The sequence below is a fragment of the Sander vitreus genome, chromosome 12 (assembly GCF_031162955.1).
Source record: "Sander vitreus isolate 19-12246 chromosome 12, sanVit1, whole genome shotgun sequence".
In the NCBI taxonomy this organism is placed as follows: Eukaryota; Metazoa; Chordata; class Actinopteri; order Perciformes; family Percidae; genus Sander; species Sander vitreus.
In genome coordinates this window covers 30,173,551-30,313,550 of record NC_135866.1, presented here as the reverse complement: position 1 = coordinate 30,313,550, position 140,000 = coordinate 30,173,551, and the positions used below count along the sequence as shown (strand labels likewise).

Sequence of the window (140,000 nt, the reverse complement as noted above, 5' to 3'; positions counted from 1 at the left end):
TGGTTGCCATGACTTCGCGAGTGATGCCGTCCTGTCACTGTTCCAGTTGCTCACCCTAAAGGGGACAGAGAGCGGATGACAGTTCGCTTAGCGTAAACCCTGTTTTGCGTCTGATACCGTGGCGGCAGAAATTTTCAACATGGAGGAAACACTGAACAACACAAAACTTTAGATCTTAACTAAACTCAAATGTAGTTTTCCTGAAACTGTATTACACTTTTATATAAGAAGTCAAGCAAACTGAAATTTGACCCTTGCAACTTCCGCCGTACATCTTAGGTTGCTTTCACACCTGCCCCTGGAGCGTTTGGTCGTATAGTCCGGTTGGTTTGGGGCGGTGTGAAAGCTCATCCGAACTCTGGTGCGGATCAAACAAAAGAACTCTTGTCCCCTTAAAAACGGGGGTCTCGGTTCTCTTCCAAGTGAACTACAGTTCAGGTCACTTCAGGTGAGAACGCGATCCGACCCAAATACAGGAAGTGACCCAAAAACGGAGCATTTACTAGCCTGCAGCTTCAACCTTGCACACAATGTACAGACTTCTGTATGATTTAAGGGATGATAACTTTCAGATCCATAAGCTGTTCTGAGCACACATCGCTGGTCGTCTGTGTGACATCATCATCTCTCCTTGCTGTCGGTCAGATGCTCATTGTCCGCCTTTTTCTAAAATGTTAGAAACACTAATGCAGAACCAGAAAACCTGAGACGTTATAAATGTATTGCTCCGTTATTTCTGACAAACTGAAACAACGGCGCCGTCATTACGTCGACCAGCGTAGCAGGCGTAGTGCGAGTGTAGGATTCGGTTCGGTGGAAACCGAACCCCGTCAAAAAGTCCAATATTCAGACGAATCCAAAGCCGAATCCTGGATTCGGCGCATCCCTACTAATGAACGATAGGTGTGAATGTGCCCTTATAATATTACTAAACGTTTTGATGATGGTGTCCTGAATAGTGTTGCTGAGTGTGATGTCAGCTCACCCAGTCGTACTCTGAATCTGAGGTTGTTTTCGAGGCAGTGAGCGGCGGTCAGCACCCAGCTCTCATCGATGAGGACGCCTCCGCAGTGGAACTTCCCTCTGGCATTCAGTAACAGCGCCTGCACACAAAAACACACGTTTACATTCAAATATACATTTTTTTAAAAGCCCTGAAAACTTAATTTAAAAGTTTTCATTTTTTCTCTGTAACCTTCTAAATTTCGTGACTAAATGAGAAAATTAGAAGTTTGAAAAGGTTCATTTTTCGATGCTAATTCTGTAAAACTCGGTCAATCAGCTTTATCAGGACTGGGTGGTTCGATGAGTTACCTGCCAGGGACTCTCGCCCTTCTTCCCCACCTCCCCTCCCATCAGCCAGGGCAGCAGGCCTTCCTTCGGTTTGGAATATGATGACCTGTCGATCAGCAGCTGTCCACAGGACGAACGACCTGCCGGGGCAGGGGGGGGAGAGAGACAGAGACATAGAGAGAGACAGAGAGACACAGAGACAGAGAGAGACACCGACAGAGAGACACAGGGACAGATAGAGAGACAGAGAGACACAGAGACAGACAGACAGAGAGAGACAGACACAGGGACAGAGAGAGACAGAGAGACAGACAGAGAGAGCGAGACAGAGAAAGAGACAGAGACAGACAGAGACAGAGAGAGAGAGACAGAGAGAGACAGAGAGAGAGAGGGAGGCAGAGACAGAGAGGGACAGAGACAGAGAGACCGACAATGAAAGACAGAGAGAGAGAGAGTGAGTCCACTTTACAGGCGAGGCGCAGTTCATCTCGAGTGAGCCTGATCTTTGGCCAAGGTCTTATGTTGGTCCACTGGAAGGAGAGGGACTTCCCCTCTCTATACCTGATCACAAAAAAAGGAATCTCACCTGCCTTAAACCAAACATTTGCTCACCTTTCGGGACACATTTCTTGGAGTCGTCGAGCAGTTTGTATCCGCTCACGCAGCTGCAGCTCCTCGTCAGGCCGTCCTCGCTGTCTGAACAGTCGTGGTCACAGCCGCCGTTATCCAGCGAGCAGTTAGTGGCCGTTTGAACTGAACAGACAGTTATACAAACTCAATCTCTGTTGGACTGTTGGTCAGACATAACAAGACATTTGAAGATTTTTTTTATGATTTTGTATTGAAAAAAATGTCAAAAACTATCACATTTGTCTATGTTTTTGAAAATGAAAATCTATCACTCACGCTGGTTGCAGTATTTGCCTTCGTATCCTTGGTTACAGCGGCAGGCGTAGTCTTGGTACAGATCCACACAGGTTCCGTGAACACACATGTTGGCGTTACACTGGTTCCCATCTGAAACACAGTCACATCGACATGAATACATTTCCCAAAATGCTCTGCAGGCGGCCGCTCGGAGACCAACTGTTCACGCGGGAGAAACCAGTTTGATCTGAGACAGAGAGACAGATAACAACAGAGGACTCAGGCCCTGTTTACACGATGACTCGCGGGTGAAAACGACAAATATTTTATCAGATGTGCCTTTCGTTTATACGGCGACGGCATTTTTGGGGCTTAAAAACACAAAAAAGTGAAACCACCCTCCAGAGTGGAAATCTTAAAAACGCTCCACCGTTACGTTCCCGTCTAAAGGGTAAAAACGCAGAAGTCTGAAGACAGCGGTGTGGGGAGAGACGATAAAGGCGTCCAGGTAGTCTGTTGTTACGGAGTGAGCTACAGAAATGATAGGCTCCTGTTATCTGAAAGATTTTCAACGTAATGGCTCAATATTTAAATGATTTTCGACAATACGGTTGTTACACTTCGATGACCATATGTAGGCTGTTATTTGAGCCAGAGTTGGTTACAACTTTACGGATGAAGAGAAAGAGAGAGAGAGGCAGCGGGCAGAGGAGGGTCTGCTTCAGCCTCCTCTGCCCGCTGCCTCTCTCTCTCAAGCAGCAGCTGAAGGGCTTCGAGGATATTGGTAGTGCTCCCGTGGGTGCTGTGCTGGGGCTTATCACGGGCGACTGTGCCGGTCATCATCAGACAAACATGCAACTCCACCTCCTCGTCTGTCCAGACAAGCTTTTGTTGTTCGCTTCGACATGTTTTGGTTTGGTGCTACTAAGGAGAGAAGTAGAAGGAAGGTTCTACGTACGTGGCCTTGGTGGTGTTGTGTGGCAGTGCCACCTAGCCGCCTGGCGTGCATACTAATTCGCATTTCACACACTTTTGCGTCACCATATGCACGCAGATTCCCCCCCCCCCACAAAACTCTTTGAAAACGCAACGCCACTTTTGCGTTTTCTCTTCAGATCATTTCCGTCTAAACATAGCCTCAGAGTTTTTCTGCTGCTTAAATCGTTTCCTGTGTCCACACATATTTTGGTCATACAGGAAACTGCTGAAATACAACGAGACAACATCATCATCTGTTTTTAACGCTCTGCTTTAAAACGACATAACATGAAGGGAACAGGAGCTGACTTTAGACTTAAAGGACAGTTCCGGCGTAAAATGAACCTAGGGGTTAATAACACATGTGTACCGAGTCGACCGTTCTCTGGGATATGTTTTCATGCTAATCGAATGTGACCAGTTTTAGCACAAAGCGCTAATTAGCTTATAACGCTAGTAGTGAGGGCGCGGGTAAAGTAAAAAGAAATCTCTATTTCTACACCACTAACAAGGCTCAAAATATCACCACACTTCCACAGTAGCATCATGAGGGTCCCTACATGTAAACAGAAGGATTGAGAACTTTGTAAGTGTACAGACAGTTTATAGAAAAGATAGTTTATAAAGACAGTACCGTTCGCGTATACAGGCGGGCGTCATCTTGGGAAAACGCTGTGCTTGAGCTATGTTACTGGTCGAGACTGTTTTCCCAAGATGGCGCCTGCCTGTATACGTGAAAGGTATTGTCTTTATAAACTATCTTTTCGGTAACCATGTGTTATTAACCCCTAGGTTCATTTCGCGCCGGCATTGTCCTTTAATGACTCACCGATGTACACCGTCCAGAACTCCAGCTGTAAACATACAAAAACAAAATGTCAGTGATGAAACTCGTCCCAACAGCTCTGCAGCGACAACATGAGTTGCTGGTCTACCGCTGCCGTAGAAACTAAAACCTGCAAAGGAATCAATTCAACCTTTTGTGTTGTCTTCCCGTCGACCTGCAACTTTTGGTTTGTTGCAACGTTTGTTGACTTTTTCTGAGCCTTTTGAAGTTTTTGTGTTTTTTTTCCCAAATTTGTAAAGCTTTTTTTTTCATTTGTCACTTTTGTGTCACATTTTTCTGACATTTTTGTCATTTTTTTTCGACATTTTAGTAATTTTGTTGACATTTGTCACTTTTTTGACATTTTGTCATTTTTTTTCAACGTTTGTCGCCTTTTGAAGTTTTTGTGTTTTTTTCCCCCAAATTTGTAAAGCTACATTTGCCACTTTTGTGTCACTTTTTTCGACATTTTTGTCATTTTTTTGACATTTGTGTCATTTTTTTCAACATTTGTTGACTTTTTCTGAGCCTTTTGAAGTTTTGTGTTTTTTTTCCCAAATTTGTAAAGCTTTTACATTTGTCACTTTTGTGTCACATTTTTCTGACATTTGTCACTTTTTTGACATTTTAGTCATTTTTTCAACGTTTGTCGCCTTTTGAAGTTTTTGTGGGTTTTTTTTCCCAAATTTGTAAAGCTTTTTTTTTACATTTGTCACTTTTGTGTCCAATTTTTCTGACATTTTAGTCACTTTTTTCGACATTTTAGTAATTTTTTTGATATTAGTGTCACTTTTTTCGACATTTGTCATTTTTTTGACATTTGTGTCATTTTTTTCAACATTTGTCGACTTTTTCTGAGCCTTTTGAAGATTTGTGTTTTTTTTCCCAAATTTGTAAAGCTTTTTTTTACATTTGTCACTTTTGTGTCACATTTTTCTGACATTTGTCACTTTTTCGACATTTTAGTCATTTTTTTGACATTTTAGTCACTTTTATCGACATTTTAGTAACTTTTTTCCGACATTTTAGTCATTTTTTTGACATTTGTGTCATTTTTTTCAACATTTGTCGACTTTTTCTGAGCCTTTTGAAGATTTGTGTTTTTTTTCCCAAATTTGTAAAGCTTTTTTTTTTTTACATTTGTCACTTTTGTGTCACATTTTTCTGACATTTGTCACTTTTTTTGACATTTTAGTCATTTTTTTCAACGTTTGTCGCCTTTTTGAAGTTTTTGTGGGTTTTTCTCCCAAATTTGTAAAGCTTTTACATTTGTCACTTTTGTGTCACATTTTTCTGACATTTTTGTCATTTTTTTCAACGTTTTTCGCCTTTTGAAGTTTTACTTTTTTTCCCAAATTTGTAAAGCTTTTTTTTTTTTTTACATTTGTCACTTTTGTGTCCAATCTTTCTGACATTTTAGTCACTTTTTTCGACATTTTAGTAATTTTTTTGATATTAGTGTCACTTTTTTCGACATTTGTCATTTTTTTGACATTTGTGTCATTTTTTTCAACGTTTGTTGACTTTTTCTGAGCCTTTTGAAGTTTTTGTGTTTTTTTTCCCAAATTTGTAAAGCTTTTTTTTTTTTACATTTGTCACTTTTGTGTCACATTTTTCTGACATTTGTCACTTTTTTTGACATTTTTGTCATTTTTTCAACGTTTGTCGCCTTTTGAAGTTTTAGTTTTTTTCCCAAATTTGTAAAGCTTTTTTTTTTTTTACATTTGTCACTTTTGTGTCCAATTTTTCTGACATTTTAGTCACTTTTATCAACATTTTAGTCACTTTTTTCGACATTTTAGTCATTTCTTTGACATTTGTGTCACTTTTTTCGATATTTGTCACTTTTTTGACATTTGTGTCATTTTTTTCAACATTTGTCGACTTTTTCTGAGCCTTTTGAAGATTTGTGTTTTTTTTCCCAAATTTGTAAAGCTTTTTTTTTTTTTTTTTACATTTGCCACTTTTGTGTCCACTTTTTTCGACATTTTAGTCATTTTTTTGACATTTTAGTCACTTTTATCGACATTTTAGTCATTTCTTTGACATTTGTGTCACTTTTTTCGATATTTGTCGACTTTTTCTGAGCCTTTTGAAGATTTGTGTTTTTTTTCCCAAATTTGTAAAGCTTTTTTTTTTTTTACATTTGTCACTTTTTTGTCACATTTTTCTGACATTTGTCACATTTTTGTCATTTTTTCAACGTTTGTCGCCTTTTGAAGTTTTTGTGGGTTTTTTTCCCAAATTTGTTTTTTTTTTACATTTGTCACTTTTGTATCCAATTTTTCTGACATTTTTGTCACTTTTATCGACATTTTAGTCATTTTTCTGACATTTTAGTCACTTTTATCGACATTTTAGTCACTTTTTTCGACATTTTAGTAATTTTTTTGATATTAGTGTCACTTTTTTCGACATTTGTCATTTTTTTGACATTTGTGTCATTTTTTTCAACGTGTGTTGACTTTTTCTGAGCCTTTTGAAGTTTTAGTTTTTTTTTTCCCAATTTTGTAAAGCTTTTTTTTTTTTTTTTTTACATTTGTCACTTTTGTGTCACATTTTTCTGACATTTGTCACTTTTTTGACATTTTAGTCATTTTTTCAATGTTTGTCACCTTTTGAAGTTTTTGTGTTTTTTTTCCCAAATTTGTAAAGCTTTTTTTTTACATTTTTCACTTTTGTGTCACATTTTTCTGACATTTTTGTCACTTTTATCGACATTTTAGTAATTTTTTGACATTAGTGTCACTTTTTTCGACATTTCATTCACTTTTTTGACATTTGTGTCATTTTTTTCAACGTTTGTTGACTTTTTCTGAGCCTTTTGAAGTTTTAGTTTTTTTTCCCAAATTTGTAAAGCTTTTTTTTTTTTACATTTGTCACTTTTGTGTCCAATTTTTCTGACATTTTAGTCACTTTTATTGACATTTTATTCATTTTTCTGACATTTTTATCACTTTTATCGACATTTTAGTCATTTTGTTGACATTTGTCACTTTTTTGACATTTGTGTCATTTTTTTCAACGTTTGTCGCCTTTTGAAGTTTTTGTGGTTTTTTTTCCCAAATTTGTAAAGGTTTTTTTTTTTTTTACATTCGCCATTTTTCTGTCACTTTTTTCTGACATTTTAGTAGTTTAATAATTACATTTGACATTTTTGACATTTTGTCATTTGTTTTGACGTTTGTCAATTTTTTCAAAGTTCTTTTATAATTTTTTTATTCCTTCAAATGCTATAAAATAGACTAAAACGTCCAAATTCAATGAAAGTAGTGAACTGATTATTTATTTAACTTGTGAAGAGCGTCGTGGGAACCATCCACATTTGTCACTTTTTGACATTTTAGTCATTTTTTCAATGTTTGTCGCCTTTTGAAGTTTTTGTGTTTTTTTTTCCCAAATTTGTAAAGCTTTTTTTTTACATTTGTCACTTTTGTGTCACATTTTTCTGACATTTTGTCACTTTTTTCGACATTTTAGTCACTTTTTGACATTAGTGTCACTTTTTTCGACATTTCATTCACTTTTTTGACATTTGTGTCATTTTTTCAACGTTTGTTGACTTTTTCTGAGCCTTTTGAAGTTTTAGTTTTTTTCCCAAATTTGTAAAGCTTTTTTTTTACATTTGTCACTTTTGTGTCACATTTTTCTGACATTTTTGTCACTTTTTTCGACATTTTAGTCACTTTTATGATATTAGTCACTTTTTTCGACATTTTAGTCATTTGTTTGACATTTGTGTCATTTTTTTCAACGTTTGTTGACTTTTCCTGAGCCTTTTGAAGTTTTTGTGTTTTTTTTCCCAAATTTGTAAAGCTACATTTGTCACTTTTTGACATTTTTGTCATTTTTTCAACGTTTGTCGCCTTTTGAAGTTTTTGTGGTTTTTTTAATTTTTTTTTTTACATTTGTCACTTTTGTGTCACATTTTTCTGACATTTTTCTCACTTTTATCGACATTTTAGTCACTTTTATCGACATTTTAGTCATTTTTTTGACATTTGTGTCACTTTTTTCGACATTTTTGTCATTTTTTTGACATTTGTGTCATTTTTTTCAATGTTTGTTGACTTTTTCTGAGCCTTTTGAAGTTTTATTTTTTTTCCCCAAATTTGTAAAGCTTTTTTTTTTTTTTTTTACATTTGTCACTTTTGTGTCCAATTTTTCAGACATTTTTGTCACTTTTATTGACATTTTATTCATTTTTCTGACATTTTTATCACTTTTATCGACATTTTATTAATTTTGTTGACATTTGTCACTTTTTTGACATTTTTGTCATTTTTTTCAACGTTTGTCACCTTTTGAAGTTTTTGTGTTTTTTTTCCCCAAATTTGTAAAGTTTTTTTTTTTTTTTACATTCGCCATTTTTGTGTCACTTTTTTCTGACATTTTAGTAATTTAATAATTACATTTGACATTTTTGACATTTTGTCATTTGTTTTGACGTTTGTCAATTTTTTCAAAGTTCTTTTATAATTTTTTTATTCCTTCAAATGCTATAAAATGGACTAAAACGTCCAAATTCAATGAAAGTAGTGAACTGATTATTTATTTAACTTGTGAAGAGCGTCGTAGGGAACCATCCACGTTATTTATTTGGACAATTTGTTTGAAAGAAAACACACATCTTTTTAATTTTTTTTTTTTTACATTTTTTGTCACTTTTTCTGACATTTTGGTCACATTTTTCGACATTTTTGTCACATTTTTCAACATTTTTGTCACTTTTTTTCAAACAAATTTCTGTTATGGAAACTTTTTGAAAAGGGGTCAAATTTGACCCGAGGACAACAGGAGGGATAAAACCTGTGTGATGCTCTGGAAGGTCACCAATGATGTGAAATATATAAATAATTTGTATATCATGTTTTCGCGAATGAGAGAAACCTTTAGCTCAAACACAATAAGGAGAATTACCTTTGGGTTGAAACACAAACAGACTTACTGTCGCTTCCCTGGTTTGGAAAATCTCTCGGGCTTCTTCAAAGCTACATCTTTCCTCCACGCATTCGCGCTCCATCGAAGGCGGTTTCAGCTCCTCCAGGAAGGAGTTGGCCCGGCGAGAGCGGAGCAGCATGTGAGCCTGCGGGGCATCCGAGAACACTGGCAGACAGAGGAAGGGACAAAGAGACAAATACAGTTTAGACCAACAGTTTGTTTTAATGCACCGGCCTGTGAGTCTGTTGCTGTCGTATTTATTTCTCATGATTCTGACTTGTAAATTGAATATTTTTACCATTATATTTACATTATTATTTTGTCATTATATCCTCATGTTTCTTCTTTTTTACTGACAACTTCTGTGATTTATTTTGGTAAAGCAGACAGAAAACGTCGCCTGGAGTCGATTATTTTTGTCTCTTTCTGCTTTCTGCTCTGATCTGTTCAGCGATCGATACACCCACACACAGACACACACACACACACCCACAAACACACACACACACACAGATAGACACACACACACACACACACACACACACACACACACACACACACACACACACACACACACAGACACACACACACACACACACACACACACACACACACACACACACACACACACAGACACACACACAGACACACACACACACACACACAGACACACACACAGACTCACACACACACACACGCACACACACACACACACACACACACACACACACACCTACCTGAAAGACTGTGCACAGATGCCGACCCCAAAGCCGCGAGGACGAACACACAAAGGAAGACGAGGCGCGACATGACCTCAGCCAAACTGCATACAAGACAGACACAAGCCAATCACCTCACCCCCTCAGTGTTTATATTTAGCCTCTCTGGCTCAACAGTGACACAAATATTAATATTCATAATCTTAACGATGGTTGACGGGCCTCACCAGATCGAAGACGGTAAAGAAGATGAACTGTGTAGGCGAGACAGGAAGACAAAAACACTGTGAGCACACTTTGTTCTTGTTAAAAGTTCAAAACAATCAGCTTCAGTGAAACATTAATACAATATTGATCGTTTTCAGCTGAGGCTTTCAAACACACAGCAGGAGATGTTCCCTGTTTGAAGCTCTGCGACCTTTGACCCCCACGGCCCGAACAAGAGCGGCTGCAGAGCCGAGACGACGTCCTCAAACCGCCATTACAACCAAGATGCAAAAGAGCGAGTGGATTTCAGGCAACGAGGAGTGTTTTTGTACTTACGTGCGAAGAATGGAAGCCGAGGACAGAGACGATGGTTTGCTCCGTTTCTGGTGTGTTAATGACTAACTGCCAGTGTTTACTGAGAGTCCACAGTCTGCAGCTGAACTTTGTCAACACACACACACACACACACACACACACACAGACACACACAGACATACACAGACACACACATACACACACACACACACACACACACACAGACACACACACACAGACACAGACACAGACACACACACACACTCACAGACGCACGCACACACACACACACACACACACACACACACACACACACACACACACACACACACACACACAGACACACACAGACACACACACACACACACACACACACACACACACACACACAGACATACACACACACACACACACAGACACACAGACACACACACACAGCACACACTCACAGCACTACGCACACACACACACACACACACACAGACACACACACACACACACACACACACACACAGACACACAGACACACACACACACACACACACACACACACACACACAGACACACACACACACATACACACACACACACACACACACACACACACACATGACACACACACAGACATACACACACACACTACACACACACACACAGACACACACACACACACACACACGACATGCACATACACAGACACACACATACACACACACACACACACACACACACACACACACAGACGACACACACAGACGACACACACACACACACACACACACACACACACACACACACACAGACATACACACACACACACACACACACACACACACACAGACATACACAGACACACACATACACACACACACACACACAGACACACACATACACACACACAGACACAGACACACTCACTCACACACACACAGACACACTCACAGACGCACGCACGCACACACACACACACACACACACACACACACACACCTCTGCAACACATCATCAGAGCCCCGCATCCCAAAAATCCAACACGTCTTTCAAACGTCGCAGAAGCGTCCGTCCATCCAGCGACAACGATCACTGAACGTGCTGAGGGATCAGAGGCCCTGACTCTCAAAATGTTGCTAAAAAAGGGAAAAACAAATCACAAAGAGACGCTAAACAACTACAAACACTGACAAAACGACTACAAATGACCACAAAGAGACACTGAATGACCAAAACTGACAAAAAAAAGATGTAAAACAACCTAAAAAACCACCACAAGAGGTGCAGAATGCCCCCCAAAAAAATTATCCAAAATGTCTACAAAGAAATGCAATATGACTACACAGACACAAAATGACTACAGCTTCGGACTTCAACTGGCCGTGCAGCCACAGACGTAAGTGGCGGTTCTGGGGGGCATAACTGTGGCATATATTTCCATACATTTTTAACCCCACCTTTGTCCCCAAAGAGGGGATATTATTAATGTGTAAGAATAAATAAAATGTAGAAACAGTGAATAAGTATACTAGGGTTTATTGTTATACTATGTTTATTGTTAAATCTATGGAGGGTTGGCGGTATGTAACGCTTGTGCTTAATATATTTAGTTCCCCTAAATTTGCATGAGGCCCCTCCATTTGAAATGGTCTAGGTCCCCCACAGCTGTCCTCGGAGCATATGTCCGACCTCGTCTCCACAGCATCCACCTGCGAGTGTCAGCTGAGTCTTCCTGACATACTCCGTGTGTATGGCGGCCGATTAAACCCGCTATTCTAAAGTTAACATCGTGACATTGATGACATTTTTCTGTATTCCTGAAGTGCCGCGGAGCTTCAGCTGACCTCAGGATGCTCGTCAGTACACAGCAGAATCCTTCAAACAGGAATGCAGGTTTTGTTGTTGACTGTGAACAGGTACAGGTGTGAAACCGCCGAGCGCCACAGGCTGTGGAAACCAGGCCACTTATTAAGGTTAACTATTCATCTCTTTGTCTTCTTTTGTGTCTCAGCCTTGTTCCCTCGGCTCGGTTTACCTTTGTGTCCATTTCGGTTTTGATTTTTTCAGAATAAAAGCTAGCCCCGGGACATAAAGGAGACGTCTCTGATTCCACGGGCGACTCTGCGATGGGGTGACTTACAGCGTTTCGGAAAGGGACCAAGGGAGGGCGCGGTCTTCCCAAAACATGCCTTTTCTTGTGATGGAGAGGACCGAGAACTGGCAGGCCGCCTGCTGCTTTGTGTGCAAGCCTCCTGTTTGTTCCCTTCACTTCAGATGAACTGCTTTAAAGACGGGATTTGTGGGGCGACCTCTATCTCACCCAGTAGAGCGTGCGCCCCATGTAGGCTTAGTCCTTTGCAGGGGCCCGGGTTCGAATCCGACCTGTGGCCCTTTGCTGCGTGTCATTCTCTCTCTCTCTCTCTCTCTCTCTCTCTCCACTTTCCTGTCTATCCACTATCTAATAAAGGGAAAAGCCCCAAAAAATGATCTTATAAAAGATGGGATTTGTAATTTTGTGCAGTCGATGCTTCGGATTGAAGGCGTCGATAATTTAGTTCCTTTGGGGTTTCCCGCAGCACTTTGCGGCTTAGGCGGCCGCCCTAGCAAGACACGCCTGCCGCCTTAACTATCGGCACATCGGTACTACCGAAGACGGATTCACTTTAAATCAAACGGTGCCGAAACAACTTTGCCTTTGTTAAAGTCACAGTGAGTAACGGTAATGCCGGTAAAGGGGTTGCAAAAGTGTTTTTACACTTTTCAAAACTCCACGCAGACAGATTACATAACGGCGAGGTGAAAGCTGCCACGGTATGGGTTAACGTTAGACTTCCTCCGTCCAGCCTGCCCTAACTGACAGGCTGAGGTTCTCCTCCCCACCATCAACAGGAAACATCACTGCCTCTATCTCTGCCACAAGAAAGTTTTAAAACCCCAAACACAAGCACTGAGCCGCCCGGGAGACTGCTTCCTCAGTCCCTCCGTCTCTCTTCTTTCTCTCTTTCTCCGGGAAATGAAGCTGCCTTCAAGTGCGCTCAGAAACGCCGAGATTTATAAACGATCTGAAGGTTTTGTTGGTCCGAACGTGCCTTGTTCCGAAGCTCCGAAGCACAAAAGATGATAATCGGGACAGCCCTATAATGTATCCATTATTTGATCAATTAAAACTATTAATCATTTAGTTTATGAAATGTCACAAAACAGTGAAAAATGTGCATCCAAACCCAACCCTAACAGTCCACAACACAAAAAAAACATTCAGTTTATCATAGTAAATCCTCACATCGGAGAAGCTGGAACAGGAGATTTTTTGGCATTAATTGACTTGATAAATAATCAATTAATCGACTAAATGTGTCCGCTCCACGTTGCCTAGATTATACATGAAATGTATAATGTACCATGAAACCAGTTTTAAACATTAAAAAAACAATGGATACAGTATATAAATGTTAAAATCAACAACAAGAGTGTGTGCTTTAAGGGGGAGTTACATCCTGGACCTATTTCTTGGCGAACAACGGCCAGACTTCCCCGAATAAGAATTTAACTGATTAACACGTTTCGTCTCGACTTTAAGTTTCACAATAGTTAAGAATGAATAAACCGTGGAGCAGCGAGTCTTCACGAGGAGATTTGTTGGAAGTCTGAGCTTCTTATCGCACATCTACACCGAAAGTGACAAAGAAAAGACAAGCAGAGAAGAAGAGGGAGAGTGAGATGGAGAGATGGAGGAAGAGAGAGAGAGAGAGAGAAGAAAGTAAACCCAGCTTCACTGAAGTAGAAGTTCAGATAAGATATTTAAGTGATTGTGTGCCAAAACTGCAAACTTTATGTTTGTGATTAGTTCAATTAATATCATGTATTCATATGATCCCATGAGTTGTAGTCGTTTTGTTTTGTTACATAATGAAATCAGTATCCTCGGATGTGAAATGTGCTAAGATAATAAAAGTAGGCTGCTCATTGTGAAGACCGGGTGCTCTCACAGTGTTAGATTACTGTATTGTTGAACAGATTCTTGTATCTACTGTTGGTTTTAGAGCAGTGGTTTTCAAACTTTTTTCAATAATGTTCCCCCTTTGAACAGTGTTTTTAAGCCATCATTTTTGGTAGAAAAAAACAAGTCTCTATAAAGAGGAAGAATACAGCGATGTCAGCGATAGATTTACTAAACAACAGCCTTGGACCTGGACACATTTAGATCATGGTGGAAAAAGGAGACAAAAACTTGGAAAAAGACGCTAGAAATAAGGAAGGAAGGTAAGATTAGGTCGGAAATAGTAACAAATACTTAGATAGTAGAAGTAACTACAGCCTTGGAACTGAAAAACATTTTGCAAAAAATGTCATGTACCCCCTGCAGTCCTCCAAAGTACCCCTAGGGGGACATGTACCCCCTACAGTCCTCCAAAGTACCTCTAGGGGGACACGTACACCCTGCAGTCCTCCAAAGTACCCCTAGGGGGACACGTACCCCCTGCAGTCCTCCAAAGTACCTCTAGGGGGACACATACCCCCTGCAGTCCACCAAAGTACCTCTAGGGGGACACGTACCCCCTGCAGTCCTCCAAAGTACCTCTAGGGGGACACATACCCCCTGCAGTCCACCAAAGTACCTCTAGGGGGACACGTACCCCCTGCAGTCCTCCAAAGTACCCCTATGGGGACACGTACCCCCTGTAGTCCTCCAGAGTACCCCTAGGGGGACACGTACCCCATGCAGTCCTCCAAAGTACCCCTAGGGGGACACGTACGTAGGAGTGACACTGACGAGACAGAACAAGGCAGGTAATCAAGATAAAATACATTTGTACATACAAAAAAGTCTTGAAACATTGGAAAACTCTAATCACACAGGTTGAATGTTTCAGAAGGTATTTGATTATGTTAATTAATTTAATAAATGAAGCTCATTATAAAACAATTTTAGGGTTTTTTGCATATTTTTCTTAATAATATGTAAGAGCTAACAGAGTTAAAGGCCGAGTCCATCCATCATTCTTTCTTTTCTCAGCGTTCGCAAAAGCAGTCACGTAGGTTACCACAGTTAGCTAAACACTAGTCTCACTAGACCCTCCTCCACAGCACTGCAAAGGAAGGTCTGGCTAGTCCACACAGCAATCAGGGATGGGAGAAGAAAATGCTCTGGTTTTTTGGCATTTCTTTAAATCAATCACAATCGTCTTGGGCGGTGCTTAGCGCTGCACGGAGCATCGGTGCCTCTGCTAAATAGTCTCGGGAAGGAACTGGTTTTGGTGGAACATGTGGACGTTCAAAAGTAGTTTTAGTCGTGCGAGAGAAAACTCAGATTGGACAGACAGTCTAGCTAGCTGTCTGGATTTACCCTGCAGAGATCTGAGGAGCAGTTAACCATAGTCCTTAGAAATCCACCAGAGGTTAGAACGCCAACACAGAGACAGACAAAGGGGACGGATAGCCGGCCTGAATGAGTGATAGCCGGCCTGAATGAGTGATAGCCGGCCTGAATGAGTGAAATCCGGCGTGAGTTCCAATCAAATCCCGAAGTAAAACGTCGTGGATATTATAGACTAGCTAATCAGTAACGTTATGAATGATGTGAACGCTGTCACAAATATTCACAAGAGCACCAAATGTGGATTAATAAAATATATATGAAAAGATGATGACGCGTGTTTGTTATGTAAAGTGAAGGTTGGTTTATGTTTTATTGTCTCTGATGGTTTAGATGCTTTTTCTTTCACTGACGAGAGCAAAACTCTGCAGGGAAACAAGACTGGAAAAGATTAAACATGTAATCTACAGTATCGGCGCAAAATCTTTCTCAAATCAAGCGAAGAACTGCGAAGAGGTGTGAAAGGGAAAGATTAAAGAGAGAAATGTTGTTTTTTTTGTAAGGCTATTGAGAGAAAAAGGGAGGGTGGAGAAGGATGGAGAGATAAACAGAGAGAGCGTCTCTTCTTTCTTTCTCTATAACATGTTTTTTCTTGTTTCATGGTGAAGGAGGTCACTTCTCAGGCAGAAGGCCCAGTTCTTCCTCAGCGGGACAATAAAGACGCCCCCCCCCCCTCCGTCCCTCCCCCCTTACGTCTTTGTCTGCCGGCCTGGCAGGTAACACTGAGCCTGAATGAACTTTTGTTTTGGGCGAGGTTTATAAATGGATCAAAACCTGTTCGATCCTGCTCATCTTCTCACAAAACCTTCTACAGACGATGCTGCGCAACTCGGACGGAGCGGTGAGTCTTTCCCAAAGCGACTCGGGATTTTATTTTCAAGTCTGGCAGCAGCTCAGGTTTGCTGGGATATTGAGTTTAGTTTTTCTTTTTAAAGCAGCACTTTCTGCTAAACTAAACTCCGGAAAAGAAGAGCAGGAAAAAAAAGTTCTAAAAAGTTTTCTAAACATTATTTTATGACGATAGCTCTTTAAATTTAAGGACCAAATATTAGTATTTTAGCTCTTAAATGTCGTTGTCTTGATGATATAAGATATAAGATTAAATTGCGACATTCAGAGAAGTTATGACGATGAAACTCCACTATTCACACTTTGCCCTTGTGTCTCCTAAATATGGAGATGCTTTAAAGGGACAGTTCCGATTTTTAGAAGTTTGATGAGGGACTGAAGCCGTTATCTCGTCTCTCTTCAAAAGCCACCAGATCCTTTGACAAAAACAGACATTTTACATCGCAGAACACGGGAGTTGCTGCTCTACCGCTGCCTCCATCTGTTAGATTGATTGTGTTAGTGTCACTTTGGTGTTTTAAAAGAGTTGGGAACTAACAAATAAACTAACCGATCGACGCAGTGACCAGCAGTGTTGGGGAAGTTACTTTTAAAAAGTAGTGTTTGCTCGTTACTCGTTACTACTTAAAAAAGTAGCCTAATCCGTTACTTTACTTAGTTACCCGCTATGGAAAGTAACATTTTACGTTACTCGTTACTTTTAAAAGCAGGCGTCTCTGGCAGAGACTGAAGTTAATTATACAAAAACTATCTTGACCGTAAAGCCAATCTCTAATGTATCAGTGAGGTGTCTGAACTCCACTGCAGACTGGATTCTCTCCTCACAGAGTGACGGCTGATTCATTATGAACGAGTCCAGCGCGGGTTGAATGCACATCAGCAGGTCATCGGCGTTACACGGTGTTAGTGTATACTATGTAATGTCTGTATCGACTTGTCCCGGTCACACAGCCACGATGGTCCGTGCATTGTCGTACACACATGCAGCCTCTTTTTTGGAAATCTCTTGCTTGCCATGATTACTCTGCTACCGGCCTCTGTCACGTCCCGTGTGGAGCTTGTGAGCGCGCAGCTGAGAAGGCAGTGTCGCTGTCAAATCTGTCCCTGGGAAAAGTAACGTTGCGCCGAACTGAAAAAGGAACTATGTTTCGTTACCAAATTTTCAGTAGTAGCGCGTTACACTACTTTTTACCTGAAAAAGTAGTTCCGTTACTGTAACGCATTACTTTGTAACGCGCGCTACACACAACACTGGTGACCAGAAACTCTCGTGTAAAATCAAAGTTGTCAAACAGAAACGCAGATATGTGACTAAATGTAAATGATCAACATGACATCATGACTTTGCGTAAACATACACGCCACTTTCCTAAAGCCAAATGGCGTGTTATCTGTACGCATTTTGAGCTATCCCCGTGTATCTATGCTGTATACAGCGGATATAAACATGCACGCCACGTGGCGTCGTCACGTGCCGTGTTATCACGAGAACGTCACACGCGTGTAAAAAAGAATAAAAAAAACAAAAAAAAGGTTGGGTTAGTAGGTAAGGGAAAGAACATTGGGGAAGGCTTTATTAAAAAAAAAAAAACAGTTGATAAACACCACACGCGGGACACAATCCCAGCTCTCCTAGGTGAAAGTCCTGTGTTTTACCCATCCACCACCCCAACCAACCTTCCTCTGCGGACCTCCGTCTTTTCATACTACTCGCTACGGCGATAATAATATAATAAACGTTATAATAAAGTTGTAAAAACATTTCCAGACACGAGTGTCGTTTGCTGTTACATGTCAGAAAGATTGTGGCAGACGAAAATGAAAACAGAGGACACTAGAGTCTGGAGAAATCCTGAAACAAACAAGATTAGTATCGGAAACAGCTTGAAGTGATTTCACTCAACTGAAGTTTTTAATGATAAGAATAAAGAATGAACACTTGACTGAATAAATTGTAGAGATTTTCCCCAAGTGTAATTATCTTACCTTCGTCCTCTGGGCTCCCATCATCCCCCTCTTCCTCCAGATGTTGTCGAGGCTGCTGGGACTCCTCGTTCTCTCCTCCCTCTGTTCAGCCATGCTGCTACCAACCAAAACCAACACCTCCAACGAGGTTTACAGAGAGGACGACCCCAACACCCACCACTGGAACAGTAGCTTAGAAGATAAGGAGTTTTCTGGTTCAAGTGAGTCGTCTGGCGAGATAGGGCCCCCGTGGTTGCCCATCACCCGTAACATGCCGATGCTCCCTGGAGGACCGTGGCCACCCGGCAACATGACTGATCTCCGGGCAGGGCCCATTGACCCGGCCATGCCCCTCACGCCTAATACCGCGCTCTGCGACATGATGTTGAACGCACCAGTTCTGCCGCCTCTCGACCAGATTCCTTTGTTCTGCATCTGTTCGTACTGTAAGGGCACCGGGGGGCCCAAAGGAGACCGCGGAGACCGGGGTCCTCCAGGTATGTAGATTAATGTAAATGATTTAATGTAAAATATGCATTTCATTGTCATTTGACTCCTGTTACATCCAGATATCATACTGTTTGTTGTGATGGCTTCTCTAATTTAATACTTATTATTGATAATGCATAGCAAGAACGGTGCTTTAAGGAAGCAATATCTTTTTGTGATTGGATAACTGATCTTGTCAAGCAGTTTGCCATAGATTATTAAACTTGTTTCAAGGCAACTAGACTTGATTTCTCTGAGGCCTAGTTCACACGTACACGGTATTTTAGGAAATGGGGTTTTCCCTCCTTCATTCTAAAACTAAATATCGTCTACACAAGCCCCGCTTAAAAAAAATGTATCCAAATGAAACCGCAAAAGCTATTACTGTGCTACCTGGCAGCAATGGCACATCGACCGCTCCGTAGCATTCTGACGAAAGGCCAAAACGCAGAGAAAAAGCTACGTTTAAAAAAAAATACCTGTGTGTGTGTGGACTGGGCCTCAGTAAGATATTCAATCTTTTCTTTCGCTTTTTTCATTCCTGGCATACTCATCTCTCAAACATCTGTTGAGCGAAAAAACCGAATGACTATTGCTGCTCCAATAATTAGACTAATCTTAAAGGTCCCATGGCATGAACATTTCACTTTATGAGGTTTTTTAACATTAATATGAGTTCCCCCAGCCTGCCTATGGCCCCCCAGTGGCTAGAAATGGTGATAGGTGTAAACTGAGCCCTGGGAATCCTGCTCTGGCTTTGAGAAAATGAAAGCTCAGATGGGCCGATCTGGAATCTTCCCTTTATGATGTCATAAGGGGAAATGTTGCCTCCCTTTTCTCTGCTTGGCCCATGGCAAGCTAGTCAAGACCACACCCCCACCTTGCCCCCCCCGCTCTCTCCTCCTCAATAGCATTTAAAGCTACAGACACAGAAATGAAACATACTAAGGAAAGCTCATTATGGGTCTGGCTCTAGTGGCTGTAATTCTGCACCAAGGCTGCATTTCGGGAAAGAGACTTCAGATACAGTATTAGGGGACCAATAAGTCCTATATAAAAGAGACTTCAGATACAGTATTAGGGGACCACTAAGGTCTATATAAAAGAGACTTCAGATACAGTATTAGGGGACCACTAAGGTCTATATAAAAGAGACTTCAGATACAGTATTAGGGGACCACTAAGGTCTATGTAAAAGAGACTTCAGATACAGTATTAGGGGACCAATAAGGCCTATATAAAAGAGACTTCAGATACAGTATTAGGGGACCACTACGGCCTATATAAAAGCATCCAAAAGCAGCATGTCATAGGACCTTTAAAACTAGACAGTTTTATTACTCAGGTTTTAGATCCATTGCAGAGGGGCACAAAGGACCAGGGGGAAAGTAGACATCTAAAGTTGAACCAATCTGAGTCTCTGAGGAAACAACAAATAAAACAAGAATGCTCTGATGCTGCAAGACAAAGATCCATGTTAGCAGACTCATTCAGAGCGTAATGTGTAGCGAACAAAATGCACATACCGATAGGGAAGAAAACAGTGACAACAAGCTATAATATTAAATCCGAATTGTAAAGACGCTTGAGAGAAAAACACGCTCTTAAGTCTTGTAGCTTAAACCTTAGGACTCTAAAGAATCTACTGAAAAACATGCATTAAAAAAAAAGAAACAGTTTATAATTTAGATAATGTTTTTAATAAAGTTAAAAATGTTTTTGTTTGTAAGCTCCAATAGTGTTAATGTTTGATAAAATTAAATCTGTTCACATGGAGGGAATTAAAAAATGTCCTGACAATAGAACCACTGGTCTCTGCAGGAACAAGTGAGGACTGTAAATTAAGTAAGAACAGCACCAACAACTGAGCTGACTGTAATGTTTGATCAGGTTTTCCTGGGAGTCCTGGGCCAAGAGGATTGACGGGGTTCCAGGGTCGGCCAGGATTCACAGGCCGTCAGGGGATGAAGGGTGAGTTACACAAAAAGCAATCTCCGTCACGCTACTGGAAATGACAACACACACAACACAACCTCTTGTCTTGTTGTTGCAGTTTGGGGCTGCACATCTACAGGCTAGCTTGCAATCACAACTGTTACTTTGGAGGGCACATCACTTAATAATGTCCAATCCTGTGGACACAATACCACAATGAGTAATGATAAGATGTTTCAGATGGATATCAGTTTCATCTCTGGGCATCCAGCCCAAAGATTGGTCCGGTGCTTGGTTAGCCTAGCTTACGTCAAAGACTGGAAGCAGGGACGAACTACTAGTCTGATTTTTTGAATCTTCTTATCTGATTCTAGATTTGACAGAGACACTATGTTGAACTTCTCTCTATAAATGCCACTTTGTGTAGAATAATTCAGTGAATGTAGTTGCTTTCAATTGATTATATGTGAGTTACAAAAGTGAAACAATCCTGGTGAAAACCAGTCCCTCCAGGATTTCGCGATGTCGCGATCGCGCCAATTCACGCAAATTCAACCAATCACCGTGACTTTGGTGCGACTCGCAATTTTGACCAATCACTGCAACTTTTCCGCAAATTTGACCAATAACCGGAATTTCCCGTGGCTTCAGCCAATCCCAGTAGTCCCACATGCCAGACTTTACGTCAGTATAATGTGACTCTGAGTGCCACTGACCAAGCGGGAGTGAGAAAGAGCTGGTTTCCGATATGTAGACGAGACTCGAACATCTCACATTTACCAAAAAAACGTACAGCGAAAGACTGTGCAAAACATTTCAGACCGTCCTGCCAACCTGTATACATTTTAACATCAATGTACGCTGGAACGATTTTTCACTCTAAAGTCAGCGGCTGCTGTTTCAATCCTGTCGGCTCTCTGCAGCGGGCGGGGCTGTTGCTCATACAGTACCCCCGCTAGTGATGCGCACACACACAAACACACACACAAACACACACGGTGAATGCAGAAAAAAACGCAGATGAGACGACAGGATGACCTAAATTGAGGACAGCTACGCTCGTTATTGTAAGTGCAATGATAAGTTAAAGTCCTTTATCAAACCGTATGAATGTGTGTTCCAGCCCAGCCCAGCATAGGAAATTAACTAACAATGTAAAGATCAACAAGCCACTGACACAGATGTTCAAATTTGATTCATTTAATAAATTATTATTTTTTGTCTTAAATCCACCAGCCATTTTCATATTATACCAACATTTGCAGCATCCTGAGCCTTTTTGGTAAGGTACCTAGGAAAACTCAGCCCAGAGTAGTTTTATTCTCCCTAAATCAAGTTTTCCTTTTTATTTTTTAAAGAACTATACAAAAAAAAACTCTTTCACTGTCTCCCGCAACTTCATTGCAACAAACCATACAAAAGACATCGCAACTTTTATCGCAATATTTTACAAAAGCTCCCGCAAAATCAGGAAATTTGGGCTGCAACAATCTCAAAAAAAGGCTTTCCAGTCCTGGAGGGACTGGAAAATGGTCTCAGTCCATGTGTCTCGTTTCAGCCCATTTATCTTAGTGTAGCTGTCTAGGTTCTGATCTGTTGGTGAGTGAGTAAGACTTTGTCATTGTTGGTGCTACCACCAGATGGCGCCAAAGACAAAAAACTAAACCATTTAATGTCCTACATGATAATGTCTACTGTGTGCGCTTCAAGGCTATAAACTAATACCTTTTTATTTTTAAGGGGCGTTTTGTGACAAAAACGATCTCCGTCCACACAAGAGTTTTAGCTCCAGCAGCAGAACTAATCTGCGTCCATATTAACACGTCTGACAACACATATCACATGACAACACATATCACATTCACACACACTGAGCATGCGCGTCCCGATTGAAACAGGAAGTAAGATTGTTTGACTTTACTCTGCGGTTGAAAGTCATGGATGTATAAGTTGAAAACACAGAAAATACTTTGGAGAAAGAACAACATTTGCGAAAAGTAAGAGCAGGGATGTATTAGGTTTGAGTGACGGCAAGTGGAACTGTTTCTGAAAGGTATGCATAAAGGCCCAGACACAGACCCGATAATCGGCCGTTGGACACTCTGGCGAGGTCAGTGACTCGAGTCTGTTCGGTGTGTTCCGTGCTGTCATCCGTCCGAGGGGCCGTTGTCCTTCATTTCAGCCGATTTGACATGTATAATCGGCGGGGCGGGCACTGCCGGCAGTCGGACTCAATGACCCATCTGATTGGTGGAGAGCTAACCAGGAAACGGGGAGCGGGATGAGCGTGACTAGAGTCCCTCAAAATCTGACAAAATCCTATGTAGATCCTATGGCACCATGTTGATGCTAATAAGCCATCACCTCCCGTTAGCATTCCATTGACTGCCATTCATTTTGACGTCACTTTGACAGAGAATACCTTTACATCTGAAACGTTTAAAGACTTTATTTGTCCGTTGTTTATTTCTAAAGAAACACGACAATGTATAAAAGGCTCCATTACCTTGTAGCTCACGTTATGGCTCCGTAGCAGACGTTTTTATAACAATAGGCTAACAATTGTGTCATAACCACGAGACTTACTGTCGCATAGTAAAGGAATTACCGTATAGTACAGGAGAAGCTCGCAGGCAGTTTGGACTTACATTAGCTGTTTAAGTTAAATTACTAATGTTAACTATCATTTTAGTTAGCAATAATTAGCCTGTGTCTATGTTATCTCCTTACATATACCTACGCTCTCTGTCTCTGCAAAATTGGGAATGATTGATATTTCTCTTGGCACAGCTACCAGAAGACTCGGGGACACTGATCAGTCCAACTACCTTTTCTGCCGAGGGTCGGCCGTCTGGTCAGTGTGTCTGCTTAAGCCTACCTAACCAATATGACTGACTGGCGTGCGTCCTCGTTTCCAAAGGTCTCCGTTTGTGACTAAAAAAGCATTTTCAAACCAAAACGGTGGCAGCAGGGTTTCCAAATGTCTCCGTTTTAGAGACTCAGAGTTGCCGGAGTAGTGTGAACCCAAGGCGTAAAGATAGTACGATATTCCTTTTTAAAACAAAATGTAGTAGTGTAGATGTAGCTTAAATGTTCCCTGACACCAAGGTATTATAGTTTTGCATTTTTCATTCGTTTTTATTTTTTATTTCGTTTTGACTTTTTGTTTTCAAATTCAGTTTAGTTTTAATTAGTTTTTAAAGCAGGTTTGCTAGTTTAGTTTAGTTTTTATTTTTTGAAAATGCTTAGTTTTTCTTTTTTGTTATGGGTTATTTGTCGGGGGATTCAAAAAGGTCAGAAAAAGTATTGTGTAATAATAACTTAACAAAAACATGATACAATTTTAGAAATATGTATTCGCAATGTATTCAACAATAACACCAGTACATAAAATGTAGCCTACATATGGTCATATATATGTAAACAGTCTACACAAGATGCCGCATTAAGTGCAAAAGTGACGTGTTCCAGGAAAAAAACCTAAATAGCCAACAGACAGAAGACATACATGAACAGGTGTTTTCAACTTTGATTCGAGTAAAGCGGCGAACTTTTTGAAGTCAATCGAGTCACACAGTTGTGTAGACATCCCAGTATCAATCCACATATTAACCCACGCTTCCTCCTGCTTTTGGTATTCCTGCTTATTTACTAACCAGCAGCTGTCAGGTCGCCGGTGAAAGCCCTCCTATAGTGTTCTCTGTCCTGCTGTTGTCTCCGTCATGCTGCCTGGCCCTGTATCCATACATCCATGCCCGTAACGTTACCGGGGTTAGCTTCTGTTTCGGAGAAAGGGGGCTTTGCATTCTCCTTTACCTTGTTAAGGTAAGCTAGGTTAGCCTCCTAGCTTGTGGGCGCTTCTCAAATGTACTTTCAAATTTGTGGGATCTTTCCCTGTAATAAATTGTCCACATATTTTACCACCTTCCACTGCAAGGCACTTGTTTTTATCTGACATCAGCGTAATGAAATAGGTGTCGCATTCTTCCGACTTTCGGTACCGCTATGCTCTCGCGAGATTTGCGTTGGGTCCAGCGGCAATGCAGCCCTCTAGTGCACAGCCTGTGCCCCTAGTGTTTGTTTGACGTTCATGACCCCTGTGTTGTCTCCCGAGACCGGGCTTTTTCACAGTGTATTCAGGGGGCAGGCAGCTAGTGGATCAAGGAGAGATGTCTACGATTTGAGACAAAAATTAAATTGCGCTGACACCATGCAGGGACTCATAGTGCACCTTTAATTTAGTGTGTCTTAATGCGGGTCATCTCGTGTTGCTTTTTATTTCTTTGTAATCATTTCTGTCTTTGTTGTTACAGGTGAGAAGGGAGACATGGGGCAGATAGGGCAGGCCGGCCCTCAAGGTTTCACCGGGACGAAGGGCGAGCGAGGCTTCAAAGGTTTGCTATGATCTACATTTAAAGCTCACTCTATGTAAAGGGTTATTAATGTTACATTAACACCACTATCACCTAGACAACATCATCTTCACGGTTTCAAAAATAAAAGTTTTACGATCTGACATTGTCTTAACTAGACAATGTCAGATCATAAAACATTTATTTGGTTTGGTTGGGTTTAGGCATTGAGGAAAGATTGTGGCTTGAGTTAAGACTTTGTTAGGGGACATTCCTGGTCATCATGGCTACAATGTTAACTACTTGTTTAAGCTTAAGGGCATAATTATCGTCACGGTTAAAAGAAACCAATGTTAACTGTAAGAAACGGGAAGAGAACGTCTTGTTGGCTCATCCAAGAGTCATAATTTGAACGACCACAAGAAATGTAAACATATTTTGTCAAAAATGTAATGCAAATATTGTGTGTCTCCAGGAGAAAAAGGGGACCAAGGATTGGATGGTCCCCCAGGCTCACAAGGCCCCCAGGGAGAAACCGGCACATGTCCTGCCACCTGCCAGAGTGTCCAGGGTCCACCAGGTCTACAAGGCGTACCTGGACCAGCCGGAGCCCGGGGCCTGCCTGGGGTCCAGGGACCTATGGGACTCAAAGGTCTTATGGGTGATAAGGGTGACATGGGTAAACCAGGAGAACCCGGGAAGAACGGAATGAAGGGTGATCAAGGTGAGAAAGGGCTGTGTATGTGCAAAGATGGGGTGAACGGCACTAATGGGAGTCCAGGAGTAAGCGGGATAAAAGGGGACAAAGGTGACACTGGTGCAATGGGTGTACAGGGCCCCATTGGACCAAAAGGCAACGAAGGCCACATGGGGATCATGGGGCCACCTGGGCCCTGCTCCCCCGCCATCCAATCTGCATTCTCTGCAGCTGTCAACCAGTCGTTTCCTGCTCCAAACTGGCCTGTTGCTTTCCCTGTCATCATTACCAACCAGCAGGGGCACTTTAACTCAATCATGGGCATATACACGGCCCCCGTCAACGGCACCTACGTTTTCACCTTTAACCTGGCAGTTGCTACAAAGCCCCTTACGGTGGGCCTGTTTGTTAACTTCAACCCTATAGTCAAAAACACAGAAGGATATAGCCACTCCAGTACCAGCCAGACTATCGTCCTAAACCTCAAATCGTTTGACCGGGTGTGGCTGCAGGTGAAGAACGACCTCACCAACGGCATTTACATCGACAGTGATAGCAGCAGTACGTTCTCCGGGTATCTGCTGCACCCTGACTCCTGTGAAATGACCTTAGGCCGGTCATTCTTGCACGAGCCCGAGCCTCATTATAAACCGGGCGACTTCATCTGGGAGGATCCTTCAAACAAAACCACCACCACCCCTCCACAACATTAGGCTCTAGTCAGTCAGTCGCACAGTTATAGATGAAGAATCCACACACACCCAATCAAACACTCTGGGCCCTATCTTGCACCCGGCACAGCGCAAAGCCCGGCGCAAGTGTCTTTGCTAGTTTAAGACCAACGCGTAGTTTAAATAGCAGATACACCTGCGCCCATCTTTGCGCCCACAAACGTGCTGGTCTTACAGGGAAGTGTGTTCAGGTGCATTTTTGGCGTATTGCTATCTTGAGACAGCGGGACGTGATCGCGCCATTGACCAAAAAAAACATGGTCTAAAGTCAATAGCACAGCATTTCATTATTTTAACAGCAAATTAGTAAAGTGCGCCTAGGCTTATGTACAGCGCGAGCACACTATGCTTGTTACACATACAGGGAAGCATAGCAGCACACAAACATGCAAAAGATAAAAAATAAAAATATTATGGTGCATATCCTCCATCATAATAGCAATGCTCCAAGGTCCAAACGCGCCTGGCTTTTGGGAATGGGAGACGATCTCTGATTGGTTTATTGCATGTTACACCCAAAACACACCTCTGATTAATGAAGACACTAAGTACAACCCTTTTGAACCATGCGCCCGGCACACAGACCCTTTTTTCCGCTGTCAAACTAGCAAAAGTGGATTTGGACACGCCCTAAATGCACCTGCGCCAGGCGCTTCGATCGTTAAAATAGGGCCCCCAGTGTATTTACAACAAGTTTTAAAGGAGGGGTATTCCGTCACACAGAACATTTCGATGATATATTAAACATTGACACTTTTTTCATTTGTGGACGGACTAGACATGGTCGTTGGTGGTTGAGTGTGGTAGGAGGTAAAATGCGTGCTTAGCAAAAAAGCCAATAAGAGTGCTGTTATTACACTGCAAAAAAATAAATATATATTGAAATAATTGAACTACAATTGGATGGACGTCCATGAAATATGGTTCAGACATTCATGTTCCTGTCAGGATTAATCATAATAACTTTGGCCCTCATCAGGTCAGATGTATTTGTGTGCAGTCTGTTGTATTGGAGTTCTGGAAACCAAACAACATCTTAGAGAAACTATAAGATATTTAAAGAAATTAAGAAGAAATGTGATACAGGAAAACACCCCCCCTTTAAATGTTGAGATAAATTTACTCTTTTGATTCAGCATTTACTGAAATATGAAAATGCATGTAGCCTTACATGTGCCAGCTCGACAAATGCATTTAATCATGAACTTACTTTAATAAATGGCCAGATCGCTGAGCTGGTCGCAGACCTTTTCAGTCGTCTGTAGTGGTTTTTACCTGCTCAAATGATAAATGTTTTAAAGCACTTTGCATCTTCAGAGAACATGTATTTTTAAGTAAGAGTTCAGCTTGCTGTAGGTTAGTTTTAGAGCCTTTAAAAATTTTGCCTTTCCAAATGTTTATGATGCATAAAGTTTGATGCCTGAGAAAGAAATGAATTGTATTAAATTGCAACCAAAGCGGCTGCTTCGATCACGAGTCCTCCGACGTTTTATTTTAGTCATTTTATTTCAGACAAAAGCCGAGTTTGAGAAAGAGTCAAAATCAACCTTGTTTGAAGTTCGAGGTGTCTTGTCGACAGTTTTACAGATGTCTCTTTTACAATGCTGGTCTATGGTGAAAATGCTTTTTTTGGAACAAGTGGACTTATTTTACATGCATCATATCTAAAAAAAATAAATAATTAAAAACAATCAAAATGTCAGAATTTTCATGACAACTAAAAATGTATAAAAACTATTTGCGGTGAATCAAAAAAACCTTAAAAGGAAGCTGAGATCACGAGCAGTATAGTACGCCTTTAGGAGGATTTCTGGACGTGATTGTGCAGAAAGGTGGCATAACAGGGATATAAAAAATCCTCTTCAGCCCTCGCTGAAGTGTTTTCAGCGACTGTGTCATTGTGTGATGCAAGCTGTGATCTGTGCAATGTGGTTTTTGTCTGAAATTAAAAGTTAACTTTCTCCTGAGGATTTGTGTTTGACTGTTTCTTCAGCGGAAAAACTGGAAAGCTTCAACTGTTTCTTTTTTTTTGTGTGCATAATTCAGAAAATATCAGATCAGCATATTAGGTCCCAATATTCTTAAATTGAGATAAAGCGTTGGTGATACACAATATTTTTGATCAGACAAAACCAACAGTGAATGCATCTACAAATGTGTGGATACAACTTAAGAGGAGAAGCCTTTTGGGTGCAGAGAAAAGGTCTTGGATGTTTTATTTCAACTCGTGAAAAATGCAAGCTAAAACAAAACTGTGTGTTTTGTTTAGTGTAGTTGTGTTTTTACAGATTTACATCTTCAGTAGGAACCAATGGGCTTGGAGATGAGAGTCACACACATGACGTAAGAAAGTATTTAGAGACAGACTAACATGGTTGACATGTCTATAGACACCAGAATTGTGTTCTATAAATCTACATTTTTATAACAAAGAAACACAAATAGAGCAGTTGTAAAAATGAACCTCTGTAGGTTGAAGGGATGGTTCAGATGTTTTGAAGTGAGGTTGTATGATCTACTTCTCCATAGTCGGTGTGTTAGCTAGAGTAGATGTCGGTCGGCGCGCCCCCAGTTTGGAGAAGCAGGCAGGAGTACCGACACGGAAGCTAAGCAACGTCCTGCTGTGGACGGATGGCGGGCAGCCGCTAAACTCATTTTAGACACCTAAAAAACATCTATATTAGTTTAAGTGTACGCTATATTTAGAATATTTTCAGCCCTTTACAACGAGGAACTGAAGCCGTTATCGCCGCCCTCTTTAAAGCCACCAGACTCCTTTGACAAAAACAGTAATTTTAGTCTGTTTGTATTATTGTGTGACTTTGGTGTTTTAAAGGGTTTGGAACAAACAAAACTAACAATCTAACTGACTATGAATACAACCACACTTCCAAAATATCCAAACTATCACTTTAGGGGACCCCCACACATGGAGACACCAAAGAAAAAGAGCAACTAATGTGAGAACAGATCAATCAGCTTTTATTTCCAAACTGCACAGTTGCACAGAGCATCACACCTCCTTTAACTGCAGAGTACAGTTTATGTTTTTACATAAATGTTGCTAAAGTAAATCTGAGCGTTCAATGCAGCAGGCTGAGAGGAAGTGGAAATGGAACTGGTGAGCAGAAAAAGTGTTGTTTGGCAGTACTTTCAGTCAAAAGAAGGCCATTCAAGTCCAGCTACATGTTCAATCTGCAATGCTGATTAGTCTGGTGGTGGCGAGGACCCTAAACAATACACAACATCACCGCTGTTACAACATCTGGTATGAAACATCTGGAAGAATACGAGCTGAGCATGAAGGAATCTACAGACAGCAGCCAGAATGCAGCAACTTCAGGTACGGCAAAGGAAGGACAGTCACTGTTTACTTCATTCATGTGTTGACTGTGTTCATGGACTGAGGACGGGACGAGGATTCGGTATTCGGCCGAACCCCAAAAATCTGGATTCGGTGCATCCTTAATTCAAGGACCATATCGGTGGTTTGCTGAGAGAAATAATCTTTGAATGAGATTTAGCTACAGTATTAAACTGCTTTTAATTAGCTTCCAGCCTCAATATTATTATCCAAGACACATTCAGTTGTCGAGGTTGATGACCTCTGCACGTTAAGTCAGCGCGTTTATATTTATATATTTTATAATATTATATTATACTTATATTAGACACCACTCCTATGGGATGATCATGTTGCTCTGTGCCTGCTGGATGTGGAAATAAGTAGCTGTCTGCTAACATGTAAGCTTTCGCAGGCATGTTCCTTTAATTAAGTCTAAAGCTTTTTTTAATTAAGTCTAAAACTCAGAGGCGACTTAAACTTCCAGCGGTCTTAGTTTCAGCCGTCGTCACTCTGGCCGACTCTCCGTCGTTCTCCTTTATTTCTCTTTGGGCTCCATGTCGTCACCGCCCGACACGTTTCCATCTTCGTCGTCGTTATCGATCATCCCCTTCAGGTCGCAGCGTTTGAACTCCTGGAACTCCATCTCGTCCTCCGTCTCACTACAGACGACACAGACGGACGACAGCAGTGTTGGAGAAGAACTGCCAGCATTTACTGTCAGACTGTCAGAGTCAATAAATCAATTAAATCACATGATAAATAAAAATGAGGTCGATAATTTGTTGTAAAACAGAAGCAACTAAACACGGAAACACAACAAACATGCACGTGCACCTAAAACACAATCACCCGGTGCAGTTTTCCGAGCTGGGAAAAAAAACTACAACCAATGGGCCGTCTCCGTCTTCCCGACAGTACACAATTACTGGGGCGTTTAGTCGACAAAGTACAAACAGGATAGTGCAAAATGGTGTGCACTCACAGCCAGTGTAGTTCACTTCATTGCTAAAGAGATGCTGCCCTTTAGTATCGTCGAATAGCCGGCATTTCGACAAATGCACACTCTCTCTCTCTCGTCCTTGGTGCACACCCTGCTGTGGACATAGACTGCAGTTCACTTTCGATTTATTTGAACAAAGCTTTATGCTGGAGAAATTATTTTTAAAAAGCTTTTTGCATATGGCCTGTTGAAGCATCTGCTTCATCTCTTTGGCACTCTTTATGTCTGAGCCTAATGTTTAATATTTTTCGAAGTGCAATTTTGTTTACATCCATTTTATTTATTGTTTTGGTTGTGTTTGGTTTTTGTTCCAGTGCATTTTTTGTTAACAGAGACTGAGAGTCCACGACAATATCATCGTTTATCACAATGATTTCTGGGACAATTTATCGTCCAGCTAAATTTGTTATGGTGACAGGCCTACGTAAAGCTGAAAACAGCCCTTTATGACGGCGAACTGAAGCCGTTATCTCCGCTCTCTTCAAAGCCACCAGACTCCTTTGACAAAAACAGTCATTTTACCTCGCAGAACACGGGAGTTGATGCTCTACCGCTGCCTCCATGAGTTAGTTGCATTAACTTCGGTGAACCAAAGTCACACAATAACACAAACTAACTGATCAAGGCAGCGCTAGACCAGCACCTCCAGCGAATCCTCAGATTTTGTAGCCAAGTTGGAACATTGAGTGGCGTGACTTCACGTAACGCCTTGTGTATTTACACCCAACTTGACCGTGAGTTTGCAGTGTGTTTAGCGATTGTTGTCGTAATTCTAAGCCAATAAAGTGTGTTCAGTCGGGTGGAGAGGACGGCAAGGTAGTGTTATTTTTAGCGGTTCCTACAGTAATTCTGAGCTGAAGAAGTGTGCCTGTCTGTCGGGTGGAGAGGACGGCGAGGTTGTTGGTGGTTTTAGCGGTTGCTAACGTAAGTGTGTTTGTCAGTAGGGAACAGAGCTCCGCTGACGATAACTGTCAATATAGCCAGAATCTAACATTAGCTACTTCGCTGTGCTGTAAAGTAATGTCTGGCTATGTGAGACAAGCCTAGAGACAATGTCTATCACCATTGTTGTGGATGCTGCGGTCTCAGCCTGGCAACCTCCGTGAACTTCGAGTCTGGGGAGGAGGGGGCGGGGGAGACGACTCTCTCCAGTATTTTGAATTTGTACTGCAGTAACTATTTTAAACACTCGCTGTCAGTATTACATATTGCACCTTTAATTAAAACTGATAAAATGTAAAGTAGAAAAAAGGAGCATGAAGACACAAAAGCAAAAACACCAACAGAGGGAAGGGGACACTGCTGATGAAGACAGAGACATAATAAGGAGCTGATAGAGGGATAAAGGCCTAAGAAATTAAAAGCTAATTAAATGATAAAAGATCCTGGAACATGATCTTGTCTCTGGATGAATTAAACACACAGAGGACATTTACACGAACGCGTCACAGTAAACAACAATGTTGGTCTTCAGGCACAACGACTAGACAAACAGTCCTGTTCGTTTATTAATTAATTCCAACTGGGAATGATTCTTCTTTGAGAGTCAAACAAGACTAAAACTAATTAAAACTAATGTAAATTTGCTTGGAAAACCATCTTACTTCTCCTTCACTGTTGGCAGCAATAAAGAAAGGAAAGACAGGAAAGACCACAAGGTTTAGTTTCTCCATTTTCATTCACCCGACAACGAAAATATATATACATATTTAAACACATTTCTATACATGAATAAATACATCCGTTATAAACTAAATGTAGATGCTACATGTAGTCAACAGAAGAACCAACAGAAGTGTTCATCTGCCGTAAACCACAGAGAATGAAATGCGTGTCTGTGTCTTACCTCCATCAGGTTTAGGATGCATCAGTTTGAAGGGAACTTCCAGGCCGACCTCACTGCAACACAAACCAAAATGTTGATTAAAGATTTCACAATCACGTCAACAGAGTGTTCAACAAAGAGTGTAGGGTTGCACGATAGATATTTTTAAACATATGTAAAATTACAAAAGTTACGGGAAAACGCATCAAAATAGATTCATAATAAATTAAAACAAGTTTTATTACAACACAAGGTTTATTTCAACTGACGGTCGTATTGGACTGGTCCAACATGAATATATAAATAAGGACCATGTCTACAGAACAGGACATGTTCTACTGGTGGGACAGTATAAATATATAAATAAAGAGAACAGGACATGTTCTACTGGTGGGACAGTATAAATATATAAATAAAGAGAACAGGACATGTTTTACTGGTTGGACAGTATAAATATATAAATAAAGAGAACAGGACATGTTCTACTGGTGGGACAGTATATAATATATAAATAAAGAGAACATGACATGTTCTACTGGTTGGACAGTATAAATATATAAATAAAGAGAACAGGACATGTTCTACTGGTTGGACAGTATAAATATATAAATAAAGAGAACAGGACATGTTTTACTGGTTGGATAGTATAAATATATAAATACAGAGAACAGGACATGTTCTACTGGTTGGACAGTATAAATATATAAATACAGAGAACAGGACATATTGTACTGGTGGGACAGTATAAATATATAAATAAAGAGAACAGGACATGTTGTACTGGTTGGACAGTATAAATATATAAATAAAGAGAACAGGACATGTTCTACTGGTTGGGACAGTATAAATATATAAATAAAAACAGAGAACAGGACATGTTCTACTGGTGGGACAGTATAAATATATAAATAAAGAGAACAGGACATGTTGTACTGGTGGGACAGTATAAATATATAAATAAAGAGAACAGGACATGTTTTACTGGTTGGACAGTATAAATATATAAATAAAGAGAACAGGACATATTGTACTGGTGGGACAGTATAAATATATAAATAAAGAGAACAGGACATGTTTTACTGGTTGGACAGCATAAATATATAAATAAAGAGAACAGGACATGTTTTACTGGTTGGACAGTATAAATATATAAATAAAGAGAACAGGACATATTGTACTGGTGGGACAGTATAAATATATAAATAAAGAGAACAGGACATGTTCTACTGGTTGGACAGTATAAATATATAAATAAAGAGAACAGGACATGTTCTACTGGTTGGGACAGTATAAATATATAAATAAAGAGAACAGGACATGTTCTACTGGTTGGACAGTATAAATATATAAATAAAGAGAACAGGACATGTTCTACTGGTTGGGACAGTATAAATATATAAATAAAGAGAACAGGACATGTTCTACTGGTTGGACAGTATAAATATATAAATAAAGAGAACAGGACATATTGTACTGGTGGGACAGTATAAATATATAAATAAAGAGAACAGGACATATTGTACTGGTGGGACAGTATAAATATATAAATAAAGAGAACAGGACATATTGTACTGGTTGGGACAGTATAAATATATAAATAAAGAGAACAGGACATGTTCTACTGGTTGGACAGTATAAATATATAAATAAAGAGAACAGGACACAACTTTTCTTTCTCTTCTCTGATTCGTTCCGCTTTGTTGTCTCTATCTATTTCTTCACTTAAACTGTCACTCTGTTGGAGGTTTGTGACGTAGTGGCCCCGTGTGCTGACGTGCACGAACGTGCAAGTGGCGCGGTAACTGGCCAATGAAACATGATCATTACAGCGTTTCAAGCTCTAAATCAAACACAACTAAGCCACACAGCCAACGGACGGGACGCAGCGCTCCACAAAATAAACTAAATATTGCATACTTATGTATATATCTAAGAGTGTGTTGATAATTATGTGCTACTGTGAAAAAAATTAACAATACTGAAAGCTTTAAAATCATATTTTACTGTCATAACAAAAACAAAATCACTGCTTTACATTTCTGATTATAACTTGCAAGACAACTCAAGATTTCTCTATATATCGTGCAACAATTAATGACCATTCATCATTTGTTTCTGATCTGCATGCTGTAATTTTGTATCACTTTCTACAATGCTACAGAAGAGAACAAGTAGACATGAATTCACCTTGATCCCATTATCCTTTGAGCCGCAGCAAATGGGGAGAAAAAACTGAATTATATTTCCATTTTAACGCAAACATTTGCAGTCAGTTCAAAGTCAACCCGAAATAAGCAACGTTTACACAATAGGAAGTTAATAAAGAATGTTAATTAAACCTGCAATGAAGGATTTTTATGTCAACTTGTTTGCAGCAGAACAACAATCATTACAAAACCAACTCCTGAGGGAAATATTTTTTTTAATTATTACATTACATGTCATTTAGCTGATGCTTTTATGCAATTGCTACACACAGTATGTCAGAGGTGCACACCTCTGGAGCAATTATGGGTTAAGTGTCTGGGACACACACACACACACACACACACACACACACACACACACACACACACACACACTCCCAAAGACACACACATGCTCGCACACTAAGACACACACACACACACACACACGCACACACTTACCCTCCGATGATGAGCTTCACCATGACTCTGTATGAAACCATGATCCCCATAACTTCCTTCAGAACACCTTCTTTGATACTGAAAGAGAAGAAAAACACGATCATCAATCTGACGTGATGACGGAGCTGTCCTTTAGATCCGTGATTGATCCATCTAACGTTTGCGTTTGCTCACATGCTCGATGATGCCAGGTTGGTGTCTTCATGCTTCAGTTTGCCGTCCAGAGCGATGCCCTTCCTCTCAGTGTTGTTGGCCAGCAGAGGCAGCAGCTTGTAGACTTTCTGCAGAGTCGCTCCGGGAGACACCGAATCCCTGAGATACAGATACACATTCAACTTTAGGAGAACACACGGAGTACAGCAAACCAAGGTATTTGGTATACCAACAAAACACAACACTAACTTCCAGGATCACTTTGAGCATTTAAAACTTAGTTCACAGTTGAATTTAGACGTGAGGACGATTTAGGGAAGCTTTTCCTTCTGGCGGTAGAGACTTTGTCAGTGGAGTTTGGAGTGGAGTTTATACAACCAGAAAACTGTCATGGAAATAAATCTTTTTTCTTTTTTTAAGCTGTAATTTCTACATGACGTGACTGGTCTGTAAACGTGACGCTCCGTTTTTCTTTTTGTTATAAACAAATGAATGAACTGTGATGATAAAAACTCTCTTTGTAATGTCTGTTAGATGTGTGAGCCGTGCATTACCCGGGTTCCTCGATGGCCACAGATTTGACGTAGCTGTCATTGGAGTACAACACCACATTGGCGATCTGATCCACTGAGGAGGACAAGAACAAACATGACTCAGCAGATACATTACACTTGTTCATGCAACAAAAGGTCAAACGTGTAGATGCTCTACAGCAGTGTTTCTCAAATGGGGGTACGTGTCCCCTTAGGGGTACTCTGGAGGACTGCAGGAGGTACCTGTCCCCCGAGGGGTACTTTGGAGGACTGCAGGGGGTACGTGTCCCCTTAGGGGTACTCTGGAGGACTGCAGTGGGTATGTGTCCCCTTAGGGGTACTCTGGAGGACTGCAGGGGGGTACGTGTCCCCCTAGGGGTACTCTGGAGGGGTACGTGTCCCCCTAGTGGTACTTTGGAGGACTGCAGGGGGTACGTGTACCCCTAGAGGTACTCTGGAGGACTGCAGGGGGTGCGTGTCCCCCTAGGGGTACTCTGGAGGACTGCAGGGGGTGCGTGTCCCCTTAGTGGTATTCTGGAGGACTGCAGTGGGTACGTGAGATTTTTTGCCAAGTTTTTCAGTTACAAGGCTACTGGACCATTGTACCTCTTTATAGAGACTTTTTTTCTACCAAAAATGTGATGTTTTTGTCGCCTTCTTTGGACCAATTCCTCCTTCCTTCCTTCCACTGTCATTTTTTTCTCCAAGTTTGTTGCTTTTTTCAAAGTTTTTGTCACTGATTTTGACCTAGTCTTGCTTTTCTTCTAGAGCTGGGCAATATAACGATATTATATCAATATCGTGATATGAAACTAGATATCGTCTTAGATTTTGGATATTGTAATATCGTAATATGGCATAAGTGTCTTTTCCTGGTTTTAAAGGCTACATTACAGTAAAGTGATGTCATTTTCTGACCTCACCAGACTGTTGTAACTGTTCTATTATTCACCTTTACCCACTTAGTCATTATATCCATATTACTGATGATTATTTATCAAAAATCTCATTGTGTAAATATTTTGTGAAAGCACCAATAGTCAACACTACAATATCGTTGCAGTATCGATATCGAGGTATTTGGTAAAAAATATTGTGATATTTAATTTTCTCCATATCGCCCAGCCCTACTTTCTTTTACTTACTTACTTTTTTCTTCTGTCTCTGTTTTTTTTTGAAGCTTTTTGTCGCTTATTTCAAAGTTTTTTCCCGCTTTTTTCTAAGTTTGTCACTTTTGTCGCCCTCGTGTTGCCTTCCTTCTTTCTACTGTGTTTTTAAAGTTTTTATTAGTATTTTAGACCTATTCTTGTCTTCTTTCTACCGTCTTTTTTCTCGTCTCCTTTTTCCACCATGATCTAAATGTTGTCCAGGTCCAAGGCTGTTGTTTAGTAAATCTATCGGTGACATCGCTGTATTCTTCCTCTTTATAGAGACTTTTTTTTCTACCAATATATTTGCGCTGGTTAGGGGGTACATGGCTTAAAAATACTGTTCAAAGGGGATACATTACTGAAAAAAGTTTGAGAACCACTGGTCTACAGGCTTCATAACACTCTAATACATCTCCATATTACAGAGTGTGTCTGAACGTCCCTCCTGTTATACTGAATATAATATGAGCAGCCATGTTTACCAGAGACGATGATGTTCTTGATGGTTTTGCTGGAGTTGTTTGTGACGCTGACGGTCACTTTGATGACCTCACCATGGTAGTAAATCTGGAAACGGGACACAAGGTTAGACAATGTAAACCACTATTATCATATTATCATCTTTTCACACTACTTACACAGGGTATATGCAGGAATCCTGAAGTTGAATTGAAACCTTAAAACCCTTTTTTTAAAGACCCTTTTTCAAACTATTTAAGTTGAAGGTTGGATGCAGTATTTGGCAGAAGTGGGGTTTTTTTTTAAACCAGCTGAGAAATGCAGGCTCTCTTGTCTCAGTCCAGCTGAGTGTCAAATGAAATTCTCACCGACAGGCAAAATATATCTACTGTTGAAACAAACGGACTCTGAAAATCTCTAGAGACAAAGTTAAGGTTTGAGGTTAAATAACAGTGGATGTAAATCTCTGCAGCTATAGAATCAACTCTCCCGCATGGACTTTAAACGTTCATGAAGTATAGACTTCAGATCACTTATTGTCATCGATGAACCCCACAAAGAAGATGACATTGTTTTTAAACAAAATGTGGGCGTAGAAATCATCACGTCTGTATAGTTGCTTATGTGACTGTTTAATACGTTTTAACGGTCTTCATTTTCGCTGAAATGATTAATCAACTTTTAATGCTTTTTAAAGGAGAAATCCGGCACAAAATGAACCTGGGGGTTAATACCATGTGTACCGAGTCGACCGTTCTCTGGGATATGTTTTCATGCTAATCGAATATGATCAGTTTAATCGCAAACCACTAATTTAGCTTATAACGCTAGTGGTCGGGGCGCGGGTAAAGTAAAAAGAAATTGCTATTTCTATACCACTAACAAGGCTCAAAATAGCACCACACTTCCACGGTAGCAACATAGTCATAGAACGACAAACGTGGTGCAACCAGTAACACAGCTCAAGCATGGCGTTCATCGTTCGACTGGTCATGAATGTTATTAACCCCTAGGTTCATTTTACGCCAGATTTGTCCTTTAAGTCCCAGCAGAAACCTAGTTACAGTCTGGTTCTTTCCCCGTTTTACAAATTACAGTGTTTTACATCTAGTTAACAAGCTGATCATAATCCGCCTTAAACTGGAGACACAGAAATATAAAAAATAAAAAACATCTTGAGTTATAAAACACAGGCAGCTCTTCTCATGATTATACAGTTGGGTTTGAATCACATCAATACTGCCGTATTCTATCAAAACTTGATAGCCAGTTTTGGAGCCAGTACTTGCCGTCTGGCTCCCATCTATGATGTCTTTCTGTAAGGAGAAACATGTACAAGTACTCTTATATACCTGCAGCCATTTCCTTCTTGAATAGGGGTCAGGGGAGGAGTCTACTTTGATCTCTTGGCTACCTCATTTCATGCTCTTTCTTTTCTTTATTTCTTTATTCCTTGGTTGGTTATATATTCTAATTTGTTGACTATGTGTTGAGGATGTCAGAAACGTTGATAAAAGGGCTTGGTGATGTAATGGATGCTGATATTGTTGTTCACTTTGTAGGCTGATATGCACGTTTTCCTACCCTGTGTAGGTTACTTTGACGCTGCTATCCATGCACCTTGTACTGGTATTCATTTGTCCTCGTACTGTTGAGGTGGTGTTCCAGTTGGACTGTGTGTGTAGTCTCTTTTATGTGTTTACACTTGCTGCACACCTAATCGCCCTTCGGGGACACAAATAAAGTTGAAGTTGAAGTTGAAACAAAGGTGTGACGAGTTATACGAGCATAATGTGCACCAACTATTAAGAATTTGATCCACTGAAAACTTTTTTTCCTGACTGACGGCCTGAAAGAAAAACCATTCACTACGTTGTCTTTTGAGCTAAAGATAATCATGAAGAACCCCCACCTCTTTGTCCAGACTGGCCTTGAGGTGCAGCTGTTTATCCGTCATGGTTTCAACAGAGGGCTGCACTCCCTCACTGTCTGGAGCGTATTGGACTTTTCTGAGCAACAGCTTCACTGTGCTCCTGTTGGTAAAAGCAGAGAGAGAAATATGTAGAAATAATAAAAATGTACAAAGTCGAGCGCACGGATAGCTCAGTTGGTAGAGCAGGCGCCCATATATAGAGGTTTACTCCTCGACACAGCGGGCCCGGGTTTGACTCTCAAAAGTCTGGGTCAGACTTTGTAAAGTAGTCTATATCCACAACATTCCACTTCTGGGATTGTTCAGGTGTCGTCAGATATTCCGCCAGATGTATTTCATTTCTGCCGGATGTCCGTCCCCTTCCTCTTTCTTTGTGTTGGCGTTCTAACCTCCGGTGGATTTCTGAGGACTATGGTTAACTGCTCCTCAGATCTCTGCAGGGTATCACCAAAACAAGTTCCTTCCAGAGGCTATTTTGCAGAGGAACCGTGGCTCCGTCCAGAGCTTAGCGCCACCCAAGAAGATTGTGATTGGTTTAAAGAAATGCCAAAAAACCAGAGCACGTTTCGCTCCCATCCAGGAATGCTGTGGGGACTAGCCAGACCTTCCTCCGCAGCTCTGTGGAGGAGGAAGGTCTGGCTATGAGAGGCTATGAATAAATTGTCCTGGAGGGGCCTTGCAGTTCTTTTTGTTTAAATATACGGCGGATGATACACACTCCAAGTTGTGTGACTTCCATGGTCTTGCAGTCAGGACGGATCAGCTGAGACTCACCGTTTGCGTACCTTAGCGTCCTGGCTCTCAGCGCTGAACGCTTTGATCTCAAACTCCACGGCACATTGCTGCAGAAGTAGAGAGAAAGTGTTGTCACCATCCTGTGATGGGTTCACTTCATCAGAACCGGTTTGAATTTCCAGTCGAGGAGCTTACCTTGCCGACATCTTTGGGCCCTGGCTGGAGAGCCACTGAGCAAGGCAGGTTGTCAGGAAACTGAGAAGACACAATGTCAATCAATCTTTACTTACAGGAGGCTTTTTGTGCAACGAAATGCACTTTAACTTAAAAATAAGATCAAATACAGTTCAAGTTAAATGGTTCAGGGCTACAGTTATTTTCTTTGTTGATTAATCTGTTTGGTCTCTAAAATGTTAGAAAATGGTGAAAAATGTGGATCAGTGTTTCCCAAAAAGCCCAAGATGACGTCCTCAAATGTCTTGTTTTGTCCCCAACTCAAAGATATTCAGTTTACTGTCACAGAGGAGAGAAGAAACTAGAACAATATTCACATTTAACAAGCTGACATCAGAGACGTTTAATGACTCAAACCTATTAACCAATGAACAAAATAGTTGGAGATTAATGTAATAGTTGACAACTAATCCATTAATCTTTGCAGCTGTAGTATTATGTAAGTTTTTAAGAAAAGTATGTAAGGAGGGAAGGAAAAAATAAAGGAAGAAAGTAGGGAATTAAAAAAAGGAGGGAAGGAAAGAAGGATGCAAGAAAGTAGGCAAAGATGGAGGAAGGGAAGGAAATATATTCAGTTAACTGTCACAGAGGAGAGAAGAAACTAGAAAATATTCACATTTAACAAGCTGACAGTTTTCAACAGAGAAGTTTTTTTGACTCAAACTGATTAATCAATTATCAAATCAGATCTAAGCGCACGCCGTGAAGAGCGTTTAGGGCGTGTCCAAATCCACTTTTGCTAGTTTGACGGTGGAAAAAAGGGTCCATGCGCCGGGCGCCTGGTTCTAAAGGGTTGTTCTTAGTGTCTTCATTAGTCAGAGGTGTGTTTTGGGCGTAACATGCAATCAACCAATCAGAGATCATCTCCCATTCCCTTTAAAAGCCAGGCGCGTTTGGACCTTGGAGCATTGCTGTTATGATGGAGGATCTGCACCGTGTGTGTGCTGCTGTGCGTCCCTGTGTGTGTAACAAGCATAGTGTGCACACGCTGTGCACGAGCCTAGGAGCATTTTACTAATGCTCTGTTAAAATAACAATGAAATGCTGCGTTATTGACTTTAGACCAGGTTTTTGTTGGTCAATGGCACCATCACTTCCCGCTGCCTCAAGATAGCAATACTCCCAGAATGCACCTGAACACACCTCCCTGTAAGACCAGCACACCCAGAATGCACCTGTTACAAAAGCAGCTTCATTTTTTTATTAGCATTTAAATGTTTTTCAGTTACATGGCTATTATTAAGGTAAATCTATCGCTGGTCAAAGGGTAAAAACACAACTCAAATAGGGTACATTATTGAAAAAAAGTTTGAGAACCACTGCTCTAATCAGTCGTCACATCACACCTCGAAGAAGAACGGGTAGGCGTTGTTGCCGAGCTTGTGCAGCAGCTTGGCCTGCATCTTGGTGTGGACTCCCTTCTCGAGGTCCTGCAGAGGCGGGTACACCTGACGGGTGGACAGGTACAGCTCCCTGCGGAAGGCGATTCCCATCACGTCCACGTCGTCTCTGCCGTACCGGAAGGTGCAGGACAGGGTGACGAACACTGGAGGCAGAGTCGAGACACTGTCACTGTGATGAATGGCTGACAACAATATTCTAAATTCAAATATATACTCAATTAGTAAAATATATATTTGAATATTATAAGAGTAAAAAAAACAGCACTACAGCGGCTATCTGAGTTGTGCGATCGAACGTTGGCTGCTGCAAACAAGAAAATATCATCGGACAAATTCATGGAACGGCAAGAGACTCGGTTGTTTATGACCAAATTACGAACAGCTCCGTGACGGCCGTGTAATCTGCTGAGTCATGTTCTGTCTCCTGCACGCTCCAGAGAGAGCGAGAGAGAGAGTGAGAGAGAGACAGGGAGAGAGAGAGAGAGAGACAGACAGACAGACAGACAGACAGACAGAGAGAGACAGAGAGGACTAACATTACACAGGTAGTTATGTCTCCCATTGTATTAGTTTGCCCTCTTATGGACATAATGTGCAGAAATAGATATTTGAATATATTCAAACCTCTGTTGTTTTTTAGAATGAATGGTCGAAGGTCGTTTTTGGCCAATTTTGACATCTCTATAATGATCTCAGAAACATGAAGTATGTCTGGGTTCAGGGATCTTTTTAAAGAAAAAATGTGCACAACAATTCTTTACAGGTGCGTTGGAAAATATCCCAGATCAAAAGGTAGAACTGAACATGGAGAGAAACTGGAATCATTTATGTATCCGTACATCTATCTCATTTAAAGTGTATTTTCAGTAGGTTTTTGAATCGTTTGTGTTATTCCACTGTACATTTTTGTTTTAATTAAAACCGTTCTTGGGGGAAATGTTTAAATTACATTAGTTATGTGTGACAGCCATCACTATACCAGCTAAAGTGTGAATGTTTCCTCCATGATGACGTGTAATATCAGTGTTTCCTCTATGTTGATTTTGTAGTGGCGGCCCGCCATTGCAAAATTTCTGCCGCCACGCTATCAGAAATAAGGCAGATGCACAATGTAGTCACGGTTGCCTTTTATTAAATGATGCTGCCGACATAATGCACCCCCCATTGGCTGCCGCTCACATTGCAATTTAACAAGTAGAACTATTCAGAGGTTATTGGGCCCGTCCAGTTTAACAACAAGTAGAACCATTCAGAGGTTATTGGGCCCGTCCAGTTTAACAAGTAGAACTATTCAGAGGTTATTGGGCCCGTCCAGTTTAACAAGTAGAACTATTCAGAGGTTATTGGACCCGTCCAGTTTAACAACAAGTAGAACTATTCAGAGGTTATTGGGCCCGTCCAGTTTAACAACAAGTAGAACTATTCAGAGGTTATTGGGCCCATCCAGTTTAATAACAAGTAGAACCATTCAGAGGTTATTGGGCCCGTCCAGTTTAACAACAAGTAGAACTATTCAGAGGTTATTGGACCCGTCCAGTTTAACAAGTAGAACTATTCAGAGGTTATTGGACCCGTCCAGTTTAACAAGTAGAACTATTCAGAGGTTATTGGACCCGTCCAGTTTAACTCCACATACTGTTGTGTTGATGGAGTTTATTGTCAAAACGTTAGCTTTCTTCCGAGTCGACTACTAAACGAACAGCTCCACCAAAAACGTCACCGCGGTGGGTCCGTTCTAATTGGACAACGTTCAACTGGTCAGTTCTGTCAGCTCATCGTCCTGATGTCAAACATCTGGAAACATTCAAACGGTAAGTGAGTCAGTGTAATATTTCATTCTATACTTTGGGTTTTGGTTTCCCTCTGAGCAATTTCTTGTAAAATTCATTTTGTAGACCTGTTGTAGATATTAAGTGCCCTATAGTTCCTCAAAAAATACAGTTCAATCACAACATTGTGTGTGAATAGAGGTGAATAACTATGTTTGTGTTGCAGCGAAGTGTCAGTATCATTTCATACGTAAAACATTTGGCGGCGGGGCGCGGGGCTGGGGGGGACAGACCTGCCCCCACTGCTAAAAAAAAATCCTGAAGGCAACACTGAATATGGAACAACGGTATAATTTCAAAATCAAACTGGAAAGGGGGGATGGATTTTTTAGAGATAGAGACTAGAAACCTCCATAAAGGCTTCATGTGTCCTGTAATAATGCTAAAGAGTGAAAAGTGTGTGTGTGTGTGTGTGTATCTTTGTTCTGTATATGTGTGTGTGTGTGTGTGTGAGAGGCTCAGTATATGTGTGTGTGTGTGTGTGTGTGTGTGTCTGTGAGAGGCTCAGTATAGGTGTGTGTGAGGCTCAGTATGTGTGTGTGTGTGTGTGTGTGAGGCTCAGTATATGTGTGTGTGTGTGTGTGTGTGTGTGTGTGAGGCTCAGTATATGTGTGTGTGTCTGTATGTGTGTGTGTGTGTGTGTGTGTGTGTGTGAGAGGCTCAGTATATGTGTGTGTGTGTGTGTGTGTGTGTGTGTGTGTGTGTGTGTGTGTGTGTGCTGACCTTTCCTCTTCTGCAGAGCTTCAGGATCAATGATGACGACTCCATCTAGTGGTGAGAAAAGGTCAACGATCTTTAAGCAATTAGAAATGGAGGAGGATGATCAAAATGTATGTTACAACTACTTAAATAAGCCTTCTTCATATGGTGCAATAAATGTGTTGAGTCCACAGTTCCTTTTCCTCTTTCATGATTCAGTCACTTCATTCAGTAACATTTACAGTTTAAACTTGATGATATTACACAGAAAACTACACTGAAGTCAACATTAAAAGACAGAAAAACTGTTTAAAGCTGTGGAAGGCAATCATTTTCAGGCTTTAGATAATGTAGCTGTGACGGGAGACTTTGGCCAATCACAGGACATTTGAGAAAGAGAGAGAGAGAGAGAGAGAGAGAGAGAGAGAGAGAGAGAGAGAGAGAGACAAAAAAATGTATGAGCAAAGTTTGAGCCCAGAGACCCTGTTGTGATACCAGACACTCTGTATACAGTATATTAAGCAGAATAAACAGCCAATCAGCTCCTACTACAATGGTCCGTCTCTGTGTAACGTGGAGTTTTTCCTGGGTGTCTCTACGACCTGTAACGTTAGACAGCCAATCACAGACATTATTAGATCTTGGTAGAAGCATGCTGCGTGCTGATTGGCCCACTGACGCTGATGAGATTTCCTCTTGAGGTATTGAAATTTGGTATTGAATGACGAGGCATTTTTTTATACTCATATTTTAGAGGCATTTCTGTCGGTGCCTCGTGTTGTCTTTACGCCAACCACGCACTTGTTGTCTTCTCAGGTCAAAATCGAAAAATAACACTTTTTTGACACTTTATCGTTTGTTTTGTCACTTTTTTCAATGTTTTTGTCCCTTTTTTTTTGACTGTTGACGCTTTTGTCCACTACCACCAGCACTGTATACGCACCACTCACCAACTTATTACCACTACTGTTACACTTATTTTTGGAATTCATGGTCAACAAACCTCTTTTAAAGGAAATTATACCACATTTTTGAGTCAAAAAAGCCAAAATTATGAATTATTTTGACTAATATTAGAGTAATGTATGTTGATGGATAATCACAGACTGGTGTATGTCAGAGTTGAGTCCAAATACTGTTTAGAAACCGTTTACATTTTTTTCAAATGCTTTAAAATGATTGAAGAAAACGCCTAAAAATGTAATGAAAGTATAGTGATCATTAATTGTACTTGGGAAGAGCGTTGTAATCCATATTTCTGATATAGACATTTTGATAACGGATAGATTAGAAATAGTAAATCAGATTATTTATTGCTTTGTTTGTATCAGGAAGCAGATAAACGTCTCTGACTCGCAGCTATAACCCTCAGGGACTCACATTACATCAGACGTGTGACTGCTCGTTTACTGGCGGATGTTTTTCGTGGGAAAACTCACCCACTGGATCCACGGAGTCAACACGGTCGACAAAGTCTCTTCTCCCCATGTAGACTCCAACCTGAATCAGAAGAACAGATACTTTGGAAATGTGACACTTTGTAATTCTTAAAAGCCACGACCAGAGTGCTGTGTACATTATATCAGTAGATTACAAACATGCATCTTTACACCATCATTTAGACCAGTGTTTCTCAAATGGGGGTACGTGTCCCCCTAGGGGTACTCTGGAGGACTGCAGGGGGTCCGTGTCCCCCTAGGGGTACTCTGAAGGACTGCAGGGGGTACTCTGGAGGACTGCAGGGGTGTACGTGTCCCCCTAGGGTTACTATGGAGGACTGCAGGGGGTCCGTGTCCCCCTAGGGGTACTCTGAAGGACTGCAGGGGGTACTCTGGAGGACTGCAGGGGGTATGTGTCCCCCTAGGGGTACTCTGGAGGACTGCAGGGGGTACGTGTCCCCCTAGGGGTACTGTGGAGGACTGCAGGGGGTCCGTGTCCCCCTAGGGGTACTCTGAAGGACTGCAGGGGGTACTCTGGAGGACTGCAGGGGGTACATGTCCCCCTAGGGGTACTGTGGAGGACTGCAGGGGGTCCGTGTCCCCCTAGGGGTACTCTGAAGGACTGCAGGGGGTCCGTGTCCCCCTAGGGGTACTGTGGAGGACTGCAGGGGGTCCGTGTCCCCCTAGGGGTACTGTGGAGGACTGCAGGGGGTACTCTGGAGGACTGCAGGGGGTACGTGTCCCCCTAGGGGTACTGTGGAGGACTGCAGGGGGTCCGTTTGTCACATTTTTTGAAGGTTTTGTCGTTTGTCTTGACCTATTCTTGCCTTTCTTCCTGACTTTTTTCTACTGTCTTTTGTCTCTTTTTTCGAAGTTTGTCGCTTATTTGAATTCTTTGTCACTTTTGTCGCCCTAGTGAAGCCGTCCTTCTTTCTACTGTGTTGTTTTGCTAAGTAAGTTAGTTAAGTTAAATCTTTTTTAGCTGTTGAGACTTTGGTGCATTAAACATTAAGGTTAGATATTTAGTTGATAACATTTGAGCAGCAGTCACCTGTATAATCTGGCCAAAAGCTGTCAATCAAACTCAGTTCAGCTCACGCTGTCGTGACTTTGTGTCGACCTCAAGCAGCTCGACTACTTAACAGAATGAAACTCAGTGAGACGGAAACATTCACCAAAAGACATTTACAATGACTAATCCGCTGTATCTGAGGTCATGATCTCCTTTCCTATCAAACTATGAACTCAAGTACTTCCAGTCAGATCTTCCACTCACCGAATTGTCCTTGCAAATCTTCTTGTAAACAACATTTTTTGGACTCATGTTGAAGCAGATCGAGGGCAGCGAGTGAGCAGCGCCTGAGAGAAAGAAACGAGACACAAACATCTTGATTTAGCTCTGGGGTGTGTGTGTGTGTGTGTGTGTGTGTGTGTGTGTGTGTGTGTGTGTGTGTTTCTTTGTGTGTGTTTCTTTGTGTGTGTGTGTGTGTGTTTGTGTGTGTGACCATATCTCTCTGTATGTGTGTGACCATGTCTGTGTGTGTGTGTGAGAATGTGTGTGTTTGTTTCTTTGTGTGTGTGTGTGTGTATGTGTGTGTTTGTGTGTATGTGTATCTGTTTGTGTGTGTGTGTTTCTTTGTGTGTGTGTGTGTGTGTGTTTCTTTGTGTGTGTGTGTGTGTGTGTGTGTGTGTGTGTGTGTGTGTGTGTGTGTGTGTGTGTACGTTGCTGTATTGTGTCAACAGTTAGCTTCATTTAATATTGTATGTGGAGTTTTCTATCGCGGGGTGCAAATGTTCCACCAGAACAAGTTCCTTCCTGAGACTATTTAGCAGAGCCGCCATCGCTGCGTCCAGAGCTTAGCGCCGCCCACGAGGACTATGATTGGTGTAAAGAAATGCAAACAACCCAGAGCGTTTTTTTCTTCTATCCCAGAATGCATCTGGGGTGTAGCCAGACATTACTCCGTAGTGCTGTGGAGATAGAGCCGGCAATGCCAGACTACCTGTATATAAATAAATGAGTTCCCCTTGTTGAGTTAATTGAGTTGAGACAGCTGAGAGAATTAACTTTGCTGAGCTTCTTAATCCTTTTAAAACCTTTTAAGATGGGTTTCACCTCTCCCCTACTACACAACTAATCACACTAACTCACTCCATACAAGCTCTCTGATTTACTTTCATTGTGTTGGAGTCAACTAAAATAATCAAACGCTTCACAAAGTGCGAAGGTCTGCATGTTTATGGCACATCTAGCTATAAATTAAAAGAAAATAACAACTTATGTCATTAAATGTATGCCTTTATGCATATTACTTGACAGCATTGTATATGTATCTTGTATTTTTTTTGTCTTTGCAGCAAGACAAGCTCCATCCTAATTGCTTCCAAGTCCAATCTTGTCAATGGTGTAGTCTAATGTATTGTAGTGGGTATACTGTACCACGTGTACATATATAAATATCTTTTCCTGGCTCAGAATAGGCCTTTGGGTGGGGGGTGGGGGGGGGGGGGTCTGGGTGTCCTCCCCCAGGGTTATTTTGAGCGTCATAGACTAATATCTGGCATTCTGATAGACTTTTATGCACCAATTTATGGTGGGAATACCTTTATTTATCCTATGAGAAGTAAATCACAGATGACATTCAAAATATATCAACAATATAATGGAATACAAAGCAGTAAGAGGACCTGAGCCTGGGTCACAAAAGTTGACCCTAAAGCAACGAGGACAAAATAAAACAGGCTACTTATATTTGTCTTAAATGTGCGATGAAGGGAGGATACTGGCGTTAGTGTAGGCGGAGCATTGGGGCCCGGTCACTAGGCACACACTACACACTACGCACACTACACTATGCACACACTACGCACACTACACTATGCACACACTACGCACACTACACTACACACACACTACACTACGCACACTACACTACGCACACACTACACACTACACTACACTAGGCACACACTACGCACACTACACTACACACACACTACACTACGCACACTACACACTACACACACACTACACATTACACACACTACACTACGCACACACTACGCACCCTACACTACGCACACTACACTACACACACTACACTACGCACACACTACACTACACTACGCACACACTACACTACACTATGCACACACTACGCACACACTACGCACACACTACACTACACTACGCACACACTACACTACGCACACACTACACTACACTACGCACATACTACACTACACTACGCACATACTACACTACACTACGCACACACTACGCACACACTACATTACACTACGCACACACTACACACACTACACTACGCACACACTACACACTGCGCTCAGCAGGGAGCGGGTTGATGAAAGATGAGAAAAGTCTCTCTGCATGTTCAGCAGTGTTAGTTTAGTTTGCTGTCACATTACTCGACCCCGTATTTGTGAATAAAAATATCTGAAGTGAAAGTTCTGTCACAAAACTATGTTGTTGCGTATCATTGCACATTTTTAAGCTGAGGATTAAGATGGAAATCCTGGAGATTTCTTAGTAGTTATACCAGCATATACCTGCGTATCACGTAGACCACACCACTGAATCTTGTCAAGAAAATGTACTTTAAATCACCCAGAGTCACAGATTTATCACAGAGAGTTTCACGAGATGAACAACAAACATCATCATCTGTCCCTAAATCCTCCATCTGGATTAATCATTCTCTACTTTTGAGTCTTTGTTTGTTATTACGTCCCAGAAATCATGTTTCCTTTATCTTTATCTTTATTGAGAGACAGTGCATATAAAAACATTCCTGTAAATATGCCAGATTTAGCTAAAAGAAATGAAATCACATCTGAACACAAATCAACTTTTTTCCCACAGATATATGTACATTTTCTTTAGGATGGTGGGGCTAATTTTAGATTTTCAGGACTTAAAAAAGTTATACTCACAGCTTTGCCTACACATAGACATAATGCATGAGCATTGTATATATTTGATATTGTGTTTTATGTTTTTGCAGCATCTTAATTGTTTCCAAGTCAAATCAAGTCGACACAATTTCAGTTAAATCACCCAGAGTCACAGATTTATCTGAGGGCTTCAAAAAATAAACAACAAACATCATCATCCTTAAACCCTCAATCTGGATTAATCATTCTCTACTTTAGAGTCTTTGTTATCAAGTAAATCCCAGAAATCTTTTTTTCTTACAAGTCCATAAAAATGAAATCACATCAGAACACACAAATGAATCTGGTTCCCCACAAAAAAATTAGCATTTTGTTTAAGATGTGGGCGCTCATCTTAGATTTCCAGGACTTTATACAAAGAAACTATTTGCTTTTCCAACATTTCGTCATTTCATCATTTCGAAAATATCCCATTAGACTTGAAAGGAAGATCCTGCTCTCTGCTTTTACCATTTTAGTGAACGTTTTGTCCCTCTAACGTTTCGAATTTTCAGGACTAAGGGCGTATTCACACCAAAAAGTCCGAACCAAGGTTCATGGGTTTGTTACATCCGGTAAGTTTTGGTTTCACACTGCAGTTATGCAAGCGCACTAAAGATCTATACGTGACAAAACTACGTCCTGCCGTCGTCACATACGTGCGCTGCGTCTCCAGATACTTATAACTGATTGGTTTGTAGACGGGCTTACCCCTTCCCCTTCTCTGTGTCTGAGTTTTTTCAACTGACTGCTGCTCTCCCCTACTGTTTTGTTGTGATGTTGAGAAGCAAGACACAGGAACTTTCTTTCTGGAGCATTTATTTAGAGACAAACGGAAACCTACACTGTACATTTACGAGGCCTACCACTTAACAAGTAAACTGCTGATTTATATTCTGATCTGATAGGCGACAGCTGTCTCTCTCACGTAGGCTACAAACTAAGCACTGAGCTGTTCCTTAAAGGAGCTTCCCCGGTCTTGTAACACCAAGAGAGTCTGCCAGAGCTTCCTGTAACTGGTCCGAAAGTCCGAACCATCCAAAAAGTCTTTTCATACTGCAAACAAACCGGACCATGGTTCAGTTTGGTCCGGACCGAGACCACCTCTTTTGATCGGACCAAAATTTGGTCTTTTGATCCGGACCGTACGTGGTCTGAGGCACCTTTCTCACCTGCAATTTTGGTTCGGACCAAACTGAAAAGTCAGAAAGTCCGGACCAAATGAGATAGGTGTGAAAACGCCCTAAAACACACAAAAGGACTCAGAACATGTGAAATATGTAGGGTCAGAGAGACTCAGAGAGACTCACCTGTGTTGCAGAAGAAGAAGAAGACGTGTTGTTGGATGAGAGGGGGAGATGACTGTCGGTCAGAGGAGCTCTATAAGTAAACACCTGCTGTCCGTCACAGACCCCATCATCCTCCGTCAGCCAATCAGGTCACCCGGCTGTGAACTTTGCTAAACCCTCAGTACTCAAACTGACCCTCCTCCTCTAGAAGCCAGACAGGCAAACAGGCAAACAGACAAACAGACACACAGACAGACACACAGACAGATAGACAGACACACACACACACACACACACACACACACACACACACACACATATACAGATAGACAGAGAGACAGATAGAGAGACAGACACACAGACAGGCAGACAGACAGACAGACACACACACACACACACACACAGACATAGACAGACAGACAGACTTTCTGTGAATGAGCCGACTGAGAGGATTGAAGCTGGTTTCCCCTCAGTCAGCACAACACGGACAGATTAGAGAGAGAAAGAAAGAGGGAGAAAACACACAGCTACATTATTGTTTAAACACGTTTCCTGAAACTTTCCTGAAAAAGAGTTATACATACAAACATAATCGTGTTGTTCCAAGTTATTCCAATATTCCAAAATAAAGCACAAAACCGGGTTCTCTTCTTTCTCGTTTAACTCGGTCTATACGTGGGTCTATAAAGGGTCAGATTAGACACATTAAGGGAAAGAGGGAGAGACCTGACGCCTGATTGACAGGCAACCAAATGTAACCAAGCATTACCTTGAATAAAATTACAGATTTCTCAGGTTTGAACATTGTTAGAAACATTTGGGGTAACAACTCAACAACATTTAGAACTAAGGTCAAGATTTTTTTTTTTTTACATTTTAATGCGGAAATGTTAATGCTGATCTCATGAATCATTTATATACATAGCTATGAAAAGTAAAACACTGTCAGCACCACATTGGCCGGCAGTTACCTAATTTGTAGGATATCATACACATTGTTGTGCATATGTTTTCGTATGTTACCATACAAAACTGTTAATGAATGTGTTTAAGGTTATATATTATAATTCAAAATCCGTGTGAACAGGCAGAAAAACAAAGATGTGTTCAGACGTCTGGGTCCAGAGTGAGGCAGCCTGAAGGTTGAGCAGCAGGTTTGATCCGGTTTACAGTTAATTTGACAACGTCTATAGATAGACGGAGTGATGCTGTGGAGATTTAATCCACTGTTCTGCCTGTCAGCAGGTAAATTGACAGAGGTGGATTATCGCCCTGCAGAACATTAATCATCATTATTACACAAGAGATTACAATACACACACACACACGCTGACATACATGTGCAGGATACAACCTGTGTGGTCTGTTAATTTGAGATGCACTTTACTTTATTACACACATTCATGATATATGTGATGATAGATGATAGTAGTAGTAACCAGTATAAGGACATTTTTGAATGACCGTCCTCACACAGAAAACAACCGTATAGGTTTATTGCACAAGCAGCCTTTAACGACTGATATTTACATTTGTTGACCACATCTAGTGGCCGCAGTAACTATTATGAAAGCAAAGCAGGTAGTAAGGTGAGGAAGTATAGGATCACCAAATGTCCTGGTAGCGAAATTACGAATCCCACTATGGCCACGCCAAGACCCGCCCCACAAAGCAGCTCGATTGGTTGGGGTTAGGCATTTCACCTTGAGTGGTTAAGGTTAGAATAACCAATTGTTTTTCTAAACTTAACTAAGTAGTTTTGGTGCCTAAACCTAACCAAACTGGGACCAAAAGTCAATGGTCACTTTTGTCTGTGATGTCACCTTACCTCCTCATTTTAGTAGTTTGACGTGACTAATTTTAAGCCAAACCCTAATGTTTCACTAACCCTAAGTATTTGTGTTGCTTAAACGTGACTATTTCTGTTACACATTTACTACGTTTACGTTTAATAAACATGACGTACAGTCAGGTCCATAAATATTGGGACATCGACACAATTCTAATCTTTTTGGCTCTATACACCACCACAATGGAGTTGAAATGAAACGAACAAGATGTGCTTTAACTGCAGACTTTCAGCTTTAATTTGAGCGTATTTACATCCAAATCAGGTGAACGGTGTAGGAATTACAACAGTTTGTATATGTGCCTCCCACTTTTTAAGGGACCAAAAGTAATGGGACAGATTAACAATCATAAATCAAACTTTCACGTTTTAATACTTGGTTGCAAATCCTTCCTTTACAGCCTGAAGTCTGGAACGCATAGACATCACCAGACGCTGGGTTTCATCCCTGGTGATGCTCTGCCAGGCCTCTACTGCAACTGTCTTCAGTTCCTGCTTGTTCTTGGGGCATTTTCCCTTCAGTTTTGTCTTCAGCAAGTGAAATGCATGCTCAATTGGATTCAGGTCAGGTGATTGACTTGGCCATTGCATAACATTCCACTTCTTTCCCTTAAAAAACTCTTTGGTTGCTTTCGCAGTATGCTTCGGGTCATTGTCCATCTGCACTGTGAAGCGCCGTCCAATGAGTTCTGAAGCATTTGGCTGAATATGAGCAGATAATATTGCCTGAAACACTTCAGAATTCATCCTGCTGCTTTTTGTCAGCAGTCACATCATCAATAAATACAAGAGAAGCAGTTCCATTGGCAGCCATACATGCCCACGCCATGACACTACCACCACCATACTTCACTGATGAGGTGGTATGCTTTGGATCATGAGCAGTTCCTTTCCTTCTCCATACTCTTCTCTTCCCATCACTCTGGTACAAGTTGATCTTTGTCTCATCTGTCCATAGGATGTTGTTCCAGAAATGTGAAGGCTTTTTTAGATGTTGTTTGGCAAACTCTAATCTGGCCTTCCTGTTTTTGAGGCTCACCAATGGTTTACATCTTGTAGTGAACCCTCTGTATTCACTCTGGTGAAGTCTTCTCTTGATTGTTGACTTGACACATACACCTACCTCCTGGAGAGTGTTCTTGATCTGGCCAACTGTTGTGAAGGGTGTTTTCTTCACCAGGGAAAGTATTCTTCGGTCATCCACCACAATTGTTTTCCGCGGTCCTCCGGGTCTTTTGGTGTTGCTGAGCTCACCGGTGCATTCTTTCTTTTTAAGAATGTTCCAAACAGTTGATTTGGCCACAACTAATGTTTTTGCTATCTCTCTGATGGGTTTGTTTAGATTTTTCAGCCTAATGATGGCTTGCTTCACTGATAGTGACAGCTCTTTGGATCTCATATTGAAAGTTGACAGCAACAGATTCCAAATGCAAATAGCACACTTGAAATGAACTCTGGACCTTTTATCTGCTCCTTGTAAATGGGATAATGAGGGAATAACACACACCTGGCCATGGAACAGCTGAGCAGCAAATTGTCCCATTACTTTTGGTCCCTTAAAAAGTGGGAGGCACATATACAAACTGTTGTAATTCCTACACCGTTCACCTGATTTGGATGTAAATACCCTCAAATTAAAGCTGAAAGTCTGCAGTTAAAGCACATCTTGTTCGTTTCATTTCAACTCCATTGTGGTGGTGTATAGAGCCAAAAAGATTAGAATTGTGTCGATGTCCCAATATTTATGGACCTGACTGTATATGTGTTTAAAACGGCCACCTTGCAGCCGTCATATATCTAGTTTTGGGAGTCATTGACATTCAACTTTTCTTTTGTTTAGGTATGAGGACATGTTGGTTTATTTATGTTTTTGTTAACAATTCATAAGGATATGCACAATGGTGTTGAGACTCACAAATGTGTATATTTAACAATTTTAATGAATCACAACATAAAATGTGAATGAAATATGTTTCATCAACATGTATGCAGGCCCTTTAACCTTTAGAAAACAAACCAGTAGCCTAATTTATTATGTAACACAAACTTTATTCTGATAATAATAAACACCAAACAGAATTACACAATCATTAACAACCATCTAATCTTTATTTATCCTCAAGATTTAGGTTTCCACGTCAAAAACTCTTTAAAAAAATAAGCTAATATTTCAAAAGGACAGAAAAGGAACCACATGTCCATATACGTTATGAGACATTTATCAGCAGACATGGTGTGTTTACAGTAATTATCACATTATGGGAGCTGTCTTCCCATCTGGGGACAAACAGCTGCTCTCCTAAAAAATAGGGTCTCAACTTTGTTACGTCAGTTTACATGAATCAGGTTAAAGTTAGGGGCGTCGGGAAGTGAAGGTAAGCCCGTACAATGTCCTTACAAGTGTTGATGTGTCTTTAGACGTAAGCTCTGGCTGAATCTGGATCAGACTTGTTTGTAGCCGTGTAAACCTTCTGTGGTTTGTTTCCATACAAACCGCTGCGAAACAAGATAGAGAGACACAAAGTCAGACTCAAACTGAGCAATAAAGTCACTGAAATTAAAGGGATCCTTTTTGAAAGAAGGATAAAAAAAAGGACTTACACTTTCTGGCCTCCAGCTGTTGCTCTCTTACAGGCGGTGCAGAGGAACGCTCCACCCAGTATAGCCAGAGAGGCTCCGCCCCATCCAATGTAGAGACCAGTACTCAGCTCGAACCTGCAAACACAGAACTCAGATTTAACAATATGCAACAGGCTGTTCTCATGAAGCATTGGTATACATAGCTATGAAAGGTAAAGCACTTTAATTGGAATGTATTCCACGTATTAATCACTGTCAGCAGCACTGCTTCTGTATAAGAGAATGAAGATCCTTGTAGGGAGGAGGTCGGGGGGGAATGTTTGGCTCCTAAAACACAGGGCTTTCAAGAGGGGGAGCAGAGTTCATGTCCCGGAAGAAGTTAAGGAGAAAACACAAGACTTTCACCCAGGAAACAGGTGTTCAATGTTCAATGTTATCCCATTCGCAGCAATATTTGCCGCTCTGGGTAAGCCTTTGGCTTCATTTTTCAATGCACTAGGATGGGACTCTTGGCATCACTATTTGATGCTCTTGGACCGATTTTGTGTCATTTTTCAACGTGCAGGGTAAAACCCCTTAGTTAGGGTTTGGAAAAAGATAATGGGTGAGGTTACAAAATGTGTGTTTAGGTGACATGAATGGGACATGAACCTTGGTCTCCTGGGTGAAAGTCCTGTGTTGTGTACGCTAAAGGATGATTTTTGCGTTGATATCTGACGCTGAGAGCCACTGACCGAGCGTCAGTACTTGACAGGTTGTAGAGTGAAAATGGGTTGACTTCTTTGCCCATCACTTTTTATAGATGTGTGTTTGGGTTTAACTCACTTCACACCTCCGAAGAACGGGTTGTGGAAGTCCTGCACAACTCTGTAGGCGTACCAGGAACATGCGATCATGCAGCACAAACCTGCAACACACAAACAAAACATGAACACAAATCGTTTCAGTAGTTTTCTTCTTTAATCTGTGACGATGGCTCTCTCTCTATGCTGACGATGCTGCCGTATTTTCTGTTAGATATCTTCGTGTCAGTGGTCAATGTTTTTTGATCTTCTGCCTTTTTAATTGGCTAAAACATAGTTTTATGTATGATCTCCAAGTAACTAGATATTAACATTGTGTTTTGTGTTTACGGTTATCCATATTTATTGACTTCATTTATTTATTCCCCCTAGTTTTATTTTATAAATGTTTATGTATTTGTTGTATTTGTCTCAAATTTGTATTTCTGTTTCTCATTTCGAACTACGCTTTGTGCCTGCCATAAAATGTTTTAAGATTTTGTTATGCAAATCTAATTAAGCTATGCCTCTATCACATGTACACATGAAGGTAAAACTTCATGTCATTACTCGGGCTGCAGACTCACCGGCGAGCATGCTCAGGATTCCTCCCGTGACACAGATCTTGGCCTTGGTTTGGTCGGTGGCCGAGCCGATCTTGATGCACTTCAGCCCGAGCATTGACATGACCATGGAGCCAAGGCCAAGCAGCAGAGAGATGATCATCAGAGCCCGACATGCCTGAATGTGAGCTGCGGAGACAGAAAGAAAAAAAAAAATCATCTCTGTTTGTTTTTATAAAGTCCCTGCTTCTCGGTTCATGGACATATATTAAAAATGTGCAAACTGCTACTTTAAACATTACTATCAAAATTAAAAACCTAAAAACAAAAAACTGACCTGATAGAAAACACATCTTTAAAATGATAATGTCACAACGTTTTGAGAACAAGTAGTTGTCACAATTCATTAAGTAGCTGCATCATTTCCAAAATAAAAGGACAGACGAATTCACAAAAGAATTGCCAGGCTTTGCGGCAGCTAAACCTGTGCAAATTTAGACATAAAGAAACAAAAAGAGTAAAATGCTGCCAAGCAAACAGCATCTCGGTGCCCCTTTCCTTTTTGCACGTCACCTCATTTATTTTTGTTTGCAAACATTTGGTGCAAAGTTGTCCCCTTTCTATGCAAAAGTCTAGGGCTGCTATTTTCATCATGGATTAATGTGTGGATTGTTTTCTGGATGAATGGATTAGTTGTCTGGTCTCTAAAATGTTGAGAAATGTGATCAGTGTTTCCCAAAGCCCAAGATGACATCCTCAAATGTCCTCGTTTGGTGGGTGTGTCTCTCGTATATTGGTTGTATCCCAGGTGATAGCCAGTCAGCAGAGACGTGTCTGTAAACCCGCGGTAATAAAAAGGCCTGCGCACACAACAGGGTGTTGACACCCACGTTTCAGTTTAAGAACGCGGCCCTTGTGTTTTCTTCCCATCAACGATGAACTTGTCGTCCCAATTTGGTTGAAAGAAACCCTAATATTATTGTTCACACAAAATGATTTCCTTTATACAAACAAGATTTGGAAAACTGTCTTGATATAGACGGGGTCGTCTTATACTTAGGTAACTACGGGGAACATTTTACTGCAACTTACAGATTTCTACTTTAAGTATTTTAACTACACTTCACTGATGCAGACTTCAACGTCAGTAAGGGTTTAGGGCGCCTGGGTAGCTCACCTGGTTGAGCGTGCGCCCATATACAGAGAATCAGTCGTCACCGCAGCGGTCGCGGGTTCTTTTCCGACCTGTGGCTCTTTGCTGCATGTTATTACCCATTTCTCTTTCCCCTTTCATGTCTAAGATGTCCAATCTAATAAAGGCCCAAAAAATTATCTTTAAAAAATAAATGCAGGACTTTTACTTGTAGTGGAGTATTTTCACAGTGTGGTATTAGTACTTTTACTGCAGTAAAGGATCTGAATACTTCATCAATAGATGTTAACCTTTGTGTTTTCTTCCCATCAACCATGAACTTGTCGTCCTTCCAGGAAAAAATAGAAAATTAATTTTTTTTTCTTTTTCCGATGCTTTTGATGCTTTTTTGTAAAAACGATTTGGTCACTTATATGCACGATTAACACCATCCATGTTATTTCTGGGCAATTTGGTTGAAAGAAGCCCATATTTCTGATACACAACAACCACAACCACAACCCTTGCATGAAAATAGTCGCAAAACAAAATGAGAACTTATAAAGAAATTAATCCATTGAAGAAGAAAAAGAAAAGGAGGAACTGGAAGTAACATTATGTGTGTGAGTTTTACTGCAGCTGTACTTTAGTCATTAATAATTAACAAAATGACCTCTAATGATCATAAAAACCTGCCACACCTCTTTATGATCCGCACACAGTTTCAGTGAAACAGTACACTGGGAAATGAACAATGAATCATACGACTTCATTATCAGGAATATTAAAGATGTGCCTCTTCTCCTGTGCATCAAATCAAAAAAAGTATTTTCTTTTCTAAGTTAATCTCTCTCAGGGAAGGAAAAACATGGAGTGTTAAAAGTATGATCGAATAATTTGTGGGTAAATCTAAGGGAGAAAATATGTGTTCCAGAGGTTAACCAGACTGCATTTTTATGACTAAGAAAGCTATAAGAAAAAGCCTCATTCTTTTCTTTCTGTGGCTCCATTTTTGCTAACTTTTTTGTGTTTTGTTCAAACTCACAGTACTTTATTTTAAGTTATCAAGGAGATCCAAAAAGGTTTAAACATGGGCTGAAGTTTAAGGGAAGTGTTTTCATCAAGACATCAAGGATTTGAATTGGGTATAAAAAATGAAACATAGTCTTGTGTTTAATTATGTAAATTATGTTGAAATAGTATGGTTGCAAATTTGATCCATTTTCAAAGTTTCTATATCAGAAATTTGGGTTTCTTTCAACCAACTTGTCAAAAAAATAAATAACATGGATGGTTCCATACAGCGCTTTTCACAAGTAAAATAAATTATCAATTCACTATTTTCATTGAATTTGGGTGTTTTATGCAATGTTATAGCATTTGAAAAAAAAATGGTATGAGAACGTTGAAAAGAATTGACAAAAAAGCAAAAAAAAAACTTAATTAAGTCTACAAAATGATCTTGGTTTGGCTTAAAGTCAGACATTACTTCCCTTCCGGTTACACATGTGACGTAGTGCGTGATATAGCTCTGTAAAGTAAAAAAAAAGGGCCGTTTGTGCAAACTTTTCTGTACTTTGCTGCTTGATTGTGGCAAGCATTATCCTCCATTTTCTTGTCAGTGGAGTGGACGACGAGGCTCAAAATGGCATCCCAAAAGAAAATCTTCCATGACAGGTGTTGTTAGGACAAAACAATCTAGTGTTGAATTAACTTAACTAAATCAAGTTGTGGATGAAGTTTTCTTTGACAGTCAGTAACTAGAAACTGATCTTGATTCTGTTTCAGGCGGGAAACGTGCGGCTGTAAAACCAACCAACCTTTAGACGAATAGGTCTGAAATGGTGCCACATGGCAGGTTGACCTATTTACTGGCAAACGGATCCAACAGGCTTTTAAAATAAATGTACAAAAGCTCACTTCTATGAGCGTCAGAAGCTCCACGGATCAACAAGTGAGGCTCAAACGTCGGGCGTTAATTTCATCTTTTAAAATATGAAACCTCAGAATTTTCCTTCAGATTTCCTTCAGCAACTTTTTGACCTCATGTATACGAGGAAGTTACGTCTTCTTCACTTCGCTGAGTCACTCTTAATCAGTCTTAAAAATGTATTTGTGTCACCAAAAAGTCAGGAAAGTTTGTTTCTAAATCAGTTCGGTCAAAGAATCCTTTCTAAACAAGTCGCAGGTGATTCAAATTTTGGCAAGAAGTCATTTAATTGAAACAGTTTCAGCGGCCCCGGCAGTGAACGTCACTTTTGAAATCTAGAAACATTGTTTTTAAAGTTGACGAGGGTATCTGTTTTGCTTTATTTGGCCCTTATATCTTGTTTTGTTTGATTTCTTTCAACAATAACATTTTCCATATTTATGTTATATGAAAGACTCGAGAAGCAAAAACCGAAACGCATCGAGTATCTTTGATTTGTACAGCTATTTTTGCATTAATATGATATTATTCTTTTCTATTATATCATTATAATCACAATGTGTACAGCCTTTCCTTGCATTTGATCTGTATATGAACAAAAAATCATTCATTTCCATTTTGTGTGTCTGTTGTAATGTTTTAAATTTGAAATTATTGTAAATATAGGGAAAGATCTCAAAATGTCTTGAATTTGTGCTCTTTGTACTCCAACATGTATCTCATATGTACACTGTTTCAGAATACAATAAGCCTTGAATCTCATTGGGTGGGTGTTGTCTCTTACCGGGAAGGGCCAGCAGTGACTCAAAGTCTCTACACTCAGCGATGCCGGCGCTGTTCTCGGCGCAGGAGTGCCACAAGTTCTCAAACTGCCTCTGGGAGATGATGACGCTGCCAGACACGGTGGAAAGCTTCCAGTAGTCGTTGGCCAGCGCAGAGCCGGTGACCAGCCAGCTGATTATACACATGAGGAACCCGGTCGCTTCCACAGCCGTCGACATGGTGGCAACGTTTCCAGAGAGACACCCAGAAAAAATCCTACAAATCTAAAAACAAGTAGCCTTCTAAAATAGTGGCAGGAATGGTGGGATCACAAGGTCTTTTCTGTCCTAATTCTAAGCCAAAGTCAGAGTCAGGATGGGTTGTTGAATGCTCTAGTCTCTCTGTCAGGTATTTCTTGTTAATCTGACGTCTGTAGCTATAACCGGAGAACTTTACCCTCTCAGGGGCCATAAACTGCCTGGAGCCGCTCCCTGTTGTTCCCCTACCGCCTCCCACTCAGTATTGATCATGACGATGATGATTATGGCAGTGAGTCTTTCTGCCACACCTGAACTATCCTTGAAACCACCCACAGGTGTTTGTGTTGGCGTCCTGCGGGAATCCCACACAGAACTACAATCCTATTCAGTTTTATTTATAGTGTCAAATCATAACAGATGTTATCTCAGGACACATTACAGATAGTATAGGTCTAGACCACACTCTATAGTTTACAGAGACCCAACAATATCCCCCATGAGCAAGCATTTGGTGCGATAGTGGTGAGGAAAAACGGCCTTTTAGGCAGAAACCTCGGACAGAACCAGACTCTTGGTGGGCGGCAATCTGACACTGCCCGTTGGGCGAGACAGAGAGAGACAAAAATATGACTCATAATAATTATAGCAGTAGGTATTATGGAATCACATGATGAACAGTGGCAATTAAAGGAACAGTAAAGATAGTAGAACTGACTACTAACAGTCGGAGGGGCTCCAAGAACGTACTTCTTCTCTTCAGTCGTCAATCGTTTCGATGCATTGCCAGACCTATCTCCACAGCGCTGTGGAGTAAAGGTCTGGCTACACCACAGGTGCATTCTGGGACACGAGAAAAAAAACCCGCTCTGGGTTGTTTGCATTTCTTTAAACCAATCACCATCGCGCTAAGCTCTGCTAACTTGTTTTGGTGGAACATTTGCAACCCCCAAAAGAAAATGCCACATACAATATTAAATGAAGGTAACTGTTGACACAATACAGTAACGTGAGCTATTTAAATGAGCTGATACATGGTTAAACCTCATTAGCTCTTACTAGTGTATCTCCGTGTGTACTTCGTCCACAGCAATCCCACCAATCAGTCCTAAAACCTCCTAGAGAGGTATAGATGTGTTTTGGGCGTAACATGCAATCAACCAATCAGAGATCATCTCCCATTCCCTTTAAAAGCCAGGCGCGTTTGGACCTTGGAGCATTGCTATTATGATGGAGGATTTGCACCGTAATATTTTTATTTGTAATCTTCTGCATGTGTGTGTGCTGCTGTGTGTCCCTGTGTGTGTAACAAGCATAGTGTGCAAGCTCATTTTACTAATTTGCTGTTAAAATAACAATGAAATGCTGCGTTATTGACTTCAGACCAGGTTTTTGTTGGTCAATGTCGCGATCACTTCCCGCTGCCTCAAGATAGCAATACACCCAGAATGCACCTGAACACACCTCCCTGTAAGACCAGCACGCCCAGAATGAACCTGAACACACCTCCCTGTAAGACCTATTTAAACGACGTGGGTGCTGGACGGGAAACTGCGTCGGTCTTAAACTAGCAAAGACACTTGCGTCGGGCTTTGTGCTGCGTCGCGCTGCGCTGAGTGCAAGATAGGGCCCTAACTGTTCTCCAACTGTCTTCGTCATTCTGAAACAAAAACACATTAAGTGTTGCCCCTTAAAAAGACGGTTAAAAAATGTTGCATAAATTAAGTAGGGTAGGAGTCAGTAAACATACAATCCTGAAACCTATTGTTGTTATAGGTCACAGAATGAATGTTTAGCCGACAAATCTGCTGCATTCGAATACTAATCTGTAAATCAAGGATCCCCAAAAGAACATTTACTCAATTATATTAGATTTTATACGGAGTAGCGTAGCATACACCTTAAAGACTCAGGGATTTTGAGAAAACATTTGGGGCTTTGGAAGCCACCCCCTCGCTCTGCCCCTGAAATAAATTACAGCTGAAAAGATTCGAATGAGCTAAAATCGAAACTGAAATAACCAGCAACAGTTATTGAGATGAACATTTATTGCAGTGAAGTTTCCAACAACATCTGCTCAACATCAGTTTCAGCATTTGTTTTTATTCTGGTTTTAATTCGTGCTACTGTTTTAAACTTTTCTCACTCTGCTACAAACTGAAGTTTACCGTTCACATCGTCCCTCCGGTGAACAACTTGTTTATAAAGGAGAAGCCTCTAGCAGCAGGAAGTTAAAGGATAATAAAAAAATGTATGTCCAAATAAGGAGCTCCAGATGCTGCCCTGCTGTCAGGCTGATGAGTCAAATGAATAACAAGCCAGTGATACTAATGACATAACTTCTTCGTCACTTTATAAGACCTGAAACTGTTGTTATGAATGGATAAATTGTGGAAAATATGATACATTTAAGTTATTTCAACACCACATACCTGCTGTTTATTGTGTCTTCTTGTAAAATTGATTTGACTTAAATGGTAACTTCAGTTTTTTTTTATCCTGGACCATCTTTGTCTGAGTGACTGATGGGAACACCAATCTTTGTAATTGTTCCAGTATTGAGTGAAATCGCGAAACAAGCTGCAATGTAACCCTAAAAAAAATAAGATCCTTTTGGTTTAACATGAAACAGGACTTTTTATCACTTTTATCATTGTAAAACACACTTCATTCAAAGTCAACAGTAACAAAATAAAACTACGAAAAGCCGTCGTGGTTCAACAATCACCACTCTGGGATGGTTGAAATAAACCCTTAATTCACCCATTTACATGTGGAAATATGCTGGCTCTATACACGCTAAAAGTCCTGATTATTTACATGGAGTCTGGTGGAAATATGCTGGCTCTATACACGCTAAAAGAACTGATTATTTACATGGAGTCTGGTGGGTTTGGTGATGGTGATTTCGGGGCTGTTTCATGTTAAACTAAAATGATCTTCCTCTTTAACTAAAAGGTCTATCTCTGTAGGGATCCTTTCATAATGTTGTCAGACACTTAGAATAATAATCTGAGTCTGTCAGCGGCAACAACAGAACTTTTAGTGGACACTAACTGATGTTGAACATTTGTCCTGTAGGGTTACATTGCAGCGCAGTTAACACTTGCTAGTTTCAGCGTTCTCGCTCAATACTGGACCAATTTCAAAGATTTTTGTTCATATTAGTCACCAATTAGACACAAATGCAGGAAAAATAGAGTCCAGGTCGGAAAAAAAAAACTACATTACCCTTTAATGGAAAAGTAAAATCAGCTTGAACTCGTACATATTTTAAAATGTTTTGATGTGTGTAGTCAGAATGAATGAACATATGAGATGATGTTTTGGCAGGCTGATGGTTTTCAGGTTAAAACAAAGATAGAAACAAAGCAGATGATCAGTTTGCAGGTTGCGTGAGTGGTTGTGTTTTATGGCTTTATGGTCGCGAACAGTTAATGTTTGATCATCATGAGAGTCCAAAGTCTGACACTTCACACCTAATCTGTCTGTCCACAGATACACCGAAACATTACTATTATTATCAGACTGGACACAATTCTGGGAAAGAAAATGCACTACTTCTACTTCTTCTAAACTTATCTAACTTTCTTTACAACAAAGAAATGAAGCACATGCTTTTGCAGTTGAAAAAGAAATCCACCTTGAGTGGATTTTATCTTGATACTTGAGAAAAACTCCCGTCTGATTATCAGTTGTTTTATGATTGTTCAGTATTTGTTGCTCACAAGAAACTCTAGATCTAAAGCAACACATTCTCATGAACCCACTTAAACGTGATGACCGTTCACATGACAGTTAAATTTAGCAGAGAAAAGGTGACTGTGAGCCGGGTGCAGAGCACCGTGAGGGGACGGTCGTTTCAGCGGTCAATGCCGGGGCCGGAGCTAGATGCTGTAAACATTCGGGGCTCAGAGCACAAACCCATTACCCTGGAAATCCAGAGTTCTGGCGAGAGCACAATTGTAATTAGCTCAGCGAGTCACTCTGGCATTCAGTAATGATGCTCATTAACTATGTCCTGGTAGCCGAGCTGCACCAATCACATCGGTGTATCTGATATAGGCGGGCCAAAGGCGTGCTAAACAGATGAAGACACTTTAATCTACCAGTTAGCTCCGCTGGTTGCTAAGCGTTTTGGGCTCTGGATACGTCATCCTGTGTATTGTTGTGATTGGTCGTAGTGTTATCCAATTGCGTGCAGTGAGATTTTCAAATGCATGCTTGGTGCCGTCCCTCGAGTTGGGCCATTTTCATTACTCAGTGCCAGACCCTTAATCTTTCGGATTTGTGTCTGGATTTCCAGGCTACAAACCTATACCTATAACCTGAAAACATGCTCCATTTACGTTCCATTTAGTTCATGGATTTTGGTGAATGTAGGCATTAAATGTATTTTGTGAGAAAGCAATGAAAAATGATTCACAGTTTGGTCCACATAGATTTCTTTTTGGCTGATAGTGTTAAGACATTTCACAATGTGACTTCAGTTTTGACCACTGTAAAAGTATAACAATCACTGGGGACATTTTTATACTTCACCTACTACTAATTATACTTAGCCTACAGACTTTCACCGAAGGAACATTTTCAATGCAGGACTTTAACTGTAACGGAGTATTTTTACAGTGGAGTATCAGTACTTTACTGCAGTAAAGGATCTTAATACTTTCTCCAACACTGCATACGAGAAACAACAAAAGAGAGACAAGAATAACACAAATAAAGAAACACAAGACCTGTAGTTTGAAGCAGTGAGTCTCTGCAGCCACCAGAGGACAGCAGTGTCAAAGTAACAACAGGAGGAGCACAGAGGTGATCATCATTTTATTGATTATTATAAGGAGCCCCATTAGCTGTCGCTTAGACAACAGGCTAGTCTTCCTGGGGTCCAAAAAAACAATAATTCAGACAATATTAAAACATTTTATGACACATACAGGAAAAGAAAAAGAAAAGAAACATAACAAACTCTAACAAGTATAAAACAAAGTACTTTTTTTATTTAGATAAATCATTAAGAACAGGTTCTTATTTACAATGGAGGCCTGACAAGTGGCTAAGTTAGGCATACATACAGTTTAAATGACAGAAAATACAATTTGGAGTACAACCCAGACAGCAGTAAACATGTATACAGAGAGGATACACACAGGTACCTGCATGGGTGAGTATATCAAGGAAAGAACCCCCCAAAAAATAATCTGAAAAACTAAATGACATTACACAACCTAACACAGGGGTTAAGAGTTAACATAGGTAGCTCACAAAGATAAACAAATATTTATTACAACTAAATAAAATAACATAAGAAAAAATATGGCAAATGTATTCAAAATTACATGAGTAAAATCTAAAATGTGTTAACATGTCTTCTTTCAGATTAGTGGAAAGAAAACATTTATTTTTACTACACTTTGTTTATTTCTCCTAAATCTACCAAAAAATATTGATCAATGATAACAGATGTACCGCTTATTTTTGGAAAATACTGCGGTCGACTTCTTAAATGTTTATGTGTATGTATAATAATGGTGTATTACTACACATTCTTATTCATAATATCCACTGTTTTATGAATCAGAGTTTAGGTAACAATTACTCGTGATTTAAGGGGAAAATAAGAAAAACAAATATTTGTACACTTTTAATCCCATTTTTTTGTTGGCTTTTTTGTTGCTTTATTATTAAAAATAAACAGAAATATAATTCATGTGATGTTTGTGGTTTTGTATATACTGCACATGGTTGTTTTTTAATCACTAAATATGTTTTTTATTTTTGATTTGAGCTGTTTCTTTCTCAGATTAATGACACAGATCCAAGCTGAGAGAGTGAATACTGAGCGCTGAAATCAAACTCAAGTTCCTGGAATGATCGTTTAACCAGAGTGGATGGTTGTAACTGTCATTGTGTTGTTAATGTGAGAAAGGCTGCAGAGCAGAAACCCACACAGCCCGTCTGCTGCAGGAAAGGAAGTGGTGATTCGCTGTCAACAGTTTTTTATGATTTCTAATAACCACTGAGAACAGACTCATATCTGCTGCTGCTGTAAACACTCAGGAACTCCTCTTCCTCTCTGCAGCTGTGTGTCTTTTCTCTTGTGGTCTGGAAGCCTTCTTTCCCACTGAGCCCTCTACCCACACACAGTTTAACTGAGCCCAGAGAGCAACAATGATGACCCACCTGGAGGTCACGTCCATGGCTCCACTCCACTGCCGCGAGGCTGGGTTGGGATATCATGGGGAGGGAGTGGCTCCTAAACCAGCACTGTTATAGTTTGTATAATTTATTATTTGCTAATTTTTCAATTACAGTCGCTTGTCCTTCTACATACAATATCACATTTAGAGACAAGAACACATTTTTTGTTTTGTAGTGTTCTATAATCTAACCAAGAAATATAAATAAAGGCCATTTGTACATGTTAAGTTGAACGCAAGAATTAATGATTTTATTACATTTATCCAAAGCAATCTCATGTAAATTTGTGGTTGAGTTGCATGCTGGTTGCTGGGTATTTGTGCAGGTCTGTTGCTTATACACACACAGTAATACACAGCTGTGTCCTCAGGCTGCAGATTCACTCCTGTTAATGTCACCGAGTGTGTGTGTGTGGTAAAATAACTTGTTCTTCAGATAAATACTGGGTAATACTTGCCTAAAGTTAAAAGATCCCACATCAGCTTCACAATAAATAAAGACATTCAAGGAAAAAAATGCATAGAATTGAGCAATGGAGGGCCACTTGCCAAGAACAGTAAGGGATGTTAAACAGTCAAGTTAAATATAGATAAAATAAATAAATACAAAACCCGGCTTGAATTACAGTCGGGGGAAGTAGGCCTACATCCTCTACTGAACCTTTTGGATGAAGCTTTTGATTTCCTTTTGCCACTTGAGCTCCGCCGTGATGTTATTTATGAAGTTGAAGGACTCCAGTGTTTTTTTTTTAATTAATTTATTATTTGGTTTAATTTATTTTTTTATATTACACGTTTAAAAGGGCTAAATAGTTTTCTACGTGACATGTGTTTACTTAAACAGGCTCTGAAGACGAATAGGTGTATTAAATCAAACGTATTATAAACATTGTAACAGGAAGAGCAACGCTGTCTTCCTGTTTTCCTTAACAGCAAGCCACATTCGAAACGCGACTGACAAGTTTCCTCAGACAAGACTCCAACGACAAATCAGAGACGTAACGTGAACGTTGTTATGTTTTAACATTTCAATGACAACTTAACAAAAAGGCATTCACGCGGACAGCTACGTATTCTCTTCCCGTTTTCAACAGCTGTCGTCACTACGACAACAACAGATGCATTTGGCTGACGGTCGCCAGTTAACATGGTCTCTCGTTAAACCGGAACACCGGCCTCTGACGAGCGGTTACCACCACCATCTTCAGCCAGAGAGGACATTATTTCTTCAGCTTCTTCTTGCGTTGTCACCCCGGCGGGAGGTGTGCTGACAGGGCTTGCAGCAGGTGAATCAGTCATGCTATTAACGTCACTGCTACACAATTTCTTAATTAAACCAAAATCAATTAAACTGCCTTGTTTTCTTTTTGCCATGGCTATATGATGCTAACTGCAGAATGGATTTCAAGGACTTTGCGCGCCGATTAATGGCCTCCAACGTTTATATTTTTTCTACAAATCTTTGAGTTAACATGTACTAAACATGAGTTGAATTTGCACCGCAGAGCTGCCACGCCTTGATGCTCATGACAAGAATAGCATGTATAGTTATCTTCAATATTAAATTTATATTAATAAATTCAAGTGAATTAGGTTTTAAATCGCCGTCATGCATGAATGAATGATATTTTTGCAATTTTACACATAATAACCCACGATGATCACATTACACAAAATTGCACGTCAAAATGACACACTGTCAGTATTTTTAGAGACCGCCCCAAAATTTCACAAATCACATTTTCAGGGGAGCCCATGTCTTATTAAGGGGAGCCGAGCTCCCCCTAGCTCCCCCGTAGTTCGCACCCTGTGTTTGTCTTAGGCATTTTTTTTGCACATGAAATGATTGATTTTTTCAATGCACTAATTGGCTGTCCGTTATGTACATTTGTGTCTTCCACATACAGTATATATTCTGATATTCTGTTCACTGCATGAAAAGTGGGATTTTCGTCAGTAAGCGGCACTGTAGATTGTCGTGGAAGTTCAGGTTTACGACTGTAATCGGCAATTTACAGGCAACACCGAAAACTGCCGTTAATTGTCGGAAATTGACGTGGGCCTGGCTTGGCAGTTGTCCCCACATGACCCCCCCTCCCCCTAATTCTAGGGGAGGCTTTAACATGTAAATGAAAATGCTGTGAGCTATACAAATGCAAATGCAGCGTAGCAGCAGGGGGAGTTTTACCCCAGGTGACATTTTTCTAAAAGGTATTAACTTCATTTTAAGAAAATCTCTTAAAATAGATCAGGCTCAGTATAGCCTAATTATAGACTCTTACATATTTTAGCTTGAATTGATTTATTTAATGAAAGTATGATAGATCAATTACTAATTACTGTGTATGTCATTAGCAATGGCCAATGTCATGTAAAAAAGATACACAAAACAATTTATTTCAACAATTTGTTTTAATCAGGCTTTGCCATAAAGGTAAAATATGCATTCCATGCAAACATCACAGTCTCCTAGAGCTCATCCACTGTGCATAGTGGCATGACTACAGTGACCTTTCTTTGGTCTTGCTCATCCAAGATTGTCTGGTGGAATGGAGACAGAGGCACCACTGTACAGTTTTCTAAGAGAAGTCTTTCTGCTGACACCAAAACACCGTGCTTCACATAAAGCATATCAGCTTTGTCACTGCATGACAAAGTCCCAACCATTTGGCTTCTTAAAATACTGGTAAAGTCAGCACCATATTCACATGTCCATGGCATATGAAGCTGTTGGCTCTGCTGAAATGGCCTCATAATCTGGACTTCAACTGTCCTATTGTTATTACACTTTCCCAGTATTCCATTAAAACTCACTGTAATTCACCTCCACACCAGTCTGTGTGCTGTTCGCGCCCTGCTGGTTAATCTGACTCATCTTTGTCTTTCTCTATCACTCTGCCCCTACCCCCGCCCTCACTGCTTTGATTTGAAAAATAGCGGAGGGAGACGAGTCCTCCGAGAGTTAGAGCTGAGCAAAAGCTTCCAAAGTATGGGAGTATTTCAGGCCAACTGGTAAAAGAGTTGTCTGTTCACTCTGTCAAACTGCACTTGCTTCTCACAGAATTACAACCACGCACCTAAAAATGAAACACACAGGAGTTGTTCAAGATGTGCGGAGCGTTTTAATTATTTGCCTCCATGTCACCTCCGGGGCTCCGTGACGATGCGCCCACAGAAAACGTAAGTATATGATTATTAATGAACCGGTGAGCTAGTCTGTATTGTTTATTAACTCTTGAGAAGTACAATGACTGTATTTTGATGTTAAACAGGGTACTTGGACTTTGGCAGTAATGTTTTAAACTAGGGCTTTGACTCCGAACTTCGCTATTCGAATATAATTCGAATATTTAAAAAAAAATATTGCTATTCGAACGAATATTAGGCAGCCCTTAATATTCGAACCTGTTATGGGCATTGTTTTTTTGTAAATGTGTTTGCTTGTAAACGTTGTTTTCAATTCAGATTCTGAGGCTTTTTCACGCGTTTCAAAATGTAACTCTCGCTCGGCCGTGTCTTGGTAGTGTTGCATCCCCCCCCCCCCGACTCATTCCCTGGTTCTCCTTCTCCATAAACAACATGAAGTCAAGGAGAGGGTTAACTCCTCCTGCTCCAGATTTCCCACCGTGGTCAGAAAGAACAGGGGAGACACTTTGTTTCTCTCACTATGACTCTAGAGTCACTACTCGCTCTGAAAATAATCACCATCACTCTCCCTACCACACACACACACACACACACACACACACGCACCACACACACACACACATGCCGGCTCGACGCACACACCAGCGCAAAAGTCTAAACATCAGACCACTTACTGTAGGCCACGGTGAAATATCCTAACTTCCTGTTGAAAGCATACTGTTTGTGTTTAATCCAGGGTCGGACTTTTAATAAAAAAATTGTTGTGGCAGTGTGGTTTTCTTCTGAAAACATCTTAACATCAGCGCGATTCATTATTAGGCAGAGCTAATAAGCGGGACCAGTGTAAGTTGCTTTATAAAAGTGTATTTTTTTGGTCTTGTAATGTACAGGAAGCAGTACGCTGTCTTCACAACTTGGAGACAAATTGTAGGCGCTACGAACCAGAGCAAGGGTAAGATTTAAAGAATAGGCTTTCATTCTGCTGTATAAGGAAATAGATACGTTAATAGACCGATCTTCACCGTACATTTTGTTTTCACAGACTAACCTCGCATCATAACGAGGCCGTGACCTATTTGCTCGGAGCTATGTCTGCAAGTCCAGATTTACATGATGCTGACAATGACGGCATTGTGTGTAAGTAACTTTTCCTGTTTTCTCATTCCTTGTTTAATTTTACTGTGACTTTATTCATACCACTCTCATTTCATTGTTTTCCAGCTGCCTGTAATTACGAGACAGTAAGCAGGAGCTTCAGGTAGACACAACCAGGTCTTCATCGCAGGCGGAAGCTGTGAAGAGTCCAGCTCAGAGTCCAGCGAGAAGAAAGAGAGTAAGATAGATCCGTTTTGGTCAACGTGACTTTTTTAATGAATTAATAGATGTGTTGTGTCCATATGCAGTGCATCGGCGTGGTACTGATTGTCTTTATTGATTGTTTTTACAGCTGCTGGAAGCGAAACAGAGTGTGCTGGATGGATTGTGCATCCTTTTCGCGGCCAGCAGAAGTACAGGGCAATGCGCCACAGACGTCTGCAAAACGGACCGAATTAAGACAGCCGCCAGTTACATTTTTTTACCAGTTTACCATTTGTTGTGTAGGCTGTGTTTGTTGTGTGCTAATAAAGCTCTTTTTTTGAATAAACATCACGTTCTTTTCTTCAATAAATTCATGTCCTTGATGTTATGTCATAGCATAACAATGACATGAATATACATTTGTGCTATTCATATGCTAATTAGAGCCATTCACACCTCCGTGGGAGCTCTCCCCATACGTCATGGTTTGTTTCCGACAATATGTGGCACAGACGAACACGAAGTTCAAAGGCTGTAAATTGTCGTTAACTGCTGAAAATTAGGGAGATTTGCGGGCGTTTACGGGGATAAAAATCCCACTTTTCATGCAGTGGTTGTTTCCATAATCGAGTAGTGTGAGCATGTAAAGGTCCAATAAAGGATACTTTGGAAACTGCGTCATTTTGATCACTCAAATGTGTATGTTTACCCACTGTATTACACAGTGTGTGATTATTATTTCTCACAATATCTTAAATTGAATGTTCATATTCTATAACTCAGTCAGTTATTTGTCATTACATTGTTGGTAAAAATAAAACAGGAAGTAAAAAAAAACCCAAATGATTTGCTGCTGTCATTGTGCGCCTCTTTGTTCTATACTCTTACTGCCATTCTTGTATTTTAGTTCTCCTACTGCCTCCTGTTGGTCTTTGTAAAAAAAAAAAAAAAAGAAATACATTCTTTAAGGTTTATGTATAGCTCCTCTGGTAACTTTAACCAGTGTGTGTATCTGGCACAGTAATACACAGCAGTGTCTTCAGGCTGCACATTCTGTCCATGTAGAGTCACTGTGTTGCTGGAATTCTCTAAGTCGATACTGAACTTGTTCTTATATTATGAAGCTCCAGTGCTTTTCATCCCCAATCCACTCCAGTCCTTTCCCTGCAGGCTGTCTGATCCAAGAGAATAAGAGACCTGACAGGTGAAGGTCAGACGTTGACCTGGCTGCACAGTCACAGAGGCTGGCTGTGTCAACTGTTCACACTTCACACCTGTTGAATAAAGAAAAGGTTTTGTAACAAATGATAGTTATACTGCAAACGAAAAACTGTTGACTTTGACACATCCAGAGAGACTCACATCCAGCTGCCAACAGCAGCAGCAGAGCTACAGAGAACATGGTTTATGTTGAAACTGACGAGATGTGAACTCCACTGAAAGCCTGATGTGATGTTTTTATAGCTGAGAAACAAGGAAGGTCAATGAGTTTGCATAAATCAAACATATGAAGCATCAGTGTTGGTCTAACTGGAGTCAATAGAAGAGTTTCGTCAGTGTTATTATATGATGTGAAAATACGCCTGGAATTTTTTTTTTCTTCATATCCAGGTACCGATAACTTTAAACTGTCAATATTATTTCCACATATTTTCCAGACTTTCTTCAAACATTAAAAATTGTTTAATATAAAAGAGTTATCTCCATACATGATACAAGTAAATTCACTTTGTATGTAAACAATAATGTTAAATGCTGTCATCATCTCCACTTGACACCCACTACCTATTCATTTTTATTACAGAGAAATATGAATCATTTCAGGGTTCGAGTATCAGTCAGTTAAGATCAATGAGAACAGCATATCTGAGTTTCTCCTTTTAGTTACAGAGGAGAGAGAAACTTGACACTGACTGTCCTCTAGTGATTTTATGAAAGAAACAGTAACATTATTTTTTCACTCCCATGTGACTCACTTTAACTCCACATCCTTTACAAACTGTTTTGTGTCTTCATTTCTAGAAATGTAAATTATTTGTAGTAGTTTAATTTCAGCAATCAGATTGCTGTGCTGTCTGTGGACCTTGTATCAATGACTTCTTCATCTTTATTGTGTTTTTAATGCAGGGAGGATTAGTACTTCATTTTTAAAAACAGTTAAAGTAAATCACAGCGTATAAAACAAATTACCATCCTCAAAACAACAAACGCTAATATAAAAATTAAAAAAATATATAAATGTTATGAAAAATACTTCATGCTTGGGCTCTACCAGCCTGATTAAATGAGTACTGTGGGATTTTGTACAGCTGCTCAACCAACTCCAGTCACTGTGGCTGTTGAGCACTATAATAAACAGCAGAATCTTCAATCTGCAGACCGTTAAACTGCAGATACACCTGCTTTCTGTTGTTGTCACTGGAGACGGTAAACCAGGTTGGAACACCCGAGTAGCGGCCGCTACTAGCACTGCTGATGTAAGCGATCCAGTACAGTTCTTTTCTAGCATCCTGTCTGATTCTGATCCAGTACATGGTGTAGCCATTAACGTCCAACTCAGAGGCTGTACAGGTTAGTCTGTGGAATTGTCCAAGTGTTTTAATTGCTGGTTCAGATTGTGTCAGAGTCTGACCATCAACACCTGTCAAGAAGATAAAAGACATTGTATAAAAAATACAAAAATAAAAGATATGTAAGATTAAGATCAGTGAAAATCTTCACCTGTCCAGCAGATAGTTAAAAGCAGCAGTCCTGTCCTATAGTCCATCATGTTAAACTGTGCGTCCACTGTTCTCTGTCCTCCTCTCGCTACAGTCTGATAAGTAGAGGTGGAAGATATCTGAGTTTTGCATTGACTCCTCCTCACAGGGAGGAAACAACTGGAGATATTTGATGAAACAGGTCAGAGTCAACCCTCCAAGACCAGTTTTGACCCTGGTCTGGCATGTTTTAATGTGTGTAAAATGTTTATCAATATTAACACCACAACCACAGTTATTATACTAATACACAAATGAGATCTGACACATACATACAGTAACATGCAAGGTTAATTCAAACTTGTTGAATCATAGTTCATTTTGTTTTCAAGGCTCTGTTTCAATTACTTTATTGTCATTTGACAATTTAATACCATTATAACATCATGGCTTTTTCCTATGAATATTACTTTTATATATAATTTAGTTTTACAGTAGATAATGCTTTGACCGTTGAAGGAACTCTGTCTATTACTGTGAGGTATGTCACGTCATGATGAAAAGAAATATGTACTCATACAGTAAAATATTAAGGAAATTTAATGTGGATATATCAAAGGGCTTAGGTGCTAAAAGACTCAGATGCTTAAGCTCACATTGCAGTTTGTTGTCTGTGGAGGTTTTTGTGCAGCTGCTCCGCTGTCTTCAGTCACTGTGTCTGTCGAGCACAGAAGTAAACAGCAGAATCTTTTGCTGTCAGGCTCTGGACCTCGAGGTACTGAGTGCTGCTGGGAACATCTTCAGTCATGATGAAACGGCTTTGAAAGGAGCTGCCATAGCTAGCAGAGTTTGAACCTGTATCCATCCTCCCAATCCACTCCAGAGCTTCCCCTGGTCTCTGTTGTAGCCAGTAAATAAAGTTGCTTGTCATGTTATAACCAGATATGATACATGACATCTTCACTGTCTCTCCAGGTCTTTTCACCTCAGAGGGAGACTGGTCCAGTTTGATCTCACTCCAAACTCCTGTAAGTTGATAAAAAAAAAAGAGGTCATCAGCTAACAGACTTGTAAATCACAGGTTGGACATTCACTAAGGACGTATAGCAGAATTGATTTTTTTCTCACCATGAATAGTAACTACAAATAATAAACTCCAGATAATGGTATTTTCCATTCTGTGAGAAACACTGTAGTTCAGTGCTTTCTGATCTGAGTGTTTCAGAAATATATTAAACTTCCCCGGTGTTTCTGGCACAAGTTGCTGATGGTGTGTTTATAAGAGAGGAAGAGTTTGCATAGACCTCCCTCTACAGGTTTAAAATGGGAACATGTCACACAGATACATTTCCATTAGTAGAGTATCTCTACAAGTAGAGTATCTCTAAAACAGCAGAGGAAACTGTGAAATATCGAAGTTCTGAAAAACTAATTTCTGGACTGATAGAAAATAATGGGAAATAAACTACAGTGTTCTACCTTGACAATCTTTAACCTAGGGTTTAGCAGTTTAGAGCTTCTTTCATATTGGCCAAATTCCAGAAGGGAAATGTCATCCTATTTGTGAAGAGATGTATAGCTGCCGTTAAAATGTAGTTGTCAGATGTTATTTTCTATCACATTGCATTGCTTGTCTAGGCATCACAATACACAAAAATATATATACTATGAAAATGTGTTATATGCATCTTGTATTGAGAGAAAATCATCTTCTTTATTGATATCTCCTGCAGTGGAAATCAAATGAGATCTACACTGATACATTAACATTGTCAACTTGTCCTCCTTCTACCAGTAACAATCAATGCCTCTACCATTCAGGGAACTCTATAAATGTATTCCATCACTTGAAGAGTATACATACAGTACCAGTCAGAAGTTTGGACACACCTTCTGATTCAGTGTTTTTTTTATTATTATTATTATTTTCTACATTGTGGATTAATACTTAACACATCAAACTATGAAAAAACACCAATGGAATTATGTAATAAAGGAAAAAGACAACCACAAACCAGAATATGTTTTATATTTTAGATTCTTCAAAGTAGCCACTTTTTGCTTTGATGACAGCTTTGCACACTCTTGGCATTCTCTCAATCAGCTTCATGAGGTGGTCACCAGGAATGGTTTTCAATTAACAGGTGTGCCTTGTCAGAGTTAATTTGTGGAATTTCTTGCCTTTTAAATGTGTTTAAGACCATCAGTTGTGTTGTGCAGAGGTAGGGTAGGTACACAGCGATAAACAGTAAAAAGCCCTGTTCACCTACTGTTTAAATTCATATTACGGCAAGAAATACTCAACTAAGTAAAGAGAAACGACAATCCATCATTCCTTTAAGACATGAAGGTCAGTCACTCCGGAAAATTTCAAGAACTTTGAATGTATCCTCAAGTGCAGTCGCGAAAACCATCAAACGCTATAATGAAACTGGCTCTCATGAGGACCGCCCCAGGAAAGGAAGACCAAGATTTGCCTGTGCTGCAGAGGATAAGTTCATTAGAGTTACAAGCCTCAGAAACCACAAATTAACAGCACCCCAGATTAGAGCCCACATGAACGCTTCACAGAGGTCAAGTACCGGACACATCTCAACGTCAACTGTTCAGAGGAGATTGCATGAATCAGGCCTTAATGGTCGAATTGTTGCAAAGAAGCCACTAATGAGGAAGAAAAACAAAAAGAAGAGATTTGTTTGGGCCAAGGAACACATGAATTGGACATTAGACCAGTGGAAATCTGTACTTTGATCTGATGAGTCTAAATGTGAGATTTTTGGTTCTAACCGTTGTGTCTTTGTGAGACACAGAATAGGTGAGCGGATGGTTTCTGAATGTGGGGTTCCCACCGTGAAGCATGGAGGAGGATGTGTGATGGTGTGGGGGTGCTTTGCAGGTGACACTGTTGGTGATTTATTTAAAATTCAAGGTACACTTAACCAGCATGGCTACCACAGCATCCTGCAGCGACATGCCATCCCATCTGGTTTGCGCTTAGAGGGACCATCATTTATTTTTCAATATGACAATGATCCCAAACACACATCCAGGCTGTGTAAGGGCTAATTAAGCAAGAAAGAGAGTGATGGAGTGCTGGCACATGACCTGGCCTCCACATTCACCCGACCTTAACCCAGTTGAGCTGGTTTGGGATGAGTTGGACCGCAGAGTAAATGCAAAGCAGCCGACAAGTGCTCAGCACCTCTGGGAACTCCTTGAAGACTGTTGGAAAAGCATTCCTGGTGACCACCTCATGAAGCTGATTGAGAGAATGCCAAGAGTGTGCAAAGCTGTCATCAAAGCAAAAGGTGGCTACTTTGAAGATTCTAAAATATATAAACCATATTGTGGTTTGTTTAACACTTTTTGTTTACCATATAATTCCAAATGTTTCCTTCATAGTTTTGATGTCTTTAATATGAATCTACAATGTAGGAAATAATAAAAATGAATTAAAACCATTGATTGAGATAATGTGTCCAAACGTTTGACTGGTATTGTGTAATGATGTATCATTGATTGTAATTTCAAGGTATTTAAATGAATGAAAAGTGTTTTTAATTTCGAAGCATTTATAAAATCTAAAGAGATGTTTCTCTCCTTGCTGTAACAGTGAGCTGGTGTTGAAATCATCAGCGAGGGCTCATCCTCTGGTGGCTTCATGTTACAAGTGTTCAGGCTCTGAGGGGTTTTTGTTCAGGTCTACTGGTGGTTTGCGTTACTGTGGCTCTCCTGGCACAGTAATACACAGCAGTGTCTTCAGGCTGCACATTCCGTCCATTTAGAGTCACTGGCCCTCATTTATCAATCTGACTTAGAAACCAGCGCAGATATGAGCGCAGAAATCCTCTTACGACAGGCTTCACGTGTGATTCATGAAACGTTCGTATCACACCAATCACAGCGTAAGAATGGTCGTACATTGATAAATGCAGCGGCTGGAAACGATAGTAATTTAAATATCACGCCCCAATATATTCTTGGTTTTGAGGCCTCGCCCCTACAATTTACGACATGGCGAGATGTAATCTGAGAAGTGGCACTTTTCAGAGGTGGAGATTGAAACCCTGATGTCTCAGGTTCATTTGCACCAACGTGTGAACTATTTGGCAGCTTGAAAACTGTTGTTAAAGGCTGTAGAAAGAATGTGAAATGGAAAGAGATCACTGATGCAGTCAACAGTGTTGCCATAGTAAATCGGACTCCAGCTGAAGTTTATTTAATGTATACATCCTTGACATATGCTATAGTCCTAATAGTAATATACAGGCTTAAGCCTACCTGTAGGTGTACTTATATTTAAATAATTCCACAGTAGTGGCGTTTATGCAGTGTCTTTTATTTTACTCGTGTTTTTTTCATGAGTCAGAGCCAGGCAACCGTGAGCTGTGAGGGAGAGCGCGTGTCCTCCGCCCCCTGGGCTGGACCACCACCCCGACCCTGTCTCCTAACAGCAGAGGGGCTGGAAAAACAAGGCAAAATAACTCGGTCAATGGCAGAAATAAATCGTTCACTTGTGGCCATTAACGACACTTTAAAAGAGAAACGAGGAATAATATCCTGTCTCATTCGTACAGCTCCATCATTACATTTATGGCACCCTGTTTTCCTGAGCGATGTTGTGCAGAACCCCACAGGCTCAAACAATGTTGCAGACTCCCCCCTCCCCCCGCTGATGCAAGACAGAGCCATCTGCCCTTAATCAATCCGATGGAGCACTCCACAATGGCCCGTGTTCACTGTTGTACCGGCGAATAGAGGTCCTTTAAAAGAACCAGATCTGCCATTGCTGATAAGTGATCAACTGATGACTTCTCCTTCTCCTGTTCAACTGATTATATGCTGCACCGCAAGTCCACACTGACTCCAAAACTACACGAGGTCAGACCAGACGTGAGATTTTATCGCAGCCTACACTCACGTTCAAATTGATAAATGCCTTGCTTTGCGTAGGAATCAGCGTACGCCCGTCCTACGCCTGTTTTAGGTCGTACGCACGTTTCATAAATGAGGGCCTATGTCTTGCTGGAAGAATCCAAGTTTACACTGAACTTGCTCTTCAGTGAATCTTTGACGTTTGTGTCCCTACTAATCCACTCCAGTCCTTTCCCTGCAGGCTGTCTGATCCAAGCTGTGTAGTAGCCACTAAGAGAATAAGATCCAGAGAGACTCACATCCAGCTGCCAACAGCAGCAGCAGAGAACATGGTTTAATGTTATCAGTTGTGGTGGAAAATAGAGGAAGTAGTTTTTGTATGACTCTCCTATTAGTGTCTCTCACTGTGTCTCTTCTGGCACACTGCTGTGTCCTCGGTCTTCAGATTGTTCATCTGCAGATAGACTTTACTGCTGGAGTCATCTCTGGAGATGGTGAATCTCCCCTGGACTGACTGGGAGTAGTAGATAGAACTATATGTGTGTATAACAGCAATCCACTCCAGTCCTTTCCAAGGATCCTGTCTGATCCAGTTCCAAACTGAGCTACTGAAGCTAAATCCAGATGTTGTGCCTGTGAGTCTGTGGGATTCTCCAGGTTTTCTAAAAGCTGGTTCAGACTGTGTTATGGTCTGACCCAGCACCAGCCGAAAGAATCACAGCAACCACCAAGAGAGTTACCTTTCTGTAAGCCATGTTCACGGTGTTTTGCAATCCATGAATCCCTCTTTAAATATGATGTCAACTGGATCCCTGTGAGAATTTGTTCATAGTTAGCTCCTCCTCCATTACAATCTGCTTTTAAAGTCAAATTCAAGGCTATGAACAAAACACAACATACAACATCATTTAAACAATCTGACAAGTAACAAATAGTGACTAAACACATTTGAACCTCCATAAAACAACTGCTGAGTACATAAAAAAATGTGATTATTCTTTTTCATCAGATGATTCAGCAGATATTTTTCTAAAATTTGACTGACTAATGTCAGTTACATACTCTAATGGCTTTACTTCAGTTGACTTTTTAATTATTGATCAAATTTAAAAATGTTTATTTTTTTTTGTAAATTATAAAATTGTAAAAGTGGAAAAGTGTAAAAATCTGATTATAATAGTTCAATTCATTGATTTATGTTTGTTTTTATTGTTTTTTTTGTTACAGAAAACAACTGAAGTGACAGCAAGATAATCTAAATGAATACTTGAGTTTGCAGCAGCTGGTTGAAGACCTGGATTTCTTTTTTAGACTTTTTAAAGGTTTCTGTATCCAGCATCCAGAGGAAATGAATCATTTAGTAACTGAAACCTGTCTGACAATATATATAAAAATTGCTATAGTGCACAGGAAAAATAAGTAACAATATGAAGATGAAATTTAAAAAAAAAGTATAAAACATGGACGGTTAAGTGAGGCTACAGCTTAAAAAATGTTTGAACATCCATTTATTTTTTTATCAATCTGCAGTACTTGTATATTGTTATTTTAATTAAATTAAACACAACTATAATCAGTTGACTTGTGGCACAGGTTGACAGAGACTGTTTGTGCTGAGATAGGCCTACACATTCTTCGTATGAGATGGCCCACAATAACAATTATAAATGATCACGTTTGCGCATGACTGACGTGTTTAATTTTTACCCCCAAAAACGGAATAAAGTGTAAAGTGGGGTCATGCCAGTTTGTTATACATCAGTTAGGTTTTGGTATGTGACGCAAAGATGAACCTACTTTACTGTTTCCAGGCTTGTTAAATTGTGATATCACCAGTTAACATGGGCGTATATTTCTCTCATATGTTAACCTGTGTTAACTTAGACTAAAAGTCCAATAAAAGTCCAATATATAGATAGAAATCACAAAATCATTTCAGCGGTGCGTCGTGTCGTGATATAGACGACGTAGAAGCTAGTCTGTCAACATTTTTGTCCATGACATCCACGGTTGGAATCCCAGCTAGATCTCTAGTGCGTTGTTTCATTTTAATTTTTGTCCGTAAAAAGTAGGCAGGGCCTTGTTGAATATTCACTGATTTTATGCAAATATCACCAGTTAACATGATCACAAGCTAAACTGGCACACCTGCCTTGTGTGTTTTACCACCTTTGTGATTGTCTGTCCAGCTTCATGAGCCCTCATGTCACCTGTACCTCGTTACTACTCTCGTTATCTTGTGTATTTGATCTCTGTGCTTTCTTTGTCTGATCATTGTCAAGATGTGTGTCTTTTCCTTTTTTTGCGTCTGTAGTTTTGTTCCTAGTGTTTTGTGATTATCTTTTTGCCAGTTTTAGACCTGCTTGCTTCAGGACACTTTTTGTTGTAGCCATTTTAATTTAATAAACCTTCAAAACCTTACGCTGCCTACTCGTCTTAACTCTCTACATTTTTGGGTCCAAGCCTGCACAAATCCTGACACTAGGCCTCTTAAACACACTCAAAAATGGAGATACAAGACAAGAACATTTATTATTATCTCTTTAAAATGTCCCCCTAACAGTACAATATTGTTTTTTAAAAGGCCAGAACTCTACTCGTTTAAGGGTACAACATAAAAGAAGGAACACATTTGTACCATTTCAACAAGGGTAAAAATATGAAAAATGCACTCAAGCATTTAATTCATATTTTTGATATCAGACGTCAGTTTCCTCAACGATTTCAGTCTTTGTCAGCACTAGTTAGACATCTCGTCGCAGTAGTTGAACAACACCTCTCACTATTTACTCTTTATCAGCATCTAGTTAACAAGTGAGGCTCAAAATGTCCATTAGCTAACTAACTAACTGTACTATTATACTTACAGACTTTCACTGAAGGAACATTTTCAATGCAGGACTTTTACTGTAACAGTGTATTTTTACATTACTTTTACTGCAGTAAAGGATCAGAATACTTTCTGTAACACTGCATACAAGAAACAACAAAAAAGAGACAAGAAAAACACAAATAAAGAAACACAAGACCTGTAGTTTGAAGCAGTGAGTCTCTGCAGCCACCAGAGGACAGCAGTGTCAAAGTAACAACAGGAGGAGCACAGAGGTAATCATCATTTTATTGGTTATTATAAGGATCCCCATTAGCTGTCGCCTAGACAACCGACTAGTCTTCCTGGGGTCCAAAAAAACAATAATTCAGACAATATTAAAAAAATGTATGACACATACAGGAAAATCAACTATGTATGGTGGGTTATGTAAATTATGATTGTGTTTCCAAAAGCTTGAGTTATGGCGGTGCAGCGATAGGTTGTTTGATGTTAACATGTTAACATGGACGCTCTAGTTCTGCTTTTAGAGATGCAGATGTTTTTTTGAGGGGGTGAAACAACAAGATGACTTGTTTGTCTCTGTGGTTTGTGTTCTGTCGCTCTGATCAATGATAACAGATGTACCGCTTATTTTTGGAAAATACTGCGGTCGACTTCTTAAACGTTTATGTGTATGTATAATAATGATGTATTTCTACACATTCTTATTCATAATATCCACTGTTTTATGAATCAGTTTAGTTAACAATTACTCGTGATTTAAGGGGAAAATAAGAAAAACATATTCATACACTTTTATTCCCTTTTTTTGCTTTATTCTAAAGAATAAACGGAAATATAATTTGTGATGTTTGCGGTTTTGTATATTCTGCACATGAATATTATTTATTCACTAAATATTGTTTTCTTTTTGATTTGAGATGTTTCTCTTTCAGATTAAAACTAAGAGCTAAGAGAGTGAATACTGAGCGCTGAAATCAAACTCAAGTTCCTGGAATGATCCTTTAACCAGAGTGGATGGTTGTAACTGTCATTGTGTTGTTAATGTGAGAAAGGCTGCAGAGCAGAAACCCACACAGCCCGTCTGCTGCAGGAAAGGAAGTGGTGATTCGCTGTCAACAGTTTTTTATGATTTCTAATAACCACTGAGAACAGACTCATATCTGCTGCTGCTGTAAACACTCAGGAACTCCTCTTCCTCTCTGCAGCTGTGTGTCTTTTCTCTTGTGGTCTGGAAGCCTTCTTTCCCACTGAGCCCTCTACCCACACACAGTTTAACTGAGCCCAGAGAGCAACAATGATGACCCACCTGGAGGTCACGTCATGGACTTTATTTATGGGGATTTTAGCCATCAAAGGTGAACTTTACAGTTTACACTTGGATTTGATGAGAGTCCTCATACAAACACGACAAACAACTCCAAAACAACACATTGAGTATTTTCTGATGTGATGTCTCAGTGGTTAATATCTGCAATGCAAATAAGGCATTTTCTTATTAAATATGTGCTTTTTCAGACTCTGAATGATATCTGAACAATGACCAGTGTAAAAATATAGATAGGAATGAAAGTGTGAAGTTTGGTTTATGTAAGTGCTACTGAAGTGGAGATTTCTGGCTCAGCGTATGAGAACAAAACCTTTAAAGATATGGATTATAAAGTTAAGATATTTTAAAGACTACAGGTGAATAAGTGTTAATATTTTAACTAACATATATCACCATGAAACCTCCCCAGTTGATTACTTACATTAAGACAATTAGTTTTTGTATTACAAGTTTTATGAAATTGAATGTTTAAATTTGCAAACAAGGCATTATCTAATGTTGCCTACTCTTTCTTAATGTGTGTAAATAACAGCATCATCAGCGTAGAGTTTGACTCTTGAGTTTTTTTTTTAAGGATAATTAAAAACCCAATTAAACATTTCTGTTAGACATTTCCTGTGCCCCAAACACCGCAAGACCCCATGAAATGTTAAAGCCTATTTTTAAAGAATTTTATAATTAAAAAATACCTGTGCCCCATATACTGCATGACCTCAGGTATTACAGAATAACTCACCATAAAAGATTTGTCCTCGAGAAGACTCCAGCGTGGAACACCCACACCTACTGATTTGTATACAACTGGTTACATATACAGTATTTGTTATATTTGGTTACCTGTCCAATGACAATCATTCTAATTCTAATTATTTAAATGAAATTCAAAAAACAAGGATGAAAAAAACAGATACTTTTATGTTATGTTCATTTACGTTAAACACATTAAGAATGTTACACTGAAAAAAATTGACAAAGCTGCCACACTCGACATAATGTATGAAAGAGAAACACAAGAACAGAAAAAACACTATGAACTGTAAAGTACCTACCAGACAGCTGATTATTCAAATACACTAAAGTATCTAAAAACACCACATAATTTAAACTTAGTAACTGCTAAGATATATATGTATTCATATGGTTAAGATGACAACTACAACAATTCATAATTGATATTTGTGAATAGTGATCAAAGTGATAAATGAGATGAATTGATGAGATTTGATGGCGAGAAAAGTCGAGCAGAAAACAGTCAGTCAGCATGTGTTCATCTGGTGGACGGTCCCTTGTTTCTGAGGATCATCAGCAGAGAGAGTCCACAGCAGTACACCAGACTCTTCACTATCAGCTGTGTGTACAGCAGACAGAACAACTTCACCCTGCACTGAAACTGGAAGGACACTGACATACAGACAGAAAGACAGACAGACACACACACACACACACACACACACACACACACACACACACACACACACAGAGAGAGAGAGAGACACGTTTCATTATGTTCTACTATATATTTCATCATATCATCATCAGATTTTCATTGCAATATCTTGGACTTTTGTAGGCTGACAACCAACTTCAAATGAAGACGGGGGTCGGCTACAATTTTGAAATAAATGTCAAAGGCCATTATTATATATAACAAGTCAGGCCCCCCCCCATTTTAGTTATGGAGCCAGGACAGTGTCGTTAAATGTTGGTATTGACAACAAAAGCTGAAGTGCAAAAGAAAACACTGTTATTGAAGGAGAGTGAGCAGGTGATCTTACAGTCAGCTTCCTCCAGAGCTAGCTGGTCTGGTGGATCTCTCTCTGGAGGACAGGAGGCTGCTGGAGCTGGAACCTCTGAAACAGAAAAGCAGTGAAATGTTTGGAGTTGCAGTGACAAATGTCAGTCATCTACTCCTCTGCTCTCTTTGACAGCATCTCCACATGAAGCTGAATCACTGCTGAACACAGTCACCAAGCCTTCATTAGGGTCAGCTCTGTGCGTTGCTATGGTTGTTGTACCAAAAGCAACAGTGTGCAAGGCTGCTGTGGAGATGCCGACTTTTTCAAGAAAATGATTGAAGGAATGAAAGAGGGAGGCTGTGTTCACATAATCCAACAAGTCCACCACCACTGGAACAAAAATCCTATTTTGCACAGCTGCATGTAAGCGGGAATATTAGTGGAATATTGTCTTTATTTAGCTATGTAAACAGCTTAGTCAGAATATTGCCTTTTTCCGAATAAGAGATTCCGAGTTATTAAGTGCAGTCACCAAGCCTTCATTACCTTGTTCTGTTTGGGCCTCCACTGTGCCCCCCCCTCATGGTGGACGTAGCAGCGGTATTTGTAGTTTTTGTTAACTTGCTGATGGATCAGCAAGATGGAGACGGTGCGTCCCAACTCTCTGAGCTCCAGCTGCTCTCCCTCAGCAGGGGGCAGCTCCTCCAGATGTCCATTCTCTGTTCGTCTTTACCAGGAGAACTGGACCAGAGGAGGAAACATGGCTGAGGCCAGACACAGCAGGGTGCTCTTCCCCTCCAGGTGGGCTCTGGATGCTGCTGGGTACACCCTCACCACGGGCTTCACTACCGGCTCATCTGGAGTTTGACAGCAGCAACAAGCAGCACAGACACACATTCACACAGTCAACAGCAGCTTACAGCACTGCATTCAGTCTGATCCTGGAAACTACATGGACTCTGATCACTAAACTACTCATCAATACAGCACTAAGTTCACTACATATACTGTATTCACCTTCATATCAAACACACGAATCATCTCATGTCAGCACGTGTTATATGGGGTCTAAAGACAATTATGGACACATATTATGGATTAATGTACAAAGTCTATTCACTGTAATTATTATTACTAACATAATATATTGATGACATTTTCCTTCATAGAATGGACAATTTCTTTCTATATAATAATAAATAAGATTAACTTTTACATTTAATACTTGAGCAATTTTGAATTATTACAATCTATATAACATATTTTAATATATATTGAAACTAAAACTATATAAACTATAAAAATTGTCATCATTTTTAACAACAATGTTCACGTTTATACACAACTACAATAAAAATGTTCAACAATAAGTGTTGCCCCATGGCCCGGGGCAAGTAAATATAACGACAACAAAAAAGTTTTTTGTTTTTTTTGTTGCATTTTTGTAAGTTTTTTATTTTTATTTTAAATGTATGCGGTCAAAAACAGATGGAAATCACTGTCTCTCGGTAAGTTAAGTAATTGTAATTAGATTTGATAGTTTTTTTTTTAAATAAGAGCCTCCACTTTCAGTATGATCTTTAACTCATCTATGACTCTGTTCATGTGTTTATACATTTTATATAAAGATCAAATATAACTATTTATTTGAGTCTTTGTCCTTATTTAATAACCACTAATGAAAAACTATTTGTATAGGAGCCAATAAAGATTGACTTCGAACGAGTAGAAATCCTTTTTACGTCAAAAAAATCCTCACATTAAACCACATTAATGATTTTTATGATCTTCAATCCATATTCTGTCACATGTTGTCATTAGACATTTCTCCATTGATTAACAGTTTATAAGACATCTTAAAATGTGTATAAATTAGGGCTGTCAAACGAGTACATTTTCTTAATCGTGATTAATCGTTGAATTTCTACAATTAATCGTGATTATTCGCGTGTTTTATCACATGATTAAAATTCTATTATTTTGCATTTCAGAACTGCAAAGTGGTAGGCTAACGATAGCTACTGTCGAGTGTAGTGTTAAATAGCGTCATGTGCAGCAATGTTGCTGTTTCCTGTAACATCCGTTTTCAGAACATCAGAGAGAAGTGCAGACATATCACCAGAATGAGGCACCGAAATCCGCGTTTCTATTCCTGCAGCAGCAGGATGTGTTACGAGGAAGTTCGGCAAAATAGTAGCCTGTTAGGCACGACGCAAAGCCGAGTGAAGTGAAAACAAATTAATAAATGGCAGCATGCGATTAATCCGATTAAAAAAAATGAACGCATTATGCTCGACCCTCAATCGCATCGCGATTAACGCGTTAATGCTGACAGCCCTAGTATAAATATTAGGATGTATCCTCTGGGGACCATAACCATCATGTCTGGTCTCTGGTTCTGGATCAAAGTTTTGGTTGGATGAAAAGACTAAAGTGAGATTATCTGCTGAAATCAGTTCCAACATGTCCATCCATCCATCTTCATCCGCTTATCTGGGGTCGGGTCACGGGGGTAGCAGCTCCACGAGGGGACCCCAAACTTCCCTTTTCCGGGCCACATTAACCAGCTCCGACTGGGGGATCCCGAGGCGTTCCCAGGCCAGGTTAGAGATATAATCCCTCCACCTAGTCCTGGGTCTCCCCCGAGGCCTCCTCCCAGCTGGACGTGCCTGGAACACCTCCCTAGGGAGGCGCCCAGGGGGCATCCTTACCAGATGCCCGAACCACCTCAACTGGCTCCTTTCGACGCAAAGGAGCAGCGGCTCTACTCCAAGCTCCTCACGGATAACTGAGCTTCTCACCCTATCTCTAAGGGAGACGCCAGCTACCCTCCTGAGGAAACCCATTTCGGCCGTTTGTACCCTGGATCTTGTTCTTTCAGTCATGACCCAGCCTTCATGACCATAGGTGAGGGTAGGAACAAAAACTGACCGGTAGATTGAGAGCTTTGCCTTCTGGCTCAGCTCTCTTTTCGTCACAACGGTGCGATAAATTGAATGTAATACCGCACCTGCTGTGCCGATTCTCCGACCAATCTCCCGCCTCCATTGTCCCCTCACTCGTGAACAAGACCCCAAGGTACTTGAACTCCTTCACTTGGGGTAAGGACTCATTCCCTACCTGGAGAAGGCACTCCATCGGTTTCCTGCTGAGAACCATGGCCTCCGATTTAGAGGTGCTGATCCTCATCCCAGCCGCTTCACACTCGGCTGCGAACCGATCCAGTGAGTGCTGAAGGTCACAGGCCGATGATGCCATTAGGACCACATCATCTGCAAAAAGCAGCGATGAGATCCCCAGCCCACCGAACTGCAACCCCTCTCCACCCCGACTACGCCTCGATATCCTGTCCATAAATACTACAAACAGGATTGGTGACAAAGCGCAGCCCTGGCGGAGGCCAACTCTCACTTGAAACGAGTCCGACTTACTGCCGAGAACCCGGACACAGCTCTCGCTTTGGTCGTACAGAGATTGGATGGCCCTGAGAAGGGACCCCCTCACCCCGCACTCCCGCAGCACCTCCCACAGTATCTCCCGGGCACCCGGTCATACGCCTTCTCCAGATCCACAAAACACATGTAGACTGGTTGGGCATACTCCCAGGCTCCCTCCAGGATCCTTGCGAGAGTAAAGATCTGGTCCGTTGTTCCACAACCAGGACGGAATCCCCATTGTTCCTCTTCAACCTGAGATTCGACTATCGACCGAACCCTCCTTTCCAGCACCTTGGAGTAGACTTTACCGGGGAGGCTGAGAAGTGTGATACCCCTGTAATTGGCACACACCCTCTGGTCCCCCTTTTTAAAAAGGGGAACCACCACCCCGGTCTGCCACTCCTTAGGCACCGTCCCAGACTTCCACGCAATGTTGAAGAGGCGTGTCAACCAAGACAACCCCTCCACACCCAGAGCTTTAAGCATTTCTGGACGGATCTCATCAATTCCTGGGGTTTTGCCACTGTGGAGTTGTTTAACTACCTCAGCAACCTCCACCAGGGAAATTGATGCCAATCCCCCCTCATCCTCCATCTCTGCCTCTACCATAGAGGGCGTATTAGTCGGATTTAGGAGTTCCTCAAAGTGCTCCTTCCACCGCCCTATTACCTCCTCAGTTGAGGTCAACAGCGTCCCATCCTTACTGCACACAGCTTGGATGGTTCTCCGCTTCCCCCTCCTGAGGTGGCGAACGGTTTTCCAGAAGTACCTTGGTGCCGACCGAAAGTCCGTCTCCATGTCTTCTCCGAACTTCTCCCACACACGCTGCTTTGCCTCTTTCACGGCAGAGGCTGCAGCCCTTCGGGCCCTTCGGTACCTTGCAACTGCCTCCGGAGTCGTCTGGGATAACATATCCCGGAAAGACTCCTTCTTCAGTCGGACGGCTTCCCTGACCACCGGTGTCCACCACGGTGTTCGTGGGTTACCGCTCCCTTGAGGCACCTAAGACCCTAAGACCACAGCTCCTCACCGCAGCTTCAGCAATGGAAACTTTGAACATTGTCCACTCGGGTTCAATGCCCCCAGCCTCCACAGGGATGCACGAAAAGCTCCGCCGGAGGTGTGAGTTGAAAGTCTGTCGGAAAGGGGCCTCCTCCAGACGTTCCCAATTTACCCGCACTACCCGTTTGGGCTTACCAGGTCTGTCCAGAGTCTTCCCCCACCCCCTGATCGGTTGACAGCTCCGCCCCTCTCTTCACCCGAGTGTCCAAAACATATGGCCTCAGATCAGATGAAACGATTATAAAATCGATCGTTGACCTTTGGCCTAGGGTGCTCTGGTACCAAGTACACTTATGAGCATCCCTATGTTCGAACATGATGTTCGTTATAGACAATCCATGACTAGCACAGAAGTCCAACAACAAACAACCACTCTGGTTTAGATCAGGGAGGCCGTTCCTCCCAATCACGCCTCTCCATGTGTCTCCATCATTACCCACGTGCACGTTGAAGTCCCCCAGCAGAACTATGGAGTCCCCGACTGGAGCCCCATGCAAACAACAGTCAGAGTTTTCCCCCCCACAACCCGCAGGCGTAGGGAGGCGACCCTCTCGTCCACCGGGTTAAACTCCAACGTAGCGGCGCTCAGCCGGGGGCTTGTGAGTATCCCCACACCCGCCCGGCGCCTCACACCCTGGGCAACTCCGGAGAAGAAAAGAGTCCAACCCCTATCCAGGAGTATGGTTCCAGAACCAAGACTGTGCGTAGAGGTAAGCCCCACCAGATCTAACCGGTAGCGCTCCACCTCACGCACAAGTTCCGGCTCCTTCCCCCACAGAGAGGTGACATTCCACGTCCCCAGAGCCAGCCTCTGCTGCCCGGGTCTGGTCCGTCGAGGCCCCTGACCTTCACTGCCACCCATGTGGCAGCGCACCCGACCCCAGCGGTTCCTCCCACAGGTGGTGGGCCCATGGGATGGAGAGATGTCCGCCACGTAGCTTTTTCGGGCTCCAGACGGGGGCCCCGGGCTTCCTCCAGGCAGGGTCACTTTATCCCTTCCTCGATTTTTCATAGGATTTTTGAACCATTCTTTGTCTGGCCCCTCACCTGAGACCACTTTGCCTTGGGAGACCCTACCAGGAGCACAAAGCTCCAGACAACACAGCCCTCAGGTTCATAGGGACACACAAACCTCTCCACCACGATAAGGTGATGGTTCCCGGAGAAGTTCCAACATGTGATGGTAGAAATGTGTCTGCAAAGCTTTTATTGTGAAGGAAACACAGGAAGTGTTGCATTGAGAGCAGATCAGCATTGTGAGGAGGAACAGACATTATTCCTGCAGCAGGTCAAATCAGAGGATTTTAATCTTTAAATGTTGAAGCTTGTTTTTGGTTTCTTCATTTTGACAATTTTCTCTAAATGATTGTAATCAGGAACTGCTTTTCAAAAAAGGAATTATTCATGTTTTCATCACATGTACATACATGTATTTGTATTATTAATGTAATTATTTGTATAGTTTTCTGTTTCAGATCTTTTATTATTGTTTCTCTGTGTTGTTAAGAAAAGAAACTTCAGCTCAGTTCAGTGTGTTTGTGACCAGTGTTAGACAACTTACTCAGGAAGTGGAATCAGTTACTTGTTAGTTATTGCTACTTAAAATAAGTGTAGCATTTTAATTGGTTGTGTTTAGAAAAGGAAAGCCAGTCACTTCCTGTTAGATGTTTGTGTCTTAGGTAGAGAACTGGGTGTAGTGTTCTGAAAAAGTGTTTTATGCGATTGAAAACTGAGTGAAAGGCTGAGAAGTAGCTCATAGTTTTGGAGAGTTGGTCTGAGTCTGAGTGAGAGGTTTCAACAATTGTGTGACATGAAAAGATTTTGTGTGTAAGCAGTGGGAAAAAACTGTAATATCAGAAGAAAAAATTTAAAAATTGTAGCCCTAGCACAGGTATAAGGAATAAGCTTCTGTTTTTTAGCCATTTTAGGCCTTTATCTGACAGGACAGCTGAAGTCATGAAAGGAGAGAGATGGGGAATGAAATGTAGGAAAGGGCCGCAGTTTGGAGTCGAACCTGTGGCCGCTGTGTCAAGAAGTAAACCTCTACATATGGGCGCCAGGTGAGCTACCCAGGCGCCCTTTTAAATGTTCTTGAATCAGTGCTATTACCACCCTTTCAATTCATCAGTCAAAACAGATGCAAGTCTTTGTTCAGTTTGTTACAGAATGTAACAGATTCACAACAGCAACCTTGTTAAGAAAAATGCTATAAAATAAAGTTCATTATTATTCTAACAGGTGCACCGTTTAACAGCAGACACATGGAACTAGTTTTTATCACATTTTAAAAGAAGAGCTCCCAGATACAGACAGGTATGTCGCAAACTTACAGTTAAGTTACACCCTTCCCCTTTTCCCCTATACTTCGTGCTGTGTGTGTGTGTGTGTGTGTGTGTGTGTGTGTGTGTGTGTGTGTGTGTGTGTGTGTGTGCCAGCAGCTTTTTACTTTAACTTCCTCCCCTGTTGTGATGCAGATATGTTTCCTCCAGGTTAAACTTTTGGTAAGTGACACTTTTCAGCTGATTTCTGATCTTTTCCATCACACTGTGAAAATGGGTTTGTGTTGAAGAGTTTAGCTCTGTTCTAACAGCGGTTAGCCACCATGTTCAGGATCACCAGCTGCTTTTAACAATAGGAGGTAACCATGCTAACCATTATAGAGCTTATTCAAAATCAATATTTAACTCAAATGTAGCTCTGCTGACAAAGTGAAACAGGACTTAAGGTGATCTGTTAGTGTGAGGACAATAAATGATTCATCACTTATTATTTATATTCCAAACAAACAACTCATGAATGAATCTGGGGCAGGGGCGGTTCTACATTGAATTACACCCAGGGCGAGACCCCTTTCGGAAAAAAAAACACACACACAAAATTGCAGAATTTTGCAAAATTACTATATTATGGTGTACATTTATTTTAAGTTCTGTTTACTTAAACTGCCATATTTTGTGCAGAATAGTGTTCATTGTCTTTTGAAAATGTTGGAGGTTGAGATTGTGCAACTTAAAATGTGTGTTTCCTGTTGTAAATGCAATAGGTAAATATGGATTCTCTTAAGTGTGTTTTTCAAATGTTCTAATGAAGGATTTGTGCAATTGAGAAATATAATTTTCTCTTTCTCTTATATATATATATATATATAAATGTGCCAAAACTATATACAACCATATATATAAAAAATGTAACAAAAGTAGAGAGCAACAATAATATAAAATGTTAAGATTAATATGCAAATAAAATATAGAATATTCTAAATAGCACAAATCCTTCATCACACAAATGTGAAAAAGCACTAAAGAGAATCTAATTGTTACACTATTGCACTAAGAACAGAAAACACAAACCAAAACCTGACCTCTCTGGCATTCCGTGATGCAAAATCATCAATGATGTCATCGTATGAAATCTGCTCCCCTATTGAATGATTGATACTGACGGAAAGGCCATTGAGCCATTCCTGGGACATGGTTGACCTCAGGTTTGACTCTCCAATGATTATTCTGTACTGCAGTAAAAGTACCAAAACACACTGTCAAAAGTACTGTGTTAGTACGAGTTAGTGTGTTAGTGCTATTACCCCCCTTCAATTTATAATACCAATCAAAACAGATGCAAGTCTTTGTTCAGTTTGTTACAGAATGTAACAGATTCACAACAGCAACCTTGTTAAGAAAAATGCTATAAAATAAAGTTCATTATTATTCTAACAGGTGCACCGTTTAACAGCAGACACATGGAACTAGTTTTTATCACATTTTAAAAGAAGAGCTCCCAGATACAGACAGGTATGTCGCAAACTTACAGTTAAGTTACACACTTCCCCTTTTCCCCTACTTCTTGCTCTGTGTGTGTGTCTGTGTGTGTGTTAATGTGTGTATGTGTGTGTGTGTGTGTGTGTGTGTGTGTGTGTGTGTGTGTGTGTGTGTGTGTGTGTGTCACTTTTCAGCTGATTTCTGATCTGTTCCATCACACTGTGAAAATGGGTTTGTGTTGAAGAGTTTAGCTCTGTTCTAACAGCTGTTAGCCACCATGTTCAGGTGATCTGTTAGTGTAAGGAACATTACTGAAACTCACTTATTATTATTCATATCCCAAACACACAACTCATGAAAGAATCTGAAGTCTCTAATTTCCATCCTGTACTGCAGTAAAAGTACCAAAACACACTGTCAAAGTATTGTGTTAGTACAAATTAAAGTTCTGTTTTGAAAAGGTTACTGAGGTAAAAGTACACAATTATTATCAGCTAAATGCAATGGTGGCAAGTAACTAAGTACATTTACTCCAGTACTGTACTTCAGTCCAAATGTTGAGGTACTTGTACTTTACTTGAGTCTTTTCTTTTCATGCTAATTTCTACTTCTACTCCGCTACATTTCAGAGAGAAATATTTTACTTTTTACTCCACTACATTCATCTGTTACAGCTTTAGTTACTAATTACTTTACACATTAAGATTTCTGTACAAAAAACACAGTTTATAAAATCTGATGTTTTATTATGAATTAAACTAGCCAATAATAACGGCCTACAAGTCCAACTGAAATGATTAGTTGATTACACCCGTGATCGTTCCTAAAATGTAAGGATTTTTCTGCATTGATTACTTTTACTTTCAACAGAGTATTTTCATATTGTTGTATTAGTACTTTTACTTAAGTAAAGGATCTAAATATTTCTTCCACCACTGGCTAAATGTACTTAAAGTTTCAAAGTAAAAGTACTCAAGTATTATCAGTTCTCCTGTGCTGGTTTCTGAAATGAAATATAATAAAATATCTCTCCTGTTTGTACTCTACTATTGTTGGTCTTGTCAAGTTACTGCTGATGACACCCCAACATTTCCTGATTTTGCAGCTTCACAATAAAAGCTTTTAAATAACAAAACAACGAGGGCCTTTTATTTTGAAGGATTCATAGGAAACCAAATGTGTATATCATAGGAGCGGCTGGTGTTCAATAAAAACAAGAGGCTGGAGCCAAAGGCGCATATGAAGAGGGGTGATACTGGGGTGATTGTTTCGACTTGAGGGGGCATTCACGCATTTTCCCAGTCGACATCACATGAATAGAGGTCTGACTTTATGATGCGTTCAGATGACGTTTCTTTGGTGATGGTTGTGGCTAGAAGTGGTAGCGGGGATAACAGCGTTGAAAGAGTGCCTAAAAAACAAAAAGGCTGGTAAACGAAACTAGCTAGGTAGCTGATAACTGGGGATAATTTTAAAGGCCTTCTATTTTGGTCTTTTCCCACCAACTATCTCTCCCCTTTTCTGCCCCTTTTCTGAAGCTGACCTCTCAGATGTACTAGGAGCAACATCTTCCCCCACGAACTCCCCAAGAGTCTCTCCCATATTAGTCCTGCAGAGTTGCTATACCCCCTTCTTTCCTCGTCCCTGAGGAAGAGTAAAGTCTTGAACGTGACCCAGCAGTTGCTGTTACCTGTGTTCTAACTCCATGATCCACCAGAGAAGCTATCTGAGTGGTAGAGGAATTCCTCTGCACTTTAGCAACTAGCAGTGCCACCACTTCTCCTTGATGAACATCCTGCTGCTACACTGGTGAGCCTTTTCGGCAGCAAGGTGACCTCTCGAGCTGTAGACCGTCTACAATCTGTCATGCAAATGTCTGACATATTCAGGCGTAGCCATGACAATGGGTGCAATTGGGATGTCGTCCATAGGCCAGGTCCAGTGCTAGTTAATGCAGATTAGCACATACTGGTTCCCTGTGCTGGTACTGGACCCATCACATTAATTGCCACCTGGTCCATGGGTGACCCTACACTGTACTGAAATAACACAGGACTGACCTTTGGGGGGCCTTTGCGGGCCTTACAGGACTGTCTTTCTCTCAACTCTGGGTGTTCCGTGATGCACCTCAAGATCTTCCCTGTTGAGTTCTGTGGGTACAACCACTTGCCATCTTTGCTCTCCGGTGGCTGGCTCACGCCACCTCACTTCAGTTCCCAACCCTCCCTAGTAATCCAATTGGGGTCAAGTGCTTCGCACCACCACAGCATGGCAACTTTTCCCATGGTGACTGTGATGAGTAAGCCTGAGTCGAGCGGGGCGAGTAAAATGAGACCTTTTAAAGGGCTTGGTCAAAAGTTTGGTGTCAGAATTTGGACCACTTACAATTCAGGGAAGTCTTACTAAGGCAGCGCAAAAGAGAATTGCAGTAGTTAAGACAGGAGGAAATAAACACATCAGTTATTATTTTCTGTTTTTTATGTTGCACCATAGAGTAGCACACAATTTTGTTGTTTTGTTCTATCTACTTACAATGACACTAAAGTCAATTCTGATTCTGTGGAGATAACTTTTAAATTACTTATTATTTGATCAAGAGAAACCAGAGCTGAATGTATAAAGCAAACCGCAAACAGCACACCCCTGTATCATAATCTACAAAACTGGTCTGTTTTGATAATACGTAATAATTTTTAAACTCCCACAGAAATGTCTGTTAAGTGACGATGTTCATTTCGGTATCTTTTGGATTTTTGCAGGGACAAAAGATGGAGACGCCTCAAGAAGTCGTCTTGGGAATTTTAGAAAATTTGGGAAGCGACGACTTTGAAAAATTTAAGTGGTACCTGCAGGGAGTCCTAAAAGACTTCCCAGCAATCCCAAAGAGTAAACTGGAGAATGTAAATAGGGTGAACACAGTGGATACGATGTTCCAGACCTACAGTATAAACACTATTAAAGTGACCAGAATAGTTTTAGTGAAGATCAATCAAAATGATCTAGTGGAGAATTTATCAAACATCATCTCAGAACCTGCAGGTAAGTCATAATCATAATGAATTTTAAAAAATTGGTGTAACAAAGATTATACTTATATATCACAGTCTTAGACAAACATTAGCTTTGTTACCAATGTCTCCCTCTTATCTACAAAGATACATATATTGTGTTGACAACAACAGAACAAGCTACCAAACATCCACAAGAGAAACAAAATTTAAAGGACAAAAAATGATTAAACAAAGTCAGACTGTTTTTGTTTACTCTGCTGGTTAAAATTTGCACACACTGATGTCAATGTAAGATACTGCTTGGGCAATATTAATTACCTCTGTAATTAAGTCATATACCTTCTGGTTTATTTGGATAATGAAGAGTTCATAGATGCATGACTGAGACCCCCAACATATCAGTTGTTTTTGAGGAATACTAAGTAATTTTACAATAGTTGTTGTAGTACATGTTCAGAACCTCGTCGTCAAATGGGCTGAACAGATTTCATGAATACAGAAATGTGCACACTCACATTCACCAGAACAAACCTTCATTGATTTCATTGTTTTATTCATTCAGAGATTCTTACTGCGTGCCAGCGAAAAGTCAAATCCAACTTACATAAGACTTTCCAGTGTGTGTTTGAGGGAATTGCTAAAGCAGGAAACCCAACCCTTCTGAATCAGATGTTCACAGAGATCTACATCACAGGGGGAGGGACTGCAGGGGTCAATGATGAACATGAGGTCAGACAGATTGAAACAGCATCCTGGAAACAAGACACACCAGAAACAACAATCACATGTGAAGACATCTTTAAAACCCCACCTGGAAGAGAAGAACCAATCAGAACAGTGATGACAAAGGGAGTGGCTGGCATCGGAAAAACAGTCTTAACACAGAAGTTCACTCTGGACTGGGCTGAAGACAAAGCCAACCAAGACATCCAGTTCACATTTCCATTCACCTTTAGAGAGCTGAATGTGCTGAAAGAGAAAGAGTACAGCTTGGTGGAACTTGTTCATCACTTCTTTAGTGAAATCAAAAAAGCAGGAATCTGCAGGTTTGAAGACTTCCCGGTTGTGTTTATCTTTGACGGTCTGGATGAGTGTCGACTTCCTCTGGACTTCCACAACACTGAGATCCTGACTGATGTTACAGAGTCCACCTCAGTGGGTGTGCTGCTGACAAACCTCATTAGGGGGAAACTGCTTCCATCTGCTCGCCTCTGGATAACCACACGACCTGCAGCAGCCGATCAGATCCCTCCTGAGTGTGTTGACATGGTGACAGAGGTCAGAGGGTTCACTGACCCACAGAAGGAGGAGTACTTCAGGAAGAGATTCACAGATGAGGAGCAGGCCTACATAATCATCTCCCATATAAAGACATCACGAAGCCTCCACATCATGTGCCACATCCCAATCTTCTGCTGGATCACTGCTGCAGTTCTAAAGAAGGTGTTAAAGACCATAGAGGGAGGAGAACTGCCCAAAACTCTGACTGAGGTATATATCCACTTCCTGGTGGTTCAGTCCAAACGACAGAACGCCAAGTTTAATAAAAAACCTGAAACAGATCCACCCTGGAGTCCAGACACCAGGAAGATGATTGAGTCTCTGGCAAAACTGGCTTTTGAGCAGCTGCAAAAAGGCAACCTGATCTTCTATGAATCAGACCTGAGAGAGTGTGGCATCGATATCAGAGCAGCCTCAGTGTACTCAGGAGTGTTCACACAGATCTTTAAAGAGGAGAGTGGAATGTACCAGGACAAGGTGTTCAGCTTCATCCATCTGAGTGTTCAGGAGTTTCTGGCTGCTCTTCATGTCCATCTGACATTCACCAACTCTGGAGTCAACCTGCTGTCAGAAGAACAAACACCATCATGGCTGCCTAAAGTCTTCAAAGAAAAACCTAAACTAACACAGTTCTACCAGAGTGCTGTGGACAAGGCCTTACAGAGTGGGAATGGACACCTTGATTTGTTCCTCCGCTTCCTCCTGGGTCTTTCTCTAGAGTCCAATCAGAATCTTCTACGAGGCCTGTTGACACAGACAGGAAGTAGCTCACAGACAAACGAGAAAACAGTCAAGTACATCAAGAAGAAGATGAACAGGGATATGTCTGCTGAGAGAAGCATCAATTTGTTCCACTGTCTGAATGAATTGAATGATCGTTCTCTAGTGGTGGAGATCCAACAGTACCTGAGATCAAGACGTCTCTCCACAGATAAACTGTCTCCTGCTCAGTGGTCAGCTCTGGTCTTCATCTTACTGTCATCAAAAGAAGATCTGGATGTGTTTGACCTGAAAGAATACCGTGCTTCAGAGGAAGCTCTTCTGAGGCTGCTGCCAGTGGTCAAAGCCTCCAAAAAAGCTCTGTAAGTACAGTGATAGTTGGACTCATATATCATAACTTAAATACTCTGCTGTCTTTTCAACTTCTTGATTCTTTTTTCTTCATTATTGTCTCTCCAGACTGATTGGCTGTAACCTGTCAGAGAGAAGCTGTGAAGCTCTGTCCTCAGTTCTTAGCTCTGATTCCTCTAGTCTGAGAGAGCTGGACCTGAGTAACAACAACCTGAAGGATTCAGGAGGGAAGCTGCTGTCAGCTGGACTTCAGAGTCCACACTGTAAACTGGAGAATCTCAGGTCAGGATTCAACAACCTGTTTAACTGATGGTCACCTAAATCCTGATTTACATTAATGGATCAACTCGTAATGTGCCTAAGATTGTCTCTGCTTGTATGATTTCAAACAGTTGTGTTTATTTAGTTTAAATCTCTTCCCATGAACATGTTTTAAGTTTTTTTTTATCTCACTCTGTGGTTGGTACTTGAAATATCAGACAGGAATCAAAGAGCTACCAGTAATGTTAATTTGTTGATTGACATTAGTATGTTTGATTGTGTGTTGTTCTGTGTGTTTGCAGTCTGTCAGGTTGTCTGATCTCAGAGGAAGGCTGTTCTTCTCTGGTCTCAGCTCTGACCTCCAACCCCTCCCATCTGAGAGTGCTGGACCTGAGATACAATCACCCAGGAGACTCAGGAGTGAAGCTGCTTTTGGATGGACTTAAGGATCCACTCTGGAGACTGGACACTCTCAGGTATACACACTGGATGAACATAAAATAAGAACATAAAAAGGAGATATTTGTGTAGGAGGTGTCCAAAGAGAACATCTCAAACAACTAAAATGATAATTCCCCGTTGTTAAAGATCGCTGCAGGTGGGACAGGTATCTGCCATTTAAAGAAACTGTCTTTCATTTTGAGAAATATAGAAATATTTATAATATTTCATGACCAGTGTTGGGATTAACGCATTACAAAAATAACACAATTACCATAATGTATTCCTTTTGGCTGTAACGCAGTAATATAACACATTACTAATAAAATGTTGGTAATATTATACCCGTTACAATCTCCATAATACAAGTTACAATGCATTTTAACCCAACATTTAGTGGTGTTTTGTTTTTTGAAGAACCACAAAACATTTGGTCACAGAAAAAAGGTCTGTGAGTGTTACTTCCTGTTGCTGGAGTCGATGGTTGAGATGACTGCAGAGACGGATATGTTTGCGAGATGGACATTAGTTTAAGGAGTTTTTTACACTGCGTTGAAGTGAGTCACTGTTGCCGTGCTCAGAGCCAGAACCAGAGACGGTACGGCCAACATTTGTGTCCCAACAGGTAATGGTACGGACAGGGGCGTCGGACTGGGGGGGAAAAGGAGACTGAGTACCCAGGGCCCTCATGTGAGTAGGGCCCAAAAAGATGCTAGAATGAATAGCTGTGGATGCGGGGAGGGGCCCATAGAAAATGCCTTTCTACAGGGCCCAGAATTTTGTGCTACGCCCCTGGGTACGGACAACATCTGTGTCCCAACAGGTAACAGTACATCAGCGCGGACAGCTGTGAGTCAGAGTAGCTGAAAGATAAAAAATATGTCTGTAATGTTTAGGCTTGTTACACGTTATATTAGCATTACATTTGATCAGCTGTGGAAAGTAACTATAACATACTTCATGTAAGGTACAATTGTAAGGTACTTTTGATTGAGTATTTGCATTTTCGGACAAAAGCGTCTGGAGTATTTTGAAAAAGATTATATATTAGTATAGGTTATAATGTTTATTTCTTCACAGTTTGACTTTGACAAGACATATGAAAAGTGTTTTAGACAGGAGATTAGCTTAGCTTGTATTGCTCTGTGTGTCATATCAATACATATCTGTGAGTTTCATGTTCCTTTTTTATTTATTGATTTGTCTTTAAGGTCCTACAACCTTTTTTTACATTCAAGTGACCTCAGTGCAGCACAAATATTCTGTTATAATAATATAATATTATGTTCATAGATTCACTGTGGACAACAGGCCTGATGTTTTACAAGCTATTTTAATCTTTACAGAGAAAGGTCCATGTACATTAAAACTGAACTTTGAACCTACTGACCTCAGGACAGGACTTTTGAGACGTATTTCTCCAGCTTTCAGACTGTTCCTTCATCAGTGTATAATAATGTGTGAGAGTGATGTAATGTCCTCCCCCTCCTCCTGTCAGGGTGGAGCCTGCTGGAGTCAGATGGTTGACACCAGGTCTGAGGAAGTGTAAGTGTGTTTTTCATTTCATTCATGGAACTATGACATCACTCATTCAACCCTCTGATGTCATCATCAAAGTGCTGATAGGTTAATAACTGCAGCTGTGTTGTGTCTCGTTTTCTCCGTCAGATTCCTGTGAACTCACACTTGACACAAACACAGCGAACAGAAAACTCAAACTGTCTGACAACAACAGGAAGGTGACATTTGTGGAGGAGGATCAGCCATATCCTGATCATCCAGAGAGGTTTGACTCCTGGTATCCTCAGCTGCTGTGTAGAGATGGTCTGACTGGTCGCTGTTACTGGGAGCTCGAGAGGAAACGAGGGGTTTCTATATCAGTGAGTTACAGAGGAATCAGGAGGAGAGGAGGCACTAACGAATGTGTGTTTGGATATAATGATCAATCCTGGAGTCTGATCTGCTCTGAAGTTGATTACTCTGTCAGGCACAGTAACAGAGGACCATCCATCTCCTCCTCCTCTGTCTCTGGTAGAGTAGCAGTGTATGTGGACTGTCCTGCTGGCTCTCTGTCCTTCTACAGAGTCTCCTCTGACTCACTGATCCACCTCCACACCTTCAACACCACATTCACTCAGCCTCTTTATCCTGGGTTTGGGTTACTATCATATGGTTCCTCAGTGTCTCTGTGTCCTGTGTAGGACGGAGAGTCTCCTCCTGTTAGAGAACCAGACAGTTGAATCAGGATCATCAGCTGATGTTAGTGAGGAGAATGTGGGTATCACCAATGATTTCCTGAATGGATTCGATTCTGCTCCAAACAGCTAAATTACATGTAATGCTCTTCATCATCATCTCCAAAAGCTGCATGCAGTAACTACCTTGCTGTTTATTTGACAGATTTAGTTCCTTTACACATTCAGATTATTAAACTAAATACACTCAGATAATAAATGATGATATATTATTGCAAATTACTAGCTGCAACATTAAAGTCATCAGTCATTAGAAACCAGTAATATCATACTGATTGTTCTGCAGAATGACCACTTTTACTTTTGGTACTTTAAGTATTTTCATGCTGATACTTTTGGACTTTTACTTATTTCTACACTGTGGTCTTAGTGGTATATTTTATATTCTTATTTTTATGATATATGAATATTTTTATTTTGTTATTATAATTCTAAGACTCAGTCAGTTTTTGTCATTAGTAAACCTCCGTACAGATCAGAGGCCTGTACTACGAAGCAAGATTTGGCGTTAATGAGATAACTTCAGGTTCAACCCAGGGTTATCCGGTGGAGCTTGTCGCGCCGAGAGAGAGAGAGGTGCGTTCAGAAAAATTAAAACATTTAGAGACCGACAACCCCGTTAACATTCCCTGATGGGTTTTTTTATGAAAGATATATATTTTCAGCGGAGGGAATTACGTATAGGCTATTTGTTGGCTTGTTGAGCCGTGTGTTGCCAATGCACACATGAATTAAGTTTTTATATTTTTTATTTGCTCTCACGATCGCATACCACTGCCAGTGTTGCAACTGAAATAATAGCTAAAGCAACGACAGTTTATGGAAAGTAAAAGTGCAATTATGGTCAGATCCTGTGCCTGACTGATGGGGAAGTGATATTGATAAACATTGTGATTTACGCATTTACAGTGTCTGCTTTTTTTGCCAACTTTCCTTCCTGCGTTTTGCCTGTAAAATTGTGTCTGTGTTCTTCATATTTATGTAGAATTATAGTTTACTCTTCTTATGTAAAATATGCGGCTCTGGTAGATGTTTGCGATTGGTCGTGCTGTGCAAACCCCGCCTCTTTTATGTGAGCGTGTGTGCCACTGGATTGGGAAACCCTGGGTTGACTGAACTAGTTGTTAACCACCGTCACACAGCTTATGCGGGACCGGGGTAACTGAAATAAATCCAGGGCATGTTGATCCTGATTCGTAGTACAGGCCTAAGTTTGCTTCAGGACACTTTTTGTAGTCGTTTTAATTTAATAAACCTTTGAAACCTTACGCTGACTCCTCATCTTACAGTTTTTTCTGATCGCTATGACACTTTTTTCAATACTTTTAACAACTTCCCTAAACTCTTAACACAGTTAGCACCACATCTGTCTGTGAAGGCTATACAATTAACACATTTCTTGTTGCTTTGACACAAAATGTATACAGTTACACAAATTTAAAATGCTTGAACTTCTTTTACACACAAGCTCCACCAAGACCAAAACAATGGATTTTTATTGCCAAATTTTCAAATGCATTCACACTGTATGTCAGAACAGATAACATCTTGTTCTAAACCTAACTTAAAGGCTAAAGTCAAAGTGAACAGCTGTTCATATTGTAAATTGAAACACAAATATATCCCCTGCATTTTATACATGCATTTATTGAGAAACAGCTGATTGAAGCTATGCAAATAGATCGATCACAGCTGATTCCCTTCTAGGAAACACACTCAGGTGATGAGGTTCTTTCAACCTCATGATCATATGGTAGGACAGTAAAAGAGGACCTATTTGAACGATATACTGTAGATGAACACAGAAAATAAGAAAAATGCCTTCACGAGGGAGAGGAAGAGGAGTACCAGGACAATCCTGTCTCTGTCTCCTTTTTTTCATAAACTGTACATTCTATAAAGCTACTCTGAGACGGGTCATTCATTTTTTGTATTGAATCTCTGCAGCAAAAGAAACAAAATTCTGAATCTCTGAACTGGCTAATATTGGTTGTGTCACATCATTTGAAACAAGTGAAATCACCTTTGAGTGGTTGTGTTCAATCAATGCCATGTGTTCTCTATTTGTATTTGATTGTTGCCACTAGTGTTTACCAGTATGGATGACAGTTAGAGTTTTGCTGAAAAGTCTAAGTGAGATCTGCAAATTGTGTTTTACCGTGTGAAATGGTTTAAGGTATTGACAACAGACTGTACAATTAGTTCAATGAGTTCAGGCAACTGAGAACTTTGTTCAGCCAATAGGTTTAAGTGTTTTAGCAATTGAGAAAAACTGTAACAGGCATTACTTTTACTACTGCTGCACCTACTATTACTAAAAGTTCTTCTACTCATGGTCAGCAACTCACTGACTTGACCATCTGTTTTGATTTACTGATTCATCATTTTATAGAATGCAAGAATACATTGAAAAATGTCCCAAATCAGAATTTGATTTATTTATCAATGCAGTTTCTGTGTTTTATAAACCTCCTTGTTTTTATGGACTTCATTTAAATAATCAGAATCAGAATCAATGTAATTGGACCCTATAAGTGATTTAGAAGATATGAATATAAGCAAATAGCCAACCAAAAATAACAAATATATGCACACAGTTTTTATATACAAACCAGTAGGTGTAGGTGTTCCATGCTGGAGTTGGTAATACATGGGGTCATGCGGTATATGGCGCACAGGTATTTGTAAATCATAACATTTTTAAAAAAAGGCTTTAACATTTCCTGGGATCGTGCGGTGTTAAAACTCTACGGTGACAACACTGTTATTTACACACATGAACAAACAGCAGAGAGAGCTGCTTTAAAGCTATAACTGGATTTTGGGCTATTTATCTTCCATAACATGTCTTCTTTAAGACTAGCAGAAAGAAAACATTTGTTTTACCACACTTTGTTTATTTGTACCTGTAGATTTCTCCTAAATTCAGCAAAAGTTAACATTAGACAATGCCTTGTTTTCTTTTTTTTAAACATTAGATTTCAGAAAACTTAAAAAAAACTTGTCTTACTACTTTAAAAAACAATGTAATGTTACAGTAAAACAGAAAATATGTATTGGGCAAAACACGTTTGTAAGAGTAGCACAGTGTTGTATACAGTAGCATGAAACAAGAAAACAAAAGTACAAAGATATGTAAACCAAAGCTCATTTTTAGAATAAAGAATATGTGTGTGTGTGTGTGTGTGTGTGTGTGTGTGTGTGTGTGTGTGTGTGTGTTTGTGCGTGCTTGTGTGTCGGGGTGGGGGGATGGGGGGGATTTTATGCACTCTGTGCAAAACAGAGTAAAACAAAGTTTTTTTCTGATTGATTTGTAATGCTGAAATAGAAATTAGATAGTTGCATGCAGTATGGACGCCACTGTAAAGTTACTCAATCTGTAGTTGATCACATGATGAATAAGTGTGGCCCTGATCTCATCAGAGATGGCTCTCCTTCCTCTTCTTCCCTCTTCCTCCTCCTCGTTGTCGTCCCCTGTCTCTCCCTCCTACTCCCCTTGCTCTCTGTCTATTGTTGCCATCCATTGTTCAAAACAGGTAATCTGACCTTTGACCTCTGTATAGGCCTATACTAAAGCAGTGATTGGTTAGTGTTCAGTTATGACATAATGTGTTTGCTCATGTGAGGAGTGTGTGTGTGTCCTGGTAAATAAGTGTAGCATTTTGATTGGCTGTGTTTAGAAAAGGAAAGCCAGTCACTTCCTGTTAGATGTTTGTGTCTTAGGTAGAGAACTGGGTGTAGTGTTTTGAAAAAAGTGTTTTATGCGATTGAAAACTGAGTGAAAGGCTGAGAAATAGTTATGGTTTTGGAGATTTTCTGTGTAATTTTGCACTTTGAGTGAGAGGTTTCAAAAACCTTGTGACATGAAAAGATTTTGTGTGTAAGCAGTTGAAAAAAACTGTAATGTAGGCAATCCACTGGGGAATTTTCATTGTGATTTCTGTTATATTATACTATAAATATTAACCCTTATTTACCTGTAGTCTTTAAAATGTCTGATTTTATAATCTATATCTTTAAAGGTTTGTTCTCATGCGCTGAGCCAGAAATCTCCACTTCAGATCAGCAAACACTCAATGTGTTGTTTTGGAGTTTTTTGTCGTGTAATAAAGAACATATATTAAACAGTTGATATTATATATAATACTGTGCAGTAAGATATAATTATTATACAATAGATATATTCGTATCTTAATACTGTGGTATATAACTTGACTGCAGTATTTCCAAAAATAAGCGGTACATCTGTTATCGTTGATCAGAGAGACAGAACACAAACCACAGAGACAAACAAGTCATCTTGTTGTTTCACCCCCTCAAAAAAACATCTGCATCTCCTCTTGAAGCAGAACTAGAGCGTCCATGTTAACATGTTAACATCAAACAACATATTTTGATTTTAAATTTGCCATATCCGGATGTCACTGTTTTTCAGTCTCTTCATTAAAGCTACATGATGTTTCACTGAGTGAAATAATCAAATGGAACATTTCTACGTGTCTGCTGCATCATTTTAGACACATTTCAACAATATCCAGCCGAACGGATTTGGTATTTTTGTAAACTTTGGGATCCCTTCTAACAACTAAAATACAGTTCAGAGGGTTAGTTTGTAAAGACGAAGCCACCGGAGGGTTCAGAAGAGTTTAAAGCCAGGTGTTGTCCTCATATCTGAAGCAGTGGTTATGGTGCTGCTCGCTGGGAGGAGCTCAGGTCTCTGATCTCTACTTCCTCTCTACTCTCCACCTCCATGTTGATGTCAGCCACAAAGGGTTTAGGCCACTTCTGGGTTTTGGAGGAAACATTCGGGGGTTGTGTTTTCTCCTTAACTTTTCCAGGACATGAACACCTGTTTCCTGGTGAAAGTCTTGTGTTTTCTCCTTAACTTCTTCAGGACATGAACACCTGTTTCCTGGTGAAAGTCTTGTGTTTTCTCCTTAACTTCTCCAGGACATGAACACCTGTTTCCTGGGTGAAAGTCTTGTGTTTTCTCCTTAACTTCTCCAGGACATGAACACCTGTTTCCTGGGTGAAAGTCTTGTGTTTTCTCCTTAACTTCTTCAGGACATGAACACCTGTTTCCTCGGTGAAAGTCTTGTGTTTTCTCCTTAACTTCTCCAGGACATGAACACCTGTTTCCTCGGTGAAGGTTTAGTCGTGCAACAGAAAACTCAGATTGGACAGATAGTCTAGCTAGCTGTCTGGATTTACCCTGCTTAGAACGCCAACACTGTGGTGGTCATATATATACATACTGTATACACACACATATATATATATATATATATATGCAGCAGACCAGGCACACAACTTAGCGCTTTAGATAACTGTATATTTTGGACACATGTTCACAACAGTTTCACTTTTACTGTACCGGCCACTGGAAAGACCATAACATGCAGGTCAACAGTTCTGCTTTGAAAAATGAGCTTTTCATCTTACAAATGCAAATGTATATAAGGCCACCTGAAATATACATAAATTTGACAGTCTGCCAAAACTGATATGTTAATATTTATCATTTAAACGTGTTGCTTTTATTACTTACAAGATAGATGTTCAAAAATACAGCAATGTTTTGTACATAAATCATTTTAGGTTTCCATGGTAGCAGAGAGGTCTACATGCAACCTCATGTTTGTACAAAGTTGCTTTAATAAGCTATCACATATACAGAAAGACTGACAGTAATGGATGTTACAGCTCCAATCCTTCCCATAATAGATACACTTAAAAAGTGATTTTATTTCTTATTATCTTACAACAAATATAAAATGCATCCCATTTGCTGAACTGAACAGAACTAAAGCGTCACTGCAAAAACAGCTCGGTCCTTTGAAACACTACACATTGATTTTTGTAATTTTACAGCTTCTGTTAGCCACACCAGCACTCCACTAATGCATTGGGATACCTAACCAAATCCAAAAAGAAAGTGTTTAAACACAATAACAGTGCCATTAAGAAATAAAGTCTCTGCCAAATACACACACGCACATACATGCACGCACACACACACACACACACACACACACACACACACACACACACACACACACACACTTATCGCTGGTGGTTTCCTCACATCTCTACATAATCTGTTTGAAGGCACGATAGCTTCTGTGGTTATAGACACCTTTAAAGGAAATTGATCACTGGATAGAGAGCTGATGCTGCAAAGTTTCCTCTGATGATGAGATAAAGAAGTCATGTTTGTTAAAAAAGAAAAATAGTAGCTGCTAATGAGGGTTGCCGTGGAGCTGATGAGTTGAGTGGTGTCAGTGTTTGTCGACCTCGGAGCAGAATGGCTGCAGTCGCAGAGCTCTCCTTCCTGCTGTTTGCTCTCAGCAACAACATCCATGCAGAAGAACGGATCACCGTCCAACAGGAAAATACCGCTTACACCTTCAGCCTCCCCGAGAACACCAACTCCTGCCTGATCTCCAGATTTGTTGGTGAGGAGAAGCTTGTCCTGTGGAACACTTCTGACCTCCGGTCCAATAACTCCTCAGTACCTGAACACTTGAAACGACTTGTCAGCACGGGGAAAACGTATTCTTATACCATCTGCAGCCTGACCCATTCAGACTCTGGCCTGTACCAAGAGGAGTGTTGGACTAAGGGCAACCTGACACATGAGAAAAACATTAGTATTACTGTTTGTAGTTCAATGCATAAGATGGGAGGAACTGACACGAGACTTGGAAAAACAGTAGACATGCAATGTGATAGAGCTGCTCACAATCTGGATATCCAGTGGCTCAAACATGACATTAGATATGAGCAAGAAATATGGACCAGAGTTTTTGGGGACAATGTGACATCAGTGACGGACAATGTTAGAGGAAGATACCAACTAGTGACAAAGACATCAACTCTTCGTATATCCAACGTCACAATAACAGACCTTGGGGAGTACACCTGTCTCATGATGAACCAACAGAAGTGTGTTAAAAGTGACGAAAAACTGTTGAGACTAAAGTCAGAGACAATCTACCGCTCAGTGGAAGAGACGGCTGTGTTGCCGTGCAATGTCAATGATTTCACTGATGACCCGCCCCCACTTTGGAAGTTTAAACAAAAATCACTCTTCCACACTGACCTCGGACTACAAAACCAGACTGTTCCTTCAGTAGACCAAAACTACTCGCTGGCGTTTTCATCTCTAATGTTAAATCACTCAGGTTGGTACTCCTGTTATGCCTCTAAGACACAGCAAGTATATTTGCTGTTGGTGTGCCCCAAATTTGGCCCACCTGCTGTAGAGCTCTTCTCAGAGGGAGAAAAAGTCACTGTCAGATGCAGAGATTGGCGAGAGGGTACGGGGCACTATTGGTTCATCAAGTCAAACCGAACAGAGGGAAGAGTCTTTAGTGTAAAAGATCAGAGAATGAGCAGAGTAAGCTGGTACTATAATAATGGTAACCTGGTTATCTCTAATGTCTCAGTGGAAGACACAGGGGAGTACTGGTGTGTGGTTTATGACCCATATCATCAGTGTGTGTCAACAGAGAGAACAGTGTTAGTGTACATGGAGCCCTTTGGGATTTACTCCACCTTCTTCAAAGTGCGATGCTCAGTGCTCAGTGTTCTGCTGCTGATGCTCTGTGCTGCTGTAGTCGCTGTGAACCTGAGGACACGGAGAGGAGCGCAGCTTTCAGCTCAGAGAGAGACTTAATACGCATATAGTCCTTCCATCAATGTCTTTAATACAGCGTGGTATACACTTGATTTTAAAACAATGCATGTCAGATATTAATGCAAATAAAACATTTGAACTTGAACACAAAAGACATAGAGAAAGACGGAGAGATTACAAAAACAAATGTATGTGGTATTATTATTAGGATTATTAGGATTAATAAATTAAATGTAGTAAATTGTAAGATGGGAAATAAGACATAATACCCAACGTTATGAATACCCAATGATTATTATTATAATTAGGAAAATAATACTGAGAAAAATAAGTTTTTTAGGTTAGAAGTCACAGGGTGCAGATGTTCCCTTACATCTATATTAGTTTGTTTTTCTATAAATGTATTATATTATATTGTACATTTTGTTTACCTTTTCTTTATGTTGTTGCTGTCTGATGATAGAGGCAACTGCTACAACGATTATTTCTAGTCATAGTTCAACTGTCTTTGTTACTATCACTGCCACTGTTCATCATTCCAACTGCTATAATCATGAATCATATTTCTCTGTATCCAAACCGGCATGTTATTTTTTAACATGTTGGTAATTAACGTTTTAACATCACTGTCACCTAAGGTGTTTTCTTTTTTCAAATCATTTCACCTTTACCATTTTATCTTGTGTTTCTGTACTGATGTTTTGTTTTAAATCAAAAGATTATGTGATTTTTTTAAATATTATATGTGAAGGAATCTGAATTGTCTTTGATGCATTTATAATTGTTGTATCTTGCAGTGTTGTCAGTGTTACACACTTGTTATTATACCTTGGTCTATATCACTCTATAATCAATTGTCTGTTTAATGAAGGTTACAAATAAACAAAACTTGGTAACCACTTTTTACTGTTTGAATGTGATTCTGATTTTAGTTATTATAAGCAATATATCTCTCGGTCTGTAAAATGTTTCTTACATGAAATTTAAATAAGTAAGTAAGTAAAGTTTATTTCTAGAGCACATTTAAACACAGCCTCGGCTGACCAAAGTGCTGTATAAAAGAACATAGAAATGTAAAAATAAAACAATAAAAAACTAGAAAGAAAACACAAGAAGAACATCCCTACGACAACAGCAAGCAGCAATTCCCAAATACAGAAATATAGACATGATGATAACAGATTGAGAGATTAGAGTGTTAAAAAGACCAGTGAGTAAAAATGTGTCTTCAGTAAACATCTGAAATCTAAAGGCAGCTGGTTCCAAAGTCGTATGTTTGTCCCATATTTGTCCGTTTGCAGATGATCTGTATCTGTGTTTCATTTGCCTGATAACCGATAAAGTTAACGTATTAAAAAGTGTTCTACTTCGGCTCGGCTACAGCTCTGTGTCTGTCCCTCTGTGTCAGTTTCACTCACCACTGAGTCTGACTCTCATGTCCTGCCCACAACCCTCATCTGGTTGGCTAGATGTGATACGTGTATCAGCCAATCAACACTCATCATGACATGCAGCATGTCTCTCTTTGTAGTCCTTTTGTGTCTTTTTATGTCTCTTTGTGTCTCTTTGTGGTCCTATGGTGTCTCTTTGTGTCTCTTTGTGGTCCTTTTGTGTCTCTTTGTAGCTGTTTGTGTCTCTTTGTGTCTCTTTGTGGTCCTTTTGTGTCTCTTTGGCTTTGTGTCTCTTTGTGTCTCTTTGTGGTCCTATGGTGTCTCTTTGTAGCTGTTTTGTGTCTCTTTGTTTCTCTTTGTGGTCTTATGGTGTCTCTTTGTAGCTGTTTTGTGTCTCTTTGTTTCTCTTTGTGGTCCTTTTGTGTCTCTTTGTAGCTGTTTTGTGTCTCTTTGTGTCTCTTTGTGGTCCTATGGTGTCTCTTTGTAGCTGTTTTGTGTCTCTTTGTGTCTCTTTGTGGTCCTATGGTGTCTCTTTGTGTCTCTTTGTGGTCCTTTTGTGTCTCTTTGTAGCTGCTTTGTGTCTCTTTGTGGTCCTCTGGTGTCTCTTTGTAGCTGTTTGTGTCTCTTTTTGTCTCATGTGGTCATTGTTTGATCTCCATGTGTCGTGTCTCTTTGTAGTTTTTTTGTGTCTGTTCTTATTTTGTGTGTCTTTGCAGTTACTTTGCACCTTTTGTAGTCGTTTTATAACTCTTTATGGTCATTTTGTGTGCTGTGGATGTTTTGCATCTCTTCATGTTAGTTCATGTCTCTTTGAGTATTATTTTGCAGGTGAAGGCCAGGAGGGCCCCTGTCTCAGTATAGAGGTGTCGTGAGTTTAACCTGTAAATTAACGTTGACATCTGACGCCCTGAGGCAACTAAGAACAAGTTGAACCGGCTCTGCAGCCTCAGCATCCCGACATACCAGCTTTTCTCTGGAGACCGCGGACAGATCGCAGCCACGCTCACATAACTTCTGCTTTTTTCACACACCAAACTGCTTCTTCATGTTCTTCTACGCTCTGACAGAAACCTCAGACTCTAGATCGTGTGGATCTTAACCTGAGAGATTAATTGGGATATTATCGTCCTTTTCACACTGGATTTAAAGCTTTTTAATAGACATCTTGGATTATGTAACGATGCATCCAGAAACGTGCACTGCTTGAAAGGTAAGGCAGCTTTATTTCTATAAAATGTTTTACAGCAACAAGGCAATTCAACATAGTTTACATAAAACATTAATGAGCAGTTAAACACATCTGTTAAAGAGAATAAAAGCAGCTATAATAGAATAAGACATTTACGGAATACATAAATAAAAGTTACGGTGCAGTGTAGGGATGTAACAATGTGTTGTGAATCGGTTAAAATGGATATAAATGTGTAAAGATTACACCTACTTACAATATACGATACAATATTACTTACAGCCTACTTTCAAGCCAAGAGTTTGTGTGTGTGTGTGTGTGTGTGTGTGTGTGTGTGTGTGTGTGTGTGTGTGTGTGTGTATGTCTGTAAGTGTATGCGTGTGTGTGTGTGTGTGTGTGTGTGTGTGTGTGTGTGTGTGTGTGTGTCTATCTGGGTTACATGCTGTGTTTACATGCTGTATTATGGATCAGTTTGCATGCAGGTTGTTGGTGTGATTGGGACATGTTGGAGCTGACGTGAGCAGATGAATTTCCTCCTTTTGGTTCTGGAGACAAACTCTCCGGTGATGAGACCGAGACGCTCTCTGAGTCTGCTGCTGACCATGCTCCTGCTGAACAGTGCAAACTGTGAGTTTAACTTTTACACACATACACACACACACACACACACATATCACTGGTGGTTTCCTCACATCTCTACATAATCTCTGTTTGAAGGCACGACAGCCTGATTATAGACACCAGTAAAGTCAACACACACACACACACACACACACACACACACACACACACACACTTTTACTGTCAGCTGTCTGATTGTTGTAATTATGGACCTTGCTTTATCCAATGTTCACATTTCTGTTCTGAAAATGTACTTTCATGCTGATATCTGTTCAATATTTTCCATATTTACCTGCAGTGTCTCCACTTAATTGGCCTATCTTTGCAGAAGCATAAAGTTGTAAAGAAATAGTTTTAATTGAATTAAGTATCCTGATTATTAAATTGAATGTATCCCCTCAGCTCATTCGTTCTGCTCCCTAACTACATAATAATAAACGCTGATGCCTGAGATGTAAAGCTGATCTCTGTGTGTCTGCAGGTGTCTGGATGCTGCCGGCTCCCAGCAGAGTTCACATGGAGTCTGTCAACATGAGACACGTACTGAGGTGGCGCCCGCCGCAGGCCGCCGGCCACACCGCTGTGCTCTACTCCGTGCAGTTCCAGGGGTACGTTACGTAAGGGTTAATCTTAATGCGTTAATGTCAACTTTGGCTCCGCTGCGTGTCGGACGGTTCGCACCTCGCCGTCGTCCATTAATACCTGACAATGGACACCTCGTCGGGCATTAACCCGCTTATACCATGGTCACATGCCAAGTTTTTTTTTAAACATTAATTCATATTTGAATACGTTTTACAATCAAAATCTAAAGTTTTTCCAAACAATAATTCTGTGTCCCTGGTTACACCTGAGGGTTTGACTAATACCTGGAACAATCATTCCCATCTCATAAGGTTTTTATGCAATGCAAACGTTGTTCCCTGCCCCAGGGAATAGAACAGACCTTAGATACGACTTGCCACCCTTCAGCTCAGCTCCGAGCCAGAAAGCTAGCGCTATGCTAGCAAGCTCCAAAGTCTATTGTGTACAGTTGGCAATCAGTAAAAATAACGTGACAATATGTTTAGCATCAAGACAAGCTAGCGTCATTGTCCCCAGAACGACTTTTACAAACAATTTTCCGCGATGTGTAACGTTACCGTCGGCCGCGGCCTGAAGTAGCGACCTGAAATGAACGGGATGTGAGATAACGTTATTCGCTGTGAAACAAAGTCAGTTCAGAGGGGAAGTATAACTTACTTCCTGCAGCGTGTGTGTTAGCGCCATCCTGTGGTGTTCAGAGGACGAGGCACTGAAGCACAACACAGTGTTGGAAATAACAGATTCACATTTCATTTTTGATTTAATGTAGCGCATTCATTTAGAACAGTAACTAGTCAGTTTCACCGGAACTCCTTTTTTATGGACACCCTGCAGCCAATCAGAATCGAGTATTCACCCAGACCATGGTATAAGCATGAAACAAATACTTTACTGACAATTAACATCACACACACACACACACACACACACACACACACACACACAGCCCGTCCTGCTGCCACAGATCTCACTTTAATTAATTTGCCGCTGGAAGTAGTCCCAGCATTCACAGTTTTGTAGTTTGTTTGTGTCTCTTTGTGATCTTTGTGTCTCTTTGTGGTCTTCATGTGTGTCTTTGAGGTGATTCTGGGACTCTTTTGTAGATATTTTGTGTCTCTTTCTGGTCATTGTGCGTCTCTCCCATAGTGGGTTTCTGTTTCTTCCAGTGACATATTGCAGGTGAAGATGTTTTCTGGAAGCGTTTAAGTCTCCTTGTGGTCATTTTGTGTTTTGTTTTCAATCGTGTGTAATGTATTTGTAGTAATAGTTGCAGTAAAGTGAGTTCATCCAGAAAAGAATAAACCAAACTGACTACGATACGACTTTTATTGTCAGTCAGGGCTGAAATTCTTTTTGCATCCCTGGGTAGCTCAATACAAGAAAGAGGCCATAGACATACAGTACATACCGACATACATAAGATGAATAACACCAAAGGACATATATGAAACATTACCACAAATGACATAAACACCCATAATAGGAAACAAAGCATACATGTATAACAACAGCAAATGACAAAGTGAGTACATCCAGAAAAGAATAAACCAAACTGACTATAGTGAAGAGAAACAGCTGATACCTGCAGGTTAAAGAGAGAGTGCCCATCGCGTCCACTGAGTCATTTAAATACTCTGACTTGTAAAAATAAAGGACACACCTGTGCTAATCGTCGTAGGTGTGTCTGTGTGATCATGACATCATAACAACACTTAAAGGGTAACTCTCGCCAAAATACAACCTAGGGTCTTTTTGTGAATGTACCCGAGTCAAAGGGCCGTGGTTGTGTTTTGGCGAGAGTTACCCTTTAACTTTAGACACTTTAGTTTCTACATCCGGCTCCTGCGTCATGCCAGCTGTCAATCACAGAGAAGACGCTTTAATTAACTTACAGAAACATTCCTGCGGCTGCTATGAAGTCTTCTTCCGTTTGTTTATGAGCAGAGCACAGTTCAGTGTCACCGCTGCCTCGTAACCTGTTCTACATTTCACCAGCGCTGGAAGAAGTATTCGGATCCTTTACTGCAAAGTACTAACACCACACTGGAAAAACACTCTGTTACAGTAAAAGTCCTACTGTATTGTATGTACTACTTTTTAACAATATTTCGACACAACATGAATGCAGCGCGATCACAGTGTCATGACATTTTGCAAATAAGTGAAAAATAATTTCTGTATCCGCTCCAAAATGTAATGGGTTCTTCCTTGAGCTGTGCTTCATCCTTCCACCAAGTTTTATTAAAATCAGGGCAGAAGTCTTTACAGCAAACTAAGTTTACGTTACTGTAAAACTGACAAGATGTGGAAGGAAGCCTGTTGTTTTGGGGGATATTTTGGTGGTCTGTGAGTTTCTATTTAGGTAAGTGGTCCTTGGTCTGAGTAACACTGCGTTAGATGATCGCATAGATGTGTTGTGCCCGCAAAAGCATTAAAATCTCAAGCATCAAAAGCGCCAAAAAAGTGTCACTGGAACGTAATTAGTACACGGTGATAAATGTCACCCAACAGGTAGGCTGCACCTGTCCACAGGCCGACGCGCTGACTCATGTTTAAGCTTAATCACATCATCACTGCGGTTCAATCAATTAATCTGGATACAAAACAAAATCAAAACACAAAGAGAATAAGTAGCTTCGGTGAGTCAGAGGCATGCAGGGAGTTTGGATAATTATCCTTGAGGCACAACTTCAACTTCTTCTGGAGAATACGGCAAATATGTTCAGTTTCAGATTACACAACCCGTTCCACAGTCATGCTGCGACGTTTGTTGTATACGTTTGAGTGCAGCCCTCAGCCATATTATGTCCTACCTCAAAATGTTAACCCTCCTGTTGTCCTCGGGTCAAATTGGACCCGTTTTCAAAGTTTCTCTATCAGAAATATAGGTTACTTAAAACCAAAATGCTTCAGAAATAACATGGACGGTTCCATGCAACGCATTTTGCGAGTAAAATGAACTTCAGAATTACTCTCATTGAATTGTGGGGATTTTATTCCACTTTGTAGCACTTGAAAAGAAATTGAAATGGTTTCAAAACAGTTTCCTGACTAAACGTTGACAGATACCAATCTATGATCCACTCCACATCCTATGATTTCAATTGTTACTAAAATAATTCATTATTTGTGCTTTTTTTAACTCAGAAAGTAGGTATAAGTTAATATTAATGAGGTTTATTGACCATGAATTCCAGAAATAAGTGTAACACTAGTGGTAATAGGTTGGAATGAAGTTGGCTAAGAAGATGTAACACAGAATGGGGTGATAGTTTATACTTTACAAAACAGAAGGAGGACAACACAAGCGTTAATGCAGGGCGAGTTTTCCTAGTCAGCAAGTCATTATTCTGATTATTCCTACACCACATGAATGCAGCACAAAATGCCCTATCTCGCAAAGTTAACAAAAGTGAAAAAGAGTGAAAGATAATTTGCGTATCCACTCCAAAATGTAATAGGTTCTTCCTTGACCCGTGCTACATCCTTCCTTCAAGTGTCATTCAAAAGCGCTGATATCATCGAAATCGTAAAAAAGTAAAAAAAATAAAATAAAAAACATCTAGGGCCCTATTTTAAGGATCTAAGGTGTGTTTAGGGCGTGGCCAAATCCACTTTTGCTAGTTTGACTGCGGTAAAAAGGATCCGGGCGCCTGGTTCAAAAGGGTTGTACTTAGTGTCTTCATTAGTCAGAGGTGTGTTTTGGGCGTAACATGCAATCAACCAATCAGAGATCATCTCCCATTCCCTTTAAAAGCCAGGCGCGTTTGGACCTTGGAGCATTGCTATTATGATGGAGGATTTGCTGAGCATTGTTATTGTGATGGCGCATTTGCACTGTAATATTTTCATTTTTTAATCTTCTGCATGTGTGTGTGCTTCTGTGCGTCCCTGTGTGTGTAACAAACAGTGTGCGCCTGCTGTACATAAGTCTAGGAGCATTTTACTAATGCTCTGTTAAAATAATGACATGCTGCGTTATTGACTTTAGACCAGGTTTTTGTTGGTCAATGGCGCAATCACTTCCCGCTGCCTCAAGATAGCAATACTCCCAGAATGCACCTGAACACACCTCTCTGTAAGACCAGCACGCCCATGAGCCACAGATGGACGCAGGTGCATTTAAACAACGCGGGCACTGGACGGTAAACTGACAACTGCGTCGGTCTTAAACTAGCAAAGACACTTGGGCCGGGCTTTGCGGCGCACTCCGCCGGGTGCAAGATAGGGCCCTTAAAGCATAAACAACGCTAAAAGCGTCAACAAATGTTTGAAACCATCACAAAAGCGTGAAAAAGCACTTAAAAGTGCCTTCACAAGCATAACAAAAAACGTTAAAGGCCTCAAAAAGGTGAAAATAAACATACAAAAATGTTTAAAAAAATCTTCAAAAGCAAAAATAAAGTTGAAAGCGTCAAAAGCATCAAGAAAAGCATTGCATATGTTTTACAGCATTAAATAATATGTTAAAAAAGTGTCAAATAAAAAGGGTAAAAAGTGTCAAAAAGCGTCATTCTGTCCTCTTCTTCTCTTGGTGCTGCAGGGAGTTTGAGCTGACGGTGCTGAACGGCAGCTGGGTGGACGCTCCCGAGTGTCAGCTGACTCCTCACACTCAGTGCGACCTGACCTTTGACCTGGGCTCCGACGCTGACTACAACATCCGCGTCAGAGCGCAGCGCGGCCCCCGGCTGTCGCCCTGGACCCAACTCAGCCCGCCGTTCAACCGCAGACACAGTAAGACGCCGACAGACACACACTTCTTCACGTGTGAAATTAAATATTAACAGTACCAGTCAAAAATTTGGACACACATGGGCGCCCAGATAGCTCAGTTGGTAGAGCTGGCGCCCATATATAGAGGTTTACCCCTCGATGCAGCGGGCCAGGGTTCAACTCTGACCTGCAGCCCTTTGCTGTCATTCCCCTTCTCTCTCCCCTTTCATGTTTTCAGCTGTCCTGTCAAAATAAAGGTTGAAAATGCCCAAAAAATGATCTTAAAACCTTTGGACACACTTTCTCATTCAGTTAAATAGGAAGTGTGTCCAAACATTTGACTGGTACAGTATATATGAAACATAAAGGCTACATCATGAGGCCTGTACGAGATAGTTATATGATGACAGACAGAAAAGGGTTGAGGTCAAAGAATCCAGATATTTAGACAGCTCGCTTTGTACTTCCATTATTTACAAGCTTATGACAGAATCATACATGTGTTAGCCGGTCGTGTTGTCATAGTCTACATCGACAACGTTTCATTTCTGGGATTCTAGGGTCGCCGGAAATTCCGTAGGATGTCCCACATTTCAGCCGGATGTCCATTACCTTCCTTTGTGTTGTCGTTTTGTGTCGGATTTGTGAGGACTATGGTTAACTGCTCCTCAGATCTCTGCAGGGTAAATCCAGACAGCTAGCTAGACTATCTGTCCAATCTGAGTTTTCTGTTGCACGACTAAAACTACTTTTGAACGTACATATTCCACCAAAACAAGTTCCTTCCAGAGGCTGTTTTTGTCAGGACCGGTGACTAGAACTCAAGCGCAGACCAGAGTGAAGTTTCAATAAAGGTGATTTTATTGAAATGAACAAACAAAACGTGGTTTGAGTGGCAGGAGATTCAGATGAGTCAGAGAGAGGGAATGGGTTCCGGGCTCCAGTGCTTTGGATCTTGCGGTGCTGGCAGTTAGATCTGGGTCCAGGCTCAGGGCGAGATGGTCTGAGGTGAGACAGGGAAAAAGCAAGTTAGCAACAGGTAATTCACAATAGTGAAAGTTCAGATTGGCTGGCGTGTTCTCATACAAGCTGATTCAACGATCCAGCGGGGACTGGAAGGTTGGCCTGGCTTATGAAGGGGAGTTGATAGTTGATGAGGAACAGGAGTGCTGAGTGGTGTGACGAGCCTCAGGTGTGTAAGCAGGAGCTCCAGTGACCACGCCCACCTATGGCTTCCAGAGCATGTGGAGAGAGCAAAACACAGAGATGGACGCCAAACCAAAACATACCAAGCACACAGCAGGCACACCAAAAGGGAGAAAAAGAACACAAAAACTACATTCACACACATACCATGAAGGAGGCCAGGCCAGGCCAATTTTGCAGAGGCACCGTGGCTCCGTCCGGAGCTTAGCGCCGCCCGAGACGATTGTCATTGGTTTAAAGAAATACCAATAAACCAGAGCACGTTTTTGTCCCATCCAGGAATGCTTTGTGGACTAGCCAGACCTTCCTTAGCAGCGCTGTGGAGGAAGGTCTGGAAATGCCAGATGTTGTATATAATTGTTTTCAGTCAGTGAAGCTGCTCAGAAGTTACATACATTTTGTACTGAAATACATTGCATTCACAAAGGAAAAGAAAAGTTATACACTTTCACGTTATAATTACAAGAAAAAGACATTGTATTATGAGAAAGGTTAAGCCTGATTTATGGGTCTGCGTTGAATCTACGACCTCCTCCGTACGCTATGTTAAGAGTGGTAATGCACCTAATCCTACTCCCAGTTTTTAGCTGTGACTGTCCTTCCTTTGCCGTACCTGAAGTTGCTGCATTCTGGCTGCTGTCTGTAGATTCCTTCATGCTCAGCTCGTATTCTTCCAGATGTTTCATACCAGATGTTGTAACAGCGGTGATGTTGTGTATTGTTTAGGGTCCTCGCCACCACCAGACTAATCAGCATTGCAGATTGAACATGTAGCTGGACTTGAATGACCTTCTTTTGACTGAAAGTACTGCCAAACAACACTTCACTTTCTCACAGCCTACTGCATTGAACGCTCCACCTACGTAAACACCTTCCTGTAATCAACGGCGCCGTCATTACGTTGTAAGCGTAGGGTTCGGTTCGGTGGAAAAAAATTCAAAAAGCCCAATATTCGGCCGAATCCTAACCCGAATCCTGGATTTGGTGCATCCCTGGACTCTAGGGAGCGTAGGGTTGGCCTTTTCTTGCCTCCCAAAATATCTGTGCACATCCCTGTCTTTCACAACATGTAAAGGTTTTTAAAAATTGAACGAATGACTGAATATGAGTCTTGTGCCGGCAGCGGTCCTGACAGCGCCGGACATGGCGGTGACGGCAGTGGGCGACGCCCTTCATGTGACGTTCAACACGCTTCCTCTCACTGCCGCCGTCAGCGTGACGGTGTGGAAGAGAGGCGACGAGCTGCAGGTCAGAGTTTACTTCACTTCATCCCTTTTCTTTCTGTCCTTTATCCTCAATGGTCCTCTTTGCATCTGTTTGTCTAGTATCCCCCCTTTTTTTCCCCTGCTTTCCTTTCTTATATCATTTGTCTGTAGTTCTTACCTTCATTCAGTTCAACGCATTCTCATGAACGGGTTTGTATGATGTCCTACGAAATTACAGCGACTGCTGGCCGGTCAGAAGTTTAGCAGTCTTTACAGTTAAGTTTAGCTGACAAAAGGTGACCGCCATGTGGCTACGAATAAGAAAAAATATTGTGGTTTGGGTTAAAAAAAACGGTCCCGTTTCCTGGGTGAAAGTCTTGTGTTTTCTCCTTAACTTCTTCAGGACATGAACACCTGTTTCCTGGTGAAAGTCTTGTGTTTTCTCCTTAACTTCTTCAAGACATGAACACCTGTTTCCTGGTGAAAGTCTTGTGTTTTCTCCTTAACTTCTTCAGGACATGAACACCTGTTTCCTGGTGAAAGTCTTGTGTTTTCTCCTTAACTTCTTCAGGACATGAACACCTGTTTCCTGGTGAAAGTCTTGTGTTTTCTCCTTAACTTCTTCAGGACATGAACACCTGTTTCCTGGTGAAAGTCTTGTGTTTTCTCCTTAACTTCTTCAAGACATGAACACCTGTTTCCTGGTGAAAGTCTTGTGTTTTCTCCTTAACTTCTTCAAGACATGAACACCTGTTTCCTGGTGAAAGTCTTGTGTTTTCTCCTTAACTTCTTCAGGACATGAACACCTGTTTCCTGGTGAAAGTCTTGTGTTTTCTCCTTAACTTCTTCAGGACATGAACACCTGTTTCCTGGGTGAAAGTCTTGTGTTTTCTCCTTAACTTTTTCTTCTTTCGATATATAGGAATGCTTTGTTAACAGCCTGCCGTGAAAAATAACAGGATGATTTTGTTACTTTCCCCTTGTCTGATCCATTGGTGCATTTGGTTTTTAGCTTTACACTTAATGTGTATTTGTTTCACACACATAAATACAAATCAACTGAGGAAACAAAATAAAATCTTGTATAAAATACATGGAGGGTGTAGTAGAAACCTGTAATGGCTCATAAAAAAAACACACCTTAATGACATACCAAATGTCAACATGTAAACATGGAAAATCTCTCTCTCTCTCTCTCTCTCTCTCTCTCTCTCTCAGGCTGATGTGTACATGCTACCAGCTGAACAAACGCCGCTGCATGTCGCCGACCTGCAGGACGGAGCGGTGTACTGCGTCAGAGCTCACACAGTCCTCGACACTCACCTTCGCAGCAGTAGCACTGATGCCCAGTGTGTCTCCATCACAGGTACACTCACACACACACACACACACACACACACACACACACACACACACTTTGATAATTAACAAAATGACATTACAGGAGAATAATAATTTCCTTTACATAAATGCATGACACATTTACCAGAATGCAGGAAATGCATGTTATCACACTTAAAAACTTCTCCCAGACCCCCGGTTATAACGTTGCAATGTGTCGCCCCCAATGTTGAAACAAAAGAAATGAAAGTTTCTTCCCTTCCAGGTCCAGACGCTGCCTGGACGAAGCCGACCACTGTGACTGTGACCGTCATCGTCACGGCCGGCCTCCTGTTTGCTGTGTTCTGGTCCCTCCTCCGCTGCCGTCCAGATGTCTGCCAAACGTATTTCAGAAAAGAGCCGCTGCCCCACTCATTGGTCAGTCCCACTCATATATACATAAATATAGATCAAATCAGAATCATATAATCATGTTTTATCATGTCTTTCATAGAAATGCACTTACTGGTTGTTAAAGTATCCTACAAATTAAAGAAAGTTCATTGAGAATGTTATGATTCAGTTCAAAAAGGGGATTTAAGATTTTTTAAGTGCAAACTACATAACGTAACGTGACGTAATATGGCCAACTATGTATGTAAAGTCAGTACAAAAACTGAAAAAAAACAAACTAAACAAAGCCTTTTTTAAACATTTTATTTAAACTCAGTACACATTACAATCATGTGAAACTACGGTAATACATTGCTAATTTTTTAGTAGATGTAAAAATACACAGTCGTCCCGGGCCTTTCTGTGTGGAGTTTGTATGTTCACCCTCGTGGGTTTCCTTCGGGAGCTCCGGTTTCCCCCCCACCGTCAAAAACATGTAGACTAGGTTCTCCAGTCAGTGCCATTGAGCAAAGCACTGGCTCAGATCTGGAGTTGGTCCCCGGGCGCTGTGATTGGCTGCCCACTGCTCCCTAGAGGGATGGCTCAAATGGCAGAGAATGAATTTAACTTCATGTACCTTTACCTTTAAATGTTATATTTTCCAGAAAAAGTTCAAAGAATGAACACTTTGAATGTAAACAAAGCGTGCCAGAAATGCAATGCACCGTCCAGCGGTGGAATGTAACTAAGTACATTTACTCCAGTACTGTACTTAAGTCCAAATGTTGAGGTACTTGTACTATACTTGAGTCTTTTCTTTTCATGCCACTTTCTACTTCTACTCTGCTACATTTCAGAGAGAAATATTGTACTTTTTACTCCACTACATTCATCTGTTCCAGCTTTAGTTACTAGTTACTTTAGTTACTCCACTACATTCATCTGTTACAGCTTTAGTTACTAGTTACTTTAGTTACTCCGCTACATTCATCTGTTCCAGCTTTAGTTACTAGTTACTTTAGTTACTCCGCTACATTCATCTGTTACAGCTTTAGTTACTAGTTACTTTAGTTACTCCGCTACATTCATCTGTTCCAGCTTTAGTTACTAGTTACTTTAGTTACTCCTCTACATTCATCTGTTCCAGCTTTAGTTACTAGTTACTTTAGTTACTCCGCTACATTCATCTGTTCCAGCTTTAGTTACTAGTTACTTTAGTTACTCCGCTACATTCATCTGTTACAGCTTTAGTTACTAGTTACTTTACACATTCAGATTACTACACAAAAAATACATGTAGTTTATAAAATCTGATGTTTTATTATAAACTAGCCAACAATATGCACCTGTTGCAGAGAGTTCTTCACTTTTAATACTTTAACTACATTTTCCTGATGATACTTTAACTGAAGTAACATTTTCAATGCAGGACGTTACTTGTAACAGAGTATTTTAACAGTGTGGTATTAGTACTATTACTGCAGTAAATATCTTCCACCGCTGGCGCTGTTGTAGGCTTATGTTGGACTGCCCTCTAGTGGACACAATGTAAAACAACAACATGCTGATAGATAGATAGATTCAACTTTATTGTCAATGTGCAGAGTACAAGTACAAAGACAACGAAACCTTAACCTGGAAGTTGTAATGTCCTCGGGTCAAATTTGATCCATTTTCAAAACGTTTCTAGATCAAAAATGTAAGTTTCTTTCAACCAAATTGTCAAAAAAAAGTTACGTGGATGGTTCCATACAATGTTCTTTACAAGGAAAATAAAATGAATTTGCGCGTTTTATAGCATTTGAAATAGTTTTTTTATAAAAAGAACGTTGAAAAAAGTGACAAAAATGTGGGAAAAAAGTGACAAAAACTTCGTTAAATCTTTAAAAAAACGCAGGGAAAAGTGACAAATGTCAAAAGTGACAAAAACATCAGGAAAAGTGACAAAAGTGTTAATTTTTAAAAAAAACTTTTGACCCAGAAAAACTGCACAGTCGACAGGAATACAACACAAGGGTTAAACATATATTTTGATATCCTAGGTCTTGTTTGTCTTGGAGTTAAGGATATCATTTGTTTTTTAAAATTGGGAACTTGACATGTGCTCTCTTTGCTTCACTTTTTAGGACATGATTTGTATCTGTCAGTGTTATGATTTATTGTTTTCTGTAGTTGTGACAACATTCTTATGTGGAAATAAAGCTTTACACAGTTTTTAACAGACATTAAAGATACTAAAACATTGACCAATGATCTATCAGAACCTGAGATCCTCAATGGTTTTCACTCAATGAGACGGACACCAGTTTAACTCTTAGGGCCCTATTTTAACGATCTAAGGTCACGGCGTGAAGCGCCTGGTGCAGGTGTGTTTAGGGCGTGTCCAAATCCACTTTTGCTAGTTTGATGGCGGAAAAAAGGGTCCGTGCGCCGGGCGCATGGTTCAGAAGGGTTGGACTTAGTGTCTTCATTAATCAGAGGTGTGTTTTGGGCGGAACATGCAATAAACCAATCAGAGATCATCTCCCATTCCCTTTAAAAGCCAGGCGTGTTTGGACCTTGGAGCATTGCTGTTATGATGGAGGATTTGCACCGTAATATTTGTGTGTGTGTAACAAGCATAGTGTGCGCTCGCTGTGCATAAGCCTAGGCGCTGTTAAAATAAATGCGCTATTAGACTTTAGACCAGGTTTTTGTTGGTCAATGTCGCAATCACTTCCCGCTGCCTCAAGATAGCAATACTCCCAGAATGCACCTGAACACACCTCCCTGTAAGACCAGCATGCCCAGAATGCACCTGAACACACCTCCCTGTAAGACCAGCACGCCCAGAATGCACCTGAACACACCTCCCTGTAAGACCAGCATGCCCAGAATGCACCTGAACACACCTCCCTGTAAGACCAGCACGCCCAGAATGCACCTGAACATACCTCCCTGTAAGACCAGCAAGCCCATGGGCGCAAAGATGGCCGCAGGTGCATTTACTATTTAAACAACGTGGGCGCTGGACAGGAAACTGACAACTGTGTCAGTCTTAAACTAGCAAAGACACTTGCGTCGGGCTTTGCGCTGCGCCGGGTGCAAGATAGGGCCTTTAACCTGTAATACTCAGTATATTAATGTATGTTATATAGCACAGATTACATGTGTGATACAACTTTTAATCTGTCCACTGTTGCAGACAGCTGATTGGGACATACGACATCCGTTGAGCCCTGAGGAGGCGGAGCTTTGTGAGCAGATCCATGTGAGCGTCGACCCCCAAGACTGACGAGCCGAGGATCTCAGATCCTGAAGAGGAAAGAAATCTGGAAGAGCAAAGTTCTGAACTTCCATTCATCGTGGAATTTATGGAGCATGTGTTCGAGAAGATGCTTTTGAGCTCAGTTTTCTTGGGGTCAAATTTGCGTTTCCTAGGATGGAGAAGGCATGACCTGCCCTACTCTGCCTCTGATCGGATAGCACTCTTTGCTTTCTTAGGTTGGATTGAGGATTAGGCATTATGTTCACTCATCAATTTCACTATTGGCAGCCTGGTCTCACAGAATTCCGTGAAATGATCATGAACTGTTAACAGCATTACGTGCTGGGGGCCAAAAGGAATGTGTGAAAAATTCCGTGTGGCCACCACGGAAAACAATGCCAATGTAAAGTCAATGAGAAGATGACGTAGCATTAAGAGCGACTACGGTAGAGAGTAGTATCAAAGCCTGAAAATCCGTATAGGGAGGTTGGTTGGGGGGGTGGATGGGTCAAACACAGGACTTTCACCCAGGAGACCGGGGATCGTGTCCCACGTGTCACGTTTTCTAAATATAACCGTCGCTTTCTCCTTTTACTAAACCTAATTGTCCCGTTGTTGTCACGTGTGTCATGGAAATGTAAGCCCACCCACGGCTTTTTCCTTAACTTAAGGGGCCGTGTTCATTTCACGGAATTCTTCCGTGGGCCAATCACGGAATTTTTTTGCGATTCCGTGAAACTGCCACAGATTTTGAGTTAAGGGGCCGTGTTCATTTCACGGAATTCTGTGAGATCAGGTTGCTTTTGTTATGGTCCGAGGCACAATAGCATATGTATTTACGAGTAGAAACACTTTAGAAGGTATTGTATGTGAGGTATGAGCTGGGTCCGGATTGATTTGGTCCGAATGTGGACCAAGGTCTAGACTTCCAAGGTCTAGAGAACTCCTGCTTTAAACCAATCACAACAGTCTTGGGCGGCCCTACACTCAGGATGCAGCAATGGTGCTGTTGCAAAAGAGAAATAGAGAAGGGGAGGAACATCCACTGCTTTATACCAGCAATGTACGTCCGTTGAGCCAGACTAGCTGGATGATGATAATCATCTGACATTTTGAGAGGCATCTATGAGACTTTCCTCCCAAGAAAAATGACATTATCAGTCAGAAACAGGTTATGAAAAACATTTAAAGAGGTTTATTTTTTGTGACATTTGACAACATACACACTTTACTACCTATGGTAACATATATGCTATATATGTTTGTTGATGTTACCATTATGCTTTTTTTATATTGTATTCTTTTTTGTACGTGCGTGCGTGTGTGTGTGTGTGTGTGTGTGTGTCTCAAGGTTCAATTGAGGTCATATGAAGGCGATACTGTGTCATTAAATTCAACATGTTTGAATACCAAACGGTCCGTTTACGTGTGGAAGTTTTCACTGAAAATACTGAACTCAACTCATCACATACTCTAAAGAAATCCCAAATATCAACTTTACATTGTGTGTCCAAATATACAGTGGTGTGAAAAAGTGTTTGCCCCCTTCCTCATTTCCTGTTCCTTTGCATGTTTGTCACACTTAAGTGTTTCGGAACATCAAACCAATTTAAACAAAAGTCAAGGACAACACAAGTAAACACAAAATGCAATTTGTAAATGAAGGTGTTTATTATTAAAGGAGAAAAAAAATCCAAACCATCATGGCCCTGTGTGAAAAAGTGATTCCCCCCCTTGTTAAAACATACTATAACTGTGGTTGTCCACACCTGAGTTCAATTTCTCTAGCCACACCCAGGCCTGATTATTGCCACACCTGTTCACAATCAAGGCATCACTTAAATAGGAGCTGCTTGACACAGTAAGGTCCACCAGAAGATCCTTAAAAGCTACACATCATGCCGAGACCCAAAGAAATTCAGGAACAATTGAGAAAGAAAGTAATTGAGATCTATCAGTCTGGAAAGGGTTATAAAGCCATTTCCAAAGCTTTGGGAATCCAGCGAACCACAGTGAGAGCCATTATCCACAAATGGCGAAGACATGGAACAGTGGTGAACCTTCCCAGGAGTGGCCGGCCGCCCAAAATTACCCCCAAGAGCGCAGCGACGACTCATCAAGAGGTCACAAAAGACCCCACAACAACGTCCAAAGAACTGCAGGCCTCACTTGCCTCAGTTAAGGTCAGCGTTCATGCCTCCACCATCAGGAAAGACTGGGCAAAAATGGCCTGCATGGCAGAGTTCCAAGGAGAAAACCACTGCTGAGCAAAAAGAACATCAAAGCTTGTCTCAATTTCTCCAGAACACATCTTGATGATCCCCAAGACTTTTGGGACAACATTCTGTGGACCGATGAGACAAAAGTGGAACTCTTTGGAAGGTGTGTGTCCAAGTATATCTGGTGTAGAAGGAACACTGCATTTCATAAAAGAACATTATACCAACTGTAAAATATGGTGGTGGTAGTGTGATGGTCTGGGGCTGTTTTGCTGCTTCAGGACCTGGAAGACTTGCCGTGATAAAAGGAACTATGAATTCTGCTGTCTACCAAGAGATCCTGAAGGAGAATGTCCGACCATCTGTTCGTGTACTCAAGCTGAAACGAACTTGGGTTCTGCAGCAGGACAATGATCCTAAACACACCAGCAAGTCCACCACCGAATGGCTGAAGAAAAAACAAAATGAAGACTTTGGAGTGGCCTAGCCAAAGTCCTGACCTGAATCCTATTGAGATGTTGTGGTATGACCTTAAAAAGGCCGTTCATGCTCGAAAACCCTCTAATGTAACTGAATTAGGACAATTCTGCAAAGATGAGTGGGCCAAAATTCCTCCAGGACGCTGTAAAAGCCTCATTGCACGTTATCGCAAACGCTTGGTTGCAGTTGTTGCTGCTAAGGGTGGCCCAACCAGTTATTAGGTTTAGGGGGCAATCACTTTTTCACACAGGGCCATGATGGTTTGGATTTTTTTTCTCCTTTAATAATAAACACCTTCATTTACAAATTGCATTTTGTGTTTACTTGTGTTGTCCTTGACTATTGTTTAAATTGGTTTGATGTTCCGAAACACTTAAGTGTGACAAACATGCAAAGGAACAGGAAATGAGGAAGGGGGCAAACACTTTTTCACACCACTGTATATAAAAGTTAAAGCTGAACTATGCTGAAGAGACATTTTTTGTTGCACTATTTATTCTCAAGCTGCAATTCACCAATTTCACACTTGACACAATTCATGTACCGTCATATACAAAATCCTTTGGTTAGCTGAAATGTACACTTATACAGTCCTGTTCAGGGTGACCGTGACTATTGTCACCGTTTGTTTTTTTAACTGTTGTGTCCAGTTATGATTGTACTGTAGATTCAATTATTGTTAAGGACCCCCTCGAAAACGAGATGGTGCATGTCAAGGGGTTACTCCTAGGCAGGTGACAGTGCGCACGGATCCGCTGCGCCACGCATGGATGAAATAGGACTACAGTAACAGAAATGTGCAGAATTAAGACAGTCAAGACAGCCCAGTGTTTGGTGGACCGGGTACACCTTGTTCACTTAGTAGCCTACAAACCATCCACGGCATTACGCATCACCCTACAGCGTTTGTTCCTGGGGAGATGGATCCGTGCGCCATTAATGTCTGAGCCTCAGCAACTACTAACTATAAAAGACACAATCGGCCTGTTCCCAATATTATCACAACACTTTGCGACGGTTAGCTTGTTACCTGTAACGATATATGCTAAATGTAACGTCTTTCACATTAGTGTCTGACCTATCTGGGTGTGGTTTAAGATGCCTGATGAAGTTCGACGGTGTTGATCCGGTGCCTCACACCTTGCTTTAGCTGTTCGCTTTCTGCCACTGTTGACTTAGTTATTGAAAGAAAAACTAATAACAGGCACAACTCTGAGTGCGGGCACATAAGGCATAGCACATGCGTTACAGTACTACACACATGGTTTTAAAAATCTCTGTAGTGTTCTCACTCGATGTGTAAGATTGGTGCTCCGAGATTGTTTTGAGGACCCACATCACCGAACTGATTTCCAGAATGGCGCAAAAAAAACACAGAACAGGATATTAAGACTGGAAATAAGTGACAGCAAGGTAAACTCAGGGGGAAGGGGAAGACAAAGACTAAATACACAGTATAACGAGGTAACAAGAGGCAGGTGACACAAGGGCTGGGAAACAGGTGAGAAACATCAGGCAATCACAAGGGCGGGAAAACACAGGAAGTAAAACTAGACAAGACAGCATGGAAAACCAGACTATCACAATAAAACAGGAAACAGAACATAATACAAAACAAGACCATAAATTACACAATCACAAGGAGACAAGACTTAGAACCAAAATACCAGATACAAATTAGAACAGAAAACAAAGCAAAATACCGAAACCATAACAAGTAAGTTTGTTTCTAAGTTAAAACCGCCGAGTAACGTCAGTTAGATGTGCTAACGGAATTTACTTTTTGTATGTGAACTTTTGCTAAGATGATAAAAAGACGTATGAAATAAAACCTTTTGTTCTAAAATGCAGACATAAAAAACAAACAGCACGTCTTTGTAAGGTAATGAAAACGCGACAAAAATGTTACAGCAGATACATTGGGCTCCAAAATAAATGTGTGGTTGATGCGCCAATTCTTAGTCTTTGCAAATAATGTTTAGCACCGATGGAGATGTTTGAAAACAGACATCTCAAGGTGTGTTTGTGATCAAGTATCCTGAAGGTAAGTTCCAAACTTGTTTCCACTCCAAAATACACTTAAAGTACCAAAAAGTACCGTAACATTACTCAGCATGATGACATTTGCTTCAGGGTCACTGTCTATTCTGGGGCTCCGTAGTTTTATGATGATGTGACCTGAATTTTAATCAGGGTAAAACAAAATGTTTTGTTTGGTACTTATTTGTTTCCCTACAGGCTCAACGGTTGCAGTAAAACTGGAGGGTGTTGTGACAAAGGCAGCCTTGCTGAAGGATGTGAAGCAGTTGTCTCCACAGCACCAAACCTTTTCCCTTGAGGCGTTTCACTCCCTCATCATGCTCTTCACTCCCAAACATACCAGGTTTTCTTACCTTGGGATGCAGAGTAGGTTAGTGTTGCGCAATGGAGTAACTACATGTCATATTATCATATCATACAGACACCTGATATTTCTAGCTCAAAATCTGCCCTCGTTATGTGATTTTCTATAGACTTCTCTTGCCAGCTCTGCACTACAACCATAATGGCAGCCACAAAGTTGTGCGAACAACTGATGGCGTTGCTATATATGGCGTGCAATACCCGAGGTTCCGGAAAGGTGAACATGTAGTCCGGCCAATTAAACAGAAGGCCTCATATGGAAAGCACTTTCAGGCAGTTTCCATCATATTTGGATATGTATGCATGAGACCTCGGTAATCAGTGAATGTGATCTATATGTTTTTTATTTCCCCAGGTTATGCATCAGCACTCATTCAATCTTTGCAAGAAGGTTACACCAGATCGCCTCAGGCTCTCCGAGAATCTAGTGTTTCCTTGAATAGCAATGCACCTGCCCCCATCTCCAAATCATGTAATCAAATTCCAAAACAGGAAGCAGTTAACTTTTATCTCACACAGAAATCACGTTTCAGCAAAAGCTTAATTTAGAATCTTGTAGTGGTTGGTTGTTGGTTGCACCTTCTCCTTCTCTGTTTGTTCTCTGTTCCACCTTGGTGGTGGGATCCTGTCACTGCAATGCTGCATGCCGCTTGCCATGGTCTCTCATTGTGTGCTGTCGCACGTTAGCAGTCTTGTAGAAAGTACTCGAAAGCCATACTTAAGTAAAAGTACAAGTATCTTACCAGAAAATGACTTTGGTAGAAGTCTCCTTTTAGAATGTTACTTGGTTAAAAGTCTTAACGTATCTGATATTTACTGTACTTAAGTATCTACTAAAAGTAATTTTCTGATATTAAATGTATTTAAGTATTAGAAGTAAAAGTAAAAAAAACTTTGATTGTGAACTTTATGGCCAAAGGTGTGTAATGTTATCTTCATCACCACTGTCGTCAAGGTGATTTTCTGTTACCATGGCAGCAGAGCCTGCACCAGGTGCTTTAATGACACTATCAGTCAATATGCTTCCTCCTCTTCTTCAGTTTTTGACCAACTGGAATGGAGCGTGCATTATCTTGGCAAACTAGGAGCAATGATTTGCAAACCTGCTTTTTTCCAGTGTAACAAATTTCTTCTGATTGTATTTTGTAGTAACGAGTAACTAAGATACAGGGGCGATGTAGTGGAGTAAAAGTAAAAGTTTCCGGAAATATAAATAATGAAGTAAAGTACAGGTACGTGAACATTCCACTGAAGTACAGTAGCAAAGTATTTGTACTTTGTTACATTACAACACTAATGTTAGTGTTGCTTTGTCTATTGTTTGCTTGTAATCTTACCTGTTGGTGTGAGCTTTTAGCAGTGATATTGTCACGGGTCACTTTGCATGTGTTTGTGCATATGTGAGTAACCTATACACACATTTTATTGAAATGAAATCCATGTCTTCTGTATACTGTTTTTTAAATTCAGTGATTTATTTCATTGAGGGGGGTTGGGGATGTAAGCTCACAACAAAACAAACGTACCACTAAACTGTTAAAAAACTGAAAAATGTAATTAAGCTAATCCTCATCCAAACGAGGCCATTCAAATCCTTTGTAGGCACCTTCTTGGAAGTGATGTCGGATGGCTGAAACCAGGCAGGACGGTATTGTCTTCCGTATGTGCCTCCCCAGAATGCCATATGCCCAACGTACAACCTGCCTGTATGCTGTATACCTGTATTGCCTAGAGGTAGGGATATAGCAGAAAAGTTGGTTATATGTTTTTTTTTAGATTCAAAAGTGATGAATGAAATAACTCAATCGTAAACATCTTTGTGTGTGCTGGCTTCAAGAGGACCGTGATCCTGCCTGAAATGAGAGTAAGCTATACGCAAAGCAAACGGGTTCAGGCAACATGCGTCAAAACCAGGATGCTGCGTGAGGCACGTCAGATCTGCCGGCCGCTGGTCGAGCTGCTCCACTAAACTCCAAAACGCGTTCACCTCACGGCAGCACATACTCTCCACTGCTGATTCCATTGGGTAGCATAGCCCACACAAACACCTGTCAAACACAGCGATAGGGACATCGATCTCTCTTTCTGACAATGATCATCGCTAATTAGTTGTGTTTTTAGCACAGGCAATATCGCGTTCTGTCAGCAGATGCCGGCAAAGCGTGTGCATCTCTACAGCTCTGATTAGGACTACTGACACCATGTCAGTAAATAATGTTTTCAGTCGTTGTCCCTCCTTGCTGTTCTACATGACGGCAATATTTTGAAAATAATTTGGCTTGTTCCCTAATGTTATCCGGGTTAGCACCAGGCTAGCCTAGACTAGCTCTAGCTACTCACCAGGACACCTGGCCAACCCTCCACTCATTTTCCTCACACCATGCATTTATAAATCTTTGAGGGCCATGATTTCTGGCAATTTCCTCCCCTCTCTCACGCCTGACGGTTTGATGGTTTCCCACCTCCTCAGTCTCCCAGTCGTTCTCCATAGTTTAGCTAGCCATAGACAGTAGGAATCTAGCAGAGTATGGGTTGCTACTCCCTCATATGACGTCATCACCCAGTTACTGTAAAAAACATGCTACCTTTGCAGAAACCCCAATAAATGTTATTTTAACGCATTTTAAGACAGAAATGTTTAAATATATACATTTTGAGCATTTTATTCACACATTAATTGGTTGTGGTGGTTAACCTGCACTTTACACTTTAAACTCATAGGAAACTTATACCTGACCTGGAAATACCAACATTATCTGCAATAAACGGTGTGAGCTGATTAAAAAATGATGATTTAGGGTAGAGAGGAGCTAAAAAGAGACAAATATAGTTGATGAAATAGAATGAGAACAAAACATTTCAACAAAATCAATTTATTTTTACATCTCAATCAAACAACTTTATGGATTTCCGCATCATCCGATCATACTTCTTTAGTAAATAATCAAAAAAGTAAAATAACAAAATCTTGAATTCAAATCAGCATGCTTACCTAAAGTGTAACGGGTCGGCTACATTGCATGCAGTTTGCTAATCACTTCCTAGACAAAGCAGCTAGACAAAGCTTAGATTTTGACATATATTTGTCACATATTTGTCATTCCATGCTTAAGCCTTAAACATGCTTGTGAAAGTCACCTCTCACAGTAATCTTCCATGTCAGAGGCTCAGTCATGTTTAAAGTAGTGCTGTCAAACAATTAAAATATTTAATCGCGATTCATTGCATCAATGTCATAATTAACTCGCAATTAATCGTACCATCCATCCATCCATCCATCTTCATCCGCTTATCCGGGGTCGGGTCGCGGGGGTAGCAGCTCCAGCAGGGGACCCCAAACTTCCCTTTCCCGGGCCACATTAACCAGCTCCGACTGGGGGATCCCGAGGCGTTCCCAGGCCAGGTTAGAGATATAATCCCTCCACCTAGTCCTGGGTCTCCCCCGAGGCCTCCTCCCAGCTGGACGTGCCTGGAACACCTCCCTAGGGAGGCGCCCAGGGGGCATCCTTACCAGATGCCCGAACCACCTCAACTGGCTAATCGTACATCTTTATCTATTCTAAATGTCTCTTGATTTCTTTTTGTCCCATTATTTTTTCTCATTTTAATGCTCTTAACATGGAAAAGTGGATCGGCTTGCTTTGTGCAAATGTTTTTTTTATTGAAAACAACATTGGCATATACTGTAGTGTTCAATTTCACACTAACATTCTCACTTGGAGTAAATAATCTCTATAAAAAAAAGTTTGTTATTAGTTGTGGGATCCATGTGCTTCTGTCTGAAGTCATCCATTGTCGCCTGGCTTTGACGAGTGGGGCGGAGACTTGCCATCAGCTGTGGCCATCAAGTGGTATTTCAGACTGGACGTGCTGCGATGATAGCTCAGTTCACAACGACAAAACACACAGATCACGTTGTTCTTGTCAATGGAACCATTTGGCAACTTTTTAAAAGTAAACTTTCCATTCAGAATCTTATTGGCATCCATTTCGGCGTCTCGCACTCGCCATCCACTCAAAGCGTAACGTTAGCCTACTGCTCTTTGGCCGGCTCGCAAGCCCAAACAAGTGTGTGCGGCGTGCCTGTTGTTTCGTTTCCGGTCTAGCTAGATCCGGTGTGGTGTTGTAGTTTTTCTAACGTTACTAGTTGTTGCAACAGCATGTGAAAAAAACGACAAAGTTTGCTAGGCCAAAAAGAACGTTAATCTCGCGATAAAAAAAATGTACGCAGTTAAAATGGGTTTGCATTAACGCCGTTAATAACACGTTTAACTGACAGCACTAGTTTAAAGGTGGATAATTGGCTTCTTAGAACGTGAAACATGAGGAGGTCAGATGTAATGTGATAAAGCATATGAACAGCCTATATGTGTTTTGTCTAATTATTTTATGTATGGCCATTTTTGTCTTTTTTTTCTGCACTCTTGCCTAAACTTTAAGTTGTTGTTCATTATCCCATCCTCCTTCAGTAACTCTGTTTTCTGATTTGTACTTGTCTGGAGACAGTAACTTTTAAATAAAACTCAACACATTTAAAAAAAATAATAATAATAATTATTAACGTATCAGAATCCAGCATTGAATTGTTCTAGAGAGAATCGTGAAGCATCTAAGAATCGAATATTTTTCCCACCATAATGTTAATAGTCTCAAAATTAGACCATTGGGTCTTACAATTGCTCAGCTCTTTTTGACTTATTTTTCATCCATTAACTCACTTTTCTGGTTCTGGTTTATACTAACACATTGCTGCAGCCATGGCATGTTTTTCACTAATATCCAAAGAAAGCTTTCTTAAACCAACCTCTCTTTTCTTTTCTCTCCTGTTTTTCTTCAGACAATTCCTCTTCTGTTTTTGTGAGTTTATCTCGTTTAGTTACTTTGGAGATGATTTTTGCCTTTTCCTTCATTGCCTCCAAAGACTGAATTCGAGCCGTGTAACCCTCTTTTGCCTCTGACTTTTCTCCCTCAATCAGCATGTCGATGTACTCTGGAGTGGTCAGAGGGTTAGGCCTCAGCGCGATCTCTTGCAGACGAGTTATAGAGTGAGCCGACTGATCCATGAGGGACACGATCATGTCTTGAAGGTGAACAATCTCTTCCTCTTGCCTCTCAATCAATTCCTGAACAGTCATCTTTTCTTGTGTAGCTTTTTTGTACTTGTCTTTTAGCTCCAGCAGTGTCTGCTTCTCTTTTACTTTAACATACTCCCAACTGTATGTTTGGTTGAAATGCACGTTCCAAATGCATTTTCCAGGGCAGACAGTGCACATCCCTGTCTTATCCATTGATGCACAGCCATGTTTTTGATCATCATCTGCTATCGCACATGGGTAGTGGCATGTTATAGAACATTTCTGGCAGTTGGTAATGTACTCTCCTTTCTTTGTGAGCTGTTTTTTGACTGGCTTAATAACGTCCACCTCAATCTCAAAGTTTTCATTTGAAGCCATGGCTGATTCATGCTCATTAATCTTTTCTTTGGTTGTCCTTATTTCTTCAAGTTTTGCTAATCCAGCTTTAACTTACGGTTGCAAACCTTCAACTGCTGTTTCAAGATGCTTTCTTTCTTTTAAAACCTTTTGGGTCATGAGCAAGCTTTTGGTTGTCATTTCTTTCAAAGCAGTGAAGAACTTCTCCATACTTTTAGCACCCATGTTCCAAAACATTTCGTCAAAGTTGTCATCATCCTCATCAGATTCCAGATCACAGGCCCTGTCACTGCTGCTTCTGTTATCTGCAAACAATGCAGAGTTGTTGAACTTGAAGTGAACTGGAAGCCCTATATCATTTTTTGGACATGGAACCCTAGAGGCACTTATTGCCTCCAGAACCGGTGGCTGCTTGCCATCTGCAAAAGTCACCAGCATCTGAATGTTCTCTGCCACATCTTTGCCAAAAATGGAGAGTACCGAGTCAAACACATATCGTTGCGTTGCTGTTAGTCGTGCAAGAGAGGCCTGGGTAACAAAACACACTGCATCAATCTCACTTACCCCATTAGCAGAGGTAAAAAGCCTCCTGATTTGCTCTGTGATCTCCCTGTCTCTTCCTATTCCTCTTGTGTCCCCAAACCCTGGTGTGTCCACAATGGTCAGAGAGAAGGGGACTTTAAACCCCTCTTGGTAGTTGATTTTGTACACAGTGGCTTCAGATGTCTGACTTTCAGATTGTGATCTCGTCTGATCCTCCTCAATTAATTGAAATCTGAAATTGTCCTTCCACTCTACACCAGCAATGTAGTTGATCATTCCATTGATCAGAGTGGACTTTCCTGATCCAGTTGCTCCAAGAAGCATTATTGTGCGATTTTGCCTCATGCTTTCTTTGCCAAGGTTATACCTCCGGCATCCATAGACATCCATATCTTCTTCTTTCAGAGGCAGTTTGTAAACTGATGGAGATTCAGAATGTATACTCTTGCTAATATGTTTGAGGAACTCGGCAAGACGTGCAAATTCACATTTTGTTGTGCAGACATTAACAGTGATGCTTTCTTTGCTTCTGCCAGCTACACCACAATCACATCTGACCCTGATAACATATTCTGTCTCTGACTGAAGCTCTGATATGATCACCTTTTCAGCTCCTACCATCATTTCGTTCCATTGGAGGTCTCCCTCTTTTACCCTGTTGTCTGTTTTGGCGTATTCCACGATGTAGCTCAAAATGTGGACATCTTGTCCAAGCTCAGCAGGTTTCTCCCAGCTAACTGATATCTCTCTTGAGTTTGGTTCAACTCTAGGTTTTCCAGGAGGGCTGCAAGGTAAGGTTTTAGTGGAACCAGTGACTTCATTGGCTGGCCCAACACCTACTGAGGTCACTGCTCTGCATTTGAACATATACTCTGTGTTAGGACTCAGATCGCTCACTGAGACTTCTTCAGATTTTGATGCTGTCTTCTGTTTCCATTCATCCTCTCCACTGACACAGTACTCAACAGAGTAGGAAGTGATGTCCTCTGCTCCAAATCTGGGTGGAGAAAGCTTCAGAGTCACACTGTTATGGTTTATATCACTTACTGTCACTGTTTCAGGCTTTGAAGGAGGCTCAAAGTTCTCACTGACAGAAAAAGCCGTCTTCATAAAGGTAGATGCTTGAACCTTTCTGTGTCTCATTTGTTGAACCCACTGTCAGGAACTTAATCTTCTTGTTCTCCTTGTTGGCCTCTGCAAAGTCACTGAAGAGCTTTGCTTGGTTCCATAATGAATCTGCTACTTTGTTTGAAAGGTACCATTGTTCCTTCTCTACATCTTGGGTATGTGCACCTTGAGCGTCTTCTGGTGTTTGTTTTAAGTAGTTTGATAAAGCTGAAAGGTACGGTTCAGCACTTCCAAGTGAGGTGAAAACAAAACACACAGCATGTTGTGCACTGAGAACTTCCTCATGAAGACCATTTTGAGAAGGGACAATCTTGGTGTTTTTCATCATGTTGGTGAAAGACTTTAACATGCAGATTTCTCTCTCTTTACAGTCCATCCACTCGTTCAGGTTTTTACTGTTGAAAGGAGAAGAATGTCTCTTCTTCAGGATCTCTGCGAGCCCATCCTCCTCTTCTCCTCCTCCTCGGATTGACGGAAGTTTCTTTGCCAACGTTCGTTGGAATTCCAGCTTGAACTCAGAGGACATTTCTTTAAAACTTTTAATCTTTTTGCTAATCTGTGGAAACTGCTGTGCAGTGGTGGTCCTCAGTGCATCATTGCACCTCATTTCCAGCTCACTGAAGTCCTCCAGGACACTCTGTGATTCTTGAATTAATCTTATACTTATCTGACGGACAAGTTTGGCAGCAGAAGAATCTAAACTTGTCAATGGCAACAGCCAGACCTTCATTGGTACGGCGTTTTCTCCGTCAGCTCCCAACAATTTTGGCAGGCTTTGGTAGACTTCTACTGCATCCTGAAAGGATGTGGGAAAACAGGCGCCCTATTTTTCACGTGACAGGCAAGCGTGTTGGAAGCATTTCCAGGCAAAATAAAACACGAAAAGATTTTCATATATCATTTTGATACATAAACATTTAATAAATGACATTTTAATGTTTGAAAGTCTCTAGTTGTTGACATAAATGCAGATATCAATGTAATTAAACGTATCGATTTTCAAATACTGCACCTGTCAATACAGAACGAAATATTCTGTAGTCTATTTTGCCGTCAATCCTGCCGACGTTGTCTTTGCTGTAATCAAATCAGTATATATTTATGTTTATGGGAAACATACACGTGTACAGACAAGGCTAGCAGCAGCAGCGCCGCGTCAGACACGTTTCTGGTGTGTAAAGACCTAGAAAACGCCACGCAGCCGCCATGCAACTGACACACAACAGAAACGCCACGCTCACGCCATGCAGGCAGTGTGCAGGAGCCCTTAGTCTTTGCAAATAATGTTTAGCACCGATGGAGATGTTTGAAAACAGACATCTCAAGGTGTGTTTGTGATCAAGTATCCTGAAGGTAAGTTCCAAACTTGTTTCCACTCCAAAATACACTTAAAGTACCAAAAGTACCGTAACATTACTCAGCATGATGACATTTGCATCAGGGTCACCGACTGTTATCGGGAAGGGGGACCTGATCTGGTTTCTAGCTCTTTAAACCCACATTGTTACTCCCTATTTGTGAAGTTTTCTGAACTTGAATCTACATATTTTTAGCAGTAAGTAGCCAATCAGTAAGTATTTTATCACAACCATATTTTCAATAAAAGTACTGTAATATAATGGCTGTACTATATAGTACCAGTCAAAAGTTTGGACATGCTTTCCCATTCAAGTGAATGAGAAAATGTGTCCAAACGTTTGACTGGTACTGTTTATATACAGTTTGTGTGTGTGTGTGTGTGTGTGTGTGTGTGTGTGTGTGTGTATATGTGTGTGTGTGTGTGTGTGTGTATATATATAGTGTAATTAATTTCAATGAGCTATGGTTCTTAGTGTTTCAAAAGAAAAACATTATCTAACAAAAGTAAGCTGGTAGCTGTATGAGGTAGGCTATTCCTCGTTTCTACATGAATATTTGTATAAAGTTATTTAAAGATGACACTGTGTTTGAAGCAAGGCAATATAGTAATTGCACATCATTGCAGTAATTTAATATAGCCTGTTTTTGACCTGTGTCTTTTCACTAACTGGGTACTTTTGCTTGTTCATTAAGCAGTAGGTGACGCCAGAGACGCATTGGCCGCAAAATCGCCGTGAAGGGGAGCCATTTTCATTTAGGCGACAATGTCATTTGTCTGTTTACACCGGCGTCTCCTGTATTTCTCCTGCGAGCCGCGAGACAATGTGTCAAGCCAGGTAGGTAAGTGTATCCGGATAGTTCTCATCTGTGTCTAGAGCGAGAGAGGCGATCAGGCACACAGTTAGAGAGAGTGACTTACACACACAGTTTGGAGTGGCCTGGCTGCAAGTGTTGGCGTGATCTTGTGATATTGCGAGAATCCAGCTGCCGGTCACGTCTATTATTGTGAATGGTGACCTGATCTGGTTTCTAGCTCTTTAAACACACATTGTTACCCCCTATATGTGAAGTTTTCTTCTGTTGAATCTACATATTTTCAGCGATAAGTAGCCAATCAGTAAGTATTTTATCACAATATATGCAACAAAATTACACTGTAATATAATGGCTGTACTATGTATAATAACCCTGAGTGGGTAATGCATTTATTA

At 40.7% G+C, this 140,000-nt stretch overlaps 6 protein-coding genes, 1 long non-coding RNA gene and 2 pseudogenes across 8 annotated transcripts in view; 4 read left to right on the top strand and 5 right to left on the bottom strand.

The window, feature by feature from the left end:
* The window catches only part of proca (protein C (inactivator of coagulation factors Va and VIIIa), a), an 11,083-nt gene extending 1,368 nt beyond the window's left edge, over positions 1–9,715 (bottom strand). The window contains exons 1-7 of the mRNA XM_078263345.1: positions 9,643–9,715; positions 8,913–9,070; positions 3,968–3,992; positions 2,200–2,310; positions 1,906–2,046; positions 1,315–1,433; positions 986–1,103 (exon numbers count right to left, since the gene is read on the bottom strand). Of these exons, the coding sequence (XP_078119471.1) occupies positions 986–1,103; positions 1,315–1,433; positions 1,906–2,046; positions 2,200–2,310; positions 3,968–3,992; positions 8,913–9,070; positions 9,643–9,715 (745 nt within the window). The remainder of the gene's footprint in view (positions 1–985; positions 1,104–1,314; positions 1,434–1,905; positions 2,047–2,199; positions 2,311–3,967; positions 3,993–8,912; positions 9,071–9,642) is intronic.
* A 20,698-nt stretch (positions 9,716–30,413) lies between these two features.
* saga (S-antigen; retina and pineal gland (arrestin) a) lies at positions 30,414–47,261 on the bottom strand. Its single transcript, XM_078263767.1, has 15 exons — positions 47,196–47,261; positions 45,920–45,980; positions 44,505–44,549; positions 41,896–42,095; positions 40,511–40,570; positions 40,355–40,422; positions 39,560–39,680; positions 37,671–37,755; positions 36,059–36,131; positions 35,526–35,663; positions 35,352–35,429; positions 34,891–34,905; positions 32,725–32,777; positions 32,483–32,492; positions 30,414–30,537 (listed from the first exon to the last, which is right to left on the bottom strand). The coding sequence occupies exons 1-15, from the start codon at positions 47,241–47,243 to the stop codon at positions 30,414–30,416; spliced, it is 1,179 nt and encodes a 392-aa protein (XP_078119893.1). The 5' UTR covers positions 47,244–47,261.
* An 8,164-nt stretch (positions 47,262–55,425) lies between these two features.
* On the bottom strand, positions 55,426–60,999 carry cldn15la (claudin 15-like a). The gene is made up of 5 exons (XM_078264279.1): positions 60,783–60,999; positions 56,961–57,125; positions 56,417–56,498; positions 55,613–55,726; positions 55,426–55,507 (listed from the first exon to the last, which is right to left on the bottom strand). Exons 1-5 carry the CDS (start codon positions 60,997–60,999, stop codon positions 55,426–55,428), a joined length of 660 nt encoding a protein of 219 aa, XP_078120405.1.
* A 9,156-nt stretch (positions 61,000–70,155) lies between these two features.
* LOC144526745 (uncharacterized) lies at positions 70,156–72,520 on the top strand. The gene is made up of 5 exons (XR_013502773.1): positions 70,156–70,400; positions 71,258–71,319; positions 71,410–71,504; positions 71,589–71,700; positions 71,815–72,520. It is a non-coding gene; the product is annotated as an uncharacterized LOC144526745 (long non-coding RNA).
* Positions 72,521–85,098: 12,578 nt separating this feature from the next.
* On the bottom strand, positions 85,099–86,203 carry LOC144526130 (immunoglobulin lambda constant 6-like; annotated as a pseudogene). Its single transcript, XR_013502737.1, has 2 exons — positions 85,686–86,203; positions 85,099–85,253 (listed from the first exon to the last, which is right to left on the bottom strand). The product of XR_013502737.1 is annotated as an immunoglobulin lambda constant 6-like (transcript).
* Positions 86,204–92,075: 5,872 nt separating this feature from the next.
* On the top strand, positions 92,076–102,984 carry LOC144527185 (protein NLRC3-like). Its single transcript, XM_078265106.1, has 7 exons — positions 92,076–92,139; positions 96,156–96,435; positions 96,970–98,770; positions 98,868–99,041; positions 99,323–99,496; positions 100,960–101,006; positions 101,130–102,984. Exons 1-7 carry the CDS (start codon positions 92,107–92,109, stop codon positions 101,660–101,662), a joined length of 3,042 nt encoding a protein of 1,013 aa, XP_078121232.1. The 5' UTR covers positions 92,076–92,106; the 3' UTR covers positions 101,663–102,984.
* Positions 102,985–107,172: 4,188 nt separating this feature from the next.
* On the top strand, positions 107,173–110,257 carry LOC144527192 (contactin-5-like). The gene has a single exon (XM_078265119.1). The coding sequence runs from the start codon at positions 108,021–108,023 to the stop codon at positions 109,392–109,394; it is 1,374 nt and encodes a 457-aa protein (XP_078121245.1). The 5' UTR covers positions 107,173–108,020; the 3' UTR covers positions 109,395–110,257.
* A 788-nt stretch (positions 110,258–111,045) lies between these two features.
* crfb16 (cytokine receptor family member B16) lies at positions 111,046–127,308 on the top strand. The gene is made up of 8 exons (XM_078265125.1): positions 111,046–111,956; positions 112,407–112,562; positions 113,038–113,164; positions 117,685–117,875; positions 120,184–120,308; positions 121,484–121,631; positions 121,872–122,023; positions 125,163–127,308. The coding sequence occupies exons 2-8, from the start codon at positions 112,460–112,462 to the stop codon at positions 125,250–125,252; spliced, it is 936 nt and encodes a 311-aa protein (XP_078121251.1). The 5' UTR covers positions 111,046–111,956; positions 112,407–112,459; the 3' UTR covers positions 125,253–127,308.
* Positions 127,309–135,117: 7,809 nt separating this feature from the next.
* LOC144527186 (uncharacterized) lies at positions 135,118–138,249 on the bottom strand (annotated as a pseudogene).
* Between the last annotated feature and the right edge of the window lie 1,751 nt (positions 138,250–140,000).

Coding starts and splice junctions, on each gene's coding strand:
- LOC144527185 (XM_078265106.1), top strand. CDS start 92,107: ATGCAGATATGTTTCCTCCAGGTTAAACTTTTG. Junction 92,140..96,155: donor TCCTCCAGGTTAAACTTTTG/GTAAGTGACACT, acceptor GGATTTTTGCAG/GGACAAAAGATGGAGACGCC. Junction 99,497..100,959: donor TGGAGACTGGACACTCTCAG/GTATACACACTG, acceptor TCCTCCTGTCAG/GGTGGAGCCTGCTGGAGTCA.
- cldn15la (XM_078264279.1), bottom strand. CDS start 60,999: ATGTCGACGGCTGTGGAAGCGACCGGGTTCCTCATGTGTATAATCAGC. Junction 57,126..60,782: donor GTCACTGCTGGCCCTTCCCG/GTAAGAGACAAC, acceptor CTGTCTCCGCAG/CTCACATTCAGGCATGTCGG. Junction 56,499..56,960: donor AATCCTGAGCATGCTCGCCG/GTGAGTCTGCAG, acceptor TGTGTGTTGCAG/GTTTGTGCTGCATGATCGCA.
- crfb16 (XM_078265125.1), top strand. CDS start 112,460: ATGAATTTCCTCCTTTTGGTTCTGGAGACAAACTCTCCGGTGATGAGA. Junction 113,165..117,684: donor TACTCCGTGCAGTTCCAGGG/GTACGTTACGTA, acceptor TTGGTGCTGCAG/GGAGTTTGAGCTGACGGTGC. Junction 122,024..125,162: donor AGCCGCTGCCCCACTCATTG/GTCAGTCCCACT, acceptor CCACTGTTGCAG/ACAGCTGATTGGGACATACG.
- LOC144527192 (XM_078265119.1), top strand. CDS start 108,021: ATGGCTGCAGTCGCAGAGCTCTCCTTCCTGCTGTTTGCTCTCAGCAAC.
- saga (XM_078263767.1), bottom strand. CDS start 47,243: ATGAGTCCAAAAAATGTTGTTTACAAGAAGATTTGCAAGGACAATTCG. Junction 45,981..47,195: donor AGATTTGCAAGGACAATTCG/GTGAGTGGAAGA, acceptor CTTCTGATTCAG/GTTGGAGTCTACATGGGGAG. Junction 35,430..35,525: donor AACCTGGCATCATCGAGCAT/GTGAGCAAACGC, acceptor CTTCTCTTTCAG/TATCAAAGAAGGTGTTCTGA.